We start from the raw sequence: 105,607 nt of genomic DNA on the forward strand, positions 1-105,607 counted from the left end.
CAAAAGGACGTTCAATGCTCAGGAACATGAAAATATGCTGGTTAGAATCGTTCCCTTTCCAAGTGAATTTTAGATATCCCTCCCTCTGGTGCCTTTTGTTGTATATTCCGTGCCCTGGTAAATATGTTTGGTTCCGTCCTTTCATTACTCAAATAAATCATTCTTACCTTTTTAATTAGTACTCTTTAACTATTTTGCACTTCTCATTTTATTATTTATCTTTAGGGTTATAATAGGAAAGTGCTTGAACGAGGAGAAAAAGGCTAGTTTGTATCGTAGGTCAACATAACAATCATTAATTTGGAAATAAACAAAAAGGAAACCCTAAAAATGTTCTCAGAGTAAAACAATTGTATCTAGACTATCAGATTTCTAACTGAGTAGTCATAGTTAATAAACGTCTTCTTAAGAAACTTATGTTTAAGGGTTTCAATGTCTGGTTTGTATGTACGTTAAATGAATGAACCGAAAAAAATATCCTTTCGCAAGACAAGCCTTCGAAATATATTTTTTGACATCAAATCTAAAGGGACCGATACAGATTTAAGTTAAGCTCTTCATCTTTTTTTTATAAAATTAAAATCTGACTCAAGACCAAAGTTTCCTGATAACTGTTCTGAAATTTTTATCACTGCAATGCATCAAATGTATATCTCAAGAAACAAGCATTAAAAGTGTAGTATTAAAACAATAGGCACAACAAATACCGGTAAAAAATTCAATGTCATTGCCTAAATGCAAAAAACAGGAAACACAGGAAAGCAAGACACCAAACAAAAGACAAAATAATTGCAAAATGAACTCCCGCAAAAAATCTGCGATTGACATCAGGTGCTACGGAAGGGTAATCACGAAAGCCTTGGTGATATGTCTTAAAGGCAGGTATTGATGGTTAAATTTTCAGAGCCATTTTGACTCGTGGCAACAAAAAAGCAAGTAAAAAACAGGGTCTTTGTGAAACAGTTAATGAACCCCGCAAATTGGAAGTTACAAAGTACGTTTGAAAAAAATTACCGAGGGAGACCATAAGCGAATCACATTTTCAATGTTAAATGCGCCGTAGCGCACACAATGTAATTATTATTTTTGTGTATTACCTGAAGTAAGGTATAACAAGTTTTCACAACTACCACCCCTGAATAAATGATTATTGAAAACAAAACTACAAAAAAAACTAATACCGGAAATAGTAAAAATGATAACAGAAAAAAATATTAAATGAACACATAAATAAAATTAGATAAAAGATTATAAAATGATAATAGAAAATGAAAAAAGTAACAACAATGAATTTAAATTTTAAATGCATGGGGGGGGGGGGTCGTAGCGTATGAGTTATGTATTTGTGAATATTTATGGTTTGTTTGGTTTCAGGGGTACATTAAGCCTGAGAATGAAAGATCCATGAAAAGAAGATAATTTCTGAAAGAGTGGCGAAGGACTCGTATTACTTTTCACCAAATTTCAAATCTGTAATGTAGACGATTGGGTCCTGACCGTCCCGTTTTTATATCGTCTTAGAAATAGAAAAACGGTTGCTAAAAAAAAAAAAAATGTTGTTTCGGCTAATTATCTTTAACACATTTTATACTCACCTAAATATCACATTTTCCTCATAAACTCAAGAAGAATAAATTTTAAAAAAATACAAACAATTCACGTCAATAGTTGAATAAAATACATTAATGGAAAACAAATACGTTCCATATGCAATTAGAATTTATCATTAATAGATAGGTTTAAGTCAAAGCTAATCTATCTTATTTAGAGTTTTGCGTATTATATTAAAAAAACACGTGAATACTAAAGCTACAATTTGTAATAGCTTAGAGTAAAAAGATACCAAACGTTTTATCTTTTATTTGAAACCTTGTTCGTTTTAAGAACTTTATTAAACTTAAGAAACAACTTGAACAATCTTTTTAAATATGAATATAAAGACACCATGCTATCAGAATACAAAAAAAGTATGTGCAATCATGTAAATTTTGCAAACGTTGATGTCTTGTACGCTTGTGTCAAGGAGTAACCTCTCATTGGCAGCATTAGAACCAAACACTTCGGAGTTTTACCAAAGTATGTGAAAGGAGAAACAACATTATATCCCACTGTTTCATACAAGGAATAAAGCTTCAGTTTTTTTGTTTTTTTTTCTTCTTCGAATTTTGTGCTAAGTCAATTTTTTTGTAAATAATATATGAAACATAATTATGGTCCGACGGGACAGACTACTGGGTTGATAAATTCTCTCGAGGAGATATGTTCGCATCTTAATTACCAAGCAGACTTTTCGTACCGCGCTAGACTGATGATAATAAAACTTCTGGGACAGTATTTTGTTGCTACAAGATCGAAGTAATCACAACGGAAGTTTTAAGATCGTCATTATGAACTCGTGGATTGTTACAGTGTATCCATCTACACCATGAGATCCAGTTTGTTCAACGTGTCATAGTTTCACTTCCACTTACGTCAGCCCCGGATTTGACTTTTTATGAACAACTCGGCGGATGTTTATAGAAAAGCAGAGGACGCTTACCCTACCAGTGCACCTGATCCATGCTCCCAGTTTTAGTGGGACCCGAGTTTCCCATTTACTTTTGTTTCTTTGTACGCATTATTTTAATTATTTTATGTTCTTTGTAGCGTGTGTCTATTTTCCCTGTCTGGTCTTTGCCATGGATTACGTTCTTTTGTTTTCCACTAGAATCTTGGTTCCCTTGATTACTCTTACAGTTGTTTTCTTTAATGTTCCATCTTATTTTGAGGAGAGTTTATAAAAGTACGTAAGCGACCTCTACATTTCTAGAAACAACGGTTGAGTTCCTCTAAACATAAATGACTCTCATCAAGGTCTAGCTTACTTTGTATAAATCTGACGAAGAATTTTATGTAGAACCGACAGCCCGGAATGCAGTTTTCCAAAAAGTGGGGAAATTTACACAACAACGACGATGACGACGAATCTAGGTTAAAACATAATACGGAAACTACGACAAGAAGAATAAATATATACGCAAGCTGAGATGGCCACATCATCACGATTGACTATGAAAACTTTGGAAGTGATATCCTCAGGTTTCACTGGATAGACATACCACTACAGATTTTTTTTAAAGTCAATTTATGTGGAAATAAAACTATATGTAAACTCTCAGACAACTAAATTTAACATTCCATTTCCATGAAAAAGTTTTTGCTTTTTCAAATCTTTTCATTATGCAGTTCCATGAAATGATACACATTCTTTTATATTTTGTCATAAAAATCTATAACATAATGGGAAAAAAAGCAATATTCTGTTCTCATATACGCAAGAATCTGCCGAAGCTACAAATATATTTTTTTACCGTAGTTGTCTTGAACAAGATTTTTAGAAATCTGTTTTATTTTGCAGTTAATTTTGGGAAAACAACCCAAGTAAGTGATAAGTTTGAGTAATAACTTTATATATGACTACTCCTTAACACCACATAAGAAGACCTTATTGACACAGTGAAACGCCTGTATATAGCTTTATAACTGTTATTAGACATATATCACTGTCTTTTTTTTATATTTTTTTTTACCAATCCTAGATTTTTCTTTACAACATGATCATTGGTTTCTGTTGTTTATATCTTTTGCTGACATAAAAAAATAATTCATTTTCAGTTTGAGCGATTCGCATTATTTACGTAATTTTCTTTGTATTAACAGTTTTCTATTGAGAAAACCAAAGACGCTTCTAGCTTATTCTGAGCTGTCAAAATAAATATATTTTTTTGACTTTCAGCATTATTTCATTTTAAATCTTTTGAGTTATGCTGTCTTTAACATCAATTTTTCATCAATTCTTCTTTCTTTTTTTTTCAGATAAAAAGAAGAATTTAGCCATTGTTTGATTTTTATCACAATCCCGTGCGTAGTTTTTTTTAGCTATGTTGCGTTTACTTTTATTATTTTTGTTATGATATCCAAATAACAATTTGGAAATATATCGAATGACTTTTCCAAAATTGCATTAATCTGTTCTCATAATTAAGTATGAACATATGATTGTCATCATCATCATCATTGGCAGATAATGTTCCATATTTTTTTTTTTTTTTTGACAATTATGCCTTGTTGATTTTGATGTGTTTAGAATGTATCCTGTGCACCTGGTCCATAATCCCAGTTTTATGCGGAGTCCGAGTTGCTCATTTACTGTTTCTTTGTTCTGACAAAACAGCCAGGTCTGCAACCAATAGTTCGTACATACACAACCTGAAACTCAAGCAGTAGCAATCCGACAATGGGAGTAATATCAGATGCTCCGAAAGTGAAAATATGTCCTGCTCCGCCAGCGACACCTGTCATATAGCAAGTGAGTATAATCCATTAATAGTCTATCAACAGTAATGCAGCTCCCCGACATAAGTCACAAAGGGGTCCCTTCAAAATTCACTTATGGATCTTACTATCTGATACAACCTTTTAGTACTCTTGTCATAATAAGATTACATATGGAAATTTTTTGTTATTTGGTATTGCTAAAACCAATGCAGTTAGGGATTGTAATATCTTAATCGATACAAGGTTTTCCTCGGTTTTACTACATCTAAAACATCGCCTTTTTGTATTCAATTCGCTGACCAGAGTTTGCTATACATCATAATCAATATTTGCAAATCTGTCTTTAACATGGCATTTCTTTATATTTGTATGCTGTTCATACTAAATCAGGTCATTAACACGGTGATAAATTTTTGCTTGATATTTCTTTCCTTAATCAGGTTTGAAGAAGTGGACATAAAAGAACCATAAACATTGTTTTGTATTAAGCAAGCAGAAAAAAATAAGCCATTCATTAGATTAACCGATCTATAATTACAGTAAGTTTTGTGGGACTGCTAATTTCACATTTAACCAACATAGATTTTTTTTCACTTTTATTGTTGATTATATTTTATTAACATTTAATCTTTATGTCAAAATTTGGAAGTATAAATAACCAGTTTGTAAATTGTAATTAGTGAGTAGAAATTGTCTTACATAAAGTATCTTTTATGTGCCTAGTGTAAAGGTAACAGAGGATGCATAATAACATAACTAAGACTTTCTTGCTTTCTTTTTAGACAAACTTTGAAAGAAGGGTTATTCCAAATGCAAAATACTTATGGGCATTTTCATACTTAACAATACAATTGGGTAAACTAACACATTTTGTGTATTATGTTTATCAATTTAGTGTATCAAATTGATACAATATGGAGTTTCGTTTGGCTAAATTACATGTTGGCTAAATTGGCTAAAAAACACCAATTCAGTGACAGGGATGTCAGATTGATACGGCATGGGATGTTACATATTTAAAGTGCGTTCCGATTAGGGTACGGTTAAAGGTATGCGATAAAATATAAGGTATATATCATAGAAAGAAATAAATACAATATGTATATTACACATTAATATCAAATGTACGAAATGCACTGGTAGGGTAATCGTCCTCTGCTTTTCTAGAAACACCCGCCGAGTTGCTCATAAAAAGTCAAGTCCAGGGTAGACAAACGAGGTATAAAATTATTAGTTGTCTTATATTTTTCATTCAAATATTGGTACTTGTTATCAATAATGTTCTCGACCTAATAATGCTACTTTTCGATAATTATTCTTCTGAAAGTATTATAAAGCCTTCCTAAAAAGATATATGCTTGTTCATAGAGATAAACATTTTCCTACGGGTTAGGTTGACAATCAAAATATGACAATACAATAAATATTGCTACTCATAAAATTATCAGGCTTCAAATTTATCGAACTGCCTGAAAGAAAAGATGCTCCTGTCTTATTATTGAATTCATATCATTCTGACTGACCAAGAAACTTGACGCTTCCTAGTATTACAATATATAGGGGTCGCGTATGCCAATTATTCGTAATTCAAAGATTTGTAGGATTATGTTGAAATGAGATTTGTATCCTATATTCACACCAATGATTATATTATTTTTATTGCAGGGGCCTTACAGACCTTACTTAAAAGGTTTACACTTGTTGAAGACTTTTTGATATTCTTCGAAAGAATGTACTATTTTGTATTTGGGTTATACGCTGATCGCATTTGTTACGTTTAACCATATCCGTTCTTTTTTCATAACCATTAAGGAATCTTTGAGAGTGACACAAATTATGAAATCTTCGACAATGAACATTTTATTATAAAGCTCTCGTCTATTATAAATAAAAAGATACGAAAATACCACTCTGCTATTAAATTGTTGATTTCGTTTTGCTGTCCGCGTGGTTCAAGCAGTAGCGTTAGAACGGTCAAATAATAATTCAATCTGGTTTATGTCTATCCAGTCATTTTGTCTGTTTCAAGGAGACTTTTAGATTATTATTCTTTCTCAGTTGATTAAAGTTTGAATTAAGTTTCACAATACAATGCATCAACGTGTCTGTGTCAATAAATTTTCATTTGACGTCAGATAGCATACTGATTCGGTCTGTTTCTTTTAAAATTAAATCTCAGTCAGACATTTTAATTTTAGCGCCATTTTATGCCTTCGATGGTTTGCACTTTTAATACTAGAATACGCATTTATTTTTTACATTTTATTTTGTCATAATTCTTTATTGGGTTTGGTAGGAAAATCCACCAAGCTGATGTTTGAGATGCTAGCATAAATAAATGTATTTAAGGGGTCGATGTATGTAATTAGTGTATTTTCGTATAGACAACTTAACAAAATTCAGGCTTTCCGAATTCTACTTGCAATCTGGTGGAGCAGAACATCTCTGATATCACTCATAACGTACTTTGGTATCTCAAGTGTATAAATTATTCTTATATACTTATAACTTATAGTATCACCTGTCAAGTTGACCAATCGAATTACACTTTTTACTGGCAAATTACAATCCACTACAATATTTACAAATATTCAGTTTTTTGTGTGTTTTTCCTTTACAGTTAAAAACTTGACCGTTGTTCTTTATCGTTAAAAATGGTAAAAGAGAAATAACCATTTTTATAACAAATGTAGGATATATGCTAAGCTTACCAAAGACAACAGAAATACGATAGTGGTTGAGTCAAAATTTTACTGCGATTTTTTTTTCAATAACTCGATAGTGTCTGAAAACACGCTTATCGTCCTGAATCAAATTTGTAATTAAGTCGCCAAAACGAAGTTTTGCGACGCCTTTTTTTCGCTCCGTTTCTTCGTCTTCCTCTTCTTTTTCTTCTTCTTCTTCATTATTATTATTATTATTAAGTCGCCAAAACGAAGTTTCGCGACTTATTGTTTTTGCTCCGTTTCTTCTTCTTCTTCTTATTATTATTATTACTATTACTGTTATACTTCTTCTGCACGTAAAGATGTCTTGGCGATTTCTGAGAGATTCATACCAAACTTGGCTCAAAAGTCAAGCATGCTCAGGGGGTGTGCATGCTACTTCCAGAATTTCAAAATGTCTGTCGATTTCACAATGGCCGCCAAAACAAAACTCGGAAAAATGAAAAAAAAATCTATGAAATTAGTGGAACTTATTAATTAAATGAAAATAACTCAGAATGCTGTTATTGACTTTCTGATATCAAAAGCGAAAAAAATATTTTTTAGAAAGCCGCCATTTTTTTCAAAATGGCCGCCAAAATCGGCAAAATTTCAACATTGTTCGATCTCAATGAAAATTGATAACTAGGGTAAACATGACATTTTAAATTCAATGGCGGCTTCAGATTTTGTCAGGAAGCCGCCATTTATTTCAAAATGGCCGCTAAATTTGGTACAATGTCAACATTGTTGGATTTCAATGAAAATTGATTTCTAGGGTAAACATTGCATTCTGAAATCAATGGCGGCTTCAGAATTTGGCCGAATGCGACCATTTGCCAGTTTTGGCGACTTAAATATAAAATGCTCTACAACATTTTAGTATCATTTTTTCAATTCTAAAATGATTTGCGTTGTTATACGTCTCCTTGTCATTTCATCAATCAAATAAATAAAACTTTGACCTGTCCAATTGATTACAACTTATCCTGTTTTAATTAACACAGGGTCATAGTTGCAGTGCATATAACAACAATATAACGTCGTGTAAACTGGAGTTAACGATTTTATGTAAGTTAATTTGAAATGTTAACTTTTGCATTTTCTGCATTTTTTAAATGGAATAAAATAGTAATTGATTTTTTTTTTGAAAATTATTTATTATATAATTTAAAACAAGGCATACGACGAAAAAACAAATGACTTCCCAGAAAATATCTAGACGCTTAGGGAAGTTAAAAGGGAATCGGTTAAATAGAATAATTGCATTTTCGGGTAAAAGCAAGGTAATAACTTTTATTCAGTTCATAACTGGGTAATTGGGTTTTGAAAGGAGTGAAAAAATTGCGGAAAGCATCACAAAGAGAACGAAAGCTAGAAAATTCAAATAACATTTCTAAAAATACATGTTAATGCTTAAGATTTATTATTTTCACCATGATTAATTTTTTAGAAACAAGAATAAACGAATCAAGAGTGAACAGTAACACTATATTACAGTAAAGAATACTACATTTGTATCTTGTCAACCACAATAAGTACATAAAGTTAATGAGCGGAATCAGAGATAAGGAATCCACAACATCAGTTTAATTAGTTTTGACAGAAGCCTGTAAATGGCGTAGTAAATACAGAAATACATTCAACAATGTCATTGGTCCTTGGTTGATGGTATCATTTTATCAAGTTACAATAAGAGAAATCCCCTAACAATTTGAGAGATGTATATTTCAAGTGACAAGAAAATTTGTCAGCGTTAGAGTCGTTTTCACATACTAATAAAAAGACGCATCTTAAAAAATAACCATATTTTACCCAGTTTAAATGATTTAGATTTTATCATGAGTGTCAATTACAACTACTGTGTATGTATATATGGTTCTCAATTTTGTTTTTATAATTTATTAAATTAATGCATCGATCTCATGAGTTAATCTAAAATCGAACACTCAATTTAATGGACAAAAACGGATACGGTGATACACAACAAATGTATCAGCGTATAAACTAAATACAGAATGATAAAAACTTTCAGAGATCACTACAAGAACTTCAGTAAGCACACTTCTGAGTAAGCTCTCCCCGATAACAAACGTAATAACAGACAATGCTTCAAAATGACCATACAGTAGACAGCAACATAATTTTAAATTTAGAGACTCTGCAAATGCTACTTTATTTTTAATAAAGACGTGTAACGGTGGAAAAAAACTATATGTTATAGAAGATATCGATACTCCCAGTGCAAAAGCAATCTGTTCATTAAAATCTTATACTTGTTACCGATACGAGCAAAACGGACAAGTTGTGAAATGCAAATGCCGTAGGAGGGTACCTTAGGAACATCACCCTGTTGGAATGGAAAATTTTCCATAAGAAAAATAAAAATGATCTCTTTTGTAATCCTGTTTGTATTAAGGTTAATTTATTGTGGTAATGCGATGAATTGATTTTTTTCACATTTTAAGTGATTCGTTCCTTCTTTGTGATTGTCTTACTTGCTTTACAATAAGACACGAAAGACCTTTTATTATAAATATAGTCAAGTAATTATTTAAACATTACTGAAACAGAATTTCTTGCAACACTACAAAATTAAAAACATTTGCCCTTTATATGGCACTTGGTAGAACTTCTTGGTGCCTGATTTAGCTTTCTATTTCGATATTTGTTTTTGTTTGAGTACTTTTTATGCACAATTTATTTTGAATTTGGATATTTTCATGCATTTGGTTTTAATTCTACTGATGAAAATTTATCCCTTGTATATTTGTATCAAAATAAATGTTTATTTCATTTAATTCATTTAATTCTCAATGTATATTATCAACAACGGAGGAAAAAACTATGCACCTCTCTTGGTCAATCTCTTTCTCTATTTGTTTGAAGCTCGGCTTTTACAGAGGCAACTACAGGAAAAGAGTGAAGCTACTAGCCAAGTCTGTCGACCTATTTCAGTTTTGAAGATGATATTTTAAAAAAAAAAACCCTCAAGGATTACTCACATTTGGTCAGTAAACTTGAAATTAAAGAGCTTCTACCTTTATATCAGCTTCTTAGATCTTGATTTGTACATAGATGAAGGGGAATAACAAAATTACAGATATAAACAAGGACAGTAGTCAAAAAAGGAATAGTCTAAAAGGGAAGTCCGTAAAACAAATGGCAACATCAGTATAAAAACCAGAAAGTTTGAAACCATCGTAATGGCCCTGATTTGGTACAAGCACTTCAAGATGAAAGGTGGGTAAAACAAGGTTTTATAGCGCACTAAACCTCCTGCTCCCATTAAGGCTCATTATAGATGATAAAGGATGTTTATAATCGAAACTTTATGACTTTATGATTTTGACATTCCTATTGTAAACTTTCTTACTGGCAATTTACCAACATCTGTATCCTATGTAGTTAGATTTCACATTTAATACATTACTGCCATGCATGCAATTTATACGCTGATTCTCTTAGTAGAGCGAGTATACTGTCCGATAAGCCCGAAATAGGGAACCAATATTCAAGCGGAAATCAAAAGAATATAATCCAAGGATAAAGACTAGACAGGGAAAATAGATACCCACAACAAAGAACATGAACTAACTAAAATATCAAGTACATAGAAACAAAATTGAGCAACTTGGACTCCAATAAAAACTGGGAGTATGGACCGGGTGGACCGGTAGGGTAACCGTCCTCTGCTTTTCTAGAAACACCCGACGAGTTGCTAAAAATACCAAGTCCGGGGTAAACGAAAGCGGAAAGGAAAGCTATGAACAGATCGCTTTCCATGGTGCGAATGAATTTTTTTTTAAAAGTTCGAAAAAAGGCATTAATGCAACATTATGTGATACTCCGTCAAGTAATGGTGCAAAAAGGGGATGTCAAAATTTTCAAAATGGCCCAACTAGAAAACTATATTTTGGCATTGCTGAAAATTGAATTAATTTGTATTTATTGTACATAACAATTATGCAAAATTTCAAACAAATCATTGATCCTTTCTTAAGTTATTATCTGGAAACCAACTGACTGATGCAGGACACGCAACTTTCGGAGGGTATTACATAAAAAATCGTCACTATATATGGCGGGTTTAAAGACAACGGTATATTCAGTCTTTGATGATATCATCTCTATAAAAGTTTATGGCATCGTCAAAGTTTGCTTGAAATTAACCGCTTAATTATATCGTAGATGAGACAAGATATCTGCAGTTAGATTACCGGATATTACTCACAAAGTGATGGGTACCGCTGTGTAATTGCGTTTTGGTAGAATTAAGTAAGAGTTTTATATATATATCAGACTGAATATTAATATAGAGGGTCTTGTTAGTGCAGTTGTTTTTCCTTTATATAAAGTAGCTTATAAAGTCGGCCCTAAAAGAGTAAAGAGAGTAAAGAAACAGGTCGCTGAATAAACAGGATGGAATCCATATTTTTCTAAATATTTCTGAAACATTTGAAAGGAAATTTTTCAATGAACTTGTTTTTACACTCGATTTTTTTCCAAAGATCAAAACACGTAAAACTAAATTTTATTATCCATTATCTAGTTTGGTTGACTAGTTTTGTTTGAATATCTTTCTTGACCATATACAAAAATAATCTAAACTCTATGTAAGATTCCCGTCTGCGTAAAGTATTGAGTGACTTCATGGCTGTTAAGATCAATATCGTTAATCAGAGATACACAGCGACGTAATACAGTGATTAGCGGACGTAGGATTCAGATTTGCATATTCATATATCGGAAATAACTTCTTTAACCTAGCTTCTTCTTTATTTAATTATTCTTAACAACCAGGACTGCAACGGTCGAAAAAGCTAAAACTTTAACCGAGATCAAGTACGTTGGTTATTCTATGTTCGATATTCGACATTCAAACTTTTCAATATCAAATCCATTCTATATTCAATATATAAACCGGAAACGAATGTCAAACGAATATCGAACAGAAAAAAAATCCTGTTTGATATTCATTTTGATATTCAAATCCATCCTGTATTTAATATATAACCGGAAACGAATATCGAACAGAGAAAGATAACCGTTTGATATTCATTTAGAGTTTACATTCTTAAAAGTAGCCAGAAATGAAGATCAAACGAATATCAAACGGTAAAATTTTAAAGTTTGATATTCAGTTTGATATTGAAAAGTTTGAATGTCGAATATTGAATATCGAATATCCAACGTACTTGATCTCGGTAAAACTTTAAAGTTAAATCAAATTCCGATGGTGGATGTGTATTCAAGGGAACCAAGGATAAAACCAGGTTAAATATAGCGCGTTAAACCTCCTGCTAACATTATGGTGTATTGTCTCCAGGTATAGGCAGTATACAATTGCCAACCAGTTGAGTAAAATCAGTTGGTAGTTATATCAGTAAAAATTTTATCTGTTGCCCAAGGAGACCTATCCAATTAGAAGATTATTACAAATCATATTTATGTATACATGCATTGATATTGTTCTCTCCGTGTGAATTTTCTTTTAACAAACTAATTTGAAACTTAAATGACAGTGTTATAACAATAAAAAAAATCTCCAATTTAAGTCTATAATACACATGTAATAACAACAAGTGAAGCCAAATTATATGCTATTTTTAGCAAGAGAAAACTACCTCTTATGAAATAAAGTGCATGTGTTTTTGTTTTTGTTTTTTTTCTTTCTTAACACGTTCTTTTTCTGTCAAATTGTTTAAGGTTGTGTCTAATAATTATTCAAAGCGCTGTTTGACAATGTGGTTTCTTCTTTAAACTTCACTACAATTCTTCTGGACTCACTTGGGCATTTCTTAGATTGGAGATTCGGATAAATTTAATTCAACTGTCTAACAATTAATACGTTGATAAATAACACAATGTTTGTAATGAGAAATGTAATCTTTTTAAAACATCTTGTTTATCGCCATGGAATGTTACAAAAATTGGAAATGGATATTAAACAAAATTGAGCAGATTTTAGCATTTCCGAACAATTTCCTGGTCTAAGTTTTAACTTACAAATTTAAATTGAAGTAATTTTACCGACGAAATAAAAAGGATTGGGTACGTCCGGTCGCACTTCCAACTGCTTTAAACATTAAACTCTACCGGAAGACTTGTTTAAAAGCAAATGTAATATAAGCCTAATAACTCTCTAAAATAAGTGCTACAAAAGTTCTAATGAGATGAATATTCGCTAGCAAAGAAGGGGAATAATGCTTGTCTGAAAAGCATACCAGTTAAAAATGTATATGATTTTATTTTAAAAATCAGTTCAATGACTTTCTGGCTTTACTTTTCGCAACAAATACATATGATTAGGCTATCTGATTGGTTTAAAAAGAGATTTTTAGGAATAGACATCAAAATCCGAACACATAAGCCGGCTTACCTACAAGACAATATTATTGGGATATCCTTTTTCGTTATCTCCATAAAACAAAATATGTGAAAAACTAGACATATAGAACACTGCATTTCCATCAAAACTGTGTATACTTAACAAGCGATGTCAACAATCGATGTCAACAAGCGATGTCAACAATCGATTTATCACTGCTATTAAGCGTATTGCTAATTTTAAGGAATGAGTGTCATATTTTTCGGTCTATGAGGAAATAATCTCAATCACGTGGTGCATACAAAATAACCTGCGTAACAGATTTTTTTTAGTGTGTACCACGGACATTGAGGTTATTTCAAATAGACCGAAAAAAAATAACAGTCGAAAAGGTTGAAAGGAAAGAAAACTATGGTACATTGAACAAATTCTTATGAATCAAAATTACCATACCGTTTTTGAAGGACTATAAGGCTAAATCAATCGATACTGGCTCATAGTTAACACTTCAAAATCAGTATTTCAACTAAATTTTGTAAAACTTTAATGCTTTACACCGTCCATGGGAGACCCCAAATGATAGCCAAGGTAAACCGGGTCTAACAGTATTAATTGAGTATATATGTTAGCACGAAAACGAAAATTAAACCAAGTATAGGAACAGTCAGTCGGCGTATGATTGGCTAACTTTGTGTTACGAAACATTTCCGGGGATTTTAGTGGTTTATATTCACAAAGACAGTCGAATTATCAGCTCAAAGCAACGATATCCTAGCTTTATAATGCACAAAATGAAGGGTGTAACGGATATACGGAAAGTGCTATCGTTTTCAACTTTATTTTTATAGGGTTATTTAATAGCATCAAAACAGTAAAAAAAAAGTCCAAAAAGGGCAATAACTCCAACATGGGTTAACAGATCTTCACCAAAATTGCATCACAGATAGATATGATAATGGTGAACACTTTTACCCCATGTCAGAATTAGGTAAAACGTAATGATTTTTTGGCGCGGGGGACAAAAAGAATAGCAGCATCAAATGATGATATTACTAATTAAAGTGAGATGTTTTATTTTTCAGCAGATATATGGCATTACAGTCTCTGTATAACATATTAAGCTGAACAAGGGTTGGCAACTACTCCAAGACAAAGGACCTGATGTTGTTTTTCTTTGTGTGTGCAATCGCTTGAAATGTGTTATGATGGTATGGGTACTTACCCATGACATGTACATAAAATAATTCACTTGATATTGTAGAATTCTGCTCTATGAACAACTACTTTATTCTGGTTATAATATCTTTAAACATAGTTGCTTGGTTCTTTTTAAACCAAGTCTATAATAATTGTTTCATTCACATGCCACTGAAGAGTATTTTCTATAATAGTCTTCCAATGACGCAAGTATGATTTTTTTTAATTTCTAAGTTATTTCTGAAATAAATTGGCAATTGTTGTCCAACTGACTTTTTTTGTTTGCTTTATCTAGCACTCAACAGGATATTAGAAAATTTAAAGACGACATATATCATTTAAGTCTAGCCATTTCAAGTCAATAAGACATCATGTTCACGATTTATTTGCATATTTGAATCCATACTACAACACACGATTACATTCATCGCCCCCGATTCTATTTACAATAATCTATTTGCATTCATCGAAATCCATAACTTATTCAGGCTTCCGTCCATCATGGAATGAATTTTAGAAACAAACTTAAGTATTGATATTAAAGAGTTTGATCTACAAAATAAAGATATTACTCCTAGAAGTACATGCATAAAAGGATAATGTGTTGAAATACATTTCATATTTTTTTTCCAATGTTCAATAGACACCACGTGGTTTTAGAGAGTAAATTTAAATACTGATCAAATTTGAAGTATATTGTATGATTTGATAAAATGTTGAGACCGTGGCCTAAAAGGACTTGAGAAGAGAAATATATCTGCGTTCCGTTTATAGTTAATATAATTATCACTGCTTTATTTTTGTAGAATCAATACTTTGATATTTTTTTTTTCTTATTTGATCAAATGTCCTAAATAACAAAAAAAAAACATGACAGCTTAAAGCAAATTTCTAATGATAATGCAGATAATTACATGTTCCAATGAAACACCTGTCCGCCAATTGTCGATCAGAAATTCCAACCTTTTAAAGAGTAAAGAACCAAGATTCCAGCGGAAATCAAAGAATGTTATCCAGTGTCAAAGACCAGACAAGGAAAACAGACACACATAACAAACACCATTAAAAAACCAAAACAATACGTACAAGCAAAGAAAGTAAGGAACAGCTCGGACTCCACTGAAAACTGGGAGCAGGTGCACAAGTAGGGTAAGCGTCGTCTGCTTATCTAGAAAAGCCCGCCTAGCTGCTCATAAAAAGTCAAGTCTGGGGTATAAAAAAGAGGAAAGAAAACTATGATACATTGAACAAATCGGTTCTCATGGTGCAGATGGATACATCGTAACGATCTATGAGTTCATGATGACGACCTTAAAACTTCTGTAGTGATGACTTCAATCTTGAAGCAGCATAACCCTATAACCCTAGCGCGGTACAAAAAGTGTGCGTTGTTACGGCAAGCTCTAACATAGCGTATAAGTTGTAATATTAAAACTCCATACGCAGGCGCTGAAGCGATGTTGCCACAGATGAAAGGAAAGTTGACAATATGGAATTAAAAGTCATCGCGTTTGTCGTATTGTTTGGTCAATAGTTTTCCTTTACCATCGACCTCTAAGTGTAGGTCAAGATATGAGGCTGACTTCACAGTGTCTGTAGTATCCTTTATTTCAAGTTCTTTGGGATAGATACTTCAGACACCAGACTCCGAGTTCTTCTTGTTGGAATTGTCAGAAGAATTTCATCAGAAAATATACATTGATTGAAACATTGATTATGTTGATATTCGATAAGCTGATTACATGCGATGTAAACTAGGCAGATAATATATATCTATATATCAGGAGAAATGAAACAAAGGTATACAGGATTCAATCGCCGTAAATGAATTATCATGCGGACATACAGACATAAATATACTTAATTGCATCTTTGCAAGTAAAACATGAGATTTTAATTGCAATGCCTAAGGCACCGACCATTTTTATTGAAGGGGGCCTGGAATATTTTTGAAAAAAAATATTAATTTCAATTTGAAGAAAAATAAAAAAAAAATTTTTGCTGCAGCAAGAAAAAAATGAATGAAGTTGCTTAATGGTGAAAAAAATGTTGTATTCTGTTTTTTTTATATATATAAAAGTTTAGGTAGAAAAAAAATAAAAAAGAAGAAAAGGAAGGGAGAGGAGAGGAATCTCATGTACATATACTGACTGTACTATAAACTGCCATTCAGCATTTTAAATTAAGTATGAAAAAGTATGTAATAAATGTCTTTGATATTAACATTTTACGATTTATAGTAGAAAAGTTCATAATGTTATTATGAGCTACTAAATGGATATCTATATCCAGAGACTTTTGTGTTATATCAATCCAGTTTGTTAAATAAACTATTAGAAAGATACAAAAAATACACGAACTACCAATAAACATTATAACCAATTTAGATTTTATCTCCAATAGAGAAAAGATAAGAATACCATGCCGTCCAGTTATTCCCTTTGTGGAAATTGCGTAGACTTCTTGACTATTTTTGCTACCTATAGTTAAAGACCAAGGAACTTATGTACGTATGTATACAAGCATGTTCAGTAATGAACTAATTAAGAGGACTGAAGACGTTAACTTTGAAATAAAAAAGTAGACTATGCTATACTTTTGAGCAATGAGAACTTACTTCTAATATTATAATTTGTTCTATTAGAATTAGTTCTTAATGCGATGTGCAATGAGGACAGTCCCTAGCCCTGATATATGCGATATACAAACGTAAGAACTTATTAACTTTATGGTTGAAAACTTTCCAAACAAGCACAACATAACTAGTTCCGAGATGATGGCTTTATTGTCTTTAATGGGTCTTTTGATCAACTTCAAATTTTATTTAACATTGCTAATAAGAACCTGAACTACTCAAATTTACTTATACATTATCTACATCTTTAGTAAATTTCTTAGAGAAAGTGCTATTAAATCCAAATGGAATAGGGTGAAACCTTACGACACTTAAGACATAATAGTAGTCCAATGTGCCTATTATGCACAATCTCAAAAGTTCTAATTCATTAAAAAGTTACTCTACTGCAAAATATACAGCTTGTGCTGCCCACTAGCAGAGCATGGGCTCTCAGACTTAAATTCAATAAAAAAATAATAAAAAGTTATTTACATTTGTAACAAAATACTATCCAACATTACACACAATGTCGTATTTGTTACGAAAGCACTTGTCTTATATAATTTATGACCCTGAATGATCTCAACTATTAGTACCATCACAAAAGCAGACTGGTCAAACCTTTATAATGCACGTCTTTCATGAACAATTATACTATAAATATTACTCCATAGCACTTTTTATCTGTTGAAGATAAAATCATCACATGTAAATATCGTTCTTTATAAATGCATCTTTTACATAATATATTTAATTACAAAACTAATTAATATTTTCACTATATGATCTGGAGCTAATGCAACATTCCTGAAATATACCTGTGATATGTGTATATGTATTACAGAATACACTCGATTTCACTTAACTATAATTTTTCATCCGCCGATGAAACTTTTATTCCTTCAGACTGCCTCAAAGATTGCAAGCTGGAGCGTGGAGACCTACGAAATCGGAAAGCTGCCCAGGCTGCAATAGAAATGGAGCGCTACAACCTTGATATTTTGGGACGAAGTTGGATAGACATCATCTATTCCAGCAATTCTAGAGGTTGTCTGGCAAGCTATTTTCTGACTTCCTAACCTCTAGCATCTGGCATGTTGAAAGCCACCGCAAATGTTAATTAGCTAACCATGTGTTTTAAAATACTTTATTTCTTTTATTTACATTAAAGAAGTTTAACCTACCGGAAATCGAACGATAAAAATCCTAAATATTTGTTAAATACCTACAAATCATTTGTAATTAAGACAGTTGTCAAAATGACCAGCAATTTTGAATTAGGTCACTAATTTTACGGAATAAAATATATTTTTGTTAAAACGAACTTAAAGTTGGTAAAGGCAATTCGTTGGTTAATTTGATATTTTTGTTCCGCAAATTTTAAAATTCACAATTTTATCAACCGGAATTACCCACTCAAAAAAGCTAAAAACCAAATATGAATTTCATTTTAACTGCTTTTTTCATAGGATTTCCAGGATTGCTGGATTTTATTATCAGGTAGGTCATCATTTGTTTTTCTTCAGTTTAGTCTTCTGCCGTGTTATGGTAAAGAAACTATATAAAACGTTTTAAATGGCAAATAGTTAACTATAATTCTGCCGATTTCAAACAACGGCGGAACGAGCGTTATGCAATATGGCGCTCGGAAGTAAGAGGTTGGGGTATTGAGGAACGGAATTCCAACCGCTTACGTTGTAGGGGTAGACATCATCGTGAGCGGTCAGGAAAAAGAATATATGTTACAAGTATTTGTTGGTACATACAATGTATGTATAGCATGCAGTACCTATCCTTTAGCTGTTGTTGCATAATTATAAACTGATTTAAAATGTTCAAACCTTCTTAAGTTTGTAACATGGATATAATCATACATTACACAGAAAAAAATGGGTAAATTATCAGGACTATGAGCTAAATTAATATCTATTTATCATAAACTAACAGAGTACAAAGAACATTTTACAAATAGTGTACATCGATGATATAAAAAAAATTAAACAGGATTAATACAGAAGATTTGACATGATGCACATCTGTTGAGACTCGAAAGTACTGTACTAACGGCTTGACTGGCAGAAAAAAAAAGATTCATTTTCCCTTCAATATTAAAATATATAAAATTTTGTCTCTCAAATACTATTTTCAGCAACTTTAAGTCTACATCTAAAATTGTCAGGCAAATTAAAGAATATATTTAGATTTGTCATGATGCTCAACTGGAGAAATCCAAGATGGCGGGATGACGCAGGGGTACTAGCGGGGCTACACATACAGAAAAAAATATCTATTCTTTCCCTCAAGATAGTCAAAACTTGTTAGCTATTAGTTTCTGTACTGAAAGAATTGTGTCTACATTAGGGAGTGCTTTAGTGCAGTAACCCACCTTATTTAATCAAACTATTTCCCGTTTGGCGCCCCCTTCAGCTTCAGAAACTGTCCTTCTAAGGTCACGTGAGATATTCATACGCTTGAGATGGCCGGTGACTGTAACAATTTTTCACCACGTGATCAACAGTCCGAAGAAACAAGTCATTGAATAGTGCGTAAATATTACACGGATTCCTATAAATAAAATGGAAGATGCAAAATTTCCCTGGCATGCTATTTGATTAACTATCAATGTCGCAGGTCAAAATACAAGGGCCGGGACATCGGCAAAATATTTGTATTATGGCTGCATAAAAAGTCGTCCTGGTAATTTAACTTTATTCGTCTGAAAATAAACATATACATGTTTGCCAAATACAGCGTAACCTGAAAATAATGCACAAGATCTACACATTCCATAAATGTGTATTTACGGAGTATCGATGCACAAAAACTATCATTTGCCGATATTGAATGATAAACTAACATGAAATGAATGAACTATACGAATTTTAACTTTGCATAAATTTGTGAAAATGAATTACGGAAATTGAAATGAAATATTATTAAACTAAAGAATAATGATTATTGTCAAATTGAAACTATATGAATTCCAAATAGCTAAAACGTTTATCCAATTTACTTACTATCAATCTTATTAAACTTTATCTCATTGAATAATAAAGTTTCCAAATAAAATATTTTAGAAATGAAATAAATTTCTTAATCAATAAATATTCGTACCTGAACGGCGACTTGCGTCCTCCGTCGACTATTGTGGAGTGAGCAAATTTTCAATTGTTATTGATTTTATAATATTTTGTTAGTAAGACATGCAGTGCCCGTGGCGCGGGAATGTCGATACTGTATAAAGTCAAAATATAGTTCATGTCGTATTGATTAAATGTACGTCATGATGATTACAAATACATGTACGTCATGATGAATATGAATGAATGACGAATGATATGATGAGTGATTGATAACATATAAACAAAACATCCCCCTTCTAGATTATAAACAACTAATAATCTATCAAATTCAAGTACGGATCATATATGCATACGATCTACATAATAACTATATCAAATACATCCCCCCTTTACAATCTATACGGTGACATACACCCCCTCCATAAGAAAAATGGGATTCGTCCCCGAAACCAATGACAAAACAATAAACCTATAATACAATCGAAAATGCATAGTCAAATATTCAAAATGAAATTTGGCCATTCCCAAGTCAAACATGTGGCAAGCGCCTCTATGCGATTACAAATGTCCAAAACTCATATGAAAACAAGTATTTATTTATACACATGTAAAATATTGCAAACAATACAATTTATCAAAATATCAGACAGATTTACATCATGTTTGTGAACCCATTTTGTTTCTCAATTATTCAACTTGGACTCATTACATCCAAATACAGAATTCAAACGTCGAATCCATACATCACGTAATTCGATTCCCGGATGTACACCATCAATCAATTTCGAATAAACGTATCGAATTCTGCCTTTATTATATTTATGAACTGGTGTGTGCAAAAACGGTGTGACAAATCCGTTGCCGGTGTTATATTCTGTAATATAACTATTTATTTTGTTTAAGATTTCGTTCAGCATCTCTTGCATATTATCATAATGCGTATCCAATAGAAGATAAGAAGTTTTTCCTTGTTGAAGTCTTATATTGTTCCATACCACGAAACTCATAGTAGTAATAGTTGCCATTACTATTTTGCAATCTATGGAACTTAACTTCTCTTCTATCATACGGATATTAGTTTTAAAAATCTGCATATGATTGATCTTTTCTCCTTTTGAATCTCTGATCTCTAAGCAAGATTCTTGATAACGGTTTGCTCTGCGAACGGAGCATATGTCTGGTATACCCGCTATAAAATAAACGATTTTGTTACCATCTATATCTTTTAAATCATCGTACGCTTTGTCACATAATTGTCTCAAGTTTGCACCCGGTTTTACGTATAAATGTTGGCAAAACAATTTGCCTTCCAGTGTTCTTCCTCTACTGGAGGTGTATGTATAGGTCCGCGGGTTCATTTCAATCTAAAAGAAATGAATATATATTCTATATGGAAATTTCCGTTAATATAAACAAAATCGCAAAATGAAATATATATAATTAATGAATTAATAAAACTATGTAATATAATCTCTAAATCTGATAGGTGGTCTGACTTGTCTAGTAGACCTACGAACTGGGATTTCTGGTGTAACATCCGGTTCACTAACATTTGGTTCAACGACGGACTCGCTACTTTCTCGTACATCGGAAATCGAATTCTCTAATGTCGCACTCGATCGGGTATCAGTTAAACTCGACAGTTTATTATAACTGCTCGAACTTGAATCGGACGAATAATTGTCACGCCTAACGATTACTTGTGGATCAAACGGAACTGCCAATGGATTCAAAGGACTAACCTGTTTCTGTGATCCGTCATGTCTTACAAAAACGAGTTCATCCTCGGAATTAGACTCCGGTTCATACTCCACATCGTCAATACCAACTGAATAATCATTCTCATTCGATTCTGTAACGTCGACACAAACTTCCGTCTCCTTTCTTTCTGGGCGGTTCCGACTCGTTTCCCCAGAATCCAGAAATTGGACAGATGTAATCGGTAATAACATATTTCTATGTACCGTTTTTCGGATTCGTCCGTGTTCTTGTCGGATCACATAAACTGGAATTTCAGAATCGGGTCGAGACATTACGATGTAAGGTTCTTTACCCCATTTATTTGCCAATTTATGTTTTCCTTTGAATGCTACATTCTTCAATAATACTCGATCACCCTGTTCAAGTGTTGATTGACGTACCTTGAGGTCGTATCGAGATTTATGACGTCTATTAACCCTTTCTGCTGTTTTCGCTGCCGTTTTATATGCGAACTGCAATCTTTTCTTCAAACCATAGACATACGAATTTCGATCGGCTGTCGAAGAAGAGTTGACGTCACTACCTAAAAATGCATCAATAGCAAGACGTGGATGCCAACCAAACATTAGTAAATGCGGACTATAACCAGTACTTTCATGCTTAGTAGCATTATAAGCATGTACTAGCGGTGCTACATAACTCTTCCAATTCGCCTTTTTATCATCTTCGAGAGTGCCTAGCATATTCAACAGAGTTTGATTAAATCGTTCGCATTGGCCATTACCTTGTGGGTGGTAAGGGGTGGTGCGTGATTTCTTAACGCCTGCCAAATTGCATAGCTCTCTGATAACTTTCGACTCAAAGTTTCGACCTTGGTCGCTATGTATACGAGATGGAAACGAATAATGTTGAATGAAATGTTCCCATAAACTTTTGGCTGTAGTTTTAGCTGACTGATTCCTTGTTGGAATTGCCTGAGCATACCTTGTGAAATGATCAGTTATGACCAATATATTTTCATAACCCCCTTTGGATCGTTCCAGTGTTAGATAATCTATACATAGAATCTCCAAAGGCTGAGACGAAGATATATTAATCAATTCTGCGGATTTCGTTGATCTGGTTTTTCTTAGAATGCATTTTGCACATGACGACACCTTACGTTCAACGTCTTTATCTACACCTGGCCAATAATACCTGGATTTTACCAACGACAAAGTCCTATCTCGGCCCTGATGACCAACATCGTCGTGAAGACCTACAAGAGCGATCTCACGGTAGATATCGGGCAACACTAGCTGAGAAACTGACTCGTTGTTGATAAAACTCTTTCTATATAAAACCTCCTGTTGCATATATAATTTATCCCATTCTCTTATATATTTCTTGACGTCATCGCTTTCCTTCGAGATCTGCCGTTTCGTCGGTTTATGTCCAGTACTAATTAATTCGATAATTCTACTGATTGCAATGTCACATTTCTGTTCTTTGGACCAGTCAATATCGGATAAATTTGACTGATAATCCATATTGTCGACAATTTCTGCATCTTGTGATAACAGTAAACTTTCTACTATTGGTTGTTCTGACTGAGCAATAGTTGCTGAACTACATACTGCCTTAATGACGTCACAGTCTATGTGGTTTAGATTAGTATGATTTCTGGACAAAATATCGGCATCAATATTCGATTTACCGGTTCGATAGCTCAGATTGAAATCATAGTTTGACAATGCGGCCACCCACCTATGTCCTGTAGCATCAAGCTTAGCTTTATCTAAGACGTAGGTTAATGGGTTATTGTCAGTTCTGACCTCAAACTTACTACCTGACAGATAATCATGAAATTTGTCGGTTACTGCCCATTTAAGTGCCAAAAATTCCCTCTTGTGGGCCGGATATAACCGTTCTGGACCACGTAAACTACGACTAGCGTATGCAATGACCCTCTCTTTACCTTCTCTTCTCTGATACAATATAGCACCAAGACCAGTTCCAGATATTAAGAATAAAAGGCAACGAGAAGTCTGCAAAAGCAAGAACAGGTGGATTTATAAGCTTGCTAATGATTGCATCCATCGCATTTTGCTCATTGGTACCCCACTGCCAGGGAGTTGGCTTTGCTTTCTTCTTAGGCTTAGCCTTTTTTTTGTTAGTGTGGTGACCAATTAACAAATCATTTAATGGCTTTGCAATCTTAGCATAGTCCTTGATAAACTTTCTGTAGTATGATGTAAAACCAAGAAATTTTCTAAGATCTTTGACACCACTTACTTTAGGCCAGCTTTTTACGGCGGATACTTTATCGGGATCGGTCTTAATACCGTCGGCAGATACAATAACCCCAAGGTACTTAATCTCACTCTTGAAAAACTCACATTTATCGCCGCGAAGTTTTAAACCATTCTCTTCAAGACGCTTAAACACAGATTCCAAACGTTCGAAATGTTGTTCGATCGTACTCGAGAACACGACTATATCATCTAGAAAAACTAGACATTGTCTTAAATGAGCCTCGCCCATGCATCGTTCCATTAACCTTTGAAACGTCGCACCGGAATTTGTCAATCCATTCTCTTCAAGACGCTTAAACACAGATTCCAAACGTTCGAAATGTTGTTCGATCGTACTCGAGAACACGACTATATCATCTAGAAAAACTAGACATTGTCTTAAATGAGCCTCGCCCATGCATCGTTCCATTAACCTTTGAAACGTCGCACCGGAATTTGTCAATCCAAAAGGGAGACGATTCCACTCGTAAAATCCCAAAGGGCCTAAATTGAAAGCGGTCATAAATTTATCAGATTCCTTGATTCCACAATTCCAATATGCCGAACGGAGATCTAGGCGGGAAAAGAACTTAGAACCCGACAGACAATCAATCGTCTCGTCTATCCGCGGTAGAGCGTACGCGTCTTTCACGGTACGTTTGTTTAACTTTCTAAAATCGATACAGAAACGAAGACTACCGTCTTTCTTTCGTACAAGTACAACGTTACTCGAGAACGGACTATTCGATTCGCGAATACAACCCGCTTCTAGCATTTCCCGAACATGTTCGCGAACTTCATCGAACAACGCCGGTGGTATACGTCTATACGGCTCTTTAAATGGTTTATCGTCGGTCAATTTAATTTCGTGTTCTAACAATTTTGTATACCCTATATCAGAAGAACCTTTGGAAAATACTGACTTCCATTTTCCAAGCAAACCTCGCAATCTATCCTTTACCTCATAATCTAAACTATCAGATATTTTAATACCAAGTTCCTCTAAAGGCATATCTTTCGTAACATTTTTCTCATTCGAATCTAAGTCTATGTGACGCATGACCTTGACCTCGTTCAGACTACATATAGTTGTTTTAGGTTTAATGGCAACTGTTCTCGCTGTCATATTAAATATTCTGACTGGAACTCTACAAGTTTTACCCTTCAGATTAACAACTCTGGGGCAAACTGCTAAAGAATCAGAGTTATCGCCCTCTAAATTCTCTGTTACAACAGTTGTATCACATGAAACCTTGGATTTAGCTAATCCATTAATCGTCATGACTGACATGGGTTTTAGCCTTAAGGGCTTTCTGTTTGTAGATTTAACTTTACCTACAATTGATTCGGTCAGAGTACTAAATGCTAAATTCCATTCTTTCGGAATACCTTGAGTATTATCCTCAGACATACACATATGGAAAAGCTTGATTATATTTGTCCCTACTACAATGGGAACATTCTGATTGTATTCAGTCGGAGAAACAACTAATAGAGGTACATAAACCTCATCTTGTGACATAAAACTGACCTTAACTTTGGCTTCGATATAACCTTGGTATGGCAAAACAGCGCCACCTGCTACATTGACAGTTAGACATAATTCACTCAGATCCCGTAATTCAGGTACTGGTTTCAATTTATTCAACATTGAGCTTGAAATTGTTGAAATCATTGAACCACTATCGATCAATGCCCTACATTTAACATTATTGACAATGATATTTACCTCATTAGCTTTTCCAACCATTCTATCTAACAGACTTTGTTGATCTTTATCATAACTTTCTTTAGGACTAAAGGTTTCTGAAACCTTTTGTGTAAAGTCACGTGTTCGTCCTTCAACCGAGACCTTTATCCGTTTAAATTATCGGATTTATTCTGACCTTGGTTGTTGTAACTATTATTATAGTTTCCTCTACCTCCGAAACTACCTCTCTGACCTCTATTCGTACCTCTACTATTATAACCTCTATAACTTCTATAACCTTGTCCTGACCCTTTTCCATTTTGATTTTGTTTTTCATTTCTATTCGACTCTTTCAACTTTTTAAGTTCATCTTCAATAGATTCTATTTTCTTGTTCAGAGATTTCAACGATTTCGATACTTCATCTAGTTTATCTGATTGAGTAATCGAAGCTTGTTGTTGTATCTTTTTCTCAGTACTTTTAGACCTTTGATAATTAGATAAGTCAAGTTCTATTGATCTTATTTCTTTTCTTAACTGATCAAAATCCATTACAGTATCATACTTATATCTACTAGCATTTTTCAATGATGGATCTCTCAAACCAGACCAAAATTTTGACCGAAGCATCTCATTCTTAGCTGCAGGATTTATTTGACCCTTTTCAACAGCCAATTGTATCAAACCCTCTAATTGCATACCATATTCAGCAACTGATTGATTTGGTTGTTGATTTTCACTATAAAATCTCTGCAGTAATGCTTCACTACTAAACACATTCCCATAGACCCCTTCAAGTTTATCTATAATCTGGGACGGTGTAGCGTCATCGGACAATGAAAGTAGCAAACTTCTTGCTTTCCCCTTCAAAGACCCACGTATACTCTGTCGCAAAATAATATCGCTATAATTCCCTTCTCTAATAATACATCTGACTTCGTATTTCCATACGTCAAAATTCACTTCGCTTTTCTCTTCCCCAGAAAATATTGGTATTCTAGGTTTAGCTTGAGACACACCAGGATTATCATGTGCCATTGTGGCATGAAAATCATGAATAGGGGGTGGGGTATGTGTAGGCGTTTGCCTGCTCCTTACTGCTGGGGTACTAGTTACAAATGCAGAAGGAATATGTTTCATTCTATCGAACTCTTCAGATGTAACAACTTTGTAATCTGAATGTCGATTAATAATATCGATCATAAGAGCTATTTTCTCTTCACTAATACTTTCAATACTACTCTTTTGCTCTTCCTTGTGTGTCTCTTTGCCACCCGATGCCATAATAACTAATAGAGTTACTAAACTCAAATATAAATTCAACATGCAAAATGATCAATGAAAATGAAATGAACAATGATGATACTTACCAATAATCAGTCAATGTCAGTCGAAACTGTCGCGGCAGACATGCTTGAGAGTGATTACATCTACAGTGCTCAGTGTGCAGATTAATTCATAAATCTGATAAATATAATTAAAATATCAATATTCATAAAACATTAATACATAAACACATGTACACAATATAAATGAATAAAATTGTAAATATTTATGTTTCGGCAAAATGTCCTCAGTTGACCTGTCGCTGGCGTCTATACATCATATCATGTAACGCAAATTGCTTATCGGCAAATTAAAAGGAACTGCACATCGTTCGACTCCTATTACGGTATCGGACTGACTCCAGTTGCATACTGTTTGTAATTTCTTTCAATGTTACGAAATTATGTTTTGTTGAAATAAAGTCTGCGCAAATACATAAATGGTTTGTAATTATGTTGACTTTCCCACAATTAATCTAATTTTAATACTTTAACCATGTCTTCTCATAATTATACGGACGGCTAATTTGCTGGAATTCTTGTATGGATCCCAACCATTTTACCAATACCGTTTGTCGTGGTTCCGGAACATATGTGGTTAAAGTTGAAATTTGGTAATTTTAAGTTGTACCAATAAAGTTGTACCATTAAAGTAGTACCATTAATAAAGTTGTACCATTAAAGTAGTACCATTAATAAAGTTGTACCATTATAAAGTAGTACCATTAATAAAGTTGTACCATTATTACCATGGACTATAGCTTATCTCGGTGGAACCTCCATTTGTCGCAGGTCAAAATACAAGGGCCGGGACATCGGCAAAATATTTGTATTATGGCTGCATAAAAAGTCGTCCTGGTAATTTAACTTTATTCGTCTGAAAATAAACATATACATGTTTGCCAAATACAGCGTAACCTGAAAATAATGCACAAGATCTACACATTCCATAAATGTGTATTTACGGAGTATCGATGCACAAAAACTATCATTTGCCGATATTGAATGATAAACTAACATGAAATGAATGAACTATACGAATTTTAACTTTGCATAAATTTGTGAAAATGAATTACGGAAATTGAAATGAAATATTATTAAACTAAAGAATAATGATTATTGTCAAATTGAAACTATATGAATTCCAAATAGCTAAAACGTTTATCCAATTTACTTACTATCAATCTTATTAAACTTTATCTCATTGAATAATAAAGTTTCCAAATAAAATATTTTAGAAATGAAATAAATTTCTTAATCAATAAATATTCGTACCTGAACGGCGACTTGCGTCCTCCGTCGACTATTGTGGAGTGAGCAAATTTTCAATTGTTATTGATTTTATAATATTTTGTTAGTAAGACATGCAGTGCCCGTGGCGCGGGAATGTCGATACTGTATAAAGTCAAAATATAGTTCATGTCGTATTGATTAAATGTACGTCATGATGATTACAAATACATGTACGTCATGATGAATATGAATGAATGACGAATGATATGATGAGTGATTGATAACATATAAACAAAACATCCCCCTTCTAGATTATAAACAACTAATAATCTATCAAATTCAAGTACGGATCATATATGCATACGATCTACATAATAACTATATCAAATACATCCCCCCTTTACAATCTATACGGTGACATCAATTTCATGGTTATTTTTACTCCTTCCATTTCATTTTTCACTCTTTTCCATTCACAATGGTATTGATCGCGGATGCATGTGAGTGCTACCGCAAATCATTATATTTAGCAAGATTTCCATGTGATGCCTAGGTGTACCGTCCATGCGAGACCCGATAAGATAGTCAAGGACGTTAAAAAGCCCCATAGTTAGGTGCCTAGGTCAATTTCAGCTACTGTCGTGGCTTCATTGACAGAAACAAACATGGATGAATTGGTTTAACAATGTATTTAGTGTAAAGTTTTGTATTGGAAATTACTCATAATAAAACTTTTTTGTTTCATGATATCCTGGCAAAAATTTTCTTTTTTTAAAACAAAAACCTTAAATGCTATTTTTCTTCAGGGAGTGTATATTCGAATATGTAAGTCCCTGATTTGCTAAAACGGACGTTTTACCTTCTCAGACGTTCTCGGAGGCATATTAGTAAGACCTTCACCCGGGCTTCCGCCTTGCTACTTCCGGACACGCACTGCAAGCTGTGGCAACAAGAAACTGTTTGAAAAGTTTTTGTCGACTTCATTCAATCCGTACATTTAAAAATTATGTCTGGAAATGGTAGAGGAGCGACCCGACAGCCAGGAAGGTCACCGCCATTTCTTGTCATTGGGCTTCTTGTTGCATTAATTATCTTGGGATTCAACTACTGGAATTTGTCATCATCTAACGCTTCATTGAGTTCAACTAACATGGACCTACAGGACCAAATTCGCATCCTTACGTCGAAAAAATTGAGTGAAGAACAAGGTAAAAGAGATGTGGAACGAAAATACCAACTTTTGGAACAAAGATTAGGAAGTAAAGACTCCGAAATAAAGCATTTGCAGGAGGAAAGTGATAAAAAGCAGTCTAGTGTTGACACAGCAGAAAATGCCAGAAAGGAGTGTGAAGTTAACTTGGTAAGTTTTATTAAATTGTCTATGACACAGCTGAAAATGCTGAAAAGGAGTAGGAAGTTAACTTGGTAAATTTACTAAATTATCTAATAATAATATACCATGCCCACTTAATACTTTCATCTTGATTTCTCCCAAATTTTGAAATTGGTATGAAAGTACAGACATTTTGGTAAAACAGTATAAGGCTGAAAAAAAATGATGTTGTATTTCCAATCAGCTGTCTAAAATTTTGAAGGGTAAGTTGGTAGGGATTATTTTTTATTTTTGTTATTTTGAAATGAAGTAAGTTTGACACCAAACTAAGAATACCTGTAAAGATTAAACATGTACATACCTGCCAACTTTTGAAAATTACCATGGGGGTTTTTCAGGCAAGGCTTGTGAATGGACAATTTTGCAACATATTTTGCAAGCTGTATGGGTTTTTACTATAAGACAACCATTCCAGTAATACAGGGCCTTTTTCAGTTGAACAGTATATGCATGCAGTGTAATGAAATGATGTTTTTTTTTTTTGTGGTGGATTCCTGCAAACTTAATTGAAATTATGAAGTTTATATTCTAAATAAAATAAATGAGAAAACATTTTATGTATTTCTACATACCATGAAATGCACTGTATACATCATTCCTTCACTTACTTCTTGAGTAACCTCAATTTTCTGATATTGAAATGGAAGATTTCCGACCACAGCAGTCACACCAGCATATAACAAGTCATGCTCCTTTTATGTTACTTTGTATGTATTATTTTAGTTACTTTATGTACTTTGCTGTGTATGTCTGTTTCCCATGTCTGGTCTTTGTTCCTGGATTACATTCATTTGATTACCGCTAGAAACTTGATTCCCTTGATTACTCTTTCATAAGACTTGTACCATGGTTTAACTAACTAAGGGGGTTTTTAACGTCCTTGACTACCCTGTCGGGTCTTGGACAGACGGCCCAATTTGGTGGGCTTTAAATAAATTTGCTGTTTATTTAAATTGTATTTTATCCAAAAAAAAATAATAATAATAAGTTCCAAAAAAAAAAGGCAAAAAGGTAGTATACTAGTATATTATGAATAGCTCAAATGTTAGAAATTAGATATTAAATAGTAAAAATGAAATTTGAAAATGGACCATGTAAAGGAGGAAAATGCCAAGTTGGATGGAGTAGAGTCAAGGACAACCAGTCGGACCCAGAAGGCGGAAGACCTGTGTAATTTAGTTTACCAAATAGTGTAAGTGTTTTAGAGTCAAATGGGTGTGGTTTGGTGAATATCCAAAGGTGAAGTGCAAATTTAATAATTGGTAATGTTAGAGTTTTAGATACCAAAGGTGTATGTTTTTTTTTGAATGCCGAAAAGTTTATGCCAAGCCAAAAAGTGTATGTAAATTTAGACTGCCTTGTCTAGCCGGGCGTTGTTCCCGGATTTTACCATGCAAGCACACGACGTTAGTACACAGTTTTACTAACGCCACACGAGACCGTTCCAGCTCAAGCTTCTGGTGAATGGGTTGACCAAATTTGTTTAATAAGTTTGAAAACTGGATTGATTATCATTGGTTAGATTGGTCAACTTTTAGTGTAAATGTAAATCCAAAATTTATACGTGGACTTAAGAATGGCCAAAAGTTTAGCCAAAGAAACAAATAAAAAATGTATTTATAGCCAAAGTAGTAAGATAAAAGATAGTAAAATAAGGAAAAAAAATAATTTAAAAAAAAAATTATTATGTTGGTAGTTAAGCTTTATGACTAGGTATAAACAAGAGTTTTTTTTTTTAAAGAAAAAGCACACAACATTAAAGTACACACGGCACAACAGTAGATATGTTTCATAAGCATATGTGTACATGATTAACAAAAGTAAAAAATAATAATAATAACAATAAATAACTCTGTGTGTAAATATATTGCATTATGGAACCCCATATCAGGTGATTAATTTTATTTTAATTCAATTATATACATTGTATTATTTTGTTTTTTATTGAAAATGAAAGATGATATTATTAAGATAAATGGTACTGTATGAATATGTTGGTTATGGTTTTATTACATTAGATACTGACCCTACATATTTATAAGTGTGTCACACGACCTACCATGGTTTCACAGTTTGGAAACTTGGATGACTTCTTTTCATTAAATGCATACAAAGTGCAGTATATGAGGAAATGTAACAAAAATTTAATAATGCAGCTATCAAATTTCAAAAATAATCACAATTTACAATATATAGTATTGCAAACAAAACTGTTTGTTGAAATAACGAAAAATAATTGAAAATTGTAGGGGAGGTAACTCATTTTGTATAAACACTGGTAAATTTATAATTTGTTTATGTGATTCTACAAATTTTAGACCTATTAAATGACAGTATTTGACAATTTAATTGTGCAGTAGAAAGTGATTGGTTGTTCATAAAATGGTTGTGCATGTAGATCCAATCCATATTCATTTTCTAACTGTCAATCATCTTTGATAACCCTGATCAGCTAATTGCTCCTCAGGGATTATTTACAGGTCATTAAACATTCCTTTACCTGTTTAGACAGCAATTGACAGTTTTTGTCAGATTTATGTATCTTCTAATCAAAGAAATGTGATTGAAACACAAATTTAGGGGTTTGAATTGGGTCGGGTTTTGGGACAAATTTGGCCTGAAAAATCGTGTTAGGGGATAAAATGGTCAAAGTCATGAAAAACACACTTCAATCGTGTAAGTTGGCAGATATGCATGTAATAGACTTAAGTGTAGTCTATGACCAAGGGCACACTCCATGTGCACTCCATGAGACGTTTAGGATTCCTGCAGGCACAATGCCTAAACACACGATAAAAAAAATGCTTCTATTGTGCATTTAAATGCATGATAAGTGAACACTTATAGTTTGAGTTTAACGCATAATAGATGAACAATGAAAAATAATAATAATGACGAATAATGAAGAAAGAAAAAAAGAAAATTGAACTAATGAAAATACAAAAAAACATTAATAAAAACAGTTAAAGAAAGGAAATAATTAATATACAAAAGTAGGCATGCATTTAAACGAATGCTTTTATCGTGCGTTTAAATGAATGTTACTAGTGTGCGTTAAACAAACGCAAAATGATTTGTAAACTCATGAGAAAAGATGCACGAATGACAAAGTGGGAAACGTGAATGTTTCCAAGAGTATACATTTGTAAATATAAACAACCAGTACAATGTATTTCTTATTCTCTGTTTTTCCATGCTGTCAGCAGACTTTTTAATTATCATTATTTAAAATCACAAATAAATACTTTTGGATAGAGGGGTCGGAAGAAGGATGACCAGAAACATAAAAAAAAATTTAGGCCTAAACTAAACAAGTCCTGTTTTACAGACTGTGTGTAAAGGCAGGTACATTTGTAACTGTAAAGTCTGTCAGAGGAAGTAAATACAACATTCCACGTTGTGTAAGTCATTTAAAAATGATTCATGTCGGACCATTTGTTCAAAAACATCAGCCAGACATCCTGTCAGACGAGATAGTAATACTTGTCGGATTTCCAAGTGTCACTTTGTACATTTTCAAATTATTATTAATCAAGATCAAGGCTCATGCTACTGGGTGATTTGGGAAAAATTGTTGGCCATAGGGTGCTCACTTTGTCCTCAGATGACACCTAAAGCAAAGTGAAGTTGCCCTCGCATTTTCAGACATCGAAGATCAGGACTGAATTCCGTCTTTTAGCAATATTTTGATTTTTGACTAGTCAGACCAGAGGTATCTTTCTTCCAATAATAAAAATGGTGCCTGTTTGAGAGAAAAAATAAAAAAATATTGGAAATCTATGGAATATTTAATTATATGTACAATCAAGTATTTTAATTAGCTTTTGGTACCAGATGTTTGAGGCATAATACAGAATGAACATTGTTCACTCCAGCTAAGGCTAATTCATTTATTGATGTCTTACTTTGTTATGAAATTTGTTGTGTTGTTTTGTGTTAGGAACTAAGGTTGGGGTTATTTACCTCAGATGATAATTCGGTAGAACACACAAAGCATTTACATTTGGTTTGTATTTCTTGTTTCATATATGAACAGTTAATTATCTGTTTCAACGGAACATGTCTTCAGCTTGAAACATGCTCTGACCGAGCACTACTGTGTCAATGAAGTCATCAATCTTGATTTGTCAGTGATAAAATTTTAATATGATATTGATACTCTTGATCAACTCATATATAGAGACTAATAATGTTAGGGATTAAATGGGCCCCACAAAATAAACGCTAGAAAAAATGAAAATTTCAACAGATTGTCTCTCTGAATTTTTCAAACAGTGCTGCTAAGAAGTGGGGAACAATAGATCCTACACAATTCTTTTCAATGAGCTTTGCTTTGCTCATTAAAATATAAATTTTGCTGTGAAGGGGGTAGAGGTATAGTAAGTCAATCTCATGTATCAGTGATTTAGTATCTTGTTTTTGCCATTGACGAATCATCATCAGAAATGTACATTTTTTAAACCAAATTTGCCACTTCAGTTTTTTAAACACCATATTTTCAAGATGTCAGACAAGGAACATGTAAACTACTAAGCCAAGCAGAAAATTTTCTAGAATTGTGCTATCATATGGTGTGCAGCATGGCACAATTCTTTGTGCATACTGATAGTTGGTCCCTATTTTAAGTTCTAAATACATTTGTACATGTACATGGGGTCAACTCATATCTACATGTACATTGCATTCTTGTTATGCATCACTAATTTTAGGTCTTGACTTTTGGTCCCATTCCAAATGAGAAATATACTATAAAATTTCCAATTTTTTGTTGTAAAATTCAAAATTTTTATTTTACATTGTCTGAAGTTTGTTTTTGTGTCAGTTTTTTTTTAACATATCTCTGATTGTTCTGAGTGTTTCCGAAGTTATCCTTATTCTTCAGTGCCATTATGATTGCACTGCAATCAACATGTATCCAATTCCAAGTCAGCACTGCTCTTGAAGCAAACGTAATTGAATGTAAAACAAACAAGCTGAAAAATAGTACATTCAAGAACTTCTCTCACCTAAACATTAAAATACCCCTGATGACATAATGTCTCATAATTTGAACTAATATTTAAAATCATATATTCTACAGCAACAGTAGAGGTATCTTTCAGTCTGATGAATGATATCTGCACAAACAATTGCAACTAACTAAAAAAAATGAAGACTCAATTAAGAGGATTGTCAAAGGGAGAAAAATCAACTATCTGATATGGAACTTGAGAAACTTTTAGTAATCAACATTAAAGAAAACTTTCAGTTTTGATTACACTATTAAATGATTAAGAGTTCATATGTCACAATTATGTGTCTTATTAATTAAAAAAAAGAAAAACGAAGAAAACAATAATTATTATGTGCTTTATTAAAATAAATATATGATGTAATTTAGTATAATACATGTATTATAATTCTTCTCCACTCTCTCTTGTATCCAAATTGTCACTGAAAGGGCATCTACAAAGGAAACTCTAGTGTTCCTTGTTAATATACATTGTACATTGTTTACCGAGTTTGCAGTTATACACACTTTTTTCCTAATTGCATGGACCCTGGGCCCCTTCCCCCCAAAAGGAACAGTCGGAAATTCATTTTACGTGTACATATTATTGATTACGTGAACATTCTGTACATGTACATTAGGACATTCTGCCAAATATGATACAACTGAACAATTGTTCATTGCATTTACATGTACAATGTACACTTTCATAGCTATAAACTATTATTTTACTGACCAACATTTAAACCCTCTCAATCCTGGACTTACATATACATGTATATGAATACCTTGACCATTAGGGTAACATGTGTATGCTTATTAGAATTTAAGGACAACCTGAACAAGTTTAGTGATACGATGTACAGTTTAATTAAAGGAGCTGTAAAGATTGAAAATTGATGTTAGATAACTGTCACATATGTTTCATATGTAATCCATAATCAAATATGTCTTATACATGCTTGAATACAAATGATATCATTATTGAACAGATTTGAACATTGTCAGAAGTTTTAATATTTTTTCATCCATTTAGAGCACATGCTGTACTTGGTCATACAAAATGAACAATTATACTAATAAACAAACAATGATCAACTGAACATTATCCACATAATAACTCAATATACATCGTCCATACATGTATATTAAAATCGTCAGTCCATGTTATATGTATGTAATGAAAGATCATACATCAAAGTTCACAAGGTCAACTTGGATATGATGTGATTATTTTCTCTGCTTTTATTGTTTTGTTTTTTTCCTCTTTTCAGCAAACATGTGAAACCAACAATTCTGGTATACAGCAACAATTAGAGGAAGTCAACAGTAAGCATTTCTATACAACCACAAACAATTATACAATGGTATAATCATGCTGTCATTGGCAATGGCATCATCGTCCTGTCCAGACAATAACTTGAGTATAAATGTATAGATATTTATGAAATTATATCACAAGATGTGGCATTGCCATTTGACAAAAGGGATTGATTTTTGTGGTTGTGACTATAACCTTTAAGGAACTAGAGGTCAAAAGGGGGCCAGAAACAAACATTTTCATTATGTCCAGACAATAACTTTAGTAAATGTGGTTAGATCACATGGTGTTATTCATATCACAAAAGGAATGCTGAGGTTGATTTTGGGGGTTGTGGCTTACAATATTTTATGTAAATCACTTTGGAATTAGGGGTCAAGAACAAACATGTTCATGATATCCTGTCAATAACTTGATTAAATATAAATGGGTCCTATTGAAATTGTACAACATGGTGGGGATTGATTTTGGGGGTTGTGACATAAACCATTTAGGAATTAGGAACAAAAACAGGGATCAGAAGCACCCATCTTCCTTATGTCCAGACAATAAATTGACTGTATGTGAATGAATCTCATTGAGATTATACTATAAGGTGCCATACTACAAGAGGGAGGCTGGGATTTATTTCGGGGGTAATTACTTGAATAGTTTATAATTTAGGGGCCAAAAATGATCTTTTCCATGATGTCCTGACAATAATGAAGTATAAGGAAATTCAACTCTTTGTGATTGTATTACAAGGTTCCATACAGTTAGTAACACAATATGATACTTGGATTGTATTACAAGGTTCCGTACAGTTAGTAACACAAAATGATACTTGGATTGTATTACAAGGTTCCATACAGTTAGTAACACAAAATGATACTTGGATTGATTTTTGGGATTGTGACTTGAACAGGTAAGGAATGAGGGGCCAGAAATGTGCATTTTACTGATGTACAGAAAATAACTTAAGTAAAAGTAAATGGATCTCTTTGAAATTGTAGTAAAGGTGCCATGCCCTCAAATGAATGGGATTGGTTTTGTGGATATGCTTATTGAGGAATAAGGGTCCACTTTGATTCTGGTCATATTCTTTTCCAGATTCTACTTCAAATACTTAATCACTATCAGAATTCAGAGCTGTATCAAGCTTGAATTGTATGTCCATACTTGCCCCAATTGTTTAGGGTTTGATCCATGTGGTCTTATTTAGCTTTTCCCTGGAAAGCATTTTATTACCTCTTGTGTATAGAAAAGTTCAGTCAGTTTTTTACAAGATTAACTGGGATATTTAATTGTTCCAACACATGTACATTATGTGATAATACAATACATGTATTAGGATTGTTTTCAGTAACAATCTTTCATGTATGTGATTCATATGAGAATTTTGTCAATGTGTAATATTATATTACATGTATCTAACAACAGTCATGTCATACAAATGGAGATGGTATTAAGGTCTATACTAAGTATGAACCTTTTTTTAAATTACTTGTAATTTCTGTCTAAATAATGTTTGTTCACATATTTTACATCCTCTATTTTGTAGAACAGCTCGAAGAATTAAAGAAAGATAAAGCACAGACTCCACCTAGCTGTGACAGGTAAATTTGTTTGGACATGAAATATAGAATAAACATTCACATCTTTGTTATTAGATGGCTAAGATGCTACATGTATTAGCCTAAAAACAGTTCTTAATTAACTTGCTAAAGATGAGTGGATTAAAATAGATTATACTTTTAATGCCAAACATCTTGCAAATTTAAACTCAAGGATGTATGGGCATTAAGCTATGAATATGACAAAAAAAATATCAACTTCGTTGAAATGGCATTAAAACTGTTCAAAACATAGTAAATTATATAAATATTAGGAAAATGAATGTTCTGTGGCTTTAGTTTATTGTAATGACGTCATGTGGTGACACAAATATATATATCATATAACGAATACTGCTGAGAATTGTACATTTTTTATTTTATTTTGTGATCATATTTACATCCAGAAAACTATGTCCACATTCAAGAAACAACATTATATTTTCACATATAATACACGATGTAATATTGAATGTATTGACTAAATATGAAGTTGCTTCTTGGGTATGGACACCATTTCCTTGCTACAAATATTAAAAGAAAGTAACCAAAAAAAAGTACAAAATTGACAGAATATCTGAACTTTGTTGTCCTTTCCTTAAGTTCTTATATTTGCTTCTTTTTTATGGATTCAAGTCTCCAAATTCACAATTAACACTTTCAACACTTCATGATTAATTTTTCAGTTGTATATTTGGCCTTTAACGCCCCTTTGTATTTTCAAGGAGCAAGTTATGTTTGATATGATATAAAAAAAAAATGGTCATGAAGATTTTTTTGCATCACACTACAAATAACAAAAATAAATATGTTTGTTTCATGGAGGAGATAATTTAGAGGGGGGTAATCAGAAAATGTTTTTTTTTAAATATCAAAAAGACATTTGGGTAAACATACATTTTTATTTTAACATCTGTAAAGAATGATGGATATGTGTTTTTTTGACAAATTTATTTAAAAATCTATAGACCTATGTATAATTGTTTTAGAAATGTGGAAAACTATGTACCTGTATATCATTGTTAGAGAAATGTGGTAAACTCTCTATATAATCTACATGTATATAAAACTGTCAAAAATTTAGGCTCAATTACAAAGTGGGGTGTATATAGTGATTGGAATGACCATACTCCTTTTGTTATGCTGTGGGGCTGTCATTTCTTATCTGTATATTCCTCAATCACCACTGAATGGAATTGAATAAAATTATACAGAATATTTATTAAATACTCCGATTGTGCATCACCAGTTTTAGATGAGAATGTTATTTTTAGTCTCACAAAAGCTAAACCTAGACTTTATTATTCCCTGACATGGGGGTCATCTTTTAACTCCCTTCTACACCACTCAATGGAATAATTGAAACTTCTACAAAAATTTTATGACATATTCCCAATATGCACCCTATTTTTAGTTCTGTTTGAATATCAAAAGATACACATTATTAAATGGAGGAGTGGGGAAGTATCAATTAAGTAGAGATTGCTCACAGATTTTTTCAGTTTAAAACATGTATTATGTACAGTGTCAATCTATACAATTCAAGTAAAAACAAAACAAGTGTAGAAAACATTTAAGAGAGGGGTGTGTGAGTGGGAACAATAGATTTACACTGACTTTTACTGCTCTCCTTTGTTGTCACTACTGTAAATGCTGTTGTTGTAGTCTGATAAGTTGTATTATTAAGACTGTTAGCAATATTTTCAGAATGTTGTTTATCAGTCAGACACTGTAAGGATATCTTACTGGAATACTTAAATTCAGCCTAACTGTACTCATTTTTTTAGCCAATGTAAAGAAGCAACAAGGAAGTTGTATTCTGACATCTTGCAGAAGGCTGGGGCACCTGTTGTACAACAACTCATCAATGCTGGTTTTGATGTTGGAGATGACTTAAAAGTTCAGGTTCAGTGAGTAGCAGTTATAAATCATAATAGCAACTGGTCATCAATTTCTGGTATTTATATTTTTGTGGCCTGACTGTGTTAGTTGGTCTTTATTAGTTCTCAAATTAATAATTAATCCTTTGAATATTAGGGCAGGTGGGGGATTGTGGACACATTTCTTCTAGCTCATGTTTACTGTGATATCTTTATATTAAAGACAAGCAGCCATTGGAGACAAGAACCAAATAAAACCACCAGAACAGAAGAAACCTGAAGTTAAAGAAATGGAGCAGAAACCAACAGACGTTACAACTAAACCTGTGGAAAATAAAGGTACTGACCATTAACACTGTTTGAATGGTCTACATATTTAGTATGATATGAATGAACGTACATGTATCATCTGAGTAAGCATGACAACTTTTAACCTTGTGTCAAGAACAGTACAAAGTAATAGATTGCATCACATAACTGTAAATCAATGAACAAGGCTTGCATTCAGTTTAAGGACAAAGTAAACATGACTTTGAACTATTTTATGAGCTCCACACATACAATCCACTGATTTCAGTAGTATAAGCTTGGGTAACCTAAGACAGCTTGATTTCTGCCAGGCAGTTACTTTTTATTTAGACAATTAGTATGCAGCTAGTACATGACTGGTGGCTGGGCAGATACTTCTGTCCAAATTTAGCTTGATGTAGCTCACTGGTTGTTTTTATACAACCACTATGTGGGGTCCAAAATTAAACTCAAATTGCATTCTTGTTTTTTTTTAATACATCTTGAATCTTTCAGATTTTTTACCTTTGACCAAAAGAGGTAACTGGTTTCAGCTGACCTGGCCAGAGGCCATGTGAGCTGTTGCCATTACTTGGCGTCCATCATCATTTTCGTTAACAATTTTTCAAAACTCTTCTCCTCTGACACTACTTGATCAATTGGATCCAAACTTAGTATGAATGTTCCTTGGGGTATCCTGCATATGTGTGGATTTTAGAATACTAAAAATAGAACATAGGGATCAGACAGTTGTTTTTCGCATATAGATCCAGAACCAAGTGTTCAGCATAATGAGATCTGTCTGTGGTAATATTTTAGTTTTCATCTGTTAAGCCATGTTGGAGTTATTACCCTATTTAGACGTTTTTTGTTAGTTTTAATGTTATTTCTTTAAAAATCTTCTCTGACACTTCTTGACCAATTAGAACCAAACTTGATATGAATGTTCCTTGGGTTATCCTGCATAATTGTATCTGGATCCCCAAAACCATTGTAATAATCTTAAAGCATTTTATTTTTTCTTGTGTGGTCATTCGTTTCTTTGATCCTTGAATTGATCAGATACCTGGAAAACACATCTATTTAGCTGTTTAACAATGACTATTAGGTCACTTCATCAACATTTGACTCTTGGGTCACATCATCATTGACTCTTGGGTCACATCATGGTTGACTATTGAGTCACATCATCTTTGACGATTGGGTCACATCATTATTGACAGTTGGGTCACATCATCAACGATTATTGAGTTACATTATCCTTGACTATTGGGTCAAATCATCATTGACTCTTGGGTCACATTATCATTGACTATTGAGTCACATCATCTTTGACTATTAGGTCACATCATTATTGACAGTTGGGTCACATCTTCAATGACTATTGAGTTACATTATCCTTGACAGTTTGGTCACATCATTATTGACTATTGAGTTACATTATCCTTGACTATTGGGTCAAATCATCATTGACTCTTGGGTCACATTATCATTGACTATTGAGTCACATCATCTTTGACGATTGGGTTACATCATTATTGACTATTGAGTTACATCATCATCAACTGATAGGTCACATAAATGACTTGGTGGTCTTAGGGTAGTGTGCTTTACTGGAATGTAGAAGGTTGTTTGGTTCAATCCAATGCTGAGTCACACCAATGACTAAAATTGATAGTCATTGCTTCTTTGCCAACCTCACTGTATTTAAAGAGGCAGAGTGATGACTGGTTGGCTCAGAGAGTCAGAATAATGTAATTAAGGGGGAGCCATACCTTCATGCAGGCTATTGCTTCTGTGAGCTAGTACAATAAAGATCTGGCCCAGTGTGTTGGTCTAGTACAAAGCAGGGTCTGTTCGATTGGTCAGTTGTTTTCACTCTGAAAAGTATAGGACATTAAACCATAATCAGGTAATCAATCATATTAGGTCACATGATCATTACACTTACTACACACATGTATATATATTATTGTATGAACATGTGGATGCATTTTTGACAGTTCTTACAGGATAGAGATATGAAGTATCAAACTCATGCATTCTCTTTATACTTGTGAAGAGATGTTATATGGGGAATAACTAGTTCTTTGGTTCAGTAAAGGTTTCTACTTCGTATGATTTTGTCTTTAAAAAAGAAAATTGTCACAGAAAAAATGTAATTAGTACCATAGTATACTTTCATGTAGTATATACACTGAAATACTCATCAAATATTGTTTACTTATTTATTTCTATTTTTTTATTATTTTGTTTTTGTTTACTAAAGCTGACAATGAAGGTAAGATAACCAACAGTAAAGGATTACTTAACACAATTGTAGAATTCAAAGACAAATTACAGAAGAGGGTTAAACAATCTGGGGACAAAATGGGCATAGATTCCTTGAGACCTGGTTCTTTGCATGATATTATAAATCGTACTCAAGAAGGCTTTAAAGAGGGGCTTGCTAAAACAAAGGAAGTAGTGAGTTCTTTACAAGGAGAGGGAAAATTGCATGCGTCTGACAATATTACAAATGTGACTGGACAAATAAATGACACAAAAAATGACACACTTGTAGGCAATGATAATAACAACCAACTAAAAGAGGAAGTAAAGAAAGATGGAAATGATACTGAAAATTCCTTGAAAAAACCTGATGGTGAAAGTGGAAAACTAAATGAACAAGCCCCAAAACCACTGATAAATACTTATATGGGAGATGGAGATAAGAAAGTAGCTAAGTACGATACAAAGCCATTGGATTCACTTGTTGGTGGCAAAAAGGCAATTGACAACAGTAAAGATCCATTATATGATGGTGATGAAGACAAGGTGGAGGTACTTGTAGATCCTTCCTTAAAACATTTCTCCAACCTGGGTTATGGTGGTTTTTTTTCCAGCCCTTTCAGCAAAGAAAGTTCAAATGGCATGATGTGATAAATTTACAACCAAATTAATTGATTTAATTTACACTTAACTTAATGAAAAAAAATTTGATTGAGAAATAGTTTAATGATATATTTTTTTTTAATGTAGTTTTTGCAAAGAAAGAAAATGAGAATTACAAAGTGACTGATAATTTTGAAAATCCTTATGAAATATTTCTTTTGTATTCAGCTCATGTTTCAAGGTAGCAATTTATTTTAACAGTAAATCATTAAGTTAATTTATTTGTTGATCAATTATTTTGCAACCATTTACTGTTCTCACACAGCTTGCTTGTTTAACTTTTAGATATTTGTTCCCCTCTTTTTATACTATAGTTACAATATTGGCTTATTATGTTAAAATACGGTCTTCAAAACTAGAAAAAGAAAATTTCTATACAAGAATGAAAAAGTATGAAGATGAATTTTTCTGAACAATACATGTAGTTCCTGAATCTTGATAATCTATTTATTACCACTTTGGCAAATCCAATTGTTGAATTTTTGATACACAATAACTGCATCAAAATGATCTCATATTCAAAGCTAATATTATTGCATGCTAGAAATAGAAAGTATCCTTTTTACTACAATACACATTCTGCATGATATGGTGTAATATTTGTACAATATAAAGCCAATTGTTTTGATGGAGTATATTGAAGTGTCTTGCTTTAAGTAGTTTCAACTTGCAGAACATTTTATTACAATTCAAAATAGTCACTTATTCCTCATCAAAAAATATGGTGGAAAAATTCACTCTTAATAACAAGATGTCAGTAAACTTACTTCTTAACAACTTTTTGGTTAATGTGGTTTAAAAAAATTTGTTAATTGCTTATTTCAAAAAAGTTTGTGATGTCTTATGACAGACGGTAAAGTGAGTTTTTCACCAAAACAAAAATTAAAATGGAATTAATTTTTGTTGAAGTTCTGGAATTCCATTTTTATTTTCGGAGTGACAGAAACCATTTAATCAAATTCAAGTGTTGAATTCTTATAGTAAAATTATTTTTGTTTTACAGGAAAGGGAAAGTAATAGAGGAGCAGAGGAAACAAAGGTAAGAATTATCTCCCTTGACTCTCTTCTCCATACAGTACACTCAGGGACATTTGTTTCTGTAACACTCAAGTTGAAGTTTTAAATATGTTTTTCAATGCAACATTGTGTCAGATTTTTTCTTTGTTAATTGTATACTTAGAATCACTGACCTTGGTGTGAAATTCACATAGCACGGTGAAGTTTATCTCATTGATCTCTGCCGACAATATGGTCATTGGTATTGTTCTCGAGAACCTGAGCTCCCAGGTCCCTGTCCTCTAAATTTCATTGGGGACCCCTGAAAAATCACAACAGGGAGTCTAGGGAACTTGTGAAAATTCTCAACCCAGTTGCTGAATTCTACCCTAGTAATATGAGTCAATTGTCAAATCCAAGCTGTCGGCACAATTAAAACTGCAGTTGAGACAATAAGCATGTGGTATTAAGAATTGACAAATATAACATGAAAAGATAATAAGAAAATCATACAATAGATATTTATCGTTAATTAATATATGTACTTCAAAACTGTACCATATTGAGTTATGTATTATAATTAAATGAAGGCCATTTGATGACCAGACACACATTGGAGATATTATATACAATATGTGTAGTAAAATTTCTAAAAATAGACACTTATTTGCGAGGTTTGTCAAAGGGATTGTTTTTATATGGGAGTAAATATGGTCAGCATCAATTAAAGTTTGAAATCGTTTAACAAACTTTATCATTAAAATAAAGATATCTATAAGTTGTATTTGAAACACCGTAAATAAGAAATGTCTCAAAGAAAACTGGACCCATTTTTAGCGGTGGAAAACGATTGAACAAGTTGCTGTCTCGTCCTCGTTTGGACAACATATTGTAACTTATTACCAACATTGTTTGCAGTTACGGTTAAGGGCTTCTTTGAAATTCTTACGTACACATTATCTAGAAGGCTTGGGACCTGTGAGTAGTTTCTTTTATTTCTGGAAAAAACATTCAATTATTAAAACTATCAGAATCAAAAAGTGTCCTCAGACTGTTTTTACAACTCTGTCACTCGAATCAATACATTTAAATTGTTTTATTTATAATGATTATAGTAATTATCAATTTGAAGTGCAGAATTCAAAAATAAGAAGATTTACTTTATTACCAGATAAAAATACAAAATTATATATATACATGATATTAGCCACTCGGGCATAAGTGTTAGAGAACCATTTCACTCCGAGTGTAGTGTACAATGTACCTTATTGTGGGAGAATTCAATAGCTTATAGCACAAGAGTCATGAATTTCAATATAGAGCACTATAGGGTTCTCTTATTTTCATTGTATGTTTTATATATAAATGAGCCCACAGTTTTTTAATTTGTTGGTTTACAGATCCACTACCCCAATTTTCCAGCTAGAAGAAAAATAATGAAATTGGAATTTCAGTTTTCCAATTGATATTTTTAGTGCCACGGACTACAAAAAATGGCAACATCTTCCTTTTAATTTTAAACAATGTCTGCTTCTAGTTTTGTTCATTTAACAACTTAACAAAGCTAAGCCCATGTGGAACAAACATGGCTGCATAAATTTCATAATTATGCATAAAAGCATATTTTTTTATAATTATTATTATTATTATTACAACATTTATAGAGCGCATTATATAATAATTATTACTCTAAGCGCTTTACAAAAATACAACACATGCATACAAAATATATAGCAAATCACATATAAAAATGAAAATCAAATTAAAGGAAAAAACAAACAAATCTAATCTATCACTTACATTAAAAAAAAGATGATGAAATGAAATATTAATCTGATATTTGGCAAAAATTTTGAAAAGTTTATGATGTAAAAACTGACCTGTAATTTAAAAACAAAGATAACAGTTAAAATAAACCAAATATTAAGAGCAATAATAAAATGGTCGAAAATATAATAAAAATATTACAGGATTGCAAGCAAAAATAAAAATAGAAATAATTTTTGGATATATATATACATGTATATATACATATCTACAAACCTAAAAATAAAAATAAATAGTTCAATTTAAAAATCATATCCATCACATATGGTTAATCTATACTAAAACACAGCTGTCCAAAACTAAAAAAGGCCAGTCTAAAAAGGTATGTTTTCAGGTCTTTCTTAAAATGTATAGAGATACAATTTCTTATGGTTGGAGGTAGATTGTTCCAAAGCATTGCTGCTGATTTGTCAAAGCGCCTATCACCGTACGTTTTTGTTGTTGTATCGTTCGGTACCTGAAGAAGATTGCTGCATTGTGATCTTAAAGTTCTTGCAGGCCTATAGATTGAAATCAGTTCTTGTAAGGATACCAAGGCGTTACCTTGGAGAGCTTTAAACACATAAAAGTATCTTATACTGACAGCGGTATTGAATTGGAAGCCAATGTAAAGACATCAATACAGGAGTAATGTGTTCGTATTTCCTTTTCTTTGAAAGGAGTCTTGCTGCTGAATTTTGAACTCGCTGTAATTTTGTGATGACACTAGTATTAACTCCGTGTAGTAAGGCATTGCCGTAGTCCAGCCTTGATGTTACTAAAGAACAAATCAAAGTTTTACAGGCATCTTCGGAAATGTAAAGGTCTTATACGTCCTACGTTGCGAATTTGATAATAGCAAGCTTTAATGACAGCACTAGCTTGTAGTTCCATGCTTAATGAGCAATCGAAAAATATGCCTAAGTTTTTCACACTTGGTACATCGCTAATAATATTTCCATCGAACGAGAGCTCAAGATTTGAAAACTTATTAAGCCTGTTTTCGATGCGAAGACGATCAGTTCAGTCTTGTCTTGGTTGAGTTTAAGGAGGTTAGAAACCATCTAAGCACGAATGTCGGAAAGGCAGTATTTTAACCTAGTTGATATATCAGACCAGTCATTGAGAGGCTTAATCACCAAGTACACTTGTGTGTCATCAGCGTAACAATGATGCAACATATTATGGCATCTGCAGATTTCACCGACCGATTTTGAGAACATGCAGTAAAGTTTGGGTCCCAAAATGGAATCCTGCGGTACACCATATCAAAGACACTTATTGTCGGAAAGAGTAGATCCAATCAAAACATATTGAGTCCTGTTCATCAAGTAGGATTTTAACCACGATAAAGCTGTTCCAGATATTACAAAAGAAAATTTGAGACAATTCATGAGAATATTATGGTCAATGACATCAAATGCCGCTGATAAATCTAACATCAAAAGTACAGTACAACAGTTTTTGTCAAGAGCAGACATGATATCATGATGGACGCGTAGAAGGGCAGTCTCAGTAGAGTGGAATTCTCGATATGCTGATTGAACATCATTGTATAAGGAATTTGATTTTAAGTGACACTCAATTCTCGATGCAACAACTTTTTCGACTACTTTTGAAATGAAAATTAAGTTTGAAACTGGATGATAGTTCTTCATTATCTCCTTATCTAAACTGTCCTTTTTGAGTAGTGGACGCACTATTGCTCTCTTGAATGCTGGTGGTACTGTTGTTTCGGATAAGGATTTGTTTACAATGCCTGTAATTGTAGGTAGCAATGTTTCTAAACAATCTTTGATAATATTTGTTGATATTGGATCGAGCTCACAGGATTTAAACGGAGCTGATGAGATGATCTTTTGTACTTCCTCACATGATGCAAGTGAAAAGGTTGTCAATGGCTCACCGGTGAACTTTATGTCAGCTTTAAGATGTCCAGTGTAGTGTCTGCAGTGATTGACTTAACACTGACTTCGTTACGACTTATTTGTATTTTCCCACGAAGAATTCTCCGAATTTGTTCCCAAGATCCTTTTCACTCTGATGTGAAGGGACGGCTGTTTGATGGATATTCCCCATTAGATTATTACCAAGTCTGTATAGATTTTTCTGATCGTTGCCAATTTCAAATATCTTATTAGAGTAATAGTCTTTCTTGCTTTGTATGAGAAGTTTGTTTGTTTGCCTACATTTATCTTTAAATATTTCACGATCAACTGTTAGCCCAGTCTTCCTCATTCTACGCTCAGCTTTCCGTTGATCTGCCTTAGCTGTACGAAGATGATCGTTATACCATTCTGTATTTGGTTGAATTATGATATCTTTCGAAACTAACGGTGCATGTTTATCAATGATCGCTTTCATGTCGATGTCGTATGCTTTCACAAGTTGCTCAATAGGTTTATCGATATCCTGAACACATGAAGTTTGTATGTCGAGAATAAGAGGATCCATTGAAATCTCACCGTATTTGCGAAAGGAAACTTTTTTTTTTATTTAAAGGTTTTGGTAGTTTGGGAAACCAGTTAACGCTGGCTAGAGATGATAAAATCAGGATACCTTTAATTGAAAAGAATGTAAACCTTGTGCGTTTGTTTTTTTTCTCAACAGTGATGAATAAAGGGGAGATAATTGACAGGAAAATCAAAGCTACATGTATTAAGTTTTGAGTGGAAATAGACAAGAGGGCTTATAAACCAATTTAAACCAAAAAAATCGGTTAAAACTTAATTTGTTTTCTTTTTAGCTCACCTGGCCAAAGGCTACATGTATGTGAGTTATTGCCATCATTTGGCATCCAACATCGTTGTCTGTCGTTGTGACAATTATACAAAACTTTTCTTCTCTGAAACTACTTGACCAATTAGAACCAAACTTAGAATGAATTTTTCTTGGGGTATCCTGCATGGAACTGATGTGGGGATTTTTGATCCATCGAAAAACATGGCCACCTTTATTAAAAATAGAACATAAGGGTGAGACAGTAGTTTTTTGCATATATCTCCAAAACCTTTAGGTTTAGCTAAATTATGACGGTATCTGTGGTCAAATATTCATTTTAATCTGTTAAGCCATGTTGGGGTTATTGCCCTTTTTGGACTTTTTTTTTCTATTTTTAATGTTATTTCTTTCAAAAATCTTCTCTGACATTACTTTACCAATTGAAACTAAACTTGGTATGTATGTTTGTTTTTGTATCCTGCATAGAACTGGTGTGGTGGTGTTTGATCTGTTGAAAAATATGGCTACTGTTACTAAAAATAGAACATAGGGGTCAGACAGTAGTTTTTCGCATATATCTCCTAAACCATTTTGTTTAGCCAAATTCTTTTTTCAATAGCTGAAATAATCCCTATTTTGACTACAAAAGTCTTCAAGTTGTCTGACGACTCCTTGTCAGAGTTATTGCCCTGGAAAGGGAAGAAATGACAGGATTTTTTTTTTTACAGTTTTCAGTCAATATCTTGAAAACTATAATAGATTTAAAGAAACTTTCAGTTGTTGATATGATTCTTATGATAAGTCCTACCATATACTTCTTGATTCAAAATTGTTGGACAACCATGTGTTTTTCTGAAGATCATTTTACTCTTCATAGTTATTGAAAAAGTTTTTTTTTTCTTCATTTCATTGAAATCCTTCTACATACTCAATTTTCTGTACCTTGTAGGTTTTTTTTTTATATTGACTTTACACTAATCCCTACTGTAACACAACTTGTTTACACCAAAAACAATGCTCAGTGATAAATTAAAAAGTGCATGTTTTTGATCAACCCTGTTTTAAAACTCCACTTTTTATTTTAACTTAACTTTTTAGTCATGTTATACCACCTTTTTTTTAACCTAACAATATTATATTGCAATGAAGGCTATATATACAGAAAATTAGAGGAAATAACAGTGCTTGAGTTCTGCACATTGAATTTATTGGACACTTACAAATTTGGAATGAAAATTAGTGTTTGTAAATGATGTGTAGGTTCGATACATACAGTAGATTAGAAACCCACTTCTAAACTATCTCAGGTTAGAAAATGGAATCTTTGAAAAAAAAAATAAAAACATTTTTATTTAAAATACAGAAAGTAAACATGTATTTCTGGTTCTCATTTTATATATTTTTTTTCAACTGACAATTTAAAAAACTATGACCTGATAATTATATGAAACCAAGCTAGTATGTGTATTTACATATGAAAATCCTGATTGACATTGAATGGAGGGACATTTGGTTGTTATATGTTGTTAACATATGACACTTTTGTCTGTTGATACAAATGTTTGGTTTCATGTTGTGGAAAAATTCACCTTTATTTAATAGCAATCTTTATAAAAATCAGGCAGGAGGTGATTCATGCATGTCAAAAACCCAGCGATTTGAGTTTTATTTCTTGTTCAGAAACATTTACCAATCACATAACCAGTTTTAGTTTTTCATTTGGCAGTTGCACTTTTGAAATAAAAATCATACAGATTGTACATGAAATTTGCACTGTGCAAGAGTTATTGTTCTTGATTAGGTTTCATTTGGTTGATTTTAGTGGGAGATAAATGTATGATTTTCTAAAAAGTGCTGATCTGAATACAGAAATATTGTCTTTATGTGAATGTGTAGCATATGTAGACTGAAAAACCATTGTTTGTTCCGTGGGTTTTTCTACGCCATGAATCACCTGTACCATAGGCAGTGTCTGAATTTTATATGAATTGGTACTTAATTGGATTTTTTATTTGTATCCAAGCAAATATTTAAGAAACAGGGTTTGACACTAACAGAAGTATGGTAATCCTGTGTCTTCCTTACTTGAGAGGACTACCTTGGATTTTTTTGGTAGTCCTTTGGGCTACCTTAATTATACCCCACACAACGTAGTTGCGAAGGGTATAATGTTTTTGTCCATCTTCAGTTTTCTGGACTTTTTTTCTTAATGCTTGCAGATATTGACATGTTTTTTGGTATATAAATTCACCATGATAAGTTACAGGTCAAGTTTAACTTTTGTTTTGCTCTGATGATTTACTGAAATTACAGGCCTTGAACTGAACAAAATACACAGAAATAATAGTTTTCCGGACTTTTTTTATAAACGCTTGCAGATATTGACATGATTTTTGATATATAAGTTCACCATGATAAATTATAGGTCAAGTTTAAGTTTCGTTCCGCTCTGACAAATTTTACAGAAATTACTGGCCTTGTACTTAGCAAAATTCACAGAAAAAAGCATTTTCTGGACTTTTTTCTAAACACTTGCAGATATTGACATGATTTTTTGTATTTAAATTCACCATGATAAGTTACAGAACAAGGCTCTAGTTGGTTCTGCTCCAATAATTTTTACCAAAATTATGGGCCTTGAACTTAGCTAAATTCACAGATATAACTGTTTTTCTGACATTTTTTTTTAAACACTTGCAGATTATGACACTTTTTTGGTATATAAATTCACCATGATAAGTTATAGGTCAAGTGTACGTTTTGTTCCGCTGCAATGATATTTACTTTGAATTAACAAAAACTCGAAGAAATCACAGTCTGGAGTTTAAAACTACCATTCTGAGTAACAGAAGTTGGTTAGAAGATAAAGGTCTAAAGCCTTAAAAAACACTCTTATTCCTTTTTTATTGAACTCCGTCAACATGTATTTTTTTTACGAAAAAATTTACTTTAGTATCCAACATGGGGACGCATGGGGTATGTGAGCGCGCTCACTAAGGATCTTGAATTAATTTTTAAAATTTTACTAATCTTAAAAGACTGGACTGCAAAATAACTTCGAGGACTACCTAATTTATCTGTCTGAAAGTCCTGTACTGTAGTCTACCCAGTGAATTGTTTGGTAGTCCTTTGGGCTACCTTAATAAATTACTGAAATTTTACTAATCTTAAAAGACTGGACTGCAAAATAGTTTTGAAGACTACTTAATTTTTCTTCTGAAAGTCCTGTAGTCTACCCAGTGAGAATAGTTAGTGCTGGTCAAATTAAATTTGACCAAGTTTTCCAAATAGTAGAAGACCTTATTGTACTTCCTTAATTTATGTGCAGTTGTTGTCTCCCCTTGACTGCCAATAATGTGATTTTATTATTTTTTTTCAGAAAGAAGATGACAGTATTGATGTTCTTGGGAAAAACTTGAATAAAGTTGTTGTACAATAGTGGGATATGAGTTGTGGGAAGCAGCATAATAAAGATACCAATTGTCATTTGACAAATGTTCTACCAGATCTCATAGTGTATTAATACAAGGTTATTAACTACTTGAAAAACTGAAGTTTTTTGACGTATTAGATATTTGATTAAGAAGTTTCTGGCTCTATAATATTCAGATGTTTGAATATATCAAATGTGTTTTATGTGTTTCATTATACATATTGTTATCTTTTGTGCTGCAGATGAAGGTAGTTAATATCATTGTGTAAAATTTTTGTAAATCATTTGCAAAGCTTCATTTTAAATGACAATTTGTATCTTCTTTTTCCTAAAATGCTCTACATATTTTGTATTGACTATGTTTTTCAAATTTTATTTTGATATAATTTTCATAAAATTACTCTCTATACAATTATTTGTATGGAAATTTTTCATAGTTAAAACTGATCAACAAATCTTATATGCAGAAATATTATTACTGTGAAAGTACAATTGTTTGTGGGGTATCATCGGTAGGCCATACCACCATATTTGGTTCCAAACAAAAGAAAATTTCCATGTAAACTGAAAACCTTAAAACTAATTAATTCAAAAATCCATGAACTTGTGTTTCTTCCTTAATTTACGAAAATTAAACTACTTTCACAGTGGTATGACTGGAAACCTTTCAGAAAGATAAATATTGTTCTTAAAGTCTATGAAAGTTGGGTCTAGGAGAAATTTACAGCTTTACTTGTGTTGAATTCTGAAAGAGTATTGAAACATTTACTGCAAAAATGTGTAGACTTTAACCTGTAGTTCAGTATTACTTGATAAAAACATGGTTTGGGTAACAAACATAGTATCATTGTCTATTGATATATCTAGGCTACTTATGATTATATATAGGTGATTAATCAACTCTACTTAAACTTCAAAATTAATATTTAATATTGCTTTGATGATGTCATTAAGAACCTTGTAGTTTATTTGGTTAGAAAGTGTTTTGAGTTTGAGAACTATTGTTTTAGACAATTTCAGAAAATCATTTGGGAATGACTTTGGATTTTACTACAAGGATGATAATGATGAATTAGATTGGTCTAATAAGATTGTTGTCACTGTTCTACAAAGTTTGATTAAATTTTACACTGAAATACATTTATATAAAATGTTAAAATAGCTTATCTTAAGAAATAATCACTGAGCATGATCAACCATGGAGTTCAAAGTCAATGACCAATCATTTTTGTTTTCTTTCATAATTTGTTCTATGTATTAAAAATTAATTATCAGCTGTGAAGCTCAGTTAAAAACTCCATGCTTTCTTTAACTTAGATGTATTTATATGTGTGCACTTAACATTTTGTAATTTCAACAAATACTAAACTATGCATTTTTATATCTGTTTATACAAAAGTTAGGGGATATTTTTTGGTGATATTTTGAACATGTTTGAGGTTATTCATTCTGTATAATATTGTTATCTTTGGTGTTAATAGGACTTTATCATTGTTCTAAATTATTTGATGGCAAATTAATTCAGTTCTGAATTAGGTATGTGACAATGAATGAATGTTCCCATGCAATGGAAGGACTTCATAGTTCACTAGGTCTGTCTGTCTGTTACAATTATTCTATTGATGCAGTTTCCCTGAAATCTGCTGTTGGATTTTGTAAAAAAATTTGTAGTGTGGGTTTGAAATCATATGTTATTGATCAAATCACGCTCATATTGATTTTAATCAAATTTATTGGGTTTGTTAGAACTCAATTTATTATTTATTTTTTTGCTTCTAATTCCAACAAAGGACGAACAGCTGTATGCTGAAGTACTTTGTATGGGACAATTTATTATATTATTTAATAAGGCTATTCCAGTTAAGATTTACATAGGATACATATCATATGTATATTATAGTATGTTTGTTATATTGGCTTGTTTATATACTAATCATTCCAGTCTAGGTGACCTGTTTCTACAAACCTTCATACTGAACTTGATAATAATTGTCTGTATTGTCTTTTATGTCTGGTTTTTATATTTACTTATATGTAACAAGAACTAGTTTTGTACATGTACATAATATAATGGGTTTTTACATGTACTGATAGCTTTAGATTCTTCTTAATTTTAGTCTATTATTATGGCAATTAAACTAAATGCTTCTTTCATTTTAATTGGAATAATTTATGTGCCATATTAAACTGTAGTGTAGATTTGTTAGCATTTAGGTGTCAAAACTAAATATTTTTTTTCCTTTATCATTTGAAACATTCCATTGTTTGTTAAGGAATGAGATTCTAATGCAAATAATTTTGAATTTAATCTTTGTTAAAACTGTTTTTTTATTTTATTTTATTTCTGTCATATCTGTAAGAAAACTGGTTTTTTTTTTTTATTTTGGTCATATCTGTAAGAAAACTGTTTTTGTGACTAATTAAATATGCAAGTAATGGACAAGCCTTAATGATCTACATTCCTTTTATATTGTGTGGTAGTGTGATATTTATTGTTACAACGCAGATCTTTTTTGTCATGTCACATGCTTTGTATTAACTTGGTTGTTTTATTTTCTTTTCTAAGACAGAATTGTAGTATGATCTTCTCTCAAATGCTGGGTGGTGTTCTCATAAAAAAAAAATGTTAAGATTTGTGTGAAGACATCCTAAGATCAAGGATAATCTTGTGACTGGAACTTTCTCTAATGAACATATAGAAAGTAAATATTATATTATTATTGTAATTTTTTATAAAACATTTATGAGTGACAAAACTCTTTTATAAAATTATTCATGAAATTTCACTTACATATATATGATGAAATGCATGATTTCAAAAGTAATAGAAAATAAAATATTGAAAATGTACATTAAAAATAATAAGCAACAGTGAAAATCTCCAAAAGATATGATGATCTTAATGCACTTAAATAGGTGTCCTAAAGTTAGGAAGACACTTAAATAGGTGTCCTAAAGTTAGGAAGACTAACAAGACGTACAATAAAAAAGAGAACATAAGATGGTCTTAGAATGTATCTTTATACTTAAGAATTTTATTTTTCTAATCAAAGAATACAAAATGTTTTTTTCCTTATTTTACCTTATTGATTATCACCATGGTAACTAAAACAACTGTGATTGGCCAGCTATTTAGTTGAGGTAAATTGTATGTTTGATTAGAAGAATTAAGTCCACTTAAATAGGAAGTACATTAATTCTGTGTTCATTTATTTATTAATATTTAACATTTTTGATAGAATTATTTACTCAGAACGAACAACTCATAATTTTTTATTTTTGTTTATTGAGGTGAAAAAAAAATTTTGATTATTCACATGTAATTTAACCCTGATTTCTTCCAACATTAAAAAAGTAACAAATCATTACTGTATCACAGAACATAACAATGCCCATATTGACTTGACTCACTCATCAAAAATTTCATTATTGTTTTTATAAAGTTCTTCCAAAATATGGAATTTATATGCCATTAAATGGTGAATTTGTTGGGAAGACTTATGTCATATGTATTGTTGATAATCTGAAATAAGATGATGTTTTGTCTGATTAAACATTCAGACCATTAATCAGATAAATTGTTACCATGCTTTTCAAGGGAATTTCAAGAAGAAATAAGAAATTAATAATAGTTGTGTCCATGTGATAATCAGTTGTCTGCCTTTCAACTTATACTTCAGTTGTATGTTCTACTTTTGAATATTGTTCTACAAGTTTTTATACCACATGATGATTTTGTATTTGCCTAATAGCTTGCTGGAACTAGGGACAATATTTTGATGAGATAATAGTTATATAGGTACATGTGATAATTGTTTACAATGTTTATGTGTGGGAAATCCATTTATGTTAAATGTGGGTTTGAATATTTTATTTATAATTTTATCTTTGTGAAAATAAAACTTTGGTATAAAATTTTGGTGTATTATTCACTGAATTAAAATTTTGGATTAAAGCATTTATTGAAGTCACAGCCAGAACAAACTGAAACAAAGGATTTATTTTATTGATGGAGGAAATAAAAATGAAGATATACCAGTTTGCACAACAACTTACTTTGCCAGCATTACTTTTGTGCAAAATACAGTTTGAATTCCAAAGGAATCATAGAGAAATAGATAACCGTGCACTGACTTGACATAAAATTGACATACAGATGAGGCTTAGAACCACCGGACAATGCTAGGCTCTGCCGATCATTTTCACCGGTTCGAGCCAAATTCATGTATCAAAGTTTATGTAAAGTCGGTGCATTGGTATTGTCTTCATACTGCAACAATGTTTTCAAAAATAAATGACGTTTTGAGTGTGAAAAACAACGTTTTTAATTTGAAGCCGGCGACATTCTTTCAACTTCAAAACAATGTAACGTTAAGGATTCACAACAGAAATGTTGTATTCAGTCAGTGACCTTATATCACCAGTAAATATACAGTCAATGCATTTTGACTGCTCAGATAGAACGGTTGCAGTATAGAAAGGTTTAATACCTCGTGAAAGTTGGATATCGCAAAACATCAACTGGCATTATTCGTTACAAACTCGCCCGGGCTCGTGTGATATTAGTTGATATTTTGCTCATTATGAAACATATTGATAAATAAAATCAGTTCGTAAGGAGTTTAGATTAAAAAGTCCGGAAAATTGGTCGTAACAGTATTTTTTCTATAGAGGCACAACTCCATCAAAATCAATAAACCGGAACAAAACTCGAACTCTCATTTACAACTGCACACAAAAAAATCAGTTCAATATCAAAAGGCATTAAAAAGTCTGGAAAACTGGTTGTCGCGGAAGGACAAACGGCGATAAAAATCTTAAACATAAAACTGGTGATGTATGTCCATCATAGTTGAAATCAGTGCCTAAAGTTACACTAATGTGATTTGGAGCAAAATATTAATGCAACAATGGTCTATTCTTTCTACCACTGGTTGTTATAAACATGAACATATCGTAAACGTAGAGCACTAAGCAGCAGAAACAGGGAATCGAACCCGAGACCGTTGCCAATATACGCGGACATTTTATTCTAAACTGACATTAAAAGACCTAAGTCTACATTTTACGACCGTGGGGCACTTGAATGCCTTTCCTGACTATATGAGAATCATGTTTTGGTCCCTGCGGACAAAGCTTCAAACAATAGTGTACTTGTTTGTTAAGCGCATTACCTCAGTTACCTTATTAAGGATTTGGGCATTGATAGTAACATCCCAGGTAATGCCACATACAAACGTACTACTTTTGACCAAGATGAAATTCTAAACAACCATAAATCCTCATATCTTCTCTCAACATAGAAACAAAATGTGAGGACTTATCTTACGTGTATTGGATTCCCAAACTTCATAAGAATCCATACAAAGAAAGGTAAACAGCAGGATCTTCATCTTGCTCCTGGAAGGAGAGATCAATTTATCTTACAAAGATCTTGTTCACAGTGAAGGCTGGACGTCAAGCTAGTTACAATACCGCCTACTCTCGTAGTGGCATTAATCAATATGTGGATACTTCAAAATTTAAGATTTAATTCAAAACATAAAATCCCACAGCTTTTCGGAAATTAATTCTCTCCAAACTTTTGACCTCTCAACTCTTTACACTAGGTTACCACATGATAAATTGAAATCTCGTTTGAAAGCGCTTATTCGTAAATCTTTTGCTGTTTCAAAAAATTATATTGTTCTTGGCTACAAATCCACATATTTTTTTTCAAAAACATCGCAGAAGGGCATAGTGCGCTACATAGAAAAGCAGGTTTGCAATATGCTTGATTCCCACATTGATAGCATATTCGTCATATTTGAAGGAGCTATTTTTCAACAAGTTGGCATTCCAATGGGCACTAACTGTGCTCCTCTCCTAGCCGATTTGTTTTTATACTCATACGAGACTGAATTTCTTTAGAATCTCGTAAAGAATAAAAATTTAAAAGATGCTAAATCCTTTAACTTTACATACAGATATATGGTTGATATATTGTCCATCACATCAGCAACCTTTCTTTTGGTAAATTGTTACCGTCAATATATCCACCAGGGCTCGAGGTAAAGGAGACTACAGAAACAGCTTGTTCCGCATCGTTTTTGGACCTACATCTCGAATTTGACAACAGTAGTAATCTCGGCACTAAGATTTATGATAAAAGAGACGACTTTAGTTTTAGTATCATAAAGTGTTGTTACCTGTACAACAATATCCCTTCATCTTCTGTATATGGTATTTATATTTCACAATTGATTCGCTACGCTAGAGCAAGTACTTACTACTCTGATTTCCTTGAACGCCACAAATATCTATGTAACAGACTCCTGAATCGGATATGAGGAAATGCGTCTTAAAAGGTCTCTTACATACCAGATTTTTTTTTATATCAGTCCTTGGTTGAAAAATATTCATGTTCGTCTAAAACAACGAGCAATAAATATGCACCTATTATTCATCTACATCTATGCAAATCACAGTAAAAAAGAGTTAGGTTCATGTGTCTCGCTAGTTCTTAAACATAGCCATAACTTTTTATTGTTATTCATGTCGTTAAATAATAAAAAATTAACCGCATTTGCGTCACTTTTTTGTGCTATCAACCGCTTTAGACACATCAACCGCATTAAAAGCCACACATTCTCGGTCTAGGTGCTTTGATAAATTGTTGTTTATCTCTAAATTATATTACAAAATTTGAGAGATAAAGTTTCTATTTGTTGTTTTTACAAAGGAGATACAAATGAAAGTCATTTTTGTGTTTAGACTTGCCGGTTTACAAAAAAAAATTGTGAAAAGTTTAGAATTTTTTTTTTTACACTTTGAACTAGAAATTCTCTAGATCTACGAGAATTATTTCAATATTCGAATCATTGCTTATGAGAAAAGCCTAAAACGAGGGAATGGGACGCTCGAACAATTGAATCACAAAATCTTGGCTTTTTGTATCAGTGTGGTACAAATATTATACAGGTTAATACTGAAAAAGTATCTTCTTTGGCGACAAATTGATTCGGTAATGGAAGGTATAAAAGTACACGAAAATCATTATGAAGTTGATATGTGAGGTTACACGGTTGACCCTCCCAGCCCATGGACTATAATTTTTGTCTCTTAAATCCAACAATCCTTCGATCATCAGAAGGATTTGATATTGTACAGCTTCAGCTTAATCGGTTGTATAGGGTGTAAGCTTTTAAGTTTGGTCACCCATCAATTTCACAGGACGTAACTTGGCATATAAAGAACGAACAAGTATAACACTCTTTACATTTCAATACAGTTATCGAATTTATTATAGATACAAGTTAAACCACGACAATTGTCGGTGCAACACAACATCTACTTTAAGAAACTATAATGCCCAAAGATCTCATATCTTAGGTTAACACCAGCCGAGTACTAACAAGTACATGGCAGATCCAAATATTTGGAAAGGTGTAATTCCAGTGGGTTACAGGCTATTACTTTCTCATTCATTTTTTTGCCATAATTTTGCATCAAATTCACTGCAAATGCCCTGTTGAAAATGTAATATCTATGTTGAAAAAAATAATAAAATGGTTGGTCTTCAATGAATGTTGTTAAACCAACAGATAGATTTCACAAATCTGTCAAAACTTCTAGATTTAAGTTGATCGATCATGAAGTTATATTTTCTTTTTGGGCATACATAATACAACAATCGTTTTTTTTTTTTTTTTGTTTTCACGTAGTCGTCAATGTGTCAGTCTTCTGGTGGACTTGCTCTCTCACGTAGTCGTCAATGTGTCAGCCTTCTGTGGGACTTGTTGAAAAAAAATGAAGTTAATGATTTATTCAGGCTGAAATGTCCTCATATTGGGGACATATGTTAATTTTATTGTCTAGTGTTATCACTTTCATCCAAGTGACTTGTTCCATGTATAATTAATAAATGTATATCGTGTGATGATGTGGAAAATAAGATACATTTCAGTACGGCGCTTCATTGTTAATTGTTGATTCTAAACAGATAATGCCCCGCGCATGAAGATTTGTCTATTGACAGTTGGGCAACGCAATAAATAAACACTTTCCACTTCGCTGCTAAGTAGTTTTTAATCTCCCATAAACATATGAATGTGCATGAAGAAGAACACATAGTTTTTAATAAGTTTCTATAAGAAAATAAGATTGGTTTCACCATGCCGATTTGGATCAAATTCTGACCCATCACATAAGATGCTGTAAGAATTTTCAAATGAAAAATTTGTATTTTTCAAGATGTATACGGTTTGAATTGTTGGAAGCGTTTTTGAATTATTGTGCAAAAACTGGATAACTGGAACATCCTCCTCTTCTTATGAATAAATTTCAGTTACTCATAAGGGAAAATTGGAATTAAACAAATTAAGGGAACTTATCACTTTGAATGAATAACTTTTCCAAAGTACCATTATAATTGGTGAAATCATTCAAATTTATTTATTGCACGAAAGCTGAAATATCCCCTTTTATGAATAATTTTCAGCAACTCAAAAACGGAAAAATGGATTTAAAATGACATTATAAGGAGCTTTCTGAAAGTTTAAGCTGAATTTGTGCAAGCGTTTTGAGTTATCTTGCAATAATTGTTGGACGAATGGACAGACGAATGTAAATCAATATGCCCTACCCTAACTTCATTTAGTGGCACAAACAACACCAACCTCAGATACAGCGATTAATTTAGATAAAAACTAAAACACATTTTCTCCTGCGAACCTTGTACTGATCAATACTTGGGATACAATGTCATTCAATCTTCGCGTAACTCGGCTTAATCGATTTGTATTAATCAAATATATGGACAATGTGAATGGGAAGTATTAGATGTCCAGTGGATTGATGTTTTATACTGGGGTTTTCTATGTCAGCAAAATTAAAACAATACATGTACCACAAGAATTGCCACAGGCAGGAATATGTTCATGTATCATACTGATGAAGGTTGACAGCCTTTACATGAAAACTGGCTAGAAATAAACTCGATTGAAAGTGGATTATCGCCCTTTGCCAAAGTTAGCAAAGTGCGGCCGGTCGATAGCGTAAGGAAATTATAACAGAATCAGAAGAAACGAGTTTTGACGTCACCAGAGAGCTAAATGTAGCTCAAATCATAGAATACAAAAATGTTACAGCAATACCATGTTTTTGTAGGAATTTTAGTATTTTCTTTAGCATCAGGTGAGACATATTATTTGTATAAGTTACGTGTAGATACAGGTGTAATGTTATATTATACTTACACATTTCTAATAAATCTTACGACCTTGATAAGCTACATATTAATGTTAAATACAGAAATACGCAAAATGAGATAACAGTCTCGGGATATTAGTTATCTTTTTCTATTAAAAATGGAATACACTTGGTAGCTAATTAAATATGTCGTTTATTCACATTCCAAAGCCTTTCAAAATACTTCAACCATACATTCAACACTAAACTAGGACGAAATTACGACCATTTAAATACCGAGTTAAATTATATTTTTCTAAAGTGTTCGGAAGCATTTGGATGTGTCCGTACATGCTTTGTTTTATGCGAGCATAACATTGACAAGTGAAAAAAAGATAATCGACCTTTACCAATTAAAAATATACGATTTGTTATAAACGTGCTTTTTTTCCGGTGTCCTATCACCCCTTCTGTGTTGTTTGCATTAACGACTGAGGTAACCACTGACTTCGTTCATGACTGTACAACATTAAGTGTCAAACATCAACACAAAACGTACGTGTATAGTTTACCTAAATGATGTGCATTCTTCTTGAACAGTTTTCGTATCTACAGTACACAAGTTCCTATTAATTAGTGCATTGATAAGCTGTGTAGATGTATATTCACCAGAATGTTTGATGAGAACCTATTTGTAGCAGCGACATGGATTTACTACTATATTCCAGATATGAAAGTCTTTAAAATCGATTCACGGGAATGAAGTCTTTTCAGACGTATTATTTTTACTGAATCAGCAGACAAATTAGAGAATCTGTTGACAAATAAAAAAGTTTAATCAATGTACGATAATCATGCACTCTGTCGACCGATGTTAAACCTTGGAAATGTTTTATCGAGAGAGAGAACCATCAAACACAGCATACTTCGGTTCTTTCTTTTTCAAATAGACAATTTTGATTTATCAATAAAAATGTTGCTCACTCTCTGGTAGTTTGAATTAATAACATAATTCCTGACAGTTAAAATTGGTTATTTGTTTGCTCATGTGTTTTATCTATTTATTATTTTAAGATGGATATGTGTTCGATTATTTTTCGGAATTCGACAACTTTTTAATCAACAACCAATTTGAACATCTTCGATTCAAACATTTTCTCTCGTATGATATTATCGATTCACAGTATATTGTGTTTGGTGTTGTTTTGTATATTATATTGAAAATATCGAACAGTGAAAAACATTGTACATACCAGACTTACGCTATTATTGATCAGTTAATCTTTGTTATCGATCAGTATCGTCCAGATTGTGGTAAGTGACTGACTGTTTTGATTTTTCTTGCCTTGGATTTATTATGATACGTCTAAACTGAGAAAACGTATTTTGGACCTTTTTGGCACAACGATATCGTAATTAAAATTAAAACCGATCAAACCTTTTGTTATAACCATTGATGATAACCTAATGTAATTATCGCATTAAGGTTTTATCGAACTAATTATACAACGTATGGACACGCATAATTTTGTTATTTCTATGTCAGTAATATATGAAAATTTAAAAAAGAATGAATAAAAAGTTTATAAAATGATACATTTTTAATAAACACACATACACGCATGGATTATCGTTATCCTTGACAGTCGAAAACGTTTTTTATGCATGTGTATTTTTACCTACTTTTTTGTTGTTTCAGGTAAATTGGAAATCTTAACTGCAGACCCTAATGGCGACCCTGATGCTGACCGAACATTTTTAGTTGGTAGTAAGCTGGAGTTAACTTGTCGTTTCCCAACCTCAAAAAATGAATCGTCGCAAATGTTTTTTACTAGTTTCAACGCTAACATATCATCTGTGACTGAGAAGAGGGAATACACGGAAGGGTACAGTATACTGACTATATCTAAACCTAAAGTTACGACAGAAAATGAGGGATCATACACATGCAAATTTCTTTCTAATGAGAAAACCGTAGCCATCAAAATTTACAAAGGTAAAGTTTTAGTACATTATTTTTACGTACCAATCCATATAAATTCAGACACTGCCAATGGTAAATGAGCGTCCGTGCGAGACTCGCAAGAGTAGGCAAGGACGTTAAAAAAAACCCTTAGTAGTATGGTAAATGGTTCATGGTGCAGAAAACCCCACCGAACAAAAGAATTTTTTGGGACTACATGCAACACATCTTCACGTATTTGAAAGAAGTCCACAGAACGACTTGTACTTCAGAGAAAATTATACATTCATCTACCACATAAATCGATAATATCATGAACGATGACTCTTGTAGAGAGCTAATTTCATGTACAAGCTATACAATTTATATTTCAAAAGTGCAATGACGAACTAAGATTGGCTATGTGGTCTGTAATTGTTTATAAAAAGAAATAGAAGTGAATATGGTGGGTTGTTAACTTACATCCTGTCGAATTTTTGTAATCAAATCAATAAATCTTGATGACAGTAGCTTCAGTCTCTAACACACGATGGCAGTTAAATATAGTTCACATTCCTGAAATTTCCACGTTTAAAACATAGGTAATTTCTATGGTGGCAGAATATGGACATGCGACAACATCTTTTTATGTCGTTCCCTCAACATAATATATTGTACCCTGAAGATAATATGTAGTTCTCACAAGAATGTTATCTTGTTCCCTCAAAACATTTTTGTTCCCACAAGAAAGTTATACTTGTTCCATCAAGACATTATATCGTTCCCTCAAAATAATACATAATCCCCACAGGATAATATACCGCTCACTCAAGGGGATATGTCGTTCTCACAAGATATTACGTAACTATATAACTACCTTTTGTGAACGACATATCATTTGAGGGAACGGCATAGTATCTTGAGTGAACAACATAATATATTGAGGGAACAAGATAACTTTCTTGTGGGAGCTACATAACTTGAGGGAACGATATAAATACCTTGTATGAAAGACTTGTGTGTTTAATTGTGTAATATTTTTTCCACGATGGCCTTATTTTAAACCCGCCGCAATTTTTGCACTTGTCCTCTGTATGTCTTGTTTCTTTTTCACCTTAAATTATTTTTTATGTTAATTGAGTATAAAGGGGCAACTCTTTCGCTGTACCTGTGCGTAATGGTGATTTGGGGCCAGCTGCAGCTTTCCCTGTGGTATGAGGATTCCTTCGTCATTCATTGAAGACCAATGGGTGGCCTTGGATTGACACTTTCATCCCGGTGGGGTTGTTGTCTCTTTGACAAATACACCATACCTATTCTCGTTATATTATTTGCATTTTCACGCAGTTATATTGTCTACATTCCTGCCTCGCTAAATACTTTACCCCTGACCTTTATGTAAATTAGTACATCGTAGCGCCGGTTCTTGGAATTAAAACGAGTAATGCTTGTGAAAACCTTAGAAAATATGACCTTTCAGAGTGATACGCTGTAAGATATTGTAATTCATATCGTTAATCATAACATAACAGTATTTTAGCCTAATTAGCCTAACAGTAGTTTAAACTTATAGTGAAGATGATACAATTAAAGTTTACCATATTTCAGATACCAAAGAAAAAGATCAGAAACGTTTCAAGGAGTACTCTAGTAACTACGTAACTGGGGATTCATTTACTTTAGAATGTCCTATATTAGACTCACTGATGTCAACTGTTGTGTGGAGAAGAGATGTCAGCCCCGCCCTCTCTACAATAGGGGATAGGATGTCTACTGAGAATGTCGGCAAATTAACAAAAAATGGCAGAATCATATTAACAAATCTCGATACAGGGGACAGAGGTCACTATATTTGCGAAGCAAAATGGTATTCTGGAAACGCCACATTTAAACATTTAGTAAGAGTCAAAAGTAGGTATTTTAATTGTTTTACTGAATATAACCGATCCTCTTAAAAAAGTGATGTTTGAATGTTTTATATGCTTTATATATGTTGTATAAAAGTTGCAATTTTGTACGTATTTTAACACGTACAAAATTAATGTACACGTTGCAACTTGTATGCCACTAAAAATAAGTTACAACCTGTACAATAATTTCTGTACATGGTACATGTTTCAACTTGTACAACCTTTATCATGAAATCAATTGCAACTTGTACAAACCTTTAATCTAGACATTTTAGTATCAAAATTTATATAAAAATATAAATACAGAATGCAAATGTGTGAAATTGGTTTAATTAACAAACACAAACAAAATTAAAACAAATTGATGAAAAATCATAAATATTCACAAATATCAATAATACTTGTTCTACTTATAACTGAGGATGCATGGCATTTACACCTCTCTCTCTCTTACAATGACAATACAAAGACCCTTGCCCACCACTCACTGACATCTTACTAACAACCTCTCTCACATTACACTCAACATTAGGAACTTCAACCACATACAATTTCACATCTTCTGTAACTTTGGTCTGTGATCTACTGATGCACCAAAATATGTCCTACTCTAGTTCGTACTTTGTAACTTCCATATTCATACACATTCATTTAATAATAGAACACCTCGAATGTTTCTCTGATCAGTTGATCTTTGTCAACTGATGGAATTGGGATGATGACGTTTACCACCAGCACCTAACATACATTTAAATGTAAGTGTTTGTAAGAATCAGGCAAAATGAAAAAAAAATCAGAAACATGCATGTAAAAAAACACCATTCTGACAATGTAATATCAGTCAAGTATACTTTCTGTATTTGAAAAAACCATTATTTGATCTTGTCTGTTTTCCTTGATTCTGATGGTGAAAATTGTCAAATTATACTATCAAAATGATGTTTTTTTTTCATACCATGTTTCACCCAATGCTTGATTCTTACAGGGACTGACACTTAATTAACTGCTTGCGCTTGTTGCACGTTTCCTCTTCTGCGCGATGTTTTGGTTACTGATACTTGATATGAAAACTAAAACATGGCCGATATGCTGTACTATATGTTAATATGATTGACCAAAAACCTATAACAGGACCAATATGAAATTACATATTTATTGACAATTTTATTAACCAACTCAACTAGATGATTTATAGAACAGTTGTTTTCGTGTTTTACCTAGAACATGTAGGTTTATTTGCATTAATCAGTCGTAAATATCCTTTTTGTATAAAATGGAAGATTTTCTTGTGTTTCTGCAGCTTTTAGTCCTGGTGATCAAAGTTCATGAAATCCAATTCTAACTAAAAATGGCGGTGTCAAACGAACGGAAGTTATGATGCCGTATTGGCCTAGATTTGATCCATATTGGCCCCGTATAGATGCCGGGTTTGAATTCATATCAATTGGTCCATTTTTGAATATTTTAACGTATTTTTGGTAGTTGGCTAATTATAACAGTTAACGGATATGATGATTAACTACAGTTATGGTAATCCTATTTTTACAGGTAACCTTGCACCACTGTGGCCTGCTATTGGTATTATTGTAGAAATAGTCATCCTAGTTTTAATAATATTATTATGCAAAGACCGTAAAAAGGGTGACGATGACACAGCACCATTGTAAGTTCTGATATTGAACATTATTAAGTATATGAAGAAAATGGTATGAAACAGCATTTTTTTAAGTCGCTAATATTGTTAGCGACTTCTTACACTCGTAATTTCAGTACTTTATATTCGCATATGATTTGCATAATTATATATTTATACTCCACATAATGATTTGTGCCGTGTTTACCGCCATAGCGTCATAATTCAAGCTTCATACGAGATAAAAATTTACCTCTTGAATATCATACACGCGTGTTTTACGTGTGTTTCTTGCTTAATTGTACGAGAACGTTACCCAGTTTCCGATTCAGTCACAGGGACTCGTTACAAGACTATATAGGTCATATACACTATCAGAGCCCCGATATCTATGAATATTCATTGTCAGTTGATTAATCTGGTTCCTAATCTAGTTCCTTGGTCAATATCATAAGTGATCCAAAGATCGCTGCAACGTACCTCTTTTGGGTGTGTGTGTGTTTTTTTTTCTTTTTTGCTTATACGAGAACAGGAAGTTTACATTAAAAGATGAAATGGTCGGTTACCATTGAATTAATGTAATATTACCCAGCTTCCGATTCAAACACGGGCTCGTTACAATTGACTATATAGGTCATATATTTTACCAGACCCCAATATATATAGCCATTGCCAGTTGTGTAATCTGGTTCCGGGTAATTGAAGACATTCGGCTCATCACGGTTACGAAAGTGTACGCAATCCTATCAAGGGAACCAAGATTTTAGTGGAAGTTACCCGATTTTCGAGCATATCACATTCTTGCCATTTCGGATGTTGAAAGTAAGCCGAAATCAGTGACAGAGAATATTATCGATAAGCGACTTTGAAGACTTCAGTCTTTGATTTTAAACAGCATAAACAAACAAAATTAAGAATAAAACTTCGTATTTAGATATGATTTGTGTATTTTTCACTTTTAGCTTTGAGAATGGTACATATATAAAACTGATCATTAAACCAGGCCATTATGAATTTTATTTGCTAAAGCTTTGTATAAAAACGTCAGTTCTTCAGAGAAATTCGGAAAAGAAATTGGAAAACTCACGGAGCACTACGATTAATTTTATTTATGACATTTTTCAAATTTTGAATGAATTGACTGTCCTAGGCAATGAAACCTTTTGTCAACTACAGAAACTTTACTCTTAACAGGCCCGTAGCCAGAACTTTTTATAGGTTCGGAGGGGGCTTATTTGGACCAATATTCTTAGACTTTAATAGTGCTTAAATAATTTCTTTTTAACAGTTTAAAGCTGTTTTGTATCCAAGGTAGGGGTCGTCGTAACTCCCTGACCCCCTCTCACCCTGCTACCATTTACTGTAACTACTAGTTGATAGTGGAGAAAAGTCCCACTAAGTCAACATAGAGCACCTATCTGTCGAGCTTCCATGTACAGATCTAATAAGTAACATATATATACATTGAAGTACCAATGTTTAATTTTGACCATCCTTATCATTTCAGGTCTTCAGCTCCAGCTTCTACCTCAGGTAATAAAGAAAAGGGAAATAAACGAAAGTATGCAACATCGTCAACTTAGGTTATCAATAGTTACCAAAACATACAGTATTGATGGGAGGGTTAGTCAGGGGAGATAATTGCACTTTTTCTTAATTTATTGTTACCACTAATAGTGTTGGTGGATGACTAGTACCACCATATCTTTTGCATAAAATACGTTCCCCAGTGAATGACGTTTTAACTGTTCAACTCAGTTAGCTACACGTGTGGCAGCATTGATATTATTCTATTCCTCTGTTTTACAAAAGTCTCACAGAGAGCGAACAAAAACTGTTGATTGTAGTTATCTTCCGCTCTCTGAAGAGAGAGTATCAATCATATCAAGCAAACGCTGTTGTTTTGGAGTCTGTGGTTCAAGTGATTATTGGATATTTTTATTGAGCGGTATTTTATGCAACAATTTGTGCGAATACTGTATCATCTGTTATGTCTATTGATTTACCTCGTACAAGTGTAGTTAAAACGATGGATTCATTTACTTTTTTGTAGATAATTTTTATTTGATGAACATAATCCGGATAGAAGGGCTTAAATATCTTATTATTGAAGTAATTGTTATTGTTGATTATTGCATTGTATTTTCCATACTGGCCCATGACGAGACGTCCATATCAAGAGCTCGAGGGCTTATATTGGTCGAGGATTGATGCTGGGAACGATATGGAACAATGCAATGTTATAATCTTTTTACCACATACTTGAATCATTAGAAAAATGTAGATGACTAATTCAAGTCGTATTTGAATGTAATTTCTTCACTTATAAACAACTTATTTGATTTGTAAACAGCGTGACTGTCTTTACCAATAGCAAGTTAGCAGCCGGTGCTGATGTCGGCTTACATCTTCCGACGTTACTGAAGGCCTAAAGTGGTAAAAATATATGATATGTATAGACACTATATTGGCATCCTAAAAAGTGAATTTTTCGCTTCAATTGGATTCTTTTGGAAATTAAAAATATTTCCTGATGAATAATTGATTTTACATTGTTAGTACCACAATTCTACCTGGCACATTCTACCGAGTTATCAAAACTGATGTAGTCAATTGATTTTTAAAGCTATACTTATTTTAAACGAATTATTACATTGTCAGATGTCATTGGTGAGAAGTTCCAAGGTGATACAAGATATGAACTTAATACAAATATGCAAGTGTAAATAGGTCATGTAACACGAGTTTGTATAGTGTGCTATAGTAATTTAATGTTACTTAATAATGCATATCAATTCATGTATGAATTCATTAAATAATGCATAATATCACCTAGCAGTAACCGAGTCACGTGTTCTTCTATACTTTGGTTCTCTATTTCAGTTGAGGTTTTATTGGTTTCACCATGATATTCGCTGTTTATTTGTTTAACCTTCCAATTTTTGAGTTATTGAGGATTGTTTTATTATTAATGAAAAATGAAAGGTTTTGAGGTTGTCGTATTTTGATGTGTCGTTGAAGTGTATGATTGCTTGAGAGATGTGAACTTTATGTATTTATAAAACCTGAATAAGTTGTGGACGCTCATCTTCGTTATTGCTTTATTGTTAGATATATATGATTTTAGTGTTATGCATTCACCCTAGGATGTGATTTTTTAACATGAAGAATGTCTTTTTTATCTTTCGTGAATAAAATAGATTTTATATACATGGGCATTTTGTAGTATTTTTGTTGATTATAACTTGACCTTAGTACTGTAATGGCTTAACAACGACCTTATTTAATTATTAATCTATATCAATATTTGATGTTTTTTATGTGTTTATTATGAGTGCCACTTTTGAAGAGTTGCACAGGAACCAGTCATTCAGTATGGTTTCCAACAAATGAAAAGGAGGAAAGAGACTAAGGTTATCTCTGTAGCTTTGCAAATTTTCGGTACGCTGAAGTTTCAGTTGAACGAGGCGTTATCAGTCTATATAATATCAGCTTGCTAAGATTCCCTTGAGTTTGTGAGGAAATGGCACTCAGACTGAAATTATTTTCAGGGTTGTGATTTGTTACAAAATACAAAGAAATACTGAAACATCATTATATATAATAGGACAGTTCAGATCGAAATCCAAATACATGGTCTAAACATACCGAGATGAACGATCGATATACAAATTATAGCGAACAGAATCAAATACGATTACATACAAAATTACAGCTCCGGTGTTTTGAACTCCCACAAAAAACTGGAATAGTAATCAAGGGAACCAAGGTTATAGCGGTAATCGAAAGAATGTAATCCAGGGACAAAGAACAAACATGGAAAACAGACATACACAACAAAGAACATAAAGTAACTAAAATCATACATACAAAGTAACAAAAATAAATGAGGAACTCAAAGGGCATGAACATTTATGAACAATTACTATTACTTTGACATAAATCAACAATATCATACTAAAATACATATTTAAATAAGAGAAGTTTAATTTGTTGCTTTATGATGTATACGTAATATGCTTATTACATGTACAATAAACAGATTAAAGATATTGTATGTGAAATATCTCACCCGAAGAAAGAACACTTTAAAACTATAAGTCAAGTCTGACGATTGATAATTTACTATAGGAGATTTGCTACCAATCATAACAAGTACTATCTTTAAAAACAGATAGCCGACGCGGTACAATTTTCTTCTTTCTACTTAGAATATTCTACATTTCATTCAGGAAATAACACATGGCACGCAATTTCGATACAGTTATTTCGAACGCCACTAAGTTATCAGTATTTGGCCAATCGGGAAACAGAAATCAGGTGAATTGCTTTTCCATGGAAGCTCGTCTTGAAGGTCAAAGGGTAAAAAGCGAAAATATACCGACTGTTTCGGAAAAAAGCCAATTCAAATTGAGGTCTAAAATATATGAAAACACTTAGATACAGTTTAACTACAACAGATTATTCCCGACAAGTAGAAACAATTTTTTTTAAATAGTTTGTATTTTTCTAAATTCGTTTGGACGCTTTTAAATTTCTTATGTAAATTTTTGCATCCATTAATAACTTTAAGTCTCTTTCGCACCAAAACATTACTATACAGTTTATCATATTCTAACAAAAACTAAGACCGAATTTAAAAAACCTACAAACGATTTAAACTAGCTCTTTAGAATCACTCACTTGGCTTGAAAGGCCAAATTATAATTTTTGTAAAAGCGGCCATGTCTTTTCCTGGATAAAAATTCCTAACGCTCATGCCTAACACCGTGTCTAACCACTAATGCAGGTTTTACGGTTCACCTAACACCGTGTCTAACCACTAACACAGATTTTACGGTTCGACTAAAACCGTGTCTAACCACTAACGCAGGTTTTACGGTTCGCCTAACACCGTGTCTAACCACTAAGGCAGGTTTTACGGTTCCAATGCCGGATTCACGGTTTTTCTAACGCCATTGCTTGTTAAATTACGGTCATTTCCTGAGAAGTGGGTAGCCTAAGTCAATTGTTTTGATATGAATCAATATATATACGTCTCAGAATGTTACGAATCTATTCACTACACTGCTCCATCGGATCAAATTGATACAGAGAAGATAAGGTAAACTTGTAGAAGGGTCTGAAAATTACCAACAATGTTAGAACTGTCAAATTTGCTATGCAGATTTTTGGTCGTTCCCTCCGCAAGACTCGATCTCATACCACTGTGACATCTATGGCAACACCGCCTGCACAAAGTCCAGTACTCTAGATCACTCGGCCAGCTAGGCTAAATAAAATATAGCTTCCGCTGGCCGGGTTATTACTACTCGTAGAATTAATCTAGGGCTGTAACTTAGTACACGATGTATGGTAGTAAGGGACAGTTCATCAAGGTGTAATTATGTAGGATAGAGGATCGTTGGGAATTGCAAAATTGCAAAACCGTCAAACCCGGCGTTAAATCAATAAATTATATCGTACTTTTCCAAAAAAAGAGAGCATTTGGGAAATTTGAGCTCTGCAGACTAAAAGATGACAAAAGGAGTACCCAAGATGCAATTGACGGTCACGAAAGACCGTTTTGATGTGATAAAGCTAAAAATTCATTTTTTACATGTGCTTTCTTCAAATGATTGAGAAAACTCTACACCTTTAACTCTGAATACAAGCAACTGCTTTTAGCAACGAATCCTCATATTGCTATATAGATTAACTAAATTGTCATTCATATCAGAGCAATTTGCTTAGGCTACCTACTTATTTTCTCGGGAAACAAACGTAAATTAACAAACACCGGTGTTAGATAAACCATGAATCCGGCGTTGGAACCGTAAAACCTGTGTTAGGGGTTAGATAAGATGCCTAAGGAGCAACCACATTAAATTTCATTGAATTCTGTCCGTTAGTTTATGAAGAGCCAATTTTTGAAAGTAGCGAAAGAACGTTGTAAAAGGGCAATAAATACTCTAACATGGCTAAACAGATTCGCGCGAAAATTAAACAACACAAACATTTCATCATGCTGAACACTCTAACCCGTTTTAGAATTTGGCAAAACCTAATTTTAGCAACTGTTGTCTGATCCCTATGTTTTATCATTAGAAACAGCAACCATTTTTTTCACAGATCAAATATCACATGGTTATTTGCTGCAGGACTCATACAGGAACAATTATACGAACATTGACATCTGTCCATTAATCTCTGAGTAGTAGATTCTTAAAATTATTATTTCCAAAACAGCGAAAAAAAAATATAAAAAGGCAATTTCTCCAACTTCGCGAAACAGATTTACACGAAAGTTTGACCACAGATAGATCCCATCATGGTGAACACTTTAACACTGTCAGAATTAAGCTTAATTTAATGGTTGAAGAGATATATCAGAAAAAAACTGCCGTATGACTCCTATGTTCAATTTTTAATAACGACGGTCATGTTCTTCGACAGCTCAAAAATCCCCACACCAGTTCTGGGCAGAATACCATAAGAAACATCCATACCAAGTTATTTTAATTGGTTCAGTATTGTCATAGGAGAAGATTTTTGAAAGTACATAAAATGATAAAAAAAAATAGCGAAAGAACGTCAAAATGGCAACAACTCCAACATGGTCCATCAGATTTACAAGAAAATTTGATCACACATAGATCTTATCATGTTGAACACTTTTAACCCTATTTCAGAATTTAGCTTAACCAACCGGTTTAGGTAATATATGCAAAAAACTGCTATCTGCCCCCTGTGCTCTACTTAGTACGACGGACAAGTTTTTTTTAATAGCTCAAAAATTCCCACATCAGTTCTAGGCATAGTACCCTTAGAAACATTCATACCAAGAATGTTTCTAATTCGTTCGGTAGTGTTAGAGGAGAAGAGTTTTTAAATAAAAAATGTTAAAGAAGACGACGACGAGAGACGAAAAGTGATGGCAATGACTCAACTGTACCTTCGAGCAAGGTGAGCTAAAAAAATAAAAACCACGTCCAAACGAATTGTCAATTCTAATATGACGTGCTTCAAAGCTCTTTAGACAACAACCATGGTAAAAAAAGTGATAAACACATAACCAACATTTCGTGCAACTCTTAGACTGCGTCTGTTCAAAAATATGAAAAAAATCTAGTCCTATTAGAATCGAAACAAATCACGGGAACTCCATTTCATCATTATTATACCACGGGCTGGTCATTTGTGTCATTTAACCTCTCGCTATCAGTCGGGGTAAAACAATGCGTCATAAATGGTCAGCCCGTGGTAAAACAATGATAAAAATGGAGATCCCGAGTTCTATTTTTGTTTTTCAATCGTACAATTAAAAAAATGTTATATCGTACTAACAATTTTATCTACTAAGCATGAATAAGCTGTTGGCCGTAACGATTGAATTAAACTCAGTTACTGTTATAGGCCACCGTGGGGTTGTGACTAGAAACTGGGAAACATAATCCTACTAAATTGGATAGTGTTACATTAGTGACCTGTCAGCAAGAAATAAAAAAAAAATAGACATACAATATTGATATATTTAACTAATTAGTTAATTTCTAGTATACTCAAATGGGTATTTGTTGCAATGCTAATGGTTACAGAAAACCTTGTGGTCGATAATAAGAATGAAGCCACTTCCAAACAATAAACTTAGAATAGACGCGTACAACAACTTGCTCAAAATAGCACTCCGCTTAATTTTAGAAACAGCTTACTTCCTCTGTGCATAATCCCAGTAATTCAGTTACTGTGGATATCAACTACTGCTGCCGCAGATAAAAAAAGAGAAAAATAACAGTGTGGGATTAGTGTTATATTCTAGTTAAAATTTAGACTGACCTGCAACTTGGTTCCTTGGGGCGTTCCTCATTTTAATAGCGTTAAAGTAAACATTTTTATAATACGAAACTCAAACGCAAAGCGTTATTCAAATATAGTTCTTAATATTCAGTATATTCGATGCTATTCATGTAGATGATATTCAACGAATAAATTGGTGAATTATTGTTAACGATTGCATTTTTATGTATTTATTTAATATCGTGGCTTATTGACAAAGAAGTCACCTCTGGGTGGTCTAGAAGGAGTTACAACATTGAGGGAGAACCTGTCAGACTCGTCTACTAAATAACTTCTGTTTTTTACATAGGGATCGTCGTGGCGACCATAATCATGTCCAAGATCGTTACTTCTTTTTACATAAGGATCCCGGTAGGGTTGATCACGTCCTACCACATTGTTCTTTTTCTTGTCTACTCCATGTTTTGTGTAAAATGTCTGTTTTTCACGTCGTTGTTTGGACATTTCTGCTGATGGACTAACTTGGAGTTTTTCGTACGGGTATTCTTTAATATCTGGTACTAGACAGAGTGTGGCTATAAGAGCAAGAGCTGAAGCAATCATTGAAAGTCCTGCTGACCAAGCCATGAAGTAAGGATGGTCTATCTGAAGAATCCATAAAATAATACCTCCCCCTGAACATCCAACTGAAAATAAATAGTGATCCACCAAGAAAAGCACACAGGAACAAATAAATAGATGCGAGCGAAAAATCTCTTCATTTTTTAAAGTAACCCATTTTGGATTCAGTGTCCAAAAAGTTTTTCGATTTGTCATTCCAATTAGACATTGATTTCTTTCAGTAATTTGTTACTTTCGAAAATTTAGTATGTACCGAGTACGTAAAATTGTTTCATTTCAAATGCTTAAAATATGATAAGTTTGCTGGTTTTATTTGCCTAATCGTCACAACAAAGGTATCATTTAGAAAGGCTTCTTACCTGCTAAAAATAAAAAAATCATGATAGACACCGCAACGGCCTTTGTTCTACTTCTTTCAGCCATAACATAAAAACTGTACATAATTGTGGAGATCAAAAGTAACCCTCCAACTGCTCCCTCTAATCCTAGAGTCAATGTGAAAGACACTGAAAAAACAAAATTTATGTAGGAAACATATTCATAATATAAATTATCAAGGACTGGAGAAATGTGTCAATCAATGAGGAATTTACGACGGAGAGGGGTTATGGGACCGATTGTCTTTGGGAAACACCCCCAATCTCCAAAACCGTGGTACCACGGCTCTGTCAATTAAAACAAATTCGAACTACATTTTAAATCACTTGAGTCAGCAACCGTTTGCGAAATACACTTTCGGATTTTTAACTTTAGATGCTAACTATTTTTAGTACCGGATGTTAGCATCTTTAATTTTCAACAAACTATCAAAAACTTGCAAGCACTCCATATGAAAATGTAAATTATAATGTCCCGGAAGTCGGCCTCAAATCGTAGAGAGGCGTTTTCATGTCACCTGCATATTGCTGCGACAAGTTTCAGGTATCCAGATGAAGTTAGCAAGTGCCAGAAATCGATAATCATTAGCGAATTAAAGACTTAAGTAATTCTTTGCAACCGTTAATACCTTAAAAAAGAGTAATTAAGGAAACTAAGGTTCTAGCGGTAATTAAAAGAATGTAATCCAGGGAAAAATACCAGACATGGAAAACAGACATACACAACAAAGAACATAAAGTAACTAAAATAATACACACAAAGTAACAAAAGCAAATGAGCAAATCGGACTCAACTAAAACCTGGGAGCATGGCCCAGGTGCACCGGTAGGGTAAGCGTCCTCTGCTCTTCTAGAAACACCCACCGAATTGCTCATAAAAAGTCAAGTCCAGGGTAAACGAAAAAGAAAAGGAAAACTATGACACGTTGAACAAATCAGTTTTCATTGCGCCGATGGATACACCGTAACGATCCACGAGTTCATGATGGCGACCATAAAACTTCTGTAGTGATGACTTCAATCTTCTAGCTGTGATCGAGTGCTTTTGCATATAATATATTAAATTGTTTTTATTGTTAATAATTGTTTTAATTGCTTCAGGGCTATAGAAAATTCTTCATTAAAGTTATTAAATGTACTCGAGTTTACCTTTCTTTATATTCTAATTGTTCACTGGTCGATGACTACTAACGGTACCTTACATTGTCTACGCTCTATTGATTCTTATGGTGTTCAATGTTCACTGAAGTGTTTCAGGTGTCTTGTATTCTGATTGGCTTAAAGAGCCATGCCCCCCCCCCCAGTTTAGAGAGAGAGCCTTGAACAACATGAACAATAATGAATGTTTGATATAATCTCAGAGAATGCAAAAAGATGAAATATCGTATATTTCGTTAGTAATTCAGCTGCCCACATATGTTAGTAGTGCTGTCTATGAAGCATTGATTCTACTACAATGCATGGAACTACATTCTAGGAAGATTTTGAAGACCTCGCTGACCATGATTTGCTGTGCATCTAGTTTCGCTTTACTGTAGTTGATAATAGTGTCAGTTGATTGAGATGATGTTGATCACTGGGCGTAAAAGTACTGTCGATATATTTTGAGTAACTCCCTTCCACAAATTGGGTTATACTATTTGGTTCTTCAAAAATAAAGAACCCTAGAATGGAAGGACTTGTTATTCAATGCAGGCCCAGAAAACGCCATTTACATAGCAACATAACCCCGTTCCAGAAGCCTACTTGTTAGAAGTCTAGCGCGATACAAAAAGTCTGCGTAGTTTCGGTAAACTCTGGTACACCGTATGAGTTGTGATATGAACTCACTACGCAGGTGCTGACGGAATGTTGCCACAGATGAAAGGAAAGTTGACAATTCTGAATGAAAAGTCATCACTTTTGTCGTGAGGTTTGGTCAGTAGTTTTCCCTTACCATCGATTTCTAAGTGTAGGTCAAGATATGAAGCTGACTTCACAGTGTTTGTAGCATCATTTATCTCAAGTTCTTTGGGGTAGATGCGATGTATCAAATCCCCGAAATTAGGATTGTTTAAAGATAATACGTCATCTATATAGCGGAAACTGAGATTAAATGATCTAGCTAAACGATATACTTCGATCGTATCAGATCAGCTATAAAGTTAGCCAAATAAAAGTGAAGGAATAGGTCAGCAAGTAGAGGAGCACAATTCGTTCCCATTGGAATGCCGACCGTTTGTTGAAAAACGTGTCCATAACACTGGACAAATATGTTGTCGATAAAAAATTCCAGCATTTTGTAAACATCTTCTTCTGTATATTTGGAAGGTGATTTGGAATTTTTCTTACAAAGTACGAGGAATCGCTACCAAGAACGATATAGTTGTATCTAGGTGTACCATCTTTTTTTGGAAAGAACAACGATGTATAATAATGTTTTAAGTCGGGATTTAACTGAGTACGGGGAATAGAAGCCTACAGTGTTGAAAAATCATAGGTTTTAATGCTATTATATTCAGATTATAGTCTTGAACTGATGGTCTTCAGAAGATCTTTCGAATTTTTCAGGATCCACATTGAATTAATGCTACTACGGGAGTAACAAGTGTTGTGGTAGGACTGCAGACCCTCTTTGACAGCTGTTAGTATAGAATTTAAAAGTTTTGAAAGAGGTTTGGTGGTACATTTTGCAGATCCAGCTATGTAACGTTGTTTGTATGGATTCTTGTGGAATTTAAGAATCCAGTACGCATTGCTATTATTTTCTAAGTCTACCTCTGATAATAAACATTGGATATAAAATGTTTTGCAGACAAAAACAATGTTGTTTTGGGCTTTGTCTGCTAGTGCGACAACATATTTGTCATGTATAGTAGACAATGGTTTTGCTACATCGGGGTCTTTGAAAGCTGATGTAGCACTGGCACTCATTGACATATAAAAAACTTTCATTCGTTTCAAAATTAAAGACCTCACGGCTTTTAACCATTCTGACAGAGAATCAATGTCTTCTTGTTCTCGTTTTATCTATTGTCTTACATAGTCCTCCATGGCATCCATAAGAACTTCAAAGTTATAATTCAAATTTATGGAGCGTGGTTCACGGTACTTGGGACATTTAGAAAGGGTATTACGCAGAGATTTGTTTTGGATGATGGTTAAATCTCCCGTAACGACGTGACCGGAAGGACCATATTTGAATGGAGAGTTTTTGCAGGAACAGTCAGGTGGTTTAGCCTTGAAGTCCTCAATCTCGAATATCTGCAATTGAAAATTTTGGATGCAATGGGTGAAGTATAGGAATCTGAAATAATCGGTATTGATTTGTCTTTGAAATATGGGAGAATTTTGTTGGTAATATTTTTGTGATGGGGGATGTTAGCCAAATTAATTGCATCTATACCTTTGTTGACAAACGGTAGTGGAAGAAACGACCGTTCTTCTTCATCTTGACTTTTCACACAAACTGATTTAAAGAGTCTGTGGAAACCAATATCCAAAATGATGGCAACAAGTCTGTGTAATGATGAAGTGGGGTCAGAAACAGGAGTGTCAAGACTTGTTTGTAAAGGGAGTGTAGTAGAGTGAGAGGTATAGAATAGAGTTTGGTTCGAATGTGATGAAGTCCAGGAGGTTTTTGTATGAAAGGAAGGAGACCATCTATTGAGACATCATGTAACTTAGGTGACGTATAGTGGCGATGGCCATGACTCCTTTCCCGTCTTGGAATTTTGTCAAATAAATTCATCACATTTATGTTATTTTTATATTGGCTTGAAAGATATTGTCATTGCATCCGTAAGGTATTGCAGTACCCAGTCTGCGTATCCAGTGCTCCTCTCTTTCCCTACGATAATTTTTACTTAGAACGGGACTGTTCGTTGGATGGTAATTTTTTTTCTAAAATTCTAACTTTCATAGGGAGGATTGGATGATCTTTTTGATTAAAATATTGATAAACTATCGGGAATTTGGTGGTATTAACTCCCGAACGTTGACCGCACATTCGTTTGTTTATTCGTTCTTGTGTTTCTCCGACATATACTAGATCACATAAGTTGCATTCTAATCCGTATATTAGGATTTTTGATTTGTAACTTAAGTCATCGTGACTTCTTGTATAAAAGGTTTTGTTCGTATGGGAACTAGAGAAGTAAGAGTCGGTTATAAGAATGTTGCATGTTTTGCAATGTTTAATACTACATTTTGATATAATACAATGTTATTCGTCATCGTTGTAGTCAAATATATAATTTAAAGTGATGGAACATGGTTTGATTATTTTGAAATAGTCGGAATTTTTGTACTGGAATAGATGGTCTGCAGACTGAACGTGCGATTGGGTACTTTTTGTTGGAATAGTCGTGGCACTATCTATACCAGATGTGATCGAGATAGGATTCCCATCTGGGGACACCACAGTATCGAGTAAAAGGTATCAGTAAAAATATCATCAGTTGAAGTAAGCATAATAATATTTCTTAATTGTATATTAATGTCGTTCTTATCGGACCACTATATGGCGTCTTGTGTTAAGGGAGCAACCATTTTTTTTTAATTTGAGAAAAAAGGCAGGATGGTAGCATATGGTAAAAAACGATCCAGGATGACCAATCGGGTGAAAGAGTAATCAAGGGAACCAAAAGGTTACAGCGGTAATAAAAAGAATGTAATCCAGGGACAAAGACCAGACATGGAAAATAGAGATACACAACAAAGAACATAAAATAACTAAAATCATACATACAAAGTAACAAAAGTAAAAAAAAGGCAGGATTCATCTGTTTCAAACTGAGGATATATTTTTTTTTATAAACACTTTAATTTGTCATATTTGTATATATCATGAAAAAAAAACAATCCATAAAAATCAAATGGTTGTTCCCTAAGTGCCTTTGGTGAAACAAACCGCCATATTAACGGTTTCCTCAAGTCATAAAAAAAATTGACGAAAATAGACTGAAACTGTTTGTTTGTTTGTTTGTTGGGGTTTAACGTCCGAGCAGCAGTATTTCAGCTATATTCAGACGATGAACATGAAATTGATGATAAAATGAACATGAAATGATGATGAAATGAAAAAGGGATGGGACACAAGGACAATGGGGTCGATAAATTTTGATTGCCACTGGAAATAGGGAGAGGTGGGTAGGGTCGGGCAATTTAGCCTCCTGTGGCGGAGCCCTATGGTTCCTACTCCGGGAGAATACCACAGTAGGGTTCTTTAACGTGCGAGGAACGTGGCATCTTTCCCAACACGGTGCACCACTATGGTTTGCGGTCAGGTTTTCCGTATTATAGCCTGACAACCCCAGCATGTAACACGCCAGGGGTACCCCATTCCACCACCTGGGGCACACATCCCAGTTGCTCTGTGTGCAGAGCGCCCTAGCCCCCGGCTAGGGTTCTGAGCACTGTTTAGTCGCCTTATACGACAAGCTGAGCGCTGCAGCAGGCCTATTCTTTTAACACCCGGACCTGCACGGGGCGACTGAAACTGTAAAGTGGAACCAACCTCTCCTTGATTACTATTTTAGACAATATCTTTGAAAAGTTAGTGTTGAAATACAAAACTTAATACAGAGAAAAATTTAATGCTTACATATAATATAGAGAACCCAGTGTCAATCTATCGCATGATGCAGAGTTGATTAAACTCACGTGATTTATAGGAGGATGGTGTCGACTGTCTTAAGCACGTAATGCCACTAGAACAGTTTGTAAACCATAATAGCCCAACACGGACATCGACACTGTCCTTTACTGTATTCCAGTTCATCCAATTGTTTGTGAAATATCCGGCTGTCTGTGAACCAAGTGCCAATATACAACAAATCAAACCGATTTTTGACCATCCAGATGCTTCACCGCAACACCCCATGTTTTACAGAATAATATGGTACCAAAATCCGAAATAAATTTAATTGATATAATGGTATTGGAGCGATAAACAATACACTTTTTCAAGTGGAAACAATGAATGCAAAACAATGTAATAATTTTAATCCCTATTCATTAAGAATGTTATAAAACAAGAATTTGTTATAAGACAAGAATTTGTTATGGCTTGTTGAATTTCATTTAAAAAAGGTAAAATGGTTTTAAATACAAAAGAATCTTATCAGATTTAAAATGAACATCTGTCACTTACAACACTGGTGTTAATTGTTTCTATTGTTTCATTGAGGGAAACGTAGCTCAATTCAAACAGAAACAATCCATAGTTACGCCATATCATTACCAGAGTAGGGCATGACATTTTATATAGGATTACATTTAAAGTGCGATTTATGATTTTTTCTTAGACGGACTTATCAATGGCGTGTTGTGGGGATGCATCGACGTGGGCAAAAATAGGATTTCTGTGTATGCTTACTTCCTTTGGTCTACAATCAGCAGCATTTCTGACGAATTATTGGATGGTATATAAAACTGTTCTGAGTTCGACTGATATCCATGTTGGTTTGTTTTGGTTGACTAACTGTTCTTCTGCGTGTTACACAGCTACAACTCCTGGAACTTTCAGTGATCATTGTAAGTTGGACACCAGTTCGTGTCATTTTCACACTGTCAATCATATAATTCCACAATGTAATACTAGAGTCAAGTAAAAAAAGAAATTGAACTCAACTATAATAAAATTGGGATCACAGACCCTTTGTACGGATACGCGTGTCCCGCCTTTCCTTATCTTTTGTAAAATTACTAGTTCCATTCATATGAAATTTGAAATACTTGACATTTTCTATCTTTTTTTCGAATAGAAATAAATTCATGTTTTTTAAAAGATTTTAATTTTAGTAGAGTCTGAGTTGCTCATTCAATATTATTTATTTTATGTTCTTTGTTGTGTGTGTCTGATTCTCTGTCTGGTCTTTGTCCCCGGATTGAGTTCATTTGATTTCCGCCAGAATCTTGGTTCTATTGATTACTCTTTAATTATTAATATAATACTAATGTCGAAATTGTGGTTGCTTATTTAAGTACAGAAGCAGAACATTTTTCGCGAAGAATTTTGCTTTGATTAGTTTTAAACACTTTTTAATTATATTTATTTATAGTATTTTTCAAGTTGACTATGATATTAGAAGCAGTTACTGTTGGTCTATTCTTCATCATTGGTGTGATATACTCTTTCTACGTTTTGGCAGACCGCAGCAGAACAAGAGCGACAGCAATATCAATCATAATTCTTTTGTCATTAACAGGTATACACAACACGGTTAAATACTACATGTAGTATAAGAGACAAGAATAATTATATGTATCAGACATATGCTACATATCGTTATTAAACCAGACTGTTAGGTAAAATTTGTATGTTGTAGCCTAATACTAAACTTATACTACACGAAAAAGAGCAATATAAAACTAATAATTGTACAAACACAAACCAACAGGTCCAATGCGAGATAAGGTCAGGCCCAATACGGCCATACCCAATATGACGACTTCTGCTCAAGCTTTTTAACTACAAAATATGTATTTTTCAGTTTTGAATGATTTGTATCCTGAAAGAAGGGAACGTTTTATCATATTGGCGTCATTTATTATGTCCTCGAAGAAGCTGTATTACCATTTTCGAACATAAGACGAGGCCATTATGACAAACTTCATTCTAAAACCCTATATCATTATAGAAATTCAAGTTTTTTTTTCAGAATTGTTTCCTATAAGTGGAATCGTACTGTGGATACTTCAAGTCGAAAAGCCATACTTTCTTGCGTGGTCAGCTGGAATGTCACTTATAGCCACAGGGTTCGCATTTTTTTCTATGTTGTGTCTAATACCAGATCTCAAAGAATATCCATTTTATCAAAAGATGATTGTAAATCCGGCAGACAAACATTTTTACGACATGCAATTCAACAAATACGAAAACACACAGAAGAAAAACCCAACCGAAAAAGTTGATTTAAAAGACCACAAACGAAAGAAACATTTGAAAGACCCTTATTCCATGAAGGATTCATATATGGATGATGATATTGATAGACAAATATTTATGATGACACCATCGAAACCACCACGGTATGATACCTTGCCATATAATGTTAAATTCTGAACTATGGTGTACTAATTTTCTTCCTTAATTTGAAAATGTTGTATTTATCGTTGAATTTGTGAAAAATAAAGATTTCATGCTAGAAAAAAATCCCATCCCTATTTTAAGGAATGTCCCAACCGGCCCTCTGGATCCGTCATTTGGTTCTGTTCTGTCATTTTTCTTCAAAATACCCTTCATGTTCATCGCCTGAATATAGCTGAAATATTGCTGCTCGGGCGTTAAACCCCAACAAACAAACAAAACAAACAAACGCTTCTAAGATCCAAAGAGATAAATTTAAAAGTAGAACAGATGGAGAAAAGTAAATGTTTCAATGACTTAGATTATATACTTCATACGGGGCGCCGAATGGGATTCTTGTGGTTTTGTACTCAAAATTCAATTTTGTACAGACAAAAGTGAATTTTGTTCAACCAAAATGAATTCAGATTAACAAAGTTTATAAAATACTACAAATTTTCAGTTTTGTGTCACAAAAGTCATTTCTGTGGAACAAAGTTCTTTTTTTTTTTTGTAAGATAAAATTCAATTTGTGTCACAAAAATCAACTTTGTGAGACAAAAGTCTGTTTTGTGTCTCAAAAATCAATTTTCTGAGGCAAAATTCTGTGTCACAAAAGTCAATTTTGTATGCAAATTAGTTTTTTACAGAATTCTTTGAATATGCAAATGAATTCTCTCATCACGATTTTGTAAGGTTTTTCATTGGATGTAGTAACCGCAGGTTTCCCATTACTTCCAGCAACGTAGGACGATTAAGGCCGTTTTAAGTTAAATTTTAAAAAAGCTTTTAAGTTGTTTCTACAATAAAACTGTTTTGAAATGACTAAAACTGCTATTATACGTTTTCTATGAGATTTTTTTAATAAAACAGGTTTTAAAATTGATGGATTATTATATGATGCCTTTATGTGTAATAAACAACTACATCTGTCTAATGTTAGTACATGGTTTTCCAGTTTAGACTTTATACAAAAGAAAGTCATCTACTTAACTTTAATAAAAATAAAAACAAAACAAAAACATGGCACTTAATGTAAGATTGTGAAAGATAAATTGTGTGACAGTTTTTTTTAAATATTGGAGTCATCTCAAGTATCAAACAACGAACACTGACAAAGGCAAACTTGACACCTATTTTTCATTTACAGATTGTTTTGAAAAAGAAAAAATATTTAGATATCACTCAGTCATTATGTTAATTAAGGATCGATGCTCATTCATTAAGAATTGAAACTGCTAGATATTCAAAAACTCGTATTGCATCCAAGTGTTACTGTTTATACTGTACAAATAATAAAGTTGAGGATGAGCGTCATTTCTTAATCAAATGCCCCCTCTATAATAATTAGGGATTAGCTCTTGTATCGCGCTAGAATTCTAACAAAGAGGATTCTGGAACAGGGTTATGTTGCTACAAGATTGAAGTCATCACTAAAAAAGTTTTATGGTCGTCATCATGAACTCGTGGATCGTTACGGTGTATCCATCTGCGCCATGAAAACTGATTTGCTTAACGTGTCATAGTTTTCCTTTCCTCTTTTGTCTACCACGGACTTGACTTTTTTACAACTCGATGGGTGTTTCTAGAAAGCAGAGGACGCTTACTTTACCGGTGCACCTGGTCATGCTCCCAGTTTTTAGTTGAGTTCGAGTTGCTCATTTGCTTTTGTTACTTTGTATGTATGATTTTAGTTACTTTCTGTTCTTTGTTGTGTATGCCTGTTTTCCATGTCTGGTCTTTGTCCCTGGATTACATTCTTTTTGTGGACAAACTGATTTTTTTATTCGTTTAATAATTATGTTTTTCATTATATTTCATTTCTTTAAATTTGATTTGTTCTCTACAGTGGTCTGAGTTACTATACGCTTCATTGCATTTTGCATTTACTTCACATTGTGCCTAAAATCTGCTCACTGACTGTTACTGGTTACATTATACTTAGGGGTTGGATGTCCTAAATTTTCCACTCGTGAGTAGTATTTTATTTTGGTATAAGAGTAATCAAGGGAACCAAGGTTACAGCGGTAATCAAAAGAATGTAAATGTAATCCAGGGACAAAGACTAGACATGGAAAACAGACATACACAATAAAGAACTTAAAGTAACTTAAATCATACATACAAAGTAACAAAAGTAAATGAGCAACTCGGACTCCACTAAAAACTGGGAGCATGGACCAGGTGCACGGGTAGGGTAAGCGTCCTCTGCTTTTCTAGAAACACCCGCCTAGTTGCTCATAAAAAGTCAAGTCCGGGGTAGACAAACGAGGAAAGGTACACTATGACCCGTTGAATAAATCAGTTTTCATGGTGCTGATGGATACATTATAACGATCCACGACTTCATGGTGACGACCATAAAACTTCTGTAGTGATGACTTCAATCTTGTAGCGACATAACCATGTTCTAGAAGCCTATTTGTTAGAGTTCTAGCGCGATACAAAAAGTCTGTAGTTTCGGCAAGCTCTGGCATAACGTATAAGTTGTGATATGAACACTCCATACGCAGGAGCCGAAGGGATGTTGCCACAGATGAAGGGAAAGTTGACAATTCTGAATGAAAAGTCATCATGTTTGTCGTAAAGTTTGGTCAATAGTTTTTTTTTACCATCGATTTCTAAGTGTAGGTCAAGATATGAGGCTGACTTCACAGTGTCTGTAGTATCCTTTATCTCAAGTTCCTTTAGGTAGATGCGATGTATCAATTCCCGAAATTAGGATTGTTTAAAGATAATACATCATCTATATAGCGGAAACTGAGATTGAAGGATCTAGCCAAACGATATTCTTTCTTTCTGATCAAATCAGCTATAAAGTCAGCCTCATAAGAGGGAAGAAATAGGTCAGAAAATAAAGGAGCACAATTTGTTTCCATTGGAATGTCGACCGTTTGTTGAAAAACACGTCCAGCACACTGGACAAATGTGTTGTCGATTAAAAATTCCAGCATTTTGTAAACTTCTTCCTCTGTATATTTGGAAGATGATTTGGAATTATTTCTTACAAAGTACGAGGAATCTCTACCAAGAACTATATATTTGCATCTAGGTGTACCATCTTTTTTGGAAAAACAACGATGTATAATGTTTTTAAGTCGGGATTTTAACTGAGTATGGGGAATAGAAGTATACAGTGCTGAAAAATCATAGGTTTTAATGTTATTATATTCAGATAATAGTCTTGAACTGATTGTCTCCAAAAGATCTTTCGAATTTTTCAGGATCCATATTGAATTAATACCACTACGGGAGTTTGTTGATTTGCAACTTAAGTCATCGTGACTTATTGTATGGAAGGTTTTGTTTGTAAGGGAACTAGAGAAGTAAGGGTCGGTTATAAGAATGTTGCATGTTTTGCAATTTTTAATACCACATTTATATACTCAGTTTTGTATAGTATTTCAGTGTGGAATTAGAAGGCCAAGATGTACATATTTGAAAGCAGTATAGCCAGCAGATAAGATCTTTTCAATGTCTTCTGAATCTGAATTAAAAGTAATTCCATATTCATGTTTCCTTTGGGCCATTAAATTGCTAACGAGCCCCACTTGGTCACATTTTGATTACTGCTATAATCTTGGTTCCCTTGATTACTCTTTCAGTATATTCCTACCACTTGTCAGAACCTTGATAACTTATATAAAAATTCTTTTTTTTTCTGCTATTAACACAAGAAAACTTGTCTATTATGGAGAAAATCGGTGAATTTATTAGTAGCTCTTTTGACCTAAGAACAGGCCCTGATACTGTTATCATTTGATATCAAAGTGTTTTGTTTTTTTGTTATGGCTCCGATTCTGACTGTTTGTGACATTATGATTCAGGAATACTACTGTGTATCGTGTTATTTAATTACATCAATCATTGTACTTGATTTATACGCTCTTAATGGGCCCTGTAATTTGGAAAAAAAAATCGTTTCTATTCTATATGTAAATTATATTTCTTTCTCTTATACTTAGTTTATTTCAGGTAAAAGGGTCATGCCCTTACATTTATAAAACAAAAGTTTAATGTTGCACTGATTGTCCAAACAGTAAGTAACACTTTAAATATGTTTCGTCCTATAATGATGTACAATGTTTGTTTTTAGCCACTTTATAATAAAATAAACAATAGTAAAGTGTCACAGTTAATGTGCTAATCGTGTCTACATATAAAAACGGGAGCTTCAGAATGATGAAGTATATAGTCACTAACGCTCCCAAGCACTGTTCTTCTAAGTTGTCCTAAACCACGGCATCCTGTCACAATCAGATCAACCCCCTTTTCTTGCGCAGCATGGACTATACCAGGCCCAGGTTCTCCAGATACTCTGACTAACTCTACATCATCCAACTATAAAAAGGAAATTTATTTCTAAATCTATATAGTTAAGCATATGTTGCAACAGTAACGTAAAATTCACTTGTTATTTATTTTGAGCAAGATCAAGAAGATTTAAGATAGAGTTTTCTCCCTTGGAGTTAGCTCTCGTTAAAACAATGACGTAAATTATTTTTTTCCAATCGGGACTACTCGGCCATTTCCGCTACACTAAAAAATAACTTTTCTTTTGTGTAACTAGAAAGGCGATTTTTTCTTCAAATCTACTATTGTATCAGCCTTTCCTCATAATCTCACCCCTAGTTGTTTACATTCTTTTGAATAATGTTCCAGTAACTCTTTTGATTTCTTGTCTTCTGCAGCGAACGCATGAGTGAGCGCATCTGGGTTTCCAGGAACCATTGCAACAGCTAGAAAAATATGTAAAACCTTTATATAAACATTTATCAACCCAATTATGATAGTATCTTAGACTAGTGGTTGTAGTTACAGCAGTGTTTTGTAATAATGAAATTCCACACTTTTAACTACCAACTACTTAGTTTCAGAGACTGTCCTACATGTAATAAGTATAAGGATAACGTAAATGGTCAAATTTTCCATGAAGATTGTATTGTAGCCCGTATGTTAATCAAAGACATGAGAATATAGCCATTTTTAATACTTTGAACATGAAAAATTGTGTAAGACACAGCCGAGCAAAAGCTAGGTAAATTCTGTATTTCTACAATCCTTACATCTGTTCAATGTTTTTACTTACAAAACCTACATAAGCAGTTGTCATCATTCCTACATGTATTATACTAACAACCATGCAGATATTACATGTTTTCTCCTTCCTGTAATACTTACAGCCATAAGTTAGATGTTTTCGATGGTCAACACTGTGTGTCAGGAAGACTTTGTCACCAGGTTTATATATATTGTTCTTATACCCTACAACCATATCATAAACAAATAGAACGTCACGAGTGAAAACAACCACTAAACTGCTAAAATGAATACAATTATAATGCAGTTCATACATCAGGAAAATAAAGCATAAATTATAGAGTTGTCTATTTTTGTCGGGCACATATGAATTTAGAGAATTCATTACACAGATGGATTTATTTCATTTTTATGTCTCACTCACACGTACATACATATAATGCAAATCAAATCCCAAAATCTGTCCATACGCAATGACGATTTCATGTGAAAGATTTAACTATTAAACGTTAATAATTCGTTTCCGATGATTCGCATTCGAATTCACACTGGAATGTACTCGTGTAAACGGAAAATATACCAAGTACGTGCTGTAGAATATTCACATAGTGTTACATCTGAATGTTTAGCAAATTCTGATTAAAATTTTATTCCCATTTGAAAGCACATGCAATATATACCAAGTGTAAACTATTTAATGCGGCTTTTGAATATGAGTGAGTTGAATCAGATTACCGCTCAAAAATATTACTAGTGTGCACAGGCACTTGGTTCCAGGATGTTTAAAATTTGTTGTTTTTTTCTCCAAATGTAAAAAATTCCTCGCTCTTAACCCATTCTGACGAAAATTTTGCCATTTTTTCGCAATTTTGACCCTATGTATTAATTTCGGGGGGGGAGGGTGAACAATTTTCGTTAGTGTGGTATATATATGACTTTCGGAGGAAGGTCAAAATTGCAAAAAAATGGCAAAATAACTGTATAAAAAGATCCTAATACGTTTGCCATCAGAATACCAACAGTTTCGTTATCAAAAATAAATTACATAAATTTTTATTCTCAATACTAGATAAAGCAAAGAGTCTAGCCGGCTAACTCTTTCGAAAAGCTATTACTTGGTATATGTAAGCGATGCAAACGATAATTCTTACATTTAAGTGCCAGTTCTGAATGTTTACTGCCATCTACTGCCAGTAGGCACCGTCTCTTTGGCGTGCTATCCATTTTACCGTTAACAACAATCTCAGATACAAGTGAATAAATACACACTACCTTGAACCCATAGATAAAATGTTATCAACTTGTAAATATGTCCTTTCCCATGTGTAGAAATATATTATGCACACTGTCATTTATTTTAAGGAAAATATACTTCAGTTGGATACAGTTTAACCAGGTGAGCGATTCAGCTCTCTAGAACCTTTGTATATGACGTTGAAAAACACACCTATCTCAACTATAAATGACCATTGTAAACAATCAAAACTGTGATTATGTGAAAGCTATATACTGTTGGAATCTGAACTAGTAATAAGTTCTGAATATTTGTCACAAATGGTACTTCTTATTTTTATAATCAATTAAACTTTCCAAAAACCCGTAAAAAACGTCAAAATTCCTTATGTCAGGTTTAACACAGAGTAGGTTCAAAAAAGCTAAAATAGTGAATTGCGTATTGCAGAGGGTATCAAATTTGCCAAATTTTGCATGGAAGAATAATTTCATATGTTCTTTTTGAGATAGTTAATTTTAGGCAAAAAAAATATTCAATGCAAAAATGAAAGTGTTGGTAAATGGTCAGATTTCTAAGCGTTCAGTAATCATATTCTGTTATTAATGTAAGAACTTATTTACACAATATTCTTTTCCGATTAATATTTCCTAAAAATGTACATACTTTCAGCAATTCTACGTCGGCATTTGATGAAATTTCCAGTACAAACAAAAAAGTTACATCTTTTTTGAAAACGTCTAGCGAAATGTCGGATGTCAATATTTTCCGGGTAATTCGTTGAGAAAATGTCATGCTCCAACGCAATTCTACAATCCATTGGCAATTTCTTCTATGAAATAATGATACTTTGTAATTGTACATACACTTAGGGATACACATATTTCATTTATTATGGTTTAAACCATTTAAAACGGATAAAATTTGACCAAAACAAATGTCTAGCGATTTGTCGAACTTTCACTTTTTGAACGATTGGAACGTTTTCCGTCGATCGGGTAATGTAGAAATAAAACGAAATCATGAATTTTCGCTTAAGATAACTTGAACTAGACACTTATACGCATCTCTGCAATTACAACATGCAACTGAAAGACACAAAAAATCGAAATCAAAGGGATATAAAAAGACCAAGAGTATCTGTATTTTGTGCTAATAACAAACGTAAGAATAAACCAAAAAAAGAATAAAACAAAGGGGGTTTTTAACTCCCTTGACTACCCTGTCGGGTCTCGCACGGACGGCCCAATTTGGTGGGCTTTAAATAATTTTGCTATTTATTTAAATTGTATTTTTAACCAAAAAAAGTTGTTTAAAAAGTATAGGAAAAAGGTAATATAAATTATGAATAGCTGAAATGTTAGATATTAAATAGTAAATAGTAATTTGAAAATGGACCATGTAAAGGAGGAAAATGCCAAGATGGATGGAGAAAAGCCAAGGATAACCAGTCGGACCCAGAAGGCAGGGGAGACCTGTGTGATTTAGATTGCCAAAAAGTGTATGCGTTTTAGAGTCAAATGGGTGTGGTTTAGTGAATATCCAAAGGTGAAAGTGCAAATTTAATAATTGATAATGTTGGAGTTTCAGTTACCAAAGGTGTATGCGTTTTTAGGATGCCGAAAAATTTATGCCGAGCCAAAAAGTGTATGTAAATTTAGACTGCCTTGTCTAGCCGGGCGTTGTTCCCGGATTTTACCGTGCTAGCACACGACGTTAGTACGCAGTTTTATTAACGCCACACGAGACTGTTCCAGCTCATGCTTCTGGTGAATGGGTTGACCAATTTTTTTTTATAAGTTTGAAAACTGGATTGATTATCATTGGTTAGATTGGTCAACTTTTAGAATTTAACAAGTGTAAATGTAAATCCAAAATTTACACTTAAGAACAGCCAAACGTTTAGCCAAAGAAGTAAATAAAAATGTATTTATAAGCCAAAGTAGTAAAATAAGGAAAATAAAAAAAAATATATATTATTTGGGAGTTTAAGCATGTGCACATGATTCACAGAAGTAAAAAAAAATAATAATCGTAAAAAAATAAATAAATAAAATGAGAGATTATGTGTATAAATATACTGCATTGTGGAACCCCATATCAGGTGATATAGTTTACTGGAATTCGATCGGAGTAGAATGACTGAAAAGCAAAATAGGGCTGACAGAACTTTAAAAATGTATAGAAAAGCAGAATGCTAATAGATCAAATGAATGCAGAAAAGGGAGTCATGAATATTTTTTATTTTGGAAAACGCAAATGAGCAAGTGAAAAAATAAATCAATGAGCGGCTATCTGATGGGTGTTGATGAAAGCCCGATTTTCTGATAGATAGAAAGCTCTTTCAATCGAAATACTAAGTTGTGAAAGGTCCAAATTCTGCTATTGGTACATGTAACACGAAATCAAACATGTATATCAAAATGCACATTTTAACTTATCGGAGGAGAAAGTTGCTATGTTCCCTCTCTAGACGGAGTGTGCATATGTGTGGCAGTTGCATTCCATGCTGTAGTGCACATGCATGTACAAACTTAATTTATCAGTAGTTCTGTTAATCAAATTAATTAATCTTTCCGATTTTTTAAGAAATGTTCAAGATGTTTTAATTGCTACCAATAAAAAATTGTTGTATATTTTGCTTTACTGTACCCAAAAAGTCCAGCGCCGATGTAAACATATTAATATTTCTTTTTCAGATTTTTCTTAGAATATGGAAAAATGGTGGCTTCCATCTCCGTATTCCTATTTCAGACACGGATATTCTTACTCAGAAATGAAGCTTTTACTTCAGGATAAACATGACATGACATGATATCTGTCGAATTACAAATTCTATTGGGCTTTATAAACGCAAACAATCAAGTATAGAAAGATGCTATGATTTTATTCAATCGTTTCTGACAAAGACAAATGGATCACATGGATATTGCTTTGTTCATCAACAGTGTATAAAGAACAACTTAGTGATTAGCATGGAGAACGTTCGTGTTATTCTGAAAGCTTTGGATAGGCAAGGTGTTGAATTTCGGAAAAGACGCAAGTTAAAACGCAGAGCGTACATATCTTGTGGACCCAACAGCATTTGGCATATAGACGGGTACGATAAACTCCAACCTTTCGGCATAACCATTCACGGATGTATAGATGTTTTTTTTCTAGAAAACGAATAACGAATATGGAATATAATAATGGAATAACGAACAATGACCCAAAAGTTATAGCAGGATACTATATCGAAGCTGTCGTAGGACTGGGAGGTTGCCCAAAATCGGTCAGACGTGACTTTGGAGCAGAAAATAAGTTTGTTGAACATATGCAGCGATTCTTCCACCGAAATAGTATCCATTCAGTTAAGTGCTATATGTACGGCTCAAGTACACACAATCAGAGAATTGAATCACTGTGGGCAATGTTCCGCAAACAGTGTGCGGAGTTTTGGATAAATCTGTTCAAACTGCTGAAACATTATAATCTTTTCAACGGATCAATCTTGGACGTCAACGTAATTCAGTTCTGTCTTATGGAGCTTATTCAGGTATGTATAAATCTTAGTTCTTACAAGTTCTAAAAGTTTTCACGAGTGCAAGAGAAATCCCATTTTCAGATGATCCTAGATTCATTTTATATAATGTTTTATGGGGGGTACATGCTGGTCATGATGGTAAATGATTTGTCTACCTCCCGTGCACAATATAACGTCTCCTTCAAAGTTTATTTAACACATAATAGACCATTTTGTGGTAAGTTGATGAGAATGCTCAATATACACTTCCGCGAGGTAGGGCTTGGGTAGAACAAAAGAATTTTCCTGGCGGGTGTATATTGAGCATGCTCTACGCATGCTCATCGACTAACCCATTGTTCGCAAAAAAGGGTCTATTCGTGGAAGGGTAAATTTCTGGGGATTTTACTATGGGTAGTCAATTTATGCCTACAATTTTACCATGAGCGTTAGCGATATATTATACGAAACACGTTTCAACTCTTACCTGACAAAATAATTTATTTTCTTCGCTTCGTTTCGCATTTTACAGTTTCGTTTCGCAATTTATAAAAATTCGTTTCGATTTCGTTTCGCATTTTATAGCTACCCCCAGCGGATTAAGAAATTAGTAACCTGATTATTGATAATATTTGCTTATTTTTTCTAGAAAGATATAAAAGTTTTTGTATCGGATTGGAATCAGCACAAAATAAGGCACAACTCATCAACAGCCGCACCTTCAGGGAGGCCATACCTATTACACAGAATGCCAGCGTTGCTTGATGCTGAAGATTATATCCATAAAGTAAATGAAGACGAAGTCGACGTTTGTTTGAATGAATGTTCTTTTTAACAATGATCGTGTATGCGACGTTGACATATATGATTTTTGTAACAATATATTAGAGGAGATAGGATGGATAAGAAACGATGATCCTTATTCCAATGTTGAATTATATATCGCCTTACGAAATTATATATCTCATGTATCACATTGATTATATAAAGGAGGCATTTTTTGAAGCGAGAGAAAATAAAATTGGTATGAATGCCCTTGTTAATAAGAATTTCAACAAAAAAATCAATTCTAATTGGCGTTATTTGTCTTATTTTATTTGATTTTAATGGTTGGTTCGTTTGTTTATTTATCTCCCCAAGCTTTATTGTAGGATATATATGTTTTTCGGTATGTTTGTTCGTTTGTCCGACCGTCACACCTATGTAAAGATTTGCATTTAAGTTGATTTCTCTGGAGCTGTAAGTCTGATCTTGATGAAAATTTGTACACTTATTCATCATGACAATAACAAATGAACTGCATAAAGGTTAGGGGGTTTCCACAAATAAGTGCCGAGCGGAACATCCGTGTCTTAGAGACTCATTTTCTTGTTTTCATATTCACTCCATGGGAATTTGAACAGTGGAAAATGTGAGTATATGTTGTGTCTATGATTGAACGGTAAGTAGATATTCAGGTAAAAAAAACACATATTTGCAGACGAGTATGGAAAAGATGCAAAATTTCCTTTCTGTAATATCCTCGACAATTTTAGAATGCAATTATAAATTATCAATTAAATATAAAAGTTTCAACCCAAAACAAAATTCAAAATAGCGCAATAAAATACAACAGTTATTTTGGACGCAAAAACGATGTAGATGTATAGGTCGTAGCGGTCAAAAAGAAGTCCTTGTCCATGAACGTGGGTAGCTAATATATTTTTACAAACATCTTCCCTGTGATAATTCCCCGTCGTAATATAATAGCTACACACACTTCTCATTGGTCAGGCTCCCATGGTGTGATATTGTTTCCTAAATATCAAAACAACAGAAAATGGAGGAATACCGATTGAAAAGTACGTGTGACCACTCATGAAATACATATTCCAAGTACTGGAAAACATCAAGGTTACTCTCTTGCTCCCCACCCGTCACACATTCCATCTAGGGGTATGCTTAGAGATCTCTAGATAAAAGCACAAATGTAAAAGAAGGGCTTGGTCTTTCTTCAAAAAACAAAAAATATAAAAAGCCACACAAATGAGTTGTTTAAGTAACATGTTCAATTTAACTTGAAATATCTCAACAGCTATAAGAGATTGGATGGTATTTGGTCAGTGGATCAGGGATGATGTTTTAAGGCTTGTTAACCAAGTGTTATGTGCAGAATGTTAAGCACCCGTCCAACACGAATATAGCCATTAACAAAAACTTGATCAAATCAATTCTGCGGAAGATGTATTTCAAGATAACTTTTTTATTGTAATGTTACTACCTATATGTAAGATGTACCCACTGACTAATTGGAAATGTCAACCTGTCTGCAACTTGTTGCTGAGATGAGAATGACCAAAAACTTAAAATCAATCATACAGAAAATACACGTCAAGGCGACTTTATCCTGGTGCGGATGTTAGTTATTATCCAGCAAGTTTTATCCACTTTCTGACTGATCAAGTATACATGTACTTCCACCACTGTGGTTGCTAAGGTATGGAAAATCAATCGTGCTATCATAAAAACTTCAGGCTGACCTTATTCTCGTAATCATGACATATGTGTAGGTGACTATCCAAGATGTACCCAGTGACCAAATATCAATCCTTAACTACGGGTAGTTTCTGAGATATTAAATTTAACTGAAAACTTGTTCAAAGCCAATCAAATATGTCGATTAAGGTGATCTACTTATGGTAAGGATAGTTTAAGTGCCAAGATTTATTCCCAAAATAAATAGCATTCCTCTACAATGTTGATGAATTATGAAACGTTATCGAAAACTTGATAATAAGAGTCAGTCATTTAAAACATAGGTAATCTATCGATTACGAAGCACACCTCGTTTTGAAGTTTGTCTCTCAGCCTATTGATGACAGCATCCAACAAAACAAGCAGAAAGAAACTACTTGGATTGACAACAAACTCAGACTAAAAAATTAACAAATCAAAACTTCTTTATGGAAAAAAACAAGAGTGTAGAATATACAAAGAAGTATAAACATCATAAAATAATCATCACAAGATATGAGAAAAGCCTACTGGTGCTACATCCAAAACTTTATATTTGACTTGCTAGCATGCGAGCCTGGTGAAAACAGGAAAAAACATCCAAAAAATCTCTTTACTTACGTCAAAGGTATGAAAAACGACAACAACGGCATAGCAGCACTACGAAATAATGGCACACTCACTGAAAATCCATCTGAAAAAGTAAACATCTTCAACTGCCAATTCGAAAAAGCATTCCCAACTGAAACTACTGATAAACCACTACCATATAAAGGCAAATCAACTCATCCACTAATGGAAAAATCAACATCACAAAATAAGGTGCAATTAAACTCTTAAAACAAATAAATCCACACAAAGCCACTGGTCTGATATGATATGTGGACATGGTCTAAAAGAACTAAGTACAGATGTGGCAACATGCATCATTACATGCCAAAAAAAACAACAACAAAAAAACACTGACATCGGTAGAATACCAATAGATTGTGGTAACGTGCAAATGTTCGTCCAGTCTTCAAAAGAGGAGAAAAACACAACGTAATAAACTATAGACCAATATCACTCAAATGCATTCTCTGCAAAATCAAGGAGCATATCATTGTAAGTAGCGTGATGAAACACCTTGAGTGTAACAACATCTTACACGGCCTTTTGCATGAATTTCACCATTCAATATCCTGCAAAACCCAGTTAGTTTCATTTATTCAAGTATTTGCTCAAAATAACAATATCAACATTCAGACGGATGTAATTGTGGTGGACTTTGCCAAAGCCTTTGACAAGGTCCCGCACAAAAGACTCATTTATAATCTCAGTCACTATGGCATAGATTATTACACCTTAAAGTGGATTGACGATTTCCTTTCACTAAGAACACAGACAGTCTTTGTTGATGATGAGAGTTCAAAAACAATTCATGCCACATCCGGTGTATCACATGGAAAGTACCGGGTCCTATACTGTTCCTTGTATACATCAATGACTTTAATGACTACATCAAACATAGTATCTAACGGCTTTTTCCAGATGACAGGATCATATCTAAAACTATCAAAAATACACAGATGCTGAACAGCTCCAAGAAGATCTATCAGCTGCAGCTGAATGGGAGGAGGGCTGGCTCATGTCCTTCCACCCTGACAAGTGATCAGTTATCCATGCAACAACGAAGAAAAATCCAATACAGCATAACTAAATGTACACACTCTTCAACATGTACTACGAGAAGAAATCGCTACACAATATCTTGGACAACATCAAATGGACAAACACATAGATAACATAACACCAGCAGCCTCAAAACAACTAAACTTTATCAAACGTAACCTAAAAGTTGACTCATAGGCCAAAACTAGAATACAGCAGCTGAGTATGGGACCCTCACAACAAATCACAAACACAACAGTTTGAAATAGTACGGTAATAACGTAGAGCAGCATGCTATAACTGCAACAAATACCACAACACTAGCTCAGTAACTGACATTCTGGAACAACTAAATTAGCTAACTTAACAAATACGACGAACAAGAATACGTCTCATCTTCTTTTACAAAGTAATTCATCACTTAGTAGATATTTATCCTACAAACCTGCTCACTCCATTAGACGTCCATATCAGACAACATACACACAATTTCTCCCTCAGACATATCCAAACACAGAAAGACGCGTACAAATACTCCTTTTATTCAATAACAATAACACAGTGGAACATCTTACCGGCAACTATTGTACATTGCACAACCTCAGAGAGCTTCAAACAGCAGACCACAAGATCCTCTTCCAACAATAAAATAAAACATTGTACATTGTTTAACCCTATTTGAATCTTTAGTCCCCAAAAACAGAATGAAAGTTGTCTGTACGGCATTATAATTATGTTGTGGGAACGAGATATTTATCTTGTGGGAACCACATATTATCTTGTGCGAACGAGATAGTTATCTTGTGGGAACGACATATTTTCTTGAGCGAACAATATATGTATCTTGTGGGAACGACATATTTCCTTCAGGGAACGAGAAACTTATCATGTGGGAACTACATACTTTCTTGAGGGAACAACATAATATTGATTATGTTGTGGGAACGAGATATTTATCTTGTGGGAACGACATATATTATCTTGTGGGTACGATACAATTATCTTGTGGGAACGATATATTATCTTGTGGGAACCACATATTATCTTTAGGGAACGATATATGTATCTTGTGGGAACGAAGTAGTATCTTGAGGGGACAACATATTTTCTTGAGGGAACGAGGAACTTATCGTATTCGAACTACATACTTTTTTGAGGCAACAACATAATATTTTTTTTCATGGCCGCATTCTGCCACCGTAGGTTACCAAGGTTATAGCGGTAATCAAAAGAATGTAATCCAGGGACAAAGACCAGACATGGAAAACAGACATGCACAACCAAGATTTAATGCACGTGATCAAACGGACGGGAATTATCGACTCAGCGGTCAGAGACCAGTTCATGTAATATAAATACACAAGTACCGAGTGAGAAACAATATGTGCAGTTTTTTTCAAACTATAAAGTGTCAGTCTCTGTAAGAATCAGATAGTGAATGGAACATGGTATGAAAAAAAGCACCATTTTGAAATTTAATTGGACTATTCGTCTTTAAATCGTATAAATGTAATGGAAGTGCAGTAAAACGGACGAGTTTGTTAGCGTTTGTAGTCTGATGATTCATTTGATGTGATACCACTCATGAAAATAATAGCTTTTTAATAAGGCTGAGCTATGCATTCACTTTGTTGCTCTTTTTCAAAAGAAAAAAAAAGTCGTTTCTAGTTTATTTGTATAAGATTGGCAAAACTGTTTGAACTTTATGTACATTCAATTAATTTTGACATGGGTTTCTGTGGATATTCGGTCTGTAGCATACTACCCACTACCTTCTCCAGTGTTGCATGTCTCCCTGGTATCATCTGTATAGACCTTTATCGATTAATGTTGCAATATTAGCATTTATTAACCAACTTCCCAAAATACGTTAAAACATTTCAAAAACTGACCAACTGATATGAATTCAAACCAAGCATCTATACGGGGTCAATATGGATTAAACCAGGGCCAATACGGCATCATAACTTCCGGTCGTTTGACACCGCCATTTTGAGTTAGAATTTGATTTAATGAACTTTGATCACCAGGACTAAAAGCTGCAGAAACCTAAAACATCTTCCATTTTATACGAAAAGGATATTTAAGACTGAATAATGCAAATAAACCTTACATGTTCTTGGTAAAACATGAAAACAACTGTTCTACAAATCATCTAGTTGAGTTGGTTAATAAAATTGTCAATAAATATGTAATTTCATATTGGCCCTGTTATAGGTTTAGGTCAATTATATTGGCCTCGACAGCCGTATTGGCCCTCGGCGATGCCTCGGGACTAATACGACCGCTTCGACCAATATGACAGACCTCAAACCTATAACAAGACCAATATGAAATTACATAGTTTTTATCATATAGAATAAAACTGCCAATACAATTTTCAATACAAGAGTGCGCCAATATGGGATTTGGCCATCCAATACGGGATTTGTACCCATCCAATACGGCTCTTACCCGTCCAATATTGGCTGAGTTATTGGTCCTCGGCTGGCAATATTGGACTGAGGCGACTCAGCAAATATGGAAAACCTTACCCAATAATACTATAGTAATTACAGGACTATGGTTGTACTTAACAAAACAAACTTTTATTATCAAACTAAATGGTAAGTTAACTGTGTTCTTAGTTACTGAATTCTAGATTTTTTAAAAGGTCCAAAATAAGGTTTATAAATACAAAGTAACATTTGCCGAAAAGTACAAAAACATTCTCCAATTAAATGATGTTATTCATGTATTATATATAATGTTAAAAGATCACAATATTTTTTTCATTTTTTGACAGACAATAATATTACACTGTACTTTTAAATATTTTACTATTAATCATTCTTATCTTCTACATTTAATTTGTCTATTTTGGGTGATTGTTCACCATTTCTGTATTACTTACAACATGAAACTGTTATATACATTAAATGATACCGCCCGGGAATGAATGGCACGTGGAGTAGATCAATTGTTTTTGATGTGACCTCTGTAAGACCGCGCCTTGACGCAGTGTGTCGGGGAGCTTCATTATTTTAGTCAGAATCTTACCAGATTTTACTCAATCGCAATGTGGTGGATGTCGCCAGTTGAGCAGGGCATGCTTATCCTTGCGGAGCATCTGGTGTCACTCCCGTTTTCTTTCTTTCTTTTTTTTTGGGGGGGGGGAGGGGGTACTTAATATTACCTGTGCTTAATTTTTGTTTGATGTCTTGTTTTCCTTATCTTCAGTTTTTAACTGTAACTGTATATTATTATGTTCGCACGTTTTCACGTTTATGCCACGTGCTTAGATTTTGATGTATATGAGTTGTTCTATTATTGACGCCTCGATACGTTTTGTCGGTATTTCCATTCAAATGGCAAGTCTTATCAAAGGAACCAAGATTCGAGCAGAATTAAAAAGAGTATACTTCAAGGATAAAAACTAGACAAGGAAAATAGACACACACAGCAAAGAACATGGAATAACCAAAATAACAGGTACAATGAAACAGAGTAAAAAATCAACCAGGACTCCAATAAAAACTGGAGCATGGAACAGGTGGATTCTTAGGGGTAGATGGGACGCATAAAAACCCTGAAACTAGGTTTGTTAAAAGACAAAAGTCACCTGTTTAGCAAAAACTGAGATCAAAGGATCTGGATGAACGATTATCCCTTCTTTTGGATAAGCTCAGCTATGAAGTCAGTCTCATATAAGAGTAAATGACTAGAGCAGCGAGTAGCAGAGCACAATTTGTTCCCACTGGAACACCGACTGTCTTTTGAAAAACACGTCCATCATTTTGACAACATATTCTTCGGTATTTTAGAAGATAGTTTAGAGACTCTGACAAAACCTACGTATTTAATTTGTATCTATGTGTTCCGTAACAAAGATGTATAATACTTTTGAGTCAGGATTTCAACCGAATATGGGGAACTTTAGTATAAATGGTTGAAAAATCATAGGCGTTTGTGCTATTTTATTCCATAATGATCAAATATTAAGAGTTTCCAGAAGAATTTTTCAGGATCCACGTTGAATTGATAACAATACGAGAGTAACACATGTCGAAATTGAAGATCCCTTTTGACGGTTGTTAGTATATAACAGACTTGGTAGTACATTTTGCAGATCCAGGTATGAAGCGTTGTTTGTATTGATTCTTGTGGTATTTAGGAATCAAATACATTGACGGAAGATTACAATCATCGTCTTTAGTAGAGAGACGAAAAGAGGATCGAACGATAGTTTCTCGAAGTCCACTTAACGACACATCACACGAAAGGAAATGGAATAAAGAAATATTTTTTATTTCATCTTAGAAATATTTTTACCAATATATAGGATACAGGATCAAACGTAGAATATCAATGCATTCAATTATAACTGTGAAAAGTATACATGTACGTGTACGTTAAAGTACTAGTAGTCATGGTATGAGTACTTGTAATTGCGTTGAACTTGTTCATATGAGGATAAACTTGATCCCTGTAAGTACACTGTTAGTGTTCATTGCGTTCATCAATGTTTACAAACGAAGACTGGAATATCAGAATGATGTATGATGTAGTCACTAACACTGCCTAGTATAGTTCTGCGGATTTGGCCTAATCCTCTACATCCGGTGACAATTAAATTAGCCCCTTTCTCCCGCGATGCCTGCACGATACCAGGACCCGGTTCACCAACTACCTTCACAAGTTCCACGTCAACAAGCTTAATAAGAAAAAGAGACATAAAATTGTTCTTATAAATTAATACATGCCAGTGTAACTGAATCAATTGGCAGACGGTGGAGCGTAAATATTTTGAGGATTTTTTAATGCTGGAATATAACGAGAATAGGTATGGTGTACTGTAAAAAGCGACAAAAACCCCACCGGAATGTTAGCCCAGGGCCACCCATTGGTCTTCAATGAACGACGAGGAAATCCTCATACCACAAGGCAGACTGTAGCTGCCCTCAAAACATCATTTTACGCAGGTAAAGCGAAAGAGTTGCCCCTATATACTCAAGTAACATAAAAAATGAACTAAAGGTGAAAACGAAATAAGACATACAGAAGCCTGACTTTAGACAGGCGCAAAAAATGCGGCGGGATTAAAGTAATTTTGAGTGATCACAACCCTTCCCCTTTAAAATCTGGCCACTGAGAAAAAAATATTACACAATTAAACACACCTAAAACAATTAAAAAAGGTATGAGTCCCTTGTTCAAAATGAAAATAAAGAAACTGAATATAAATTACAAAAATGTACAAACTGAAGACTTCTAACAGTTAACTGACGTAACAGCTCCAGACCAGTTTAAACCGACAAAAAGTTAAGTCCCCATCTTATGTAAAGAAAACAGTTCTGAGTAAGCGAAGTGAAATCAAATATTTTTTGACTGGTTTTATCGAGTAAGTAAAACTGCAGAAATAAATCACAATGTATTGCAAATATTTTGTTTAAATCATGATCCTTTATCTAAAACCCTAGATACGAGGTACAGAGAGATTGTATCTTAAAAGTTGAATGTATTTCAGAAAGATAAATTACGAGATTGTTTTATGTATCACTGTTATGGTAGGATTTGTTTAGTTTCTCCAAAGACCAATTTATAAAATATGATTCACCGTTTAACACTTCGTATTGTTGTATTGGTTCTAAGAATTGGTGTACTGTTTATCAATTCTACTTTGCTTTACTTCAATAGGAACAACTCAGCATTATATTTACACAAAAGAAAAACCTCGGAGGCACTAGGCGGGTGGATCTGTCCGGATTTGACCATTACTTTTTTTCTTAGCTCCTCGCTTCGCGCCAAAATTCTTGGAAAAGTAGTTGTGCTATCAAACTAAACTTTTTAGCGCCACCTGGTGGTTGGAACTACTTTAATTCGCGTATGACTACAATGCCGGCAAAATTTTCAAGAAGAAATTCTCCTTTCTGCATCCGAGTTATATTTTTAGTATAACGGAAATGGCCGAGTAGTTCCGATTGTGCTTTACTTATAACGTGCAGAGGGAAATCCAGAAATGTGCAAAGGTGAGGCTACCATTTGCAAATGGTTTCCAAATTTTGCGCAAAAAAATTTTTTCGCTGAATATCAGGAACCCTACCATTGATCCGGCAGCAATGCGGATACTATTCCACGCTAATTAGCATGTCATTAAGTGTTGAATGTTATCTCAATGATACATCTTTATGTTTAAAAAACCAGCGACAACAAACGTCTCATTATTCATCTTTATATGTGATGAATTTTCATATCAACAAATTCAGTTTCTTTTCTTATCTTATCTCCGCGTCTTCTCTTCACATAGTTAAAGATCTATGGTGAAGACATCTTTTCTCATTTGCCGCATCAGCAGTTGGTGTCTTCGTTGTTTTATTTGTATTTTAACTGTATTTGCTAGTTACATTTTAATTTTTAAATGTGGCTATTTTTGTTTATTTATTGCTCCTGCATGTATGTTCATATCTTCTGTACTGTTTTGACAAGTAAACCGGTGTTATGCTGCCTGTTTATATTCTAATATACAGGAAATAATTTACCGTAATGGAAGCAGGAGGTTTAACGCGCTATAAAATCTTGTTTAACCCACCATTTCAATCGGAAATGCCTTTTCCAAGTCGGGACCATTGCAGTGGTTTCCAACTTTCCGGTTGTTACCTTGATATTGCTATTAGTTATGCAGGCTTTACTTTTTAGCTATAGCCTAGAGTTTGCCAGTTCGGAATTTTGTTATTACCCCTCATGAGATTAAATATGCCCGTACAATGCAATTTAATGTAAGGGGTGCTTTATAGAATATAAAACCAACAAATATATTGAATTTTCTAAAGTACATTCGGTAATTTTCTTTCAGACAAAATATTGAAAAACACATACCCCCATTTTTTTGCAATCCTCCCTACACTTCTCCATTACTTCTCTTGATTTGTTTTCCTCATCTGTAAATGCTTGTTTTAATGTTTCAGCGTCTCCGGTCGATAATGACACGACTGCAAGCACAGAAACATTCAAGAAAATATATTTACATTTTCATTTTATCCGTCGTTATTTCTGTAGTAAACTAATTAATAATAGGATAATTAATTGGAAAGAGTGATTAACCAAAATATTCTAATATGACATCTTCATATCGTCAAACAGCACATGTTGGTACAACTCCACCTGTACCACCTACACACTGTTTTCTCTCTTTTCTTTCGCTGTCGCTTCGAGACAAAACATTCATTTAAAAACATTTACGCGATGATTTAACGGCTAAGAGGTTATCTAATACTATACTGATACTGATACTAATACTTATTCAATAAATGGTTTATTAGATATGTGGTTTATTTCTTAATTAATCCAACTTCCATGGGGGGGGGTAAACAAAACAGCCGTTATTTTGGCTACGCCTAGGGAAATTTTTGTCACAAAAATCACCGTATTTGTCATATTAGAAAAGAAATACTTCCTTTCGGGCGTGGGTTTGGAATTTATATTCTCAATTAACACCTCGCTGTCGCTCGGTGTTAAGTGATCGAATATAAATGCCGTATCCATGTTAAAATGAGTACAAATCTACCTCCACCGTGAATTATTTCTTAATTATCACGATTGCCGAAGAACACCTAGATTTAACGCGTGTGTAGAACTTGTTACGCGCACGAGTTATATTAAATCCTCAAGTCCTCTTGGAATGAGTGATTATATTTTGGTTATCCACGATAACCAGTTGATTATCCTATTTATTATATAGATTTTCTTCATAGTTTATCGATATTTTCAACATGAATTTTGAATTCTGTGATTGGCGGATTGATATCGACGTTTTGGCGGGAGAAAGTCCGAGAGTGGAATTACGAATTTATTTCACAGTGTGAATTATCGAAAATTTAGTACACTGGGAACATTCCATAAAACAGTGTTATCTACATAACAAACTACAATTGTTTCTTGTAGGTATTGCAACATGCACCATTTCTTGATTGCAACTTACTCTCCTTTGTCATATGTTTCCTTGGGTCAACACAATGTGCCAATAAGATTTTGTCTCCACTTTTATGTACATGTTTTTCATACCCTGAAAATGAAAGTACGTAATATTGCAATAACCCAAAAAATCAAGACATTGAACCTACAATTGGAACTCAGCATTTCTAGTTACACAAAAGAAAAACTTCAGAGGCATAAGGCGAAAGAATCTGCCCGGAATTTGACTAATCCGATTTTAAAATTATAGTTTTACTGTTTGAATTTTTTACCATTACCTTTTTTCCCTAGCTCCTTGCTTTGCGCCAAAATTCTTGACATAGTTATTGTTCTTTATTTCTAGTGATATCTAGCAATTTCTTTTTAGCACCACTTGATGGGAAGAACTACTTTGAGTTGGGTGTGAGTACAATTCTGGTAATTTTTTAAAGAAGAA

The 105,607-nt window shown here is 33.4% G+C and overlaps 7 protein-coding genes across 22 annotated transcripts in view; 3 read left to right on the plus strand and 4 right to left on the minus strand.

Moving 5' to 3' along the window:
* Positions 1 to 19,784: 19,784 nt before the first annotated feature.
* LOC148623098 (uncharacterized) lies at positions 19,785 to 28,893 on the minus strand. Of its 12 annotated transcripts, XR_015920772.1 has the most exons (4): positions 27,759 to 28,893; positions 27,284 to 27,377; positions 20,282 to 21,614; positions 19,791 to 19,883 (listed from the first exon to the last, which is right to left on the minus strand). XR_015920772.1 is itself a non-coding variant. In XM_088573623.1 (3 exons), the coding sequence occupies exon 3, from the start codon at positions 27,237 to 27,239 to the stop codon at positions 26,079 to 26,081; it is 1,161 nt and encodes a 386-aa protein (XP_088429749.1). In that variant the 5' UTR covers positions 27,240 to 27,377; positions 27,728 to 28,115; positions 28,514 to 28,893. The 12 variants fall into 12 exon arrangements, 4 of the variants coding, with proteins under 4 accessions (XP_088429749.1, XP_088429751.1, XP_088429750.1 ...); XR_015920777.1 differs by lacking the exon at positions 20,282 to 21,614 and having other exon boundaries at positions 19,785 to 19,883; positions 27,808 to 28,893; XR_015920775.1 differs by lacking the exon at positions 20,282 to 21,614 and having other exon boundaries at positions 19,785 to 19,883.
* A 469-nt stretch (positions 28,894 to 29,362) lies between these two features.
* On the plus strand, positions 29,363 to 55,740 carry LOC148623099 (uncharacterized). Of its 4 annotated transcripts, XM_088573629.1 has the most exons (9): positions 29,363 to 29,831; positions 36,129 to 36,183; positions 37,716 to 37,770; positions 39,555 to 39,677; positions 39,871 to 39,986; positions 42,205 to 42,216; positions 42,499 to 42,758; positions 43,873 to 43,908; positions 51,772 to 55,740. In XM_088573629.1, the coding sequence occupies exons 1-9, from the start codon at positions 29,478 to 29,480 to the stop codon at positions 51,829 to 51,831; spliced, it is 1,071 nt and encodes a 356-aa protein (XP_088429755.1). In that variant the 5' UTR covers positions 29,363 to 29,477; the 3' UTR covers positions 51,832 to 55,740. The 4 variants fall into 4 exon arrangements, with proteins under 4 accessions (XP_088429755.1, XP_088429753.1, XP_088429754.1 ...); XM_088573627.1 differs by having other exon boundaries at positions 42,205 to 42,758; XM_088573628.1 differs by lacking the exon at positions 42,205 to 42,216 and having other exon boundaries at positions 42,259 to 42,758.
* A 4,926-nt stretch (positions 55,741 to 60,666) lies between these two features.
* Positions 60,667 to 69,688, plus strand: LOC148623100 (neuroplastin-like). Its single transcript, XM_088573631.1, has 5 exons — positions 60,667 to 60,999; positions 62,693 to 62,989; positions 64,544 to 64,846; positions 66,394 to 66,508; positions 67,986 to 69,688. The coding sequence occupies exons 1-5, from the start codon at positions 60,945 to 60,947 to the stop codon at positions 68,059 to 68,061; spliced, it is 846 nt and encodes a 281-aa protein (XP_088429757.1). The 5' UTR covers positions 60,667 to 60,944; the 3' UTR covers positions 68,062 to 69,688.
* Positions 69,689 to 74,468: 4,780 nt separating this feature from the next.
* Positions 74,469 to 81,216, minus strand: LOC148623101 (uncharacterized). Its single transcript, XM_088573633.1, has 3 exons — positions 80,896 to 81,216; positions 75,235 to 75,381; positions 74,469 to 74,940 (listed from the first exon to the last, which is right to left on the minus strand). The coding sequence occupies exons 1-3, from the start codon at positions 81,113 to 81,115 to the stop codon at positions 74,489 to 74,491; spliced, it is 819 nt and encodes a 272-aa protein (XP_088429759.1). The 5' UTR covers positions 81,116 to 81,216; the 3' UTR covers positions 74,469 to 74,488.
* Positions 81,217 to 81,472: 256 nt separating this feature from the next.
* LOC148623102 (uncharacterized) lies at positions 81,473 to 84,185 on the plus strand. Its single transcript, XM_088573634.1, has 3 exons — positions 81,473 to 81,768; positions 82,296 to 82,442; positions 82,896 to 84,185. The coding sequence occupies exons 1-3, from the start codon at positions 81,552 to 81,554 to the stop codon at positions 83,297 to 83,299; spliced, it is 768 nt and encodes a 255-aa protein (XP_088429760.1). The 5' UTR covers positions 81,473 to 81,551; the 3' UTR covers positions 83,300 to 84,185.
* Positions 84,186 to 87,161: 2,976 nt separating this feature from the next.
* On the minus strand, positions 87,162 to 89,680 carry LOC148623103 (uncharacterized). Its single transcript, XM_088573635.1, has 4 exons — positions 89,494 to 89,680; positions 88,484 to 88,567; positions 87,929 to 88,041; positions 87,162 to 87,643 (listed from the first exon to the last, which is right to left on the minus strand). Exons 1-4 carry the CDS (start codon positions 89,564 to 89,566, stop codon positions 87,446 to 87,448), a joined length of 468 nt encoding a protein of 155 aa, XP_088429761.1. The 5' UTR covers positions 89,567 to 89,680; the 3' UTR covers positions 87,162 to 87,445.
* An 11,812-nt stretch (positions 89,681 to 101,492) lies between these two features.
* Positions 101,493 to 105,607, minus strand: part of LOC148623104 (uncharacterized) — an 8,397-nt gene continuing 4,282 nt past the window's right edge. The window contains exons 2-4 of one of the 2 annotated variants that reach the window (XM_088573636.1): positions 105,179 to 105,262; positions 104,077 to 104,189; positions 101,493 to 101,914 (exon numbers count right to left, since the gene is read on the minus strand). In XM_088573636.1, coding sequence (XP_088429762.1) covers positions 101,720 to 101,914; positions 104,077 to 104,189; positions 105,179 to 105,262 — 392 coding nt within the window. In that variant the 3' untranslated portion in view covers positions 101,493 to 101,719. The remainder of the gene's footprint in view (positions 101,915 to 104,076; positions 104,190 to 105,178; positions 105,263 to 105,607) is intronic. The other variant, XM_088573637.1, reaches the window with a different exon arrangement.

Source organism: Perna viridis, chromosome 3, assembly GCF_037379345.1.
Source record: "Perna viridis isolate PV_CMFRI_1.1 ecotype Kerala chromosome 3, ASM3737934v1, whole genome shotgun sequence".
NCBI lineage: Eukaryota > Metazoa > Mollusca > Bivalvia > Mytilida > Mytilidae > Perna > Perna viridis.

Excerpts from the sequence above, each read along its gene's own strand:
- LOC148623098 (XM_088573623.1), bottom strand. The coding sequence starts at position 27,239 with ATGTTGAATTTATATTTGAGTTTAGTAACTCTATTAGTTATTATGGCA.
- LOC148623099 (XM_088573627.1), top strand. The coding sequence starts at position 29,478 with ATGTCTGGAAATGGTAGAGGAGCGACCCGACAGCCAGGAAGGTCACCG. Across the intron at positions 29,832-36,128 it reads AGGAGTGTGAAGTTAACTTG|CAAACATGTGAAACCAACAA; the intron begins GTAAGTTTTATT and ends TCCTCTTTTCAG. Across the intron at positions 43,909-51,771 it reads GAGGAGCAGAGGAAACAAAG|AAAGAAGATGACAGTATTGA; the intron begins GTAAGAATTATC and ends ATTTTTTTTCAG.
- LOC148623100 (XM_088573631.1), top strand. The coding sequence starts at position 60,945 with ATGTTACAGCAATACCATGTTTTTGTAGGAATTTTAGTATTTTCTTTA. Across the intron at positions 62,990-64,543 it reads AGCCATCAAAATTTACAAAG|ATACCAAAGAAAAAGATCAG; the intron begins GTAAAGTTTTAG and ends ACCATATTTCAG. Across the intron at positions 64,847-66,393 it reads ACATTTAGTAAGAGTCAAAA|GTAACCTTGCACCACTGTGG; the intron begins GTAGGTATTTTA and ends CTATTTTTACAG.
- LOC148623101 (XM_088573633.1), bottom strand. The coding sequence starts at position 81,115 with ATGGGGTGTTGCGGTGAAGCATCTGGATGGTCAAAAATCGGTTTGATT. Across the intron at positions 75,382-80,895 it reads ACCATCCTCCTATAAATCAC|TGTCTTTCACATTGACTCTA; the intron begins GTGAGTTTAATC and ends TTGTTTTTTCAG. Across the intron at positions 74,941-75,234 it reads GATTTTTTTATTTTTAGCAG|TTGGATGTTCAGGGGGAGGT; the intron begins GTAAGAAGCCTT and ends ATTTATTTTCAG.
- LOC148623102 (XM_088573634.1), top strand. The coding sequence starts at position 81,552 with ATGGCGTGTTGTGGGGATGCATCGACGTGGGCAAAAATAGGATTTCTG. Across the intron at positions 81,769-82,295 it reads TGGAACTTTCAGTGATCATT|TATTTTTCAAGTTGACTATG; the intron begins GTAAGTTGGACA and ends ATTTATTTATAG. Across the intron at positions 82,443-82,895 it reads AATTCTTTTGTCATTAACAG|AATTGTTTCCTATAAGTGGA; the intron begins GTATACACAACA and ends TTTTTTTTTCAG.
- LOC148623103 (XM_088573635.1), bottom strand. The coding sequence starts at position 89,566 with ATGGATAGCACGCCAAAGAGACGGTGCCTACTGGCAGTAGATGGCAGT. Across the intron at positions 88,568-89,493 it reads TTCAGAACTGGCACTTAAAT|GGTATAAGAACAATATATAT; the intron begins GTAAGAATTATC and ends ATATGGTTGTAG. Across the intron at positions 88,042-88,483 it reads AAAACATCTAACTTATGGCT|CTGTTGCAATGGTTCCTGGA; the intron begins GTAAGTATTACA and ends ATATTTTTCTAG.